Genomic DNA, 144,179 nt, shown 5'->3' with positions numbered 1-144,179 from the left:
TACCAATCAGGAAAGGAATATGCCCATAAAAACTGTTTGCCAAATACTGTAATTGATGTAATTAAGCCCATATTCAGAGATTTATCGCAGCCAAGTTTATTGGAAGAGTATTTACATGGGAAAACACAAAATCCAAATGAAAGTGTAAATAATTTAATTTGGATTAAGACTCCCAAAAGAGTGTTTATACAGATAAAAACATTGCATTTTGGAGTGTATGATGCAGTGGAAACATACAATGAAGGAAACATTATCAAATGTGTTGTGCTGAAACGTTTAGATTTTCAACCAGGACACAACGCCATTTCCACAATGCGCCTAATTGATGAAGAAAGACTACGAGGTGCAGGAAGAAGAGCCAAACCCAACAAAATGCAGCAAAAGGGAAGAAAAGACCAGTAAAAAGGAAACTGACACTCGGAAAAGAAGAGGATGTTCATAATCCATCGTATGGCGCAGGAATGTATTAAAAACTTTGGAAGCTGTTTCCTGTAACTTTAAAATTTTCATGTTTGAGGAACATTTTCTCAAAAACTGCTAACAGTATATCACTGAAATTTATGCACAATGTTGTTTACTTCTTTTCCTTCATTTTTATAACAAATTGTAAAAAAATATTGAATAATTCAAGAGCTATAGAAGAAAACGTGCAAAATTTTCGATAAAAAATAAGCATCTGTTTAAAAAATTGTAAAACAAAAACCAATAAATATTTCTTAATATGGCATTATAAATTTGCAGAGAAATATTCACTGAACATGTAGTCCAAATGTCAGAGCAAGACGTTTAATGGTTTCAGAAAAATGTTCCTTCTATTTGCTAAAATTAACATGGAGGAGATGGATCATTCCAGCTCCCCTTAAATGATTTGAGTTGTTTCGCAACACCTAAGATATCTACTTTTATGTCACTCATGCTAACAGCTGTTCTGGTTTCGAGTTCTGGATTATTTACTTCGTCTTCTTTCGTGAAGGAATTTCATAAAACTGTATTTACTACCTCCACTTTAGTGGGACCATCTTTGGTAACTTTTCCATTGCTATTGCGCAGTACTTTACATACCAGAATCTCTTTGGGTTTTCTGCCAAATTTTGAGACAATATTTCATTGTGGAAACTATTAAAAGCATCTCGCATTGACGCCTGCACTAAATTTCGATACTGGTCAGAAGCTGTACAGGAGAGACTTAGGTGAGAGGTTTTTAACACTGCCCCTTTTAACAGCAAATAGGGTACTTGCGAGGGTATTTTCAGAAGTATCTCGATAAAACACGTCTTTCTCATGTTGATATTTTAAAAATTTTAAAAAGTCGTTTGCCTTCACTCATTCGTGAGAAATTAATTACTACACCCGAACACGGCACAGAATATTTTCTATCCATTCTAGATTCAATCGATCTAATATATGAGGAGAAAGTAATAACAAATACGGAGTCAGACAGCCAAACACCACAACACCCTAACTGGAATGGTCAATACAGAAAGCCAGACGCTAACATACAGCCAATACAAAATGCCAGACGCAAACATACAGTAAGGCTGGTATGTGCAACTGCAAGGATAGATTACCATGGTAATGGATACGCGAATAGAAATGGCAGGAACTTTCCATATAACAGGAACGATTACCATCCACAAGCTAATTTCAATCCCTTCTCTCAAAACTATGCACCGTGTGTAAATAAAAACAGTCAGCTGTACCAAAGGCCGGCGCGAGGCAACAATACCATGCTGCACCGCAGCCAACTTTTGCCCAGCAAAATCACAATACGGCAACATTCCACAACAGCCATATTAACACACGAGAAAGCATGTCACGAACTGGAAATGGTACGTACTGGGGAAAGAATCACACAGTGCAACTGACAGAAATTGTTCCATGCACAGAAGTAGATCAGACTACACCACAGGGAAATCTGAATTGGTCGTAGTTGAGCTCCATACTATAGACTTCATAAGCGATGGGGGCAACTCAGATTTCAAACATGTTTCGCACGATTCTATGAGCAATGACATATAAAAGGCGATCAGTACCAACATTAACTAGGTCTGACAATAAATACACTAGACGAACTCAGCATGTTATAGTCTTAGGTGGAGATTTCAATTTACCGGATATAGACTGGGACACTCAGATGTTTAGGATGGGTGGTATGGACAGAGCATCGAGTGACATTATACTGAGTGCACTATCCGAAAATTACCTCGAGCAATTAAACAGAGAACCGACTCATGGAGATAACATCTTGGACCTACTGATAACAAACAGACCCGGACTTTTCGACTCTGTAAGTGTAGAACAGGGAATCAGTGATCATAAGGCTGTTGCAGCATCCCTGAATATGGAAGTTAATAGGAATATAAAAAAAGGGAGGAAGGTTTATCTGTTTAGCAAGAGAATTGGAGGCAGATTTCAGACTACCTAACAGATCAAGACGAAAATTTCTGTTCCGACACTGACAATGTTGAGTGTTTATGGAAAAAGTTCAAGGCAATCGTAAAATGCGTTTTAGACAGGCACGTGGCGAGTAAAACTGTGAGGGACGGGAAAAACCCACTGTGGTACAACAACAAAGTTAGGAAACTACTGCAAAAGCAAAGAGAGCTTCACTCCAAGTTAAAACACAGCCAAAACCTCTCAGACAAACAGAAGCTAAACAATGACAAAGTTAGCGTAAGGAGGGCTACGCGTGAAGCGTTCAGTGAATTCGAAAGTAAAATTCTATGTACCGACTTGACAGAAAATCCTAGTAAGTACTGGTCTTATGTTAAATCAGTAAGTGGCTCGAAACAGCAGTCCAGACACTCCGGGATGATGATGGCATTGAAACAGAGGATGACACGCATAAAGCTGAAATACTAAACACCTTTTTCCAAAGCTGTTTCACAGAGGAAGACCGCACTGCAGTTCCTTCTCTAAATCCTCTCACAAACGAAAAAATGGCTGACATCGAAATCAGTGTCCGAGGAATAGAAAAGCAACTGGAATCACTCAACAGAGGAAAGTCCACTGGACCTGACGGGATACCAATTCGTTTCTACACAGAGTACGCAAAAGAACTTGCCCCCCTTCTAACAGCCGTGTACCGCAAGTCTCTAGAGGAACGGAAGGTTCCAAATGATTGGAAAAGAGTACAGGTAGTCCCAGTCTTCAAGAAGGGTCGTCGAGCAGATGCGCAAAACTATAGACCTATATCTCTGACGTCGATCTGTTGTAGAATTTTAGAACATGTTTTTTGCTCACATATCATGTCGTTTTTGGAAACCGAGAATCCACTCTGTAGGAATCAACATGGATTCCGGAACCAGCGATCGTGTGAGACCCAACTCGCTTTATTTGTTCATGAGACCCAGAAAATATTAGATACAGGCTCCCAGGTAGATGCTATTTTCCTTGACTTCCAGAAGGCATTCAATACAGTTCCGCACTGTCGCCTGATAAACAAAGTAAGAGCCTACGGAATATCAGACCAGCTGTGTGGCTGGATTGAAGAGTTTTTAGTGAACACAACACAGCATGTTGTTATCAATGGAGAGATCTCTACAGACGTTAAGGTAACCTCTGGCGTGCCACAGGGGAGTGTTATGGGACCATTGCTTTTCACAATATATATAAATGACCTAGTAGATAGTGTCGGAAGTTCCATGCAGCTTTTCGCGGATGATGCTGTAGTATACAGAGAAGTTGTAGCATTAGAAAATTGTAGCGAAATGCAGGAAGATCTGCAGCGGATAGGCACTTGGTGCAGGGAGTGGCAACTGACCCTTAACATAGATAAATGTAATGTATTGCGAATACATAGAAAGAAGGGTCCTTTATTGTATGATTATATGATAGTGGAACAAACACTGGTAGCAGTTATTTCTGTAAAATATCTGGGAGTATGCGTGCGGAACGATTCGAAGTGGAATGATCACATAAAATTAATTGTTGGTAAGGCGGGTACCAGGTTGAGATTTATTGGGAGAGTCCCTAGAAAATTTAGTCCATCAACAAAGGAAGTGGCTTACAAAACACTCGTTCGACCTATACTTGAGTATTGCTCACCAGTGTGGGATCCGTACCAGATCGGGTTGATGGAAGAGATAGAGAAGATCCAAAGAAGAGCGGCGCGTTTCGTCACAGGGTTATTTGGTAAGCGTGATAGCGTTACGGAGATGTTTAGCAAACTCAAGCGGCAGACTCTGCAAGAGAGGCGCTCTGCATCGCGGTGTAGCTTGCTCGCCAGGTTTCGAGAGGGTGCGTTTCTGGATGAGGTATCGAATATATTGCTTCCCTCTACTTATACCTCCCGAGGAGATCATGAATGTAAAATTAGAGAGATTCGAGCGCGCACGGAGGCTTTCAGACAGTCGTTCTTCCTGCAAACCATACGCGACTGGAACAGAAAAGGGAGGTAATGACAGTGGCACGTAAATTGCCCTCCGCCACACACCGTTGGGTGGCTTGCGGAGTATAAATGTAGATGTAGATGTAGAAGTGAAAGCAGTAATCAGGGTGAAAATTTTTGGTATAGATACACAGCTAATACTTGATACAGGGTCCATGACTAAGCATTTTTCACTGAATTAAAAAGAAGGAATAAATTTCCTGTTCTGCCAGCACAAAATTGCAAAGTACAAACCGCTAACAGCAGCAAAAACAAGTTAGTAAAACACCAAGCTCTTATCACACTGCACATTGAACAATTTTCTGTACAGTGTAATTTTTTTAATAGTAGACAAACTTATTATCAACTGCTTGATGGGTATGGACACATTTAGAAACTGTTGTTGTTGTTGTGGTCTTCAGTCCTGAGACTGGTTTGATGCAGCTATCCATGCTACTCTATCCTGCGCAAGCATCTTCATCTCCCAATACTTACCGCAACCTACATCCTTCTGAATCTGCTTAGTGTATTCATCTCTTGGTCTCCCTCTACGATTTTTACCCTCCACGCTGCCCTCCAATACTAAATTGGTGATCCCTTGATGCCTCAGAACATGTCCTACCAACCGATCCATTCTTCTGGTCAAGTTGTGCCACAAACTCCTCTTCTCCCCAATCCTATTCAATACCTCCTCATTAGTTATGTGATCTACCCATCTAATCTTCAGCATTCTTCTGTAGCACCACATTTCAAAAGCTTCTATTCTCTTCTTGTCCAAACTATTTACCGTCCATGTTTCACTTCCATACATGGCTACACTCCATACAAATACTTTCAGAAACGACTTCCTGACACTTAAATCTATACTCGATGTTAACAAATTTCTCTGCTTCAGAAACGCTTTCCTTGCCATTGCCAGTCTACATTTTATATCCTCTCTACTTCGACCATCATCAGTTATTTTGCTCCCCAAATAGCAAAACTCCTTTACTACTTTAAGTGTCTCATTTCCTAATCTAATACCCTCAACATCACCCGACTTAATCCGACTACATTCCATTATCCTCGTTTTCCTTTTGTTGATGTTCATCTTATATCCTCCCTTCAAGACACCATCCATTCCGTTCAACTGCTCTTCCAAGTCCTTTGCTGTCTCTGACAGAATTACAATGTCATCGGCGAACCTCAAAGTTTTTATTTCTTCTCCATGGATTTTAATACCTACTCCGAATTTTTCTTTTGTTTCCTTTACTGTTTGCTCAATATACAGATTGAATAACATCGGGGAGAGGCTACAACCCTGTCTTACTCCCTTCCCAACCGCTGCTTCCCTTTCATGTCCCTCGACTCTTATAACTGCCATCTGCTTTCTGTACAAATTGTAAATAGCCTTTCCCTCCCTGTATTTTACCCCTGCCACCTTTAGAATTTGAAAGAGAGTATTCCAGTCAACATTGTCAAAAGCTTTCTCTAAGTCTACAAATGCTAGAAACGTAGGTTTGCCTTTCCTTAATCTTTCTTCTAAGATAAGTCGTAAGGTCAGTATTGCCTCACGTGTTCCAGTATTTCTATGGAATCCAAACTGATCTTCCCCGAGGTCGGCTTCTACTAGTTTTTCCATTCGTCTGTAAAGAATTCGTGTTAGTATTTTGCAGCTGTGGCTTATTAAACTGATTGTTCGGTAATTCTCACATCTGTCAACACCTGATTTCTTTGGGATTGGAATTATTATATTCTTCTTGAAGTCTGAGGGTATTTCGCTGTTTCATACATCTTGCTCACCAGATGTTGGAGTTTTGTCAGGACTGACTCTCCCAAGGCCGTCAGTAGTTCCAATGGAATGTTGTCTACTCCGGGGGCCTTGTTTCGACTCAGGTCTTTCAGTGCTCTGTCAAACTCTTCACGGAGTATCGTATCTCCCATTTCATCTTCATCTACATCCTCTTCCATTTCCATAACATTGTCCTCAAGTACTTCACCCTTGTATAGACCCTCTATATACTCCTTCCACCTTTCTGCTTTCCCTTCTTTGCTTAGAACTGGGTTTCCATCTGAGCTCTTGATGTTCTTACAAGTGGTTCTCTTATCTCCGAAGGTCTCTTTAATTTTCCTGTAGGCAGTATTTATCTTACCCCTAGTGAGATAAGCCTCTACATCCTTACATTTGTCCTCTAGCCATCCCTGCTTAGCCATTTTGCACTTCCTATCGATCTCATTTTTGAGACGTTTGTATTCCTTTTTGCCTGCTTCATTTACTGCATTTTTATATTTTCTCCTTTCATCAATTAAAATACAATATTTCTTCTGTTACCCAAGGATTTCTACTAGCACTCGTCTTTTTACCTACTTGATCCTCTGCTGCCTTCACTACTTCATCCCTCAAAGCTACCCATTCTTCTTCTACTGTATTTCTTTCCCCCACTCCTGTCAATTGTTCCCTTATGCTCTCCCTGAAACTCTGTACAACCTCTGGTTTAGTCAGTTTATCCAGGTCCCATCTCCTTAAATTCCCACCTTTTTGCAGTTTCTTCAGTTTTAATCTACAGGTCATAACCAATAGATTGTGGTCAGAGTCCACATCTGCCCCTGGAAATGTCTTACAATTTAAAACCTGGTTCCTAAATCTCTGTCTGACCATTATATAATCTATCTGATACCTTTTAGTATCTCCAGGGTTCTTCCATGTATACAACCTTCTATCATGATTCTTAAACCAAGTGTTAGCTATGATTAAGTTGTGCTCTGTGCAAAATTCTACCAGGCGGCTTCCTCTTTCATTTCTTAGCCCCAATCCATATTCACCTACTACGTTTCCTTCTCTCCCTTTTCCTACACTCGAATTCCAGTCACCCATGACTATTAAATTTTCGTCTCGCTTCACTATCTGAATAATTTCTTTTATTTCATCATACATTTCTTCAATTTCTTCGTCATCTGCAGAGCTAGTTGGCATATAAACTTGTACTACTGTAGTAGGCGTGGGCTTCGTATCTATCTTGGCCACAATAATGCGTTAACTATGCTGTTTGTAGTAGCTTACCCGCGTTCCTATTTTCCTATTCATTATTAAACCTACTCCTGCATTACCTCTATTTGACTTTGTGTTTATAACCCTGTAGTCACCTGACCAGAAGTCTTGTTCCTCCTGCCACCAAACTTCACTAATTCCCACTATATCTAACTTTAACCTATCCATTTCCCTTTTCAAATTTTCTAACCTACCTGCCCAATTAAGAGATCTGACATTCCACGCTCCAATCCGTAGAACGCCAGTTTTCTTTCTCCTGATAACGACATCCTCTTGAGTACTCCCCGCCCGGAGGTCCGAATGGGGGACTATTTTACCTCCGGAATATTTTACCCAAGAGGACGCCATCATCATTTAATCATACAGTAAAGCTGCATGCCCTCGGGAAAAATTTCAGCCGTAGTTCCCCTTGCTTTCAGCCGTTCGCAGTACCAGCACAGCAAGGCCGTTTTGGTTATTGTTACAAGGCCAGATCAGTCAATCATCCAGACTGTTGCCCTTGCAACTACTGAAAAGGCTGCTGCCCCTCTTCAGGAACCACACGTTTGTCTGGCCTCTCAACAGATACCCCTCCGTTGTGGTTGTACCTACGGTACGGCTATCTGTATCGCTGAGGCACGCAAGCCTCCCCACCAACGGCAAGGTCCATGGTTCATGGGGGCGATTTAGAAACTACAAAACTCAAATAGACATAGGTAATGGAAAGTGTCATTTGTTTGTGAAAGACCAAAGATTTTCTATCAGCCTAATTATCACACCGGAGAGGTATGACACAGTAAAACCAGAACCCAATGTCACTGTACAGTATTCATATCCCACCGTGTGTTTGTTGAACGAATATGACAATGAACATGAGACCGACACTGAAGTTAACAAGGAATTAGTAGAACAAAAATTGAACGAATCAAATATTCTAGACACTACACAATGACAAGAGCTTTCTGCATTACTTTTTAAATATGCAATTGTTTTAATAAGAATCCAAGAGTAACCAAAGATTATGAACATAATGTTAATGTCTATGCTCACGAAACGTTTTGTGTTATGTCTCACCCTATACTGTGGGCAAAGTGTGAAGCAGTTAAGCAGGAAATCAATAGAATGTGCGAATGGGGAATCATTGCAGCTCAATGCTACCAGTTAGCAAACCTGATGGATCAGTATGACTAGTTTTAGACGCTAGGAGGCGTAAACAAAATCCTAGTACCAGTAACAACAAAACCAGATAATTTTGATGAATAATTGCTAAAATTTCATAACACCAAATATTTCAGCACCCTCGACATTAAAAATTCCTATTGGCAAATAAAGTTGCATGAGAAACGCAGAAAATACTCAACATTTGTTTGCAATGGCAGGAGTTATCAATTTCAAGTTCTACCCTTTGGCTAAAACATTAGCACAGGCGTATTTATATCAGCTTTGGACCATGTCTTAGGACCAGAATTATTCAGTAAAGTTACCATTTATGTTGACTATATGTTAATAGCCACATCAACTTGGAGAGAACACATCAGATAATGGAAAAGGTATTTCAGAGATTTACAGAATACAAAGTAACAGGAAATCTTAGAAAATCTAATTTTAGCAAAGAGCAAGTAAAATTTTTAGGGCATATTATATCAGAACAGGGAATATTACCGGACCCATGGAAACTAGATGTCCTACGTAATTGCCCACCCCCAAGGAAAAAAAAACAATTGAAAGTATATCTAGGAACAACCTCTTTTTTTCGAAAATTTATACTACGACATCTTGTGAATAATGATGCCCTACTTAACCTGCTGAGAAAGAATAAACCTTGGCTATGGGATGAGAGATGTCAGGAGGACTTAACCAAAATTAAAAATGCGTTAATATCAGCAAACATTTCGAGTCATCCTGACATGTCTAAGGAATTTTGTTTAAGCAAAGACTCAGGGGCTGGGGACATGTTTGTTCTAGATACAAGAAGAAGAAGGAAAAACAGTAACCAAAGTCATCAGTTTTTCCAGCAGAACCTTATCAGAGGCAGAATGATCATATTCCACATCAGAACTGGAAGGTTTAGCAGTAATTTGGGCGTTTAAGAAATTCGATATTTTCTTTGCGGTAAAAACACTAAGGTCTATTGTGATCACCAACCATTATCTTTTCTCTTAACATGTAAATGGTTACACCGAAGGCTAGTGAAGTGGTGTTTGTAGCTGCAGGAATTCAATTTTGAAATAATATACATAAAAGGCAGTAAGAATATTATCGCACATGCACTATCCAGATTACCGCAGGGACTAGACGAGTTCAGTGCACTGTCAGAACATGATTCAGAAATCTGAACATTATTGATGCAAAGTATCACACACTCGAAGTATGGGGACACTACGGAGTAATAAAATGTACAGATAAGATTTCCAAACTTTGTTACTTTCCTAATTTACGGCGACGTGTTTTGCGAATATTAAAATAGTGTGCTATTTGCCAAAGAACAAAACCATCCAATATGTCAAAATTTACAGAACTACATCCCATGCTAACCAAAGCTCCACTGGAAATGGTTTCTCAGGATATTGCGGGGCCATATCCCAGATCAAAAGGTGGTGTCAAATACATAATAGCTCTTTATGTTGAAAAGTTCCCTTGCTGTTTTTGAGGTCTTCCATCCTGTATAGATGTGTATATAATAGTGTTATAAGTAAATGTCATTTTTTTATAACTAAAATTTTTTATTATGTATATTTTTAAATGAAATGTGTATAAACTCAAGTAATTTTCATGCTTTGTAAGCAAAGACAAACATTTGACTAGAAGGAAGTGTAAAAACACAGCTTTGTGCGAAGCTAAATGCAAACTGGTGCAGCACACAATTCAGCTGTGTGCGCTCAACAATGCATGCTTATGTCAGTACTACGGAAGACACATTGACCTTGCACAAGTGCAACAGGCTAACTCGTGGAGCATCCAAATAGAAAGGCGAAACTACACAAGTATAACACATAACAACTATATTTACTATCAGAAAAGAAAGAATATAATATTATATCAGCATACAAAGTTGTGTCAATACTAGGATATATACTTTGTAACTAGAATTAAAAGAAATCATTACAACAAAACATACAGGACGTGTTAGCTAACAAAAAGATAAAATACTGTAGGAGATGTCAAAGAAACTTCCTTTGCAGTAAATGAATAAAAGGAATATAAATGCAAGTAAATAAATATATAAACAAATAAGAATGAAATATGAAAAAGTCTATGAACAAATGTGATGACTGAGGATATGCCTGGCCTATGAGCTACGAAACTCAATTAGTTTTTAAGTTGGTTATAACTTTTCTTATATTGCAGTGACCAATGCATCGACACGGCGCAGAAGAAGAGATTTATGATGGGTGTTATAGGTACCAAATGAAAAAATGGGCTGCACCTCAAAGAAATGATTTAGTTATTAGTATGTCTATGTGTATATTTTGGTCATCAGACAAATGAAGAATAAAAATATACATCGTTGCAGTGCAGCTGCAAAACATTTACCCATACCTACTGACTACAAAGTGAACACAAACTCCGCGGCATGTGACCTCAAGTAAAACTTATCATTTCATACCACGTCACATGCGAATATAAACGATGACATTTCCACATAATCGTAAAGAGGTAAGCATGAGGTAATGCAAAACGTTTGTGTTACAAACACAAACCTACATATAAAAAATTATAAGCAACACAACAGCACATAGCAATAGTACATGAGTAGTTACTACGTTTCGGTTCCATGAAAGAGGAGTTCCCTGATAAATGATTTCAGAATGGACAAATAGCATTTCCTTAGTAATCCATAAACCAGTAGAATAGTATTCCTTACTCCCTCCCCAATGCAGGAGGCGGCGCCAAGGCGTAGTGAAGCCAGCAATGCATAATTAGTGTAGTGATATAAATGTTTTTTATCTGTTTCTCCCCAGGAAAATATTAAATGCTCGTAAACTGATGCATGCATGACTGGAAAATAAAATGTGGATGCATTAAATGCATACATGGTAACATAATGTAATGGAATGTAAATAAGTTATTTGTATTTATATACAAAGGAATTTTTTTTGAAGCTAACAAACAAACTGTACTAACCAGCAACTGTAATTGAAGAAGGGATTTTATAATGTTTTAGTATTTAAGAATTTTCTACGTTTTTATACAAATAATTGGTGGAATGTCAGCCTTAGATGTAAGCCATTGTAATATGCATTGTTATGCCAAAATGTTTAAGTGAATTTTAAGTGTATATCGAGCCATATGTAAAGGATGAACTTGAAAAACTAACAAAAAGGAAAAAACCTCAAGAACTAAAAACAATTCTCACCTAAAGTGAATGGCCAAATACATGGTGGTATCCAGACTCATGTGTGATAGTGCAATGAATCAGTTGTGGTAATGTTATGCTATGCAACGTCTGATATATTAAACAGCAAACTACAATTGTGCATGCATCACTTATCTTGACATCGGGTGTTGATGTGCAGTATTCATCCCACTTAAAATGTGGATAGGATGGAGAAAATCCTTCCCGGGCCGTATCAAAGGTGAATTATCTGACACAGAATCGGTTCTTTCACTCACAATGGAAGACCACGCCATAGCAAATTATTCATTGGATATTACGGCACTCAGTGTGAAAAAGACACTAAAGCGGGAGTGGAAGCATGAACGACCATACACAATAATGCGTGGAGCATTAATGGCTCTTGCACAGCCAACAACCATATTGTGTGTACATGCGCATAGAGACTGGCAGTGTTGCCAAAAGGACAAGTACCCGCTCTTGCAGCACTCTCATGTAAATACTTAGTGAATAATTAATCTGTATGTAAGTTGTGTATTTCCTGTAAGACAAGCAAGACAAGCTGACATCTCCAACCCAAAATACAAAGAAAAATACGCCGACAAATAATGGTCATTGTACCCCTTCTGGCAAAAATTTACATTTAAGCTGTACAGGTGTATACAAAACACAGTGCGCCTCCATTGCAATTCACTGCACCGTGTGTGGGTAATTGTATAGGTACATAAGGAAAAGCCCCGACATGTTAAGAGAAAAGTTATTACCAATGACAATAAACATTGGCATTTGTTTAATTAATTATATTATATTTTTAAATTTAAATTTGCACTGCGGCTAGGATATGATTGACGCCATAGTCTCTATGACGGAACTTGTTTTTAGTCACACCGGTCAGAACCAGATTTCGAAAACCGAAGATCAAAGGCATTGAAAGGTCCATTGGCAAACGGATGACGAAACAGAACAATGGAGTGGTATGGCGTGGGCTATTGTTGTTCAACTGTAATGGCACTGTGGGAAGCGTCCGTATGGTTCAGGTCGTTAATGCGAGTGTCATAACGCCCTTAATTACTAGCACTGAAAGACGCGATGTTTTGTCCTGTACGAAAGCTGAAGGCACTTGGATTAACGTTTGTTACGAAGGCGAGCGGCCATTGTTTATTGTGATTCCCTGCTGCTCTTTTGTCTGAAGTACCAGGAATAGATTCACTTGGTGTCAAATCTGGAATGTTTATAGTGAAGTCACTTTGTAAATTCGACACTCGTCATGTCACAGTTCGCTGCTTGGCACCGGTAGTGATGCCAGCTTGGTCCAAAGATGTGGCGAACAATGAAGGCATTGTTGTTACGTCGTTCGGCACTGGTAATATCTTTCAAGCCATGGAATTTATTTAGCGATTTTACACGCGAAATGTTCGCGGAATTCACGAGCACTTATTGAGAGATGTAGTCTGCGTTGTCAAAGAAACAGTTTGTAACGGCATCATTCTCGATGGCGTAAGCGACGCGACAGATTTTCTACTTAACATCAAATTCGCAGTGCGATGCAGAAATTTGGGGTCACCTCTGTGGGAAAGAAAGTATCAGCGGTGTGACAACAGAACAGTGACACAGCATAGAGATACAATGTCTACAGTATTTATTGGTACGCACAGTATACATAACTAATATAGTCTTTACGAGCGTACAGGGCATACTAGCTCACACTGCATCACGGGGCAACAATGCTACTTTTACCGAGACAGAGAAGATACACCTTCACAGTTTAAACGTCATTTTTTAAATTTATAAGGCTTTACAGCGTAATTTTCATTATTGTATTGAGTTCTTTATATTCGTTTATTTTTCTTCCTTTAATTTTTCTGTCGTTTGGATTCTGTTTCTGTCGCCAATAATCTGTAAAATTTGCCAACCAGGACAGCTCATCAGTTGGTAATGTGGCGTCTGATCAAGCCAATGCGAGGATAGTTTCAGATAACTAATGACGATGAGAAATTACAGTATGTTTATAACACTCAAATTGAAATTTCTCTGCAGAAGATTGCTGTGCAAACAAACATATTATGAATTTTTTTGTCTTGAGTTTGCTAATAGCGGTTAGCCTTGAACTCCATGAACAAAGTGGTCATGATTTTAGTTCTGCTGCATATATGTTTTCCAGATATATTGCAGTGGTTCATGGTGTGGGTTCCTGTAGGCATGTCCTAGTTCATGAACCACGGGCAACGTATGAGTGGCCAAGTAAGTGGTCCCGACAGTTGGGATACCGGTTACTTTGGAATAAGGCTGTGCATCTCGGACATATTCTGAGTCGTGGTCACCTTTGTGCTCATACGGCAAAGACTACCAAATCCACCGGTTAGTCCCTCAGCCGTTAGGGGTAACACCCAATGGGACTCGGGGCAAGTAAGGCTAGCAACCTGCTTCCCTGGTACTTTAAATATGATGCTGCCAACAATCAGAGCAAAATGCCACGGACCTTTGGAGGTGACGGAGTCCCACCTCTAACTGACAAATCAGGGACTCCTAAGATATGACTTGGCAAACAAATGGTAATGAGATGGGGAGCTATTAATATCAATGGGGGCTACTCTGGGAAGAAGGTAGAGCTGGCAGAGGCTGCAAGTAAGATGGGGCTGGACGTTTTAGCTGTTAGTGACATTCGGGTAAGGGGTGAGAAAGAAGAGGAAGTGGGAGAATACAAGGTCTACCTGTCAGGAGTCAAAGCAGGAACAGCACAATGGGGTGTAGGGCTTTACATCAGGAAAGAAATGGAACCCAGCATAGTTGCAATAAGGTATGTAAACGAACGACTGATGTGGATAGATTTGACAGTGTCTAGCAAGAAAATTAGGATTGTGTCAGTATATTCGCATTGTGAAGGGACAGATCAAGATAAGATGGATAGTTTTTATGAGGCACTCAGTGATGTAGTTGTTAGAGTAAAGGACAAGGACAGTGTTCTGCTCATGGGTGATTTTAACGCCAGGATTGGAAATCGGACAGAAGGGTATGAAAAGGTTATGGGTAAATTTGGAGAGGATATGGAGGCCAACAGGAACGGGAAACAACTCTTGGATTTCTGTGCCAGTATGGGCTTAGTAATCACAAACTCCTTTTTTAAACATAAGAACATTCACCGGTATACTTGGTAAGGCAGGGGAACCAGATCTGTCATTGACTATACAATAACAGATCAGGAATTCAGGAAGGCTGTGAGGGACACACGTGTATTCAGGGGATTCTTTGATGACACTGATCATTATTTAATCTGCAGTGAAATTGGGATTGTGAGGCCGAAAGTGCAGGAGGTCAGGTCCATATGTAGGAGGATAAGAGTGGAGAAACTTCAGGATAAGGAAATCAGGCACAAGTACGTTACAGCGATCTCAGAAAGGTACCAGTTAGTTGAATGTAGTCAATTACAGTCATTGGAAAAGGAATGGACAAGGTACAGGGACACAGTACTAGAAGTGGCTAAAGAATGTCTTGGAACAGTAGTGTGTAAAAGTAGGATGAAGCAAACAGCTTGGTGGAATGATACAGTCAAGGCAGCCTGTAAAAGGAAAAAGAAGGCGTATCAAAAATGGCTACATACCAGAACCCAGGTAGACAGAGAAAGTTATGTTGAAGAAAGAAACAAAGCCAAACAGATAATTGCAGCATCCAAGAAGAAATCGTGGGAAGACTTTGGAAACAGGTTGGAGACTATGGGTCAAGCTGCTGGAAAACCATTCTGGAGTGTAATTAGCAGTCTTCGAAAGGGAGGTAAGAAGGAAATGACAAGTATTTTGGACAGGTCAGGAAAACTGCTGGTGAATCCTGTGGATGCCTTGGGCAGATGGAGGGAATATTTTGAAGAGTTGCTCAATGTAGGTGAAAATGCGATCAGTAATGTTTCAGATTTCGAGGTAGAATGGGATAGGAATGATGATGGAAATAGGATCACATTTGAGGAAGTGGAAAAAATGGTCACTAGATTGCAGTGCAATAAAGCGGCTGGGGTGGATGAAATTAAGTCGGAACTCATCAAATACAGTGGAATGTCAGGTCTTAAATGGCTACACAGGATAATTGAAATGGCCTGGGAGTCGGGACAGGTTCCATCAGACTGGACAAAAGCAGTAATTACACCAATCTTTAAACATGGAAACAGAAAAGATAGTAACAACTACAGAGGTATCTCTTTAATCAGCGTTGTGGGTAAAATCTTCTCAGGTATTGTTGAAAGGAAAGTGTGAGTATTAGTTGAGGACCAATTGGATGAAAATCAGTGTGGGTTTAGGCCTCTTAGAGGTTGTCAGGACCAGATCTTTAGCTTACGGCATATAATGGAGAAGTGTTATGAGTGGAACAGGGAATTGTATCTATGCTTTATAGATCTAGAAAAGGCATATGACCGGGTTCCTAGGAGGAAGTTATTGTCTGTTATACAAGATTATGGAATAGGAGGCAAACTTTTGCAAGCAATTAAAGGTCTTTACATGGATAGTCAGGCAGCAGTTAGAGTTGACAGTAAATTGAGTTCATGGTTCAGAGTAGTTTCAGGGGTAAGACAAGGCTGCAACCTGTCTCCACTGTTGTTCATATTATTTATGGATCATATGTTGAAAACAATAGACTGGCGGGGTGAGATTAAGATATGTGAACACAAAATAAGCAGTCTTGCATATGCGGATGACTTAGTTGTGATGGCAGATTCGATTGAAAGTTTGCAAAGTAATATTTCAGATCTAGATCAGAAATGTAAGGACTATGGTATGAAGATTAGCATCTCCAAAACGAAATTAATGTCAGTGGGAAAGAAATATAAACGGATGGAGTGCCAAATAGGAGGAACAAAGTTAGAACAGGTGGACGGTTTCAAGTCCTTAGGATGCATATTCTCACAGGATGGCAACATAGTGAAAGAACTGGAAGCAAGGTGTAGCAAAGCTAATGCAGTGAGCGCTCAGCTACGATCTACTCTCTTCTGCAAGAAGGAAGTCAGTACCAAGACTAAGTTATCTGTGCACCGTTCAATCTTTCGACCAACTTTGTTGTATGGGAGCGAAAGCTGGGTGGATTCAGGCTACCTTATCAACAAGGTTGAGGTTACGGATATGAAAGTAGCTAGGATGATTGCAGGTACTAGTAGATGGGAACAATGGCAGGAGGGTGTCCACAATGAAGAAATCAAAGAAAAACTGGGAATGAACTCTATAGATGTAGCAGTCAGGGCGAACAGGCTTAGATGGTGGGGTCATGTTACACACATGGGAGAAGCAAGGTTACCCAAGAGACTCATGGATTCAGCAGTAGAGGGTGGGAGGAGTCGGGGCAGACCGAGGAGAAGGTACCTGGATTCGGTTAAGAATGATTTTGAAGTAATAGGTTTAACATCAGAAGAGGCACCAAAGTTAGCACTGAATAGGGGATCATGGAGGAACTGTATAAGGGGGGCTATGCTCCAGACTGAACGCTGAAAGGCATAATCAGTCTTAAATGATGATGATGAGATATATTGCACATCACAATGTAGTGGTTAGGTTAGGACATGAGTTTAAATTAAAGGCTGCTGTAGTTCAATTATTGGTCACTTAAAAGCAGTTGTCGACATAGTATCTACCATTTCTGTCATATGTCTGCTGCTTGTGGTCTAGTAGCTAGTGTTGCTACCTCTGAAACGTGGGGTCCCAGGTTCGATTTCCAGCCAGGTTGGGGATTTTTTCTGTGCGAGTAGTGGATGTTTGTGTTGTCTTCATCATTTCATCGTCCTTCAGGACAGTGGCGAGACTGGGTAATGAAACGACTGGGACTTTGTAAGGGCGCTGATAACAGTGCAGTTGAGTGGTCCACAACAAAATACCATCATAATCATTTCTGACACCACTCACAGTGGCCACTTCGAAAATTGCTCCACATTACACAATAATAGCATTTAGTGTGTGAAGTGACCCACCATGTTTGTGTGTTACCTATAACCAAGTGGTAGGTGGTTGTGGGTGTTGCAACACTGTAGCAGCAAGTGACAGATGTCAACTATCAAGTAATTTTAAGTGAACTACATTTTCTCTACTCCGAATTTATTATAGTCTGGAAAATTTTTATGTAAATATACATTTGCAGTTGTTATACTGCTAGATGCCTAAAAATCAGAACAAACTTGAGTGTGAAAAGATGGGTGTTTGAGAAGAGCACGTTAATGGGTCTACAGTTAGTTTTCCAGAAGACTGAAGAGAGTACAAGGAGCACAGTGCCATATTTGTAATCCTGGAGTCACCGTGCATATCCATAACAAGTGCATGAATATTGCAGAGAAATGCGAAGAAAGAAACTATGGTGTTTTTTTTTTTTTAAGATAAGTTTTCTTTTGCAGGTTGGGTAACATTATACAGTAGGGACCAATGGAATGAGGCACTGCAGTTTTTAAAACACTGGCCTCATATTCGAGATTATGAGTTTAGTTCTTCCATGGTTTGCCTAAATAAGATACAGTATAGCTGGTAATTTTCGTTATGATAGTGAAAAAAATGCTGGAAGTTGACAAGGAGATGTCAGATCTCATCCCACTGAAAGACTCAACAACAGGTCAAAACATGTTCGGCGCACTTGAAGCAGTTATGGAGAAGTCTGGTCTGCCATGGGAATTATTAACGTCTGTAGCAACAAATGGTGCTCAACCTAGACTGGCGAAATCAGTGGCTTGTCCAGAGAAAAATGAAGAATCATGATCTCCTCGCCATCCATATACATTGCCTGATTCATCAAAAACATTTTGCCCCCAAAAGCTTAAAACTGAGTAATGTAATGAGCTTTGTTACGAAATTCACTAATTCTATTCTAGCAAAAGGATTCAATCATCGCTGTTCAAAGCAGTTCTGGACGGTGCTGTTTGTGAATAAGAAGATTTACTTTATCATTGTGAGGTACGCTGACTCAGTCACACTGAAGTCTTAGAGCACTTTATGTAACTGCGCCAATAAGTATCGTTATTCACGGAAATGAAGGGAGAATTTGCTCCTGAACTGTCGGATGATAGATGAATTTGTGATTTAGCTTTTCTTAACTGATGTGACTGTGAATCTTAGCGACTTGTTTGTGTATCTTCAAGGGGAGGATATTCTCATCATCCATTTCTGCAACAAAATAAAGGCATGCAAGACGGAACTGTCGCTCTGGGAAAGGCAGCTGAGGGCAAGAAACGTCTCTTATTTTCTGAAACTGTCAGCCTTAACAAACATTGTCATTGATGCAGATTTTGGAGAGTATACAGATCTTTTAAGAAAATTACGTACTGAATTTGAAACGAGATTCACTTATATTTCGCGCTTGAGAACAGATTTAGGAAATTTCGCCTGTCTGTACTCTGTGGATGTTGAGTCTATAAGCCACCCTCTTCAAATGGAAATAATAGATCTTCAGTGCGATTAAGAACTCAAAGATAAATATCAGAGCAGAAAAACTTCAAGTGGCTTTTACGAATATTTGTTCACATAAGCGTTAACTAAAATTCCATAACCATACAGGTCGAATACTTAGTCTGTTCACATCAATGTACAGTTGTGAGCATTTCTTTTCTCTAATGAAACTGTGTACAACACTATTGAGACTCTCCGTATCAGATTATCATCTGAAATGCGTTTTGAACATGAGCCGTGCTGAATCAGTCAGTCCCAATACTGAAGCTCTTACCCAAAGGAAAGTAAATAAATGCAGAAAGCAGCAATAGAAAACTGAGGTGGATTAATTTCGTATATTTTCTTTGTCATTCAGTTTCCTAATTTTGCCTTCTAGGTTGTCCTCTTACATTAACTTTCCTATTTAGTATGTATTTACATTCATTTTGTCCTTCTTTAGTTTTCCTTGAATTCGAAAATATGTTTGGAATTAAGACTATTGCAAAAATCTTCTTTATTGAGTGTTCAATGTGTTTAATTAGAACTGTGGTTCCTTTAGTATTTATATCCCCAAATTGCTTACCAGAGTATTGATTTACTTGCATCTAAACAATTTCAAATGCTGTCTTCTGATTATGACACAACAGTATTCCACAAAAGCAGAATAGGCCAGCTTTGCGCAGCCCTTCTTCGTTGTCACTGTCAAGCTAACAGTTAAGTGCTCCATGCTCCCGCTCGCAGAGCTCCGATGGATTCAGTGTGCAGAGCAGAATCACGCTGCTCAATAGAGCAGTAACTTGAGTGGCCCAAATCGTTTCAGGTAAATGCTGCGATGGTTTTACTGAGCAAGGTCACGGCCGACCATTTGTCCTGTCCTCACAAAAACATCCTCAAATATTTTAGAGTGTTCTAAAATTCCCCTTACAGACTTCTAAGACTTGTTGAGGGGAGTGAGTACGTGCCATTTCCGTTCTGCAGTGGTTTCAGTTCAGATCTTTAACTGACCCATTTCTGCTTGATGAATTGAATTAAGCATGACACAGTACATTTATTGGGTAACAATTCGAAAGAAAACATAACGACACATCCATTTATCGCTTAAGCACATCTGTGTATATCAACACTTAGACATTGCGTGTTTACATTATGAGTTGAACATCTGTATTGAAACCATCGTAGAATGATGTGTCTGGACATGGGTTCCTAGACATTCAAAATATTGTGTACTTACTCCCCTCTACAAGTCCTAGAAGTTTGTAATGGGAATATCTGAACACCCCGCATATAATAAATCCCATCTCATAGTGTGATGAAACGAGGATGGATCAGTGAATATAGTCGGAAAGAGACCAGTGTCCAACAGTGGACAATAAGCTGATGACAAAAAAAAAAAAAAAAGAAGGAAGGACTCCGACTAGTCTACAAACTATATGTTTCATAAGTACATATGTTATATGTCACAAAGCTACTAGGCTCTTGCCTAAATGAATAATTCGTCTTCACTGTCCTGCCCAATGATTGTAATACATCTGCTCAAGCTAGATTACGTAGACTCTCTGAGTACATCGATTATCTTATGTCTTTTTTTTAATTGGCTTCTAGCATACAAACTATTTAGCCATCACAAATAAATGTACTGACACACATAACAAGGTAACATTTTTTTTCTTCGTCATACGTACTGCTTAGGGCATACATTCATATGTTTACAGATCAAAACTATTATAATCAGATTACAAAACACAGTTGACTGCTAAAAATTTTAAGTTCTTTAGTTAAGTTCAATTCATTTTAGATTTTTATGTCTCCTTTCGCTAGAAACCGGGATATGGCATCATATGTATTCCTGGTTGTGTCTCCGAGAATTGGGATTGTGAAAAGTGTCTGGCAGTGCCCAAGTCTTAAGAGCTCATTTAAAAAGTCGACTCTGCCTTTCTCATAGCGTCTACATAATATGTGATTTACGTCACCAATTGTTTCCTCTTCACATTTACAGTAGGGTGTCTCCAATACGCCGATTCTATGTAAGTGCACAGGGATAGATCCATGATTTAGACGCGTTCTCACAATGGGCGTTATAATTTTCCTTGAATGTTTGAGGTTCGCAAACTATGTCTGTCTTGGTATGAATGTCTGTATCTGTGCATAGCTTTTACCTCTTGTTTGTTGGATTTCATTCCATTCTTCCTGCCATGAGAGAAACGCTTGTTGTTTTACTTTTAGGAGATATTCTGTGTATGGGAGTTTAATGTCTATAGGTCTTCCACTGTTTATCGCATCTCTCGCTAGCTGATCTGCTTTGTCATTGTATAGAATACCGGAATGTGTTCTGACCCACACAAATTCTATAATTTGGCCAGTCTTCTTAGCTTTGTGGTATTGATCCAGTATGTCGAGGGTGTATTTACTATTTCTTTTGTCCCAATTCCTGTAACTAATGGATTTCAGAACACTTTGAGAGTCAGTGATTATTACTGCCTTGGGGATTTTGAGAGATCTTGCATATTTGATTGCCTCCATAATAGCGAAGGTTTCAGCAAGATATACGGAACTACACTCTTGGAAATTGAAATAAGAACACCGTGAATTCATTGTCCCAGGAAGGGGAAACTTTATTGACACATTCCTGGGGTCAGATACATCACATGATCACACTGACAGAACCACAGGCACATAGACACAGGCAACAGAGCATGCACAATGTCGGCACTAGTACAGTGTATATCCACCTTTCGCAGCAATGCAGGCTGCTATTCTCCCATGGAGACGATCGTAGAGATGCTGGATGTAGTCCTGTGGAACGGCTTGCCATGCCATTTCCACCTGGCGCCTCAGTTGGACCAGCGTTCGTGCTGGACGTGCAGACCGCGTGAGACGACGCTTCATCCAGTCCCAAACATGCTCAATGGGGGACAGATCCGGAGATCTTGCTGGCCAGGGTAGTTGACTTACACCTTCTAGAGCACGTTGGGTGGCACGGGATACATGCGGACGTGCATTGTCCTGTTGGAACAGCAAGTTCCCTTGCCGGTCTAGGAATGGTAGAACGATGGGTTCGATGACGGTTTGAATGTACCGTGCACTATTCAGTGTCCCCTCGACGATCACCAGTGGTGTACGGCCAGTGTAGGAGATCGCTCCCCACACCATGATGCCGGGTGTTGGCCCTGTGTGCCTCGGTCGTATGCAGTCCTGATTGTGGCGCTCACCTGCACGGCGCCAAACACGCATACGACCATCATTGGCACCAAGGCAGAAGCGACTCTCATCGCTGAAGACGACACGTCTCCATTCGTCCCTCCATTCACGCCTGTCGCGACACCACTGGAGGCGGGCTGCACGATGTTGGGGCGTGAGCGGAAGATGGCCTAACGGTGTGCGGGACCATAGCCCAGCTTCATGGAGACGGTTGCGAATGGTCCTCGCCGATACCCCAGGAGCAACAGTGTCCCTAATTTGCTGGGAAGTGGCGGTGCGGTCCCCTACAGCACTGCGTAGGATCCTACGGTCTTGGCATGCATCCGTGCATCGCTGCGGTCCGGTCCCATGTCGACGGGCACGTGCACCTTCCGCCGACCACTGGCGACAACATCGATGTACTGTGGAGACCTCACGCCCCACGTGTTGAGCAATTCGGCGGTACGTCCACCCGGCCTCCCGCATGCCCACTATACACCCTCGCTCAAAGTCCGTCAACTGCACATACGGTTCACGTCCACGCTGTCGCGGCATGCTACCAGTGTTAAATACTGCGATGGAGCTCCGTATGCCACGGCAAACTGGCTGACACTGACGGCGGCGGTGCACAAATGCTGCGCAGCTAGCGCCATTCGACGGCCAATACCGCGGTTCCTGGTGTGTCCGCTGTGCCATGCGTGTGATCATTGCTTGTACAGCCCTCTCGCAGTGTCCGGAGCAAGTATGGTGGGTCTGACACACCGGTGTCAATGTGTTCTTTTTTCCATTTCCAGGAGTGTATCACCTGGTAGATGAAACTTCCTTTCTTCCGCAGAGTCTGGACAGAAGAAAGCAAATCCGCTATGATTTTCCGTCCCCATTTTTGACTCATCTGTATATAGTTTAATAAACCCTCCCCACTTTTCTGCCAGGTGCAGTGTAGGTGAAAACTGCCCATATACTTTTCCTTTGCTGGAATAGTCGATGTATGTTACAGGAATATCGTGATAAGAGCTATGACAGTCATATAGGAACATTGGAAAAACCTCATTTCGATATACTTTCTTTTGGAGATATTTCCAGTTTTTCTACCGCTTGTAGATATAAAACTGCTGTTTCCTGAAATTTCTGTTATTCCCGATCTGAGAGAGCGTTTCACACCTTTTTTATCAGTGGATATTTAGTATCTGCCATCCGCTGTAAGATATAACTATCGCACATCATTGTTATGTGAATGTGTAGAGGCATTTCTGATGCTTCCAGGAGATGGGCGTTGGTGGGAGAAGAATGCATAGCTCCGAGGTAGATACGTAAGCTTCTGTACTGCAGTTTATCCAGTAGCGCTAGGTACTTGTTGGCAGCAGTGTGATAGACTGTGCACCAGTAGTCTATACAGAAACGTATCAACGTGCGGTAGAGGGTGAGAAGAGTGTTGGGGTGAGCCCCCACCATATCACTGATGTGATAGGGTTCAATGCTTTTTCACACATACTGATGACAGTTTGAATATGAGGTATCCAACTCATTCTGTAATCGAAGAGAACACCAAGAAACCTCGCCTAGGATTTTAGTGGTATTTTATGACCAGAAAGTCTTACACTATTCAAGCAGCCTGACATAGATTGGCTTGTGAAAGGAACAAGTACCGATTTTTCTGCCATAATCTGTAACCCACAGCTACGTAATGTTTGATCCAGTGTGCCCATCGCCTTTGATAGCTCACACAAAGCCTGATCCATTCCTTTGCTCGAGACTTACAAACAAATATCATCTGCACACTGGAGGATTTTAACTGGAAGAGGGATAATCCTTGCCAGCTCGTTAATATATAGTGCAACGAGTAGGTGGCTGAGGATAGCTCCCTGTGGAAGACCTGTTGCAAGACGACATGGTCCAATTAATTTATTTTGGTACCGAACCCATATGTGTCATTCAGCGAGGAAAGTGCTGATTCCATAAATTATCTGTGGCAGGACTCCAATGGTTTCCAACTTCCATAGCAACACAGGTATAAGAACATTATCACACACTCCAACTATATCCAGGAACATAGCTGTTATATTCTAATGGCCCACTTCGACGAGTTCTGTGACCTGTTCTGCCAATCGCTGTTCCATGTTATCCTCGTCTCTGAAACTTGGTTGAAACCAAACATTTCTTCCGACGCTATCCGAATCACTGGTTACTCTCTCCTAAGGGCAGATCGCGAAACACGACGGGGGGTGGTGTGGGTGCCTATGTTCGCTCTGATCTCAGACCTACTGTACTATGCACATCGGATGCAAAGGGCGAAGGAGAAGCAGAGTTCTTGTTTTTCGAATTAAATACATCAAATCAGAAACTGCTAATTGGAGTAATCTATAAACCTCCAAACGTCGGTGCTATGTCTTCCTTTCAGTCTGCCCTGTCCTCGCTCGTGACACTGTATGAACACATAATCATTATGGGCGACACAAACATCGACTTACAGTTAAAATCTCCCTCTGCAGAAAAACTAAGGAGACTGTTCCACTCCAATGATATGAGTTTAACACCGCTGGACCCAACTCATCACACGCCACACAGCCATACACTCATAGATATAATAGCAACAAAGCGACCAGATAAAATAATTCGCGCCAATCAGACATCCGCTCCAGGACTCTCTGCTCACGACGTGATATTCTTAAATTACTCAGTGCATACTACCAAAGAAAAATATCACCTGGTAACCTACAGAAACCTAAAAAATGTTAACCATGCCGCTCTTCAAAAGGATTGCTCAGACATCCCTTGGCATGATATAAGCAATGAACCGACTTTAGACGGAAAAATTCGGGAATTACATCGCAAAATTATTGCACTGTATGATAAACATGCTCCTCAACGCACTGTCAAGGTAATGAGAGCTCCCGCTCCGTGGCTCACCACTGAATTACACCAGTTAATGAATAAACGTGATGCTGCACATAGGGCCTTCAAGCGTAACCCAACTCCCGAGGCGTACGAAGCTTATAGGAAACTCCGAAATAGAACCAAGCAAAGCGTGAGGAATGCCAAAATCAGACATGCCCGCTCTGTCGTATGCGGTATAACAAAACCTGCTGCACTGTGGAAAAATCTGCGCAGTTTCGGTATAGGGAAGCGAAGATCTGACGCTGTTTATCAAGCGTCTGCAGAAGAATTCAACGATTTCTTCTCAACAGCTGTAAACTGCCACGCAGCGACAAATTACGAGCCCCAAGATATCAGTCTCTCGAGAGACAAGTTTTTCCTAAAACATGTAACTACCGGCACAGTACACAAGGCAATTATGAGAATCTCTTCCGAGGCAGTAGGAAATGATGGAGTGAGCATTGGCATGATTAAGAACGTCGTAAACACTATTACTCCAGTTATCACAGACATCTTCAACCTGTCTCTTGTCAGTAGTACATATCCTACTGAGTGGAAGCAAAGTTTAATTCAACCTATACCCAAGACTGACAACCCTAAATCGCCAGGTGACTACAGGCCGATCAGCATACTACCTGCAATATCTAAAGCCCTAGAATACATCGTCCATGAACAGCTGACGGATTACCTCACAACTAATAACATCCACAACAAATATCAGTCAGGCTTTCGAAAGCACCATAGTACAGCAACTGCATTAATCAAAGTAACTGATGACATTAAACATGCTATGGACAGACGTGAAGCTACCATCCTTACACTGCTTGACTTTAGCAAGGCTTTTGATACAGTTGACTTTGATATATTACTAATTAAAATGAAACTGCTGAATTTCTCAAACAGCGCTATACACTGGTTCGACAGCTACCTCAAAAACAGAAGTCAACAAGTCATTTGTGGGTCGGAAAAGTCATCATGGAAAAACGTGCGCTCTGGAGTTCCCCAAGGCTCCGTCCTTGGTCCATTACTCTTCTCACTGTACATTAATGATATTTCTTCAGTGATTCACTCCTGCAACTACCATCTATATGCCGACGACATCCAACTGTACATAAGTGCAAGCCCCAAGAACATTGCTGACGCAGTAGCGAGTATGAACGCAGATCTTTGCTCTGTTTCTCGATGGGCACAGAACCTAGGTCTGAAACTAAACCCCAAGAAATCCCAGGTCATACTTATATCTCATCCAAAGTTAATCAGTCGGTACTTTCGCGAAACAGTTCCTCAAATACTCCTCAATGGTACCCAACTACCATACCAAAAAACAGTAAAAGACCTTGGAATAATCTTGAATGAACACCTAAACTGGGAAGAACAAACAGTCACAGCTTGCCGGAAATCGTTCACCTCCCTACATGCAATTCAAAAATTTAGAAAAATATTTCCAGCCCATGTTAAACAAAAATTAGTCCAAACACTAGTCTTGCCTAATCTTTACTACTGTGATGTAGTTCAACACGGCACAAATAGCGAAAATTCGAGATGCCTCGAGCTAGTGATGAATGCTTGCGTTAGATACGTATGCAATATACGGTTGTATGATCATATCAGTCCTTCATACTCCCAGCTAGGTTGGATACGCCCACATAAGGCACGCGATCTCCACACGATGTGCTTACTTCATCGATTTCTTAGCCACTGGTGCCCCCAATACTTATCTTCTCACATTAAACACCTATCATCATTCCACAACCGCAATACCAGATCGGATACGTCTAGCATCTTGGCTGTACCTTTACATAACACAAAATCTTTCTCTGTGTCATTCTCCATCTCAGTCATACGACTATAGAACACGCTCCCCTGTGATCTGCGTCTTATCCAGAACCACTTAACATTCAAGAGGGAACTCAAGACTTACATATTAGGGACGGTATAGCCACCATTGTCGTGCCCCTCTCATCTTTTTCTTTCTCCTCTCCATCATAGCTTCGAATTTTACCATTCTATTTCTCTTCCTCTAACCTATCTACCTCTTCTATATCTCTTTCACCCCATTCTATCGCCTTATGTCTCTGCTTGGTGAGAATAACTCACAAGCTGCAAGAATATAACGAGAAAATTCCCAACTAGCAACAGGACTGTCATTCATAAAAGAAAAATATGTTTACTTTCCTATACATAGTCATAACTATTATTATTATTCTTGATTATTATAATTATTTTTTTGATTGTTATAATTATCATTGTACTACTTTTATAATCTTTAATTTTTTCTGTAACATTAATACTGTATAACATGTTATATGTCCTTAATGTTCTATAGAAACTCAAATTTGTTGAATCTGAGTATGCCTGGTTAGGTGTAAGAGAGGGCCTGAAGGCCCTAATCTTGCCAGGTAAAATAAATGCATAAATAAAATAAATAAATAAATAAATAAATATTCTCTTTTCTTGTTGTTACATCATAGATCTCTGAGGTTAAGATATTTAAATTATCTATTGTTCCCTAGCCTTTTCTAAACCCATACTGACTCGATGACAGGGTCTGATTTCATTCCAACCACCATTCCAAGTGATTTTTTTTACCAAGCGATCTAAAGTTTTACCGATACAGCAAGAAAGAGAAATAGGTCTCTATGATTCGGCCTGCTCTTCATCCTTATGTGGTTTCAGTATGGGTACCACTACTTGAGTTGTCCAATCTTCTATTAGCGTGCCATTCATCCATATTTGGTTAAATATCTGTAACAGTTTTCTCAGTGGGAGATTTTCTATCATCTGATTGTGTATCGTCCTTACCGGATGTGGAAGTTACGCTCTTTTTAATGCCATTCATCAGTTCTTCAAACGAAAATCAGTACCACAAGCAGATGATTGTAATCCCATTGCTCCAAGGGGCAACAAGGGTGCTCAGCTGCGGAAGCTGGTGAAATTAAATTCACAAAGTCTTCAAGCCATGCATCATTTAATGGCTGACACATAGTGGAGTTTTTGTTTTTGAAAAATCTTAATTTCTTCCAAACATCAGCGGTACTAACATTGTTATTTAAAGATTCACAGAAAATTTGCCAGCTATTCTTTTTACAGTCTTTTAACCACCTTAGAACTTTCGCTGACCAGACGGGGGGGGGGGGGGGGGGGGGGGGGAGCGGCGTTGCTTCAAAACGATGATTTCCTTTTTTCTTGGAATGGAAATTGTTGCAGCGTCTTCAATAATCGAAATTGGCTGTAGGTAGGCCTCTTTCGGAGCTAACAAATTGCTAAAAGACTGGAACTTCACCTGGACTGTTGCAGTATACTTTGGCCCATCAGCATCCTTTTTTTCCACCTGCTGATTGGGTGGATAATTTCTACTGTATGTATTGGTATGTCTATTGTGATTTCCAGAGGGAAGTGATCTGAGCCAAGAGGGTCTCGTTTGACCATCCACTCTGTTACACAGTTGAAGTCAACGGAGCACAATGTCAAATCGACGGCTGACGGTTGTCTGTTTGGGTTATGTATCATAGTAGGAGAACCATCATTTAGAAGAATCAAATTGAACTTTTTGAAGTGCAACTAACTCTCTGCCCTCCGCATCATCTATTATGCAACCCCATAGTGAGTGGTGTGTGTTGAAGTCTGCACAAAGGATAAATGGCGTTTGTAACTGGGCTACAATCTGATCCAGTGAAAGATCTTGTATTTTACATTTAGGTGGTTTGTAAATGGTGACGACGGTGAATGCGCCGTTAGGAGTATAAATTACAGCAGCTACTACCTGGCATTCTGTTGTCCTAATAGTGATGTCCAATTTTTTAAACTTAATCGTCTCTCTAAATTACATGTCTACTCCTCCTCCTTTTCCATCGCCTCTGTCGTCTCTGAGAACAGAGTATCCTTTGAATTGTATTCGTTAGGTTGGCTGAAACAAAGTTTCGCAAATACTAACTACTGGTATGTGGTTGCTAAGCTCCCGATAAAGATTTTCTCTGTTCGAGATTACTGACCTTGCATTCCACTGGAGTATTTTAAAAGCCATTGTCAGATTTGCAGAAGTCTTCAACAGCATTATGTATAAAATCCTGTGTCGTCACCATGTATGTTTCACTTTTAAGAGAAAGAAATATCTGCATTATTAAAGCACAAAGGCTGTTAACAGTAGTTTCTCGACCAGTATAAGATGTTGCCAGAGGAGTGGGAGGGTATGGATTGTTTTGTATTGAGTTCTGTGGACTCTGACATTCATATGACATATGAGAATAACCCTGCTTGTATGGACTGTGAGTAAATGGTTTTGTAAGACCTGGGAGCTGAAACCGCCATAACTGCATGCTTAGGTCCCTGTTGTAACCTTTTGTCCATCATGTTCAAACCTTTTGGTTTCTCATATATTTTAGGGCAGTCACTAGGAGAGAGCTCTTGTGTTGTAGAAATACCAGCAGTAGTCTGCGCAAATGATGGTCGCAGTTAGGAGACGGCAGTTGTGTAAGAAGCCCCATAGGCTTCGCTGCACTTGCTGCCATGTGCTGCTGATAAAATGGGCAACTGCAATCAGTAGCGAGGTGGTTTCCATTGCAATGCAAACACCTGGGCTCTCTGGCATGTGAACACTGTGAGGTCTCGTGGGCTCCCGTGCATTTGGCACAGCGGGCACTACTACGACATTGCAAGCTTAAATGGAAATATCTAAGGCAATTATGACATTGCAAAACTGACTGGACATATGGTGCAACAGGACATTACATACTGCACAAATATACATACAGGAGAAGTTGTTGAGATTTAAATGTTACAACACACTTCGGTGTGGGAATTACTTTCAACTCTCCATTTTCTATTACTTTCTTTGTGAACCTTCGGACGTCAGTTACTAAAATTCCGACTTTATTTCTGCAAGGATGTCTTGGTGGGATAATGCAACATCAACATCACGGATAATTCCCCTTCTCTTTGTTAGGAAATTTGTAATATAAGCCTCCATATCCTTCAGCCGAGTAACATCAAGCATCCGCAACCTGTTCGAAGACTGCCCTGTTCTGGTTTCAGTTTTATACCTGTTTCTAGCAATAGCTGAGATATTAACTATTTCATGTCTTAAGTTAATACTTTCTGTAAACAACATTCTTCCAAGAACAATTGGATATAACTTTACTGCATTACCATTTTATCCCTCTACAAAGACGGTGTAGGGACCCATGTCTGTTTATTTATTTATTTATCCATCTGTAAACAAATTTCTTTGTATGGATGTCGTCATTATACATACATATGTACATTATTTTGTCACATAAGATAATGGAACACAAGCTACATATAATAAATTCATAATATATATATGTATATTACACACACTATTTATCACTGAATTACATAATGCAGAAGAACCTGCTTCGATCAAAAGAAATAGATCACAAGACTCCTTTAATACTTGTATGGGTAAATTAAAATCTAAAATGTCCACTTTATAATTGATTAACCTGATTATTTATTTATGCCAATTTTATGCTGCATGAATTCTCTAATCGAGTAAAAACTATTTTTTAATAAATATTTTTTGAGGAATGCTTTAAATTTACAGAGTTCCTTTATGTTTTTGATTTCTTTTGACAACTTATTGTATATCTTGACACCTTGGTAATACATAGTGGTTTGGGTTTTAGTTTTATTCATTCTGTCTAGGTACAAGCAATTACTGTTTCTGGTTTGGTGATCATGTATGCAGCTGTTTGCTAAATATTGCTCAATATTTTTGTGAATAAAAACTGAAGTTTGCAAGAAATATTCACTTGGGATTGTCAGAATACCCCACTTTTAAATAGCTCACTGCAGTGTGCTCTTTTGTGACTCTTGCTCATTATTCTGATAGCTCGTTTTTGCAATGTAAACAAACATTTCACATTTTGGGCATTTGCATGCCAGCATGTTTTGCCGTAACTTATTATAGAATGTATGCGTGCAAAGTATGTCATTCTCTTGCATGACACAGTGACTAATATTCGTAAGGCATAGCATGCTGTGCTAATTTTTTTCCTAAGCTTCCTAATATGTTCATCCCTTTTTAATTGTTGATCAACATACATACCCAAAAATTTTGTGCTGGTTACACACTCTATGGTTTCATTTCGAACTTTACATTTTGTCGTATTCGGTTTTCTCTTTATATAGAAGTTTATGTTATTAGTCTTTTTCACATTAAGGGTTACTTTGTTGTTATTTGACCAGTTATGAACTGCCATAAGTGCCTTTTCAGCTTTTACATTTAACATTTCTGGTGTCCTGTCTGTAATTATTATATTGTTGCCATCAGCAAATAACACTATTTCATCTTGTGTTACCCAATGTGGGAAGTCATTATTATAAATAACAAATAGTACTGGGCCTAACACACTCCCTTGAGGTACCCCAATGTTCAAATATTCTTCATCTGAAAGATGTTTCACTAAATAATTTGAGCTACTTGAAATTTGAGATATCTTCATCCTCTGCACTCTGTCTGCAAGGTAAGATCTAAACCATTTATTTGCAACCCCCCTGATTCCTAGTGTCTCAAGTTTACCCAGTAGTATTTCATGGTCAACTGTATCAAATGCTTTACTGATATCTAGGAAAATGCCTGTTATTTATTCTCTTTATCTAGGGATTCTAGAACTACTCTTGTAAATTTTTCTATAACTGCTTCTGTTCTCTTTCCAGTCGTGAAACCAATCTGTTCTTTGCACAGGAGTTGGTATTTATTTAAGTAGACCATAAGTCTGTTTTTCATAATAGTTTCCATTATTTTTGAAAAAGAAGACAGCAATGAAACTAGTCTGTAATTCTCTATATTTTCTGTATCACTTTTTTTGTGTATGCAATAGAATTTTTGCGTGCTTTAGATAATTAGGGAAGCAACCTGATGAGAACGACTCATTTATAATGTCTGCTAAGGGTTCTTTTATGCTGCTAATGCAGTCTTTTAGTATACACTTAGGAACTTCATCTAACCTGTGGATGATTTACTCTTGAATTTACATACAACGCTACTGATTTCCTCTCCATTGGTGGGTAGCAGTAGCATTGTGTGAGATACATAGTTCTTTCCCATTGTGTGATGTGTTTTAGAAAGCTTTTCTTGCAGTTTTGTTGCTATATTACTAATGTAGTTGTTTATAAAGTTTGCCAGGCCCTTAGGATTATCTATTAAACTACCTTTATTTCTAATTTTTATGTTCATCTGCTTTATTTTGAGTTACCAGTTTCTAGTTTTACTATATTCCAAATGGCTCTGCTTTTATTGTTTGAGTTCTGTATGGCCTTTTCATTTTGGATTCTCTTTGCTTCCTGCAACAGTTTTCTGTATGTCCTCTTGTACCTGAGCAAAAAAACTGTAACAAGGCTAGGTCACTCTTATCATTTTTGATAGATCTAAGATATTTGAGTGTTTCAGAGGATTTTCTGATACCTTTTGTTACCCAACTCTTCATACTAGATCCCCCAACAGAAAGTACTACTTTAGGAAATTTTGCCTCAAATTTTAACTTGAATATATTCATGAATTTGTTGAATTTTTCATTTACATGTGTCCCTGAATATACTTCTGACCACGTCTGGCCAGTCATCCGTGTTGCAAATTCACACCTTTTTGATTTAGAAAAAACCCTTCTGTTGCTTGTAACTTTGTAGATATTTTAAGTTTTGCGCTTTGACCAGAGTGGTCTGATATCCTTGGTTTTTAACAGTTACTTCACAGCATTTATGGTTAATATCTGTTAGAATGTGGTCAATTATTGAAGATGAGTGTTTGGTTACTCTTGTGGCATTTGTTACCCGTTGTGAGATACCATAACTGTACAAGATATTCAAGAACCTGGTGCCAACTTCACCAATTTTCAGCATATTGATATTTAAATCTCCACAAATAATAATATGTACTTTAGGGTTACATATTTTGTCCAACACTTGTATTAATTTAGTGAAAAAGGTTTTGACATCACCATTAGAAGACCTATATAAACACAGTATATACAATTTTTTAGGGTATTTTATTCTTTTAACTCTGAAAGTCAACTACTAAAAGTTCGAAATGTTTTTCATCACTCAAAGAAATCATATCACTCCTAACTATGAACTGTAGTCCTTTTTTCACATAAATACATGAGCCCCCACCCCAATTTTATGTTCTGCTATAATAACATGCTAATTTGTAAGACAGTAAAACTACGTATTCAATTTCAGATCCTTTGCACCAGTGTTCAGTAATGCTACCAAGCTATCTATGGCTTCTGGTTCAGTTTCTAACTGTTGCACTTTGTTCCTTATAGACTGAACATTCTAGTGAAGTATTGTTAAATAATGATAGTTACTTATCTTGGGCGCTTCTTCTTCCTTCCTTCTATTAAAAAATTCGGTAGATGAGAAGGAGGCACAGATCTTCTTTTGTTCACACTGCTACATGACAGATCTTCTACTGTTGCTACTGCTATAGCTGTTGCTTCCTGACCTGTTTGTGGTAATGACACTGCTCCCATCACCAACGTTTTTCTTATGTTCACTTCACTGCATCCTGGATCTTCTGTTACTACTCGTTTTGCATTCCTTGTTGTTACTGCTGTTGTAGTAGCTGTTGATGCTGACACTGATTCCTCTTCTGCCAACATTATCAAAGCTGCTCCATTTGCAACTGTTTCTTCGGTGGCATTTAAATCCTCTATATTTTCAATGGCCAGTTACTGTTGGAATGTCTTCTGTCTGGATGTTCTGTTGCCTCGACTGGAATTGGGTCATGAATTTCACTGTTTATGGAAATAGTTTTCATTGACTCCCCAAGCTTTTAATATACACTCCTGGAAATGGAAAAAAGAACACATTGACACGGGTGTGTCAGTCCCACCATACTTGCTCCGGACACTGCGAGAGGGCTGTACAAGCAATGATCACACGCACGGCACAGCGGACACACCAGGAACCGCGGTGTTGGCCATCGAATGGCGCTAGCTGCGCAGCATTTGTGCACCGCCGCCGTCAGTGTCAGCCAGTTTGCCGTGGCATACGGAGCTCCATCGCAGTCTTTAACACTGGTAGCATGCCGCGACAGCGTGGACGTGAACCGTATGTGCAGTTGACGGACTTTGAGCGAGGGCGTATAGTGGGCATGCGGGAGGCCGGGTGGACGTACCGCCGAATTGCTCAACACGTGGGGCGTGAGGTCTCCACAGTACATCGATGTTGTCGCCAGTGGTCGGCGGAAGGTGCACGTGCCCGTCGACCTGGGACCGGACCGCAGCGATGCACGGATGCACGCCAAGACCGTAGGATCCTACGCAGTGCCATAGGGGACCGCACCGCCACTTCCCAGCAAATTAGGGACACTGTTGCTCCTGGGGTATCGGCGAGGACCATTCGCAACCGTCTCCATGAAGCTGGGCTATGGTCCCGCACACCGTTAGGCCGTCTTCCGCTCACGCCCCAACATCGTGCAGCCCGCCTCCAGTGGTGTCGCGACAGGCGTGAATGGAGGGACGAATGGAGACGTGTCGTCTTCAGCGATGAGAGTCGCTTCTGCCTTGGTGCCAATGATGGTCGTATGCGTGTTTGGCGCCGTGCAGGTGAGCGCCACAATCAGGACTGCATACGACCGAGGCACACAGGGCCAACACCCGGCATCATGGTGTGGGGAGCGATCTCCTACACTGGCCGTACACCACTGGTGATCGTCGAGGGGACACTGAATAGTGCACGGTACATTCAAACCGTCATCGAACCCATCGTTCTACCATTCCTAGACCGGCAAGGGAACTTGCTGTTCCAACAGGACAATTCACGTCCGCATGTATCCCGTGCCACCCAACGTGCTCTAGAAGGTGTAAGTCAACTACCCTGGCCAGCAAGATCTCCGGATCTGTCCCCCATTGAGCATGTTTGGGCCTGGATGAAGCGTCGTCTCACGTGGTCTGCACGTCCAGCACGAACGCTGGTCCAACTGAGGCGCCAGGTGGAAATGGCATGGCAAGCCGTTCCACAGGACTACATCCAGCATCTCTACGATCGTCTCCATGGGAGAATAGCAGCCTGCATTGCTGCGAAAGGTGGATATACACTGTACTAGTGCCGACATTGTGCATGCTCTGTTGCCTGTGTCTATGTGCCTGTGGTTCTGTCAGTGTGATCATGTGATGTATCTGACCCCAGGAATGTGTCAATAAAGTTTCCCCTTCCTGGGACAATGAATTCACGGTGTTCTTATTTCAATTTCCAGGAGTGTAAATAGGACTTGCCTTTCTTGTTTAAGTGCATTACATGTTTTGTGAAGCACATTCTTTTCAAATCAGTTGTATGAAGAAAGAAAACATTGTCTATGGATCTGCAGATATTTTGGTAGATCCTGTTGGCTTTCTGGATCTCTTTATTTACACAGGCCCATTCTGGTAGATCATGCCTGTGTGTTAACCCTATAACAATAACATTTTGATTTTTTATTCTGTTTAGGACTGTCTTTAGTATTTGAGTAGCTTCTCTTAGCTCGTTTTTATAGATATCATTTGCACCACTGAATATTACTATGCACTGATTTTTCCATGCGTGATTACTATAATTATAGTCTTTTAAAATTTCTTTCATACATGCACCTGGTTTGATGAAACCTGTAGCTCTGAGTCCATTCTGATATCGTATTTTTTCTGCTAACCCTCTTCCATTGCTATCTGAATATAAGACAACACACCGAGGGAGGTGCGCGATGGTTAGACACTGGACTTGCATTCAGGAGGACGATGGTTCAATCCCACGTCCTGCCATCGCGATTTCCCTGAATCGCTCCAGGCAAATGCTGGGATGGTTATTGAAAGGGTACGGCCGACTTCCTTCCCCGTCCTTCCCTAATCCGATGAGACCGATAACCTCGCTGCCTGGTCTCCTTCCCCAAAACAATCCAATCCAAATCCTATAAGAGAAGATCTCTTGTTTTATTCCCCACAATGTTTTGCATTAATTGATTTCTATTACCATGCGTTTCACGTCCAAATGGTCGTTTGAGATGATTGTTTTCATCGTGAACACATTTCTCATATCGTTTCACCTGCGCAAAGTTTTTGTTCACGTCACATCTAGTACAGACATCAGTCATAACATCACATTGAATCCCAAAACTATGTTTTTGTATCCTGTAACAGTACATGAGGTAGAGAATGCTATCAGCAAACTAAAAAATAAATTATCCTGTGTCACCGATGGCATTCCAGACAAAATCATTAAACACAGCAGATATATTACTCCTCTTCTTGTAGGTATAATTAATGCATCTTTCAGTACTGGCACTTTCCCTAGAAAGCTGAAACAATCAATTATAAAACCATTATACAATAATGGGGATCGTTATGATGTACAGGTCTTTCTCAATGTTATCTTGTTTTTCAAAAATTATAGAAAGAGTAATGTATGGAAGACTCTCTACTTTCCTAAAAAAAAAAAGTGGAATATTGGTCAATGAACAAAATGGCTTTCGAAAGAATAGATCAACTGTAACAGCTATATACAACTTTCAAAAACTTGTCCTAAATTCCATTGATAATAATGAAGTAATATGTGGGGTCTTTTTAGACTTATCAAAGGCGTTTGACGTTATTGATCATAAACTACTACTGCTCGAAAAACTTAGTTGCTATGGAGTCTGTGGCACTGCTCATGCATGGTTTAAGTCATACTAATCTGGCGGATGCCAGAAAGTAGAAATAGTTCATGGTGGAAAGTCATACTTTTCTGGTTATAAGAAAATTACTTATGGGGTGCCCCAAGGTTCAGTGTTGGGACCCCGGTTGTTCTTGATCTTTATAAATGACTTGCCAAACTATTTAACACATGCTGATTGTGTACTTTTTGCTGGTGATAGAAGTCTCTTTATTAAAGCTCAAAATGAGACTGACCTTAACAGGAAAATTGAAACAACAGCAGTTGAAGCAAGTAAATGGTTCAGGGACAACAGTTTATTTGTGAATGAGAAAAAAAATTATGGATGAATTACAGAAATGTGTCAAATAATGTGAAGCCCAATGTAACTGTGGAGCTAGGCCAACAGAATATACTACAAACGCCAAATACAAAATTCTTAGGAATTTGGTTAGATGAGCATCTGTAGTGGGACAAGCATATATATGTGCTCAATAAAAAATTAAGTAAATGTTGCTATGTATTTAGAATGCTCAAAAATGGCTGCAGTGATCAAACAGTATTGTGTACATATTATGCATTTATGCATAGTCTTTTGCGATATGATGTCATATTTTGGAGCAATTCAAGCCAGGCCAAACGCTCTTTTATCATTCAAAAACAAGCGATAAGGATCATAAAAGGAGCAGCACCTAGAGATCCATGTAGGGAATTATTCAAGGAATATAAAATCATGACTCTTCCATCCATTTACATCTATGAAAGTATATGCTTTCTGAAGTCTAACCCCCCGTTTTCTTCTTTAAACAGTGAGTTCCATTACTATACAGCAAGACAGAGTAATGACTTTCACAGAGAAGTGCATAAGAAAGCCCAGTACAACAAGAGTGCAATATACCACCCGAAAATTCTCTATAGTGCTCTTCCCTTAAAAACTGAAAGGAATCAGAAGCTCAGTAGTTTTAAAAGTGAACTCAAAAGAATGTTAATTAGTAATAGTTTTTACACTGTTAGTGAATACATGAATTCTTCAGTAAGATAGCGTGCCTTCACCTATCTTATAATTCACTCATATACAAACTTGTGTCATGGGGTAGACTCTTTTATGTATACACAAAATTAATTAATTTGTCAATATAGAGTGTTATAATCATTGTTTCTTGTTTCTGTCCATTATACACAGAACATATGTAACTTATTTGTGTCCTATATTGTTACAAATTTATATCATGTAAGCTGTAATTGATTTGCCTATATATTTAATTCAGATTTGTTCACTGATATTTTTTACATAATATGTTGTTATTGATATTTCTTCTGTATATAACACATGACAAATCCCATATCATTGTACAAGATATCCAGTGTCAATCACTTCTACAACATTGTCTAGTTTATGTAAGTCAAGAAATATTTGGTCTATTATTGTTTCAGAGATCTTTCCATGTCTAGTGTATTCAAAGATAGTTGGTGCTAAATTATGCGAACAAAAGACATTGGTCAGTTTTGTAACATTTAAACAGTGGATTTTTAAGTTGAGATTGAAATCTCCAAGTACAATAATGCTTTCTGTAGAATGTCTTAACTCACTAAAAAGACTTTCAACATAAAAATTCCATAAAGTTGCCTGTTGGGGAACGAAATACACACACAATAATTATTTTAAGGTCTGTAAGTTTGTAAACGCAATATTCAAATACTTTTTCAATGTTTTTTATCTTACTGAACTTGATTTCTTTACATTCAATTCATAAATGCATGTTCCTCCCCTTTTAAAAGTTTCTTTACAGAAGCTACTTCTTCTTTATTCTATCAATTGATGTACCTTAGTTATGGACTTTGTATCAGCGGCTTCTTCTATAATGATTTATAATTTCACACACAAACACCTTTTGCAGCTTGTTTTTGACAGTAACACCTGGGAGATCTTTCGATTCATGTTTCCTCAGTAACTGATCGGAGATGCAGACACAACACACATTGTCTCTTTTGCATTATTTATCTCACTTACGTAGTTTTCTTCCTCTGGTTCTTTATAACAGTTAGGAAAGCACTTCCTGACACACTCATTATTAAATTTTGTGCACACGCATACTTTGTATCGTTGATTTTAACTTAATTCACAGAGCTAACACAACTAAATTCTCACTCGGCGCCATCTTGATATTTCAATATCTTACACCATATCCGTTTAGCACATGGAGGTAAAAATAAGAGGAGTTGGCATGACATCACAAACTTGAAGCCCACCCAAGTGAAGATCCGCCATGTTAGCTACCCCAAAACATTCGCTTCTGGTAGTTTGATTCCGTGTAGTCTTGAAGTGTTTTGATAAAAAATGCCGGCTTACTGGTGTACTAATAGTTCTGACTGTAGTATAAAGTTTAAACGAACAGCATTTCATTCATAAGTGGACGTATTTAAGCGCTATTTTCTTATATATATTTGAAATTCTGATGCACAGTAAAGTTTTACAATATGGTTTTATTTCTGTGATTTGACTTTAGATTTCCTACCAGTCCAACATGAAGAACTCTTTGGAGGTCAGCAATACACTTGGCTTTCACAGTTTGGTTATTCGCAAGTAACTGAAAAGTCCTGGCAAGAAATATCCTGGAAATGGTGACTAATGTTTTAAAATGCCATAATTTAATATCAAAGTTATGTAACTACTTGTAGTTAATTAAATCTTCAGTAACCTGTTACAATGGTTAAATTATAAGTACTTAAAGGGTTATATATTTGTTAAAGCAAAGTTCTTGATCTATGTCCAGGTTGTTTAGATCATTACATTAATCACTGTTGTCGTGTTACCCTGTAAATTGCTGTTATTTGCCACAGTGAATATCACTTGGTAGGTACAATTTAAAAACAAAGTAGATGTGTAAACTACAGTGGGCCTGAGAATCTTAAATTCCGTTCTTTTCCTTCGTAATTTAACGAATCTTTCACTTTGTTGACATGACAGCTGGCCTGTTTATATCTTCCCTGCATACATCTATGGGACACAAAAGGAAATAAGGCAAGTTTCTTGCAAACTTGAACATTTAAAATTTGCCTTTGACTTGAAAATGCAATGAATACAAATCGGTGCCTCTAAACTATCAGCCATTGCTTTTGGAGTTCTGGCTTTATCAGTTACCGACACAAACACAATTAAAGTGAATAGAAATGGATTACGAAAGCATGCGTTTCATAGCACATACTTCTTGGTTATTCGAAGTGTATAAACAAAAAGGAATTACAGTACTGAGGCCAGAAGCTTCATATTTTGGTGTTGTATTACTGTATTGAATAAGCATTTAAGACCAGAAAAACGGCTGAAGTTGCGTTCCTTATGTTGTGTTGTTCACTAAAACAGTGTAACATTTACTATATAAAATAAATATCGCGTGCACACGACGGAAATAACGAACAAGAAGGAAATGTAAACAATCGTCTGCTAATGTTTTGGGGATCCAAGACGGCGGCAGGCCCCGCCCACTGACTTCTAAACAACTTACAGCATAAGTCTGTAGCGCCATCTCCCCTTATTCTACTATAGAGGTGGGCCAAACGGTTATTCTGGAGTAATCGTTATCACAGTTCCAGTTATTCTTTCATAACCGTTATTGTTAACGGTTACTAATAACTGCCAAGTTCTTTTTCGCTAGCGAATACCGAATACTCCGAGGGGCTACAGTTAAATAACGACATAGTTGGAATCCATCTGTTTAGTTATCAGTGTAACTGCGAGTAGTGTGAAATGGCAGGAATGTCGTATGAATCGTGTCGTAACCTCAGCTTATTAACTCCAGGTACATTTTAGTTGACAATCTCCTGACAAATGATGAGGATAATAATTATTATATTCAACTGTATTATGTTATACTTCCTGACATGTTATTTGTCATTTGCGATGGCCAGCGGCTATTTCCAAAGAAGTTCGTAAATATTTGTTCACTCCATTAACTATCGTCTCTGAAATATCACCAGGGTCTAAGACTGGAGTCACTGTGTCAGGAACACAGACACACAGTTATTCCGTTACCAACTTCCTGGTTACCTGTAATGGTAGCCCGATAACTGCCAGAGAGCGAGAACTGTGAGTCAATAACGATAACTGCCAGAGCAAAATACCGATCTCTGACAGTTATTTCCATAGTCGCTCGAATTCCTTATGGTACCTCTCTTTATACTACCCGTCCAAGCTAAATTGACATATGAGGCAGTGGCATAAGGGAACGACCGTGGTGGTGGTTGTTAGGATGTTTAAGGGGGACTAAACAGCTAAGGTCATCAGTCCCCCATTCCAAAAACAGGCGAGACATTAAGACGCGGAGCAGATAAAACCCCTAGGGGAAGGATACTCCCCCCCAGGCCCTAAAAGAACACAAGTGCGGTAACGAATACAACATACACGAAGAGGACAGATGAACACCAGACAGAAAGAAACAGAAGAAAAGAAGATGGCCGGAGACTGGTTGACTGACCACGACAACAAAAATGGGAAAGAGTCAGCCAACCGACTGCACACTAAAAGCTGCAACCAAATATGAGAGACTCGAGGACAAGAGACACACAAAGGGAAAGGTGCAGGACCACTCTAAATGGAACCATAAAAAGGACTAGCACGGATAAAATGTAAAACACTGTCAGCCATGGAGGCATCGTCGCATAAAATCAAAGGCAAGGTGCCCGGGAGATTAAAAGACTGCCGAAGGGTGCGCAGTCGGGGGCACTCAAATAAAACGTGGGCGACCGTCAGCCGGGACCCACACCGACACAGGGGGGGATCCTCATGACGTAAAAGATGGCCGTGCGTCAGGTATGTATGGCCGATGCGGAGCCAACACAGGATGACAGAGTCCCTGCGAGAAGACCGCAGGGAGGAGCGCCACACATCGGTCGTCTCCTTGACAGCCCACAGTTTATTCTGGGCTGTCATGCCATGCCACTCAACAGACCACACCCCAAGCACCTTACGGCGCAACACCAGCTGCAGGTCGCGAGCTGTGAGGCCGATCTCCAAAGCTGGGGCGTCGATCGCCCCTTTGGCCAGCCTGTCAACACGTTCGTTCCCCGGGATGCCAACGTGACCTGGCGTCCAAACCAAGACCACCGAATGACCAGAGCGAGCAATGGCGGAAACAGACTCCTGAATAGAGGACACCAGAGGAGAAGAGGGATAGCAGCACTCGATGGGCTGAAGGCTGCTCAGGGAGTCACTGCAGATGACGACGGACCTACCTGAGCAGAAACGCATATGCTCAAGAGCGCGCAAGATGGCCACCAGCTCTGCAGTAAAAATACTGCAGCCAGCCGGCAAGGAGCGTTGCTCAACATGGGCAGCGTGAGCAAAAGCGTAGGCAGTGCGACCATCAACCAGGGAACCATCAGTGTAGACAGGCTCACAGCCCGGAAATGATTCGAGGAGCGCAAGAAAACGGCGACAGAGGGCCACAGGCGGAACCGAGTCCTTAGGTCCCTGTGCCAAATCCAGACGGACGGACGGCCGGGACAAACACCAGGGAGGCGTAGGTGTACGGACCCGGAAGGGAGGCAGAAGAGGGAACGACCCCAGTTCTGACAGCAGGGACTGGACACGGAGAGCTACGGAAAGCCCAGACCTAGGTCGCCGTTCGGGCAGATGGAGGACCGTACTTGTTAATACCTGTACTGCAGCTCCTATCAGCCACCGCTCGGACATTAACTTTATTTAATTGTTTGTGCTAAAAGTAACGAAGGCGCACGATATAGTACATAGTTCTTATCAACAGATGGCGCGCAGTCTCACAGTTATTCCCATGGCCTATAGAACGCCTTCCAAATGGTCTACCCTCTCCTTAGTTCCTAGCCAGATCTCCGATGAGTTGACGGGAAAGCGTAGTACGATCTTCGTCAACAGATGGCGCGAGGCATTGTTGACATTAGACAGTTATTGAAATAACTGCCTGTATCAAAGGAATGGTTATCGCAGTAACCGTTACTTCTCAGTAACCGGTTATTTCTATCAGTTACGTTATTTTTTGCCACCTCTATTCTACTACCTCCATGGTTTAGCACTACCATTGATTGATATATATTATCTTTACTAGCATATTTGTTGTTACTAGGAAACGTGTTATTTTCTGTGGGAGATACTGTTGTGGTCACTGAATTGCCCAAGTTTTTACGACTAACAGACTTTTGGGAAGCAGGCTGCTCATTGCAATTCCAGTCTCCTATATTTACACTCTAGTTGCTGTCTACTCCTAGAACTTCGACAGTGCGTGCAACACATGGAGGTAAAAATAAGAGGAGTTGTCGTGACATCACAAACATGAAGCCGAGCCAAGTGAAGATCCACCATGTTAGCTACCCCAAAACATTCGCTTCTGGTAGTTTGATTCCGTGTAGTCGTGAAGTGTTTTGATAAAAAATTCTGGCTTGCGACGCTTACTGGTGAACTAATCGTTCTGATTGTAGTCCAAAGTTTAAACAAATCCCATTTCATTCGTAAGTGGACTTATTTAAGCCCTATTTTCTTATATATACTTGAAATTCTGATGCACTGTAAAGTTCTACAGTATGGTTTCATATCTGTGATTTGACTTTAGATTTCCTATCAGTTCAATGCGAAGAAGTCTCTGGAGGTGAGCAATACACTTGGTTTTCATTGTTTGGTTATTCCCAAGTAACTGAAGAAGTCCTGGCAAGAAATCTCCTGGAAATGGGGACTAATGTTTTAAAATGCGATAATTTAATATAAAAGTAGTGTAACGTCATGTAGTTAATTAAACCTTCAGTAAAATCTGTGGAACACGTTACAGTGGTTCAATTATGAGTACTTTGTTAAAACAAAGTTCCCTATATATGTCCAGGCTATTTAGATCATTACATTAATCACTGTGTTGGCGTGTTACCCTGTAAATTGCTGTTATTTGCCACACTGAATGTCACTTGGTGGGTACAATTTTAAAAAAAAGTAGCTGTGTAAACTACAGTGGGCTTGACACTCTTAAATTCCGTTCTTTTCCTTCGTAATTTAGCGAACCTGTCGGGTTCAGCTAAACTGGTGGCTGTCCGACCTTTGCTTAACGTGATTCAGAAGAATGAAGACCTTCAGTTGAGCAACAATAACTTTATTGCGAGCGCGTATCTGACGACGCCCGGCATGCATGGACAGATTGGAGCTATAAAATTTGCTTCCGGCGTATACAGAGGATCCTTAATCCTCGGGAAACTTCCGTAGTTAGGAGAGAAAACAGTACTCGTCCACACAAGTCAGGAGGCATGGAACTGCTCACTAACTCAAAAAACAAGGAATAATAATAATAATAAACAGAACGTATATAAAAGCTAGAAAACACAGCGCCTCTAGAGGCTGGGCGCGGAACTACACAAACGTCGCGTAAAGTAATTACGACCGCACACCACTGCACTGACACACGCGCACAGCACACACACACACACCGGCGAGATTGAATTAGCGCGCGGCAGCGTCGCTACATCAGCCCCCCAGGCGGAAGCAGAGCGTCGGCGTCGAGATACCGCGCCGGAAAGTGCACCCGACGTCCAGAACGGGTCGTCCTCGTCGGAGGAGGAGGAACAACGTCAGGAGGCGGATGTTGTGCTGCGTTGGGCGGCGGATGTTGAAGAGCCGGCGCCGGAGATGTGGCGTCAGTATCTGGAACAGCGGTAGGTGGATGCCTACGACGAGGTGCCGCTAGTGGGGTGTCAGGAAAAACATACGCAGGTTTAACCCGATTCAACGCAACAGTCGTGGTTTTCCCGTTCACTAGAATATCCATGGTGTGGGCACTGCGCCGTAGCACTTCATATGGACCAGAATAAGGAGCTTGTAGAGGCGGTTTAACGCCCTCAGTGCGGAGCATGACGTGACGGCATTGTTCCAGGTCCTGGTGCACGAAAGTGGCCGGCTTGCCATGACGTGTGGCTTTCGGAGGGCGAATCTTTGATACATGGTCCCTCAATCGTCGCAAGAAATCCGGCTGGCCAGTAGCAACTGTCTCTGTGGCATCGGCGTCTACAAAGACCCCAGGAAGGCGCAGTGTTTCTCCATAAACCAGTTCTGCCGATGACGACCCCAGGTCTGGTTTGAAAGTAGTCCGTAAGCCTAACAAGACCACTGGTAGTGCGGTTGTCCAGGTTTCTTCGTGGCACATCAGCGCGGCCTTCAAACAACGGTGCCAGCGTTCGATCATTCCGTTGCTTGCTGGGTGATAACTTGTGGACTTATGGTGGGTGTAACCACAAAACTTGGCCAGCTGTGAGAACAGGTCTGATTCAAATTGCCGTCCGCAGTCAGTGGTAATATGTAGTGGGCATCCAAATCTTGCCAACCAAGTCATTGCAAAAGCGGAAGCCAATGTGTCTGCTGTGATATTATCCACCGGCACTGCCTCCGGCCAACGTGTAAAACGGTCGATCATTGTAAACAGATATCTTTGCCCATTCGAAGGTGGAAGTGGTCCAACTACATCTAAATGAACGTGGGCAAAGCGGGCGGTGGTATCCGGAAAATCGCCGATCGGTGCGTGTACATGGCGGTTAATCTTACAGCGTTGGCACTGAAGACAAGATCGGACCCACTCGCAGCAGTCTTTTTGCATGCCTGGCCACACGAAACGTTGCGATACTAGGGGGAATGTCGGGCGTACCCCGGGATGGCACAATCCATGTACTGTATCAAAGGCTTGTCTTCTAAAAGCCGGCGTCAGAAAGGGACGAGGTCGGCCGCGAGAAGCGTCGCAGTATAGTTGTATATCTTCCCCCAGAACATCAACGAGTTTCAGTTGCAATGCGGAAGCCGTGTCTTTAACATAGGCAAGGAGTTCTTCGTCGTCTCTCTGTGCCTGTGCAAGTGCAGGAAAGTCTATGGTACTGGAAACACTGCTGATCCGTGAAAGGCAATCCGCAACAATGTTGTCGATCCCAGAAATATGTCTAATGTCGGTAGTAAACTGGGCCACGAACTCAAGGTGATGAAATTGACGGGGAGAGCAGTTGACACTATTCCGACGGAAGGCGAACGTGAGTGGCTTGTTGTCTGTATATATCGTGAAAGTTCGCGCTTCCACTTGGGGGCGAAAATATTTCACTGCCTGATATACTGCCAGGAGCTCACGGTCATATGTGCTCCATTTTCTCTGTGCGGGCGAAAGCTTGTGGGAATAATACGCCAGTGGCTGCCATGCGTTGTCGGACCATTGTTGTAACGCGGCACCGATAGCCGTCTGGCTCGCATCTACGACAACTGCTAATGGCGCGTCGAGCCGTGGGTGTGCGAGAAGCGCCGCGTCGGCCATGCTCCTCTTTGTTGCCTAAAACGCAGAACACATGTCCTCTGTGCACTGTATCAGAGACTTGCTATTTACTTTAGGGCCTGATAATGCCGCCGTCAAAGGTTCCTGCAGCTCCGCAGCGTGAGGAAGGTGTCGTTGATAAAAATTGAGCATCCCCAAAAACCGACGTAATTCTTTGATCGTAGTTGGTCGGGCAAGATAGCGTCCACCTTCTCGGACAGAGGAAGAGAGCCTTCAGCAGAAATCTTATGGCCAAGAAATGTCACCTCTGACTGCCCAAAAACACACTTGTCCACGTTCAAGACGACACCGTAACGCTCCAATCGCTCGAAAATCTCTCGCAGATGTTGTCGGTGTCGTTCGTGGTCATCAGAGAACACTAACACATCGTCCAGGTAAGCGAAACAGAACGGCAGCCCTTGGAGAACCGAGTCTATAAACCTTTGCCAGGTCTGAGCGGCATTGCGTAAACCGAAAGTCATAAATTTGCTTTCAAATAAACCGAAAGTCGTTATTATTGCAGTCTTTGGAATGTCGTCATTGGCCACCGGAATCTGCGTATACGCTTTAGCGCAGTCCAGAACTGTGAACACCGTGGCACCATGTAAAGCGTGATTATAATCCCTCAGTAACGGAACAGGATATCTGTCCGGCACTGTTCGCGCGTTAATCGCACGGTAGTCACCGCATGGGCGCCAAGCTCCACCCTTCTTTGGAACAAGATGTAATGCGGAGGACCACGGGCTCTTAGATGGCCGCATTATGCCCTCGCGAATCATGGCGTCAAATTCTGCCTTCGCTATCTTCAATCGGTCCGGAGCGAGACGCCTAGGTCGGCATGCTACTGGGGGACCATCAGTCGTTTGAATGTGATGCACCGTGTCATGTGGTATACACCTGGGAGCGCCGTGCGGCCTGGTCAAGTTCGGATAGTTAAGCAGTAATTCAGTGTACTCACCCTCCGTAGCATGGACCAACTTGGCACTGTGCGTTGCGGTGTTGCAACGGAAACCCGTGACTGCTAAGCCAGTGACGCTGTCTACCAAGCGTGCGTTCGCGACGTCCGGCAGCAGTTGGTAGTGCGCGAGGAGATCAGCCCCGACGATCGCCTCCGTGACGTCAGCCACTGTAAAATTCCACTCGTACGCGCGACGTAGGCCGAGATTAAGCTCCATCCTCTGTGTGCCTTATGTTGTGATGGAAGAATTGTTGGCAGCCGTCAGACGGAAGGCAGTTGGCGGCCGGCAACGATGTATGGCTGTTCGTGGTATGATACTCAGGTCCGACCCAGTGTCTATTAAAAACTTTACGCCGGAACTCCTATAGGTAACGAACAGGCGCTTGGAGGATAACTGACAGTCGGTTGCGCCTATTGTCGACCGCCGGTTGCGTTTGGGTGCGAGCATGGCGATGTGCACTTCCTTGCCTGATCGTCGAATCGTCGGTGGTACCAGCACAACGGTACCTCGCCTTGCGGAGTGGTAGTACCGCCGGAAGATCTGCTTCTCGAACGCCGCCGTCTGTATCGGCTTCTTCTATTATTGTCGTCGTCACGTGCCAGCAGCGCACTGACCTGGGCGCACAAAAGCTCAACCTTGGCAGCGAGAGAATTATGGTCGGCTCGTGCTACAGACGCGGTACTGATTGTACTGTTGTCCAACGCCGCGACTGCGCTGACCGGAGCCGGTGTGATCGCGTCCTGAACCCGGTCTGCTAGCTGCGCCACGTCATCCAGCGGCATGTCCGTTTGTGAGGCGATTATGGCTTTTATTTGCGGCGGCAACCTACTGCTCCACAGTGTTCTGAGCAGACTGTCTGGCACAGTAACGGTGTCAACTTTGCTGCGTAGATGTCGCAGGTATTGAGAAGGCTTCCTGTCGCCAATTTCTTCCTGTGTCAGAACCTGACGTATCCGGTCCTCTTGTGACGCGGCCACCAGTCGAATCAACTCTGATTTTAGCCTGGCATAAGCTCCAGCCTCGGGCGGTGCTGTGATTATGTCCTGCACCTCGGTTGCGTAACGTTGGTCGGGTTGGCTCACAATCAGCGCAAATTTAGTTGCTTCGACCATTATTCCAGCGCAGTTAAAACTTGCCTCTGCCTGCGCGAACCAGAGTACCGGGTTGTCGGGCCAGAACGGCGGCAAACGGACTGCAGTTCTGGAGACAGCCTGCTGTTCGGTCATTATGTGTTCGTTACTTACGTAGCTCACGGCTGCTTCTTCTTAATCACGTCGGTCTCTGCTTGGATCACGTCGGGGTCACCACTTGTCGGATTCAGCTAAACTGGTGGCTGTACGACCTTTGCTTAATGTGATTCAGAAGAATGAAGACCTTCAGTTGAGCAAGAATACCTTTATTGCGAGCGCGTATCTGACGACGCCCGGCATGCATGGACAGATTGGAGCTATAAAATTTGCTTCCGGCGTATACAGAGGATCCTTAATCCTCGGGAAACTTCCGTAGTTAGGAGAGAAAACAGTACTCGTCCACACAAGTCAGGAGGCATGGAACTACTCACTAACTCAAAAAACAAGGAATAATAATAATAAACAGAACGTATATAAAAACTAGAAAACACAGCGCCTCTAGAGGCTGGGCGCGGAACTACACAAACGTCGCGTAAAGTAATTACGACCGCACACCACTGCACTGACATACGCGCACAGCACACACAACACACCGGCGAGCTTGAATTAGCGCGCGGCATCGTCGCTACAAACCTTTCACTTTGTTGACATGGCAGCTGGGTTGTTTATATTATCCCTGCATAGATCTATGGGACACCAAAGGAAAAAAGGCAAGTTTCTTGCAAACTTGAACTTTTAAAATTTGCATTTGACTTGAAAATGCCACGAATACAAATCGGTGCCTCTAAACTATCAATCATTGCTTTTGGAGTTCTGGCTTTATCAATTATCGACACAGACACAATGAAAGTGAATAGAAATGGATTACAAAAGCACGCTTTTCATAGCACATACTTCTCTTCTCGGTTATTCGAAGTGTATAAACAAAGAGGAATTACAGTACTGAGGCCAGAAGCTTCAAATTTTAGTGTCGTATTACCGTATCGAATACGCATTTAAGACCAGAAAAACGGTTGAAGTTACGTTCCTTATGCTGTGTTGTTCACTAAATCAGTGTAACATGTACTATATAAAATAAATATCACGTGCACACGACAAAAATAACGAACAAGAAGGAGTTGTAAAACTCGTCTGCTAATGTTTTGGGGGATCCAAGATGGCGGCAGGCCCCGCCCACTGGCTTCAAAACAACTTACAGCGTAAGTCTGTAGCACCATCTCCCCTTATTCTACCTCCATGGTGCAACATTATCAATATATGCCATATCTACGTCCCCTTCAACATTACTATTGTGCTTTTTACTTGCCTTTGCCTTCTTCGGAACATGTGTGTCAGGAACTGCTGCCTGTTGGGGTGATGGTCATCGGTGTCTTGCCTTTTGTCGCTGAGTGTTGCTTGTCCGACACTGCGACAAGACAGCTGAACTTGATGAATGCTGATCCATCTCCATCTGATCATTGTGAAGACAGTGATCTTGAGAGCACATTTCGATGACACCCAATTGATGCTTATTTGTAATTAACACTTTTGAAGGAGGCTGCCTAATGACAGTCTCGTAGTTGTGACTCGTATGCAAAGCGATAGCCAACCCTTGGCCGGTATCGACGGGGAATTCTTATCTTCTGTCAAGTTTTCTATCTTTCAAACATAATACAGCTGCATTATCTTTGACCGCGCAGTGAAAAAAATATGCACCAGCACCACATGGAAAGTGACAAAATGAGTGGAGGCGTAAGTAGTGCTACTGTAGTGGAGAAAAAGACGAATAAAGGCAAAGATGCAATGAATGGAATTGATCAGAAAAGTAAGGTGAGTCTTCGAACGAACCTTACGTTTAGTGTTTTAATAAATTTTACATCGTTTTATATTGCGTGCTCTAGAGTTTACACTTTTGATTATTGTTGACGTTACCAGTTTACGATGTACGTGTCGCCCCCCTTACGATTAAGTCATGTCATAATGAGTATTGTGTAGAGTTAAAGAACCTGTTCTTACATCTAACAATAGACACTTCATCTTTTTAGGTGGCAGGCTCTAATTCAAAGACGAAAAAAGTTGGATCGCTAAGTGACTTACATATGTTGAATGAATTTCTTGCTGACGCTAGTTATTTCGGTGGCTACGCCCCCAACAGTAGTGACAACGCAATTTTCGAAGCTATAAGCAATCCCCCATGGCCAGTAACAGTTCCACATCTCGAGAGATGGCATCGACATATGAGAAGTTTTACAAACGAGGAGCGTCAAGATTTTAAGAAAAATACTATTCCAGCGCAGTTCACAAAGTTGTTTCCTTCGAACAGCAAATCTGCTTGCGAATCTAAGGTGAGATGGTGACCTTTAATTACCGGTAATATTCGTTCGCTGCAAATCTTGCTTGAGAGAAAGGTATTCGTTCGTCAGAAACTGATGTGGATGCCCCGAAAATCGTAGCAAAAGTCAAAAGCGTAAATGTTAAGTTAGCATCAGTCTTGAGTTTACGGGATGCGAACTTTGTGTGATCACATTTGCTTCCAATCTCCTGTTTCGTATACTTAATTAGTGTGGTTTGTTATGTGCATTTTGTTAATTCGTGTTGAGGAAGGCTACATTATACAGTGGGGTCTGTGGGAGCTTCGTGCATCAGTGCATTTCATGCACTATTGCCCAGCTTTCACTGGGGTAGAAAGTGATTGGTTTCCCCTAACGAAGAGAGCATTGAAATTATACTTAAGTTTTGAGAATCATATGGTATATTACAAAGTATTAACTCGGTATGTGAAGTCAATTTAAAATTTAAGTACGCACTTTTTGGTCTGGACAAAACTGCACTGTTTTTGCTTCTATTTTATACACTTGCTTTACAGTTTCCTTAATCATCTCTTTTTCCTCATTTATTTAGCTATTTTAAATTTTTATTGAATGTTTGTTTTCTGTTAGAAGTCACTGGAAATGCTTAACAGATCTTTGTAAACTGACAGCAGTGTAAATAAAAAATCATGCTGCCAGTTGGAGATTTGCACTGTAGGATTCAAAAAGCATGTAGAAAGTGAGGAAAGAAAGATGAACTAAAACCTATTTTTAGAAAAGTTTCCCATGTAGAATCAGTTGTAAATATAAGAATATTGTATGGTTGACAGAATGAATAGTTGTAATTTGAAGAGCTTCTAGCTTTCCTTGCAGTTCTAGTGAAGCAACAGTTTACTTTAATTCCTCTTCTTAATTAACTGGATAAGTGCATTTGCAGGTGAGAGGGAGAACAGAGTACTCTACCTCAGATGAGGTCGTGTCCAATAAACTATACATATATACAGACCATTGTCAATTTGTGCTTTGTTTATATTGCCTACCTTGTAGTGGCACTGTATTTGAAATCTGTTGATATACTCACTCTGTAACAACAACAGTGTTGCACATATTGGTTCCGTTATCATTTATGTGATATCTTCACTGGTGATTTATTTGATACAACATCTCGTCACGTTTTCAATCTACAGGAAACAAACCTTTTATTGCCAAAGGTCTCTCTGGACACCTCTCTGAATGTCTGTCATGAGTGCTTTCAGAATGTTTCAACAGATATGTTTTTGCTTAGTTGGAATCAATGAAGAAAATAATGAGCTTGTAAGAAACATGATTGGACTGTCTGGGAAACACTGAAACAGAAGCATCTATCCATTAGATCCGAGGGAGTAAGTGAAGGGGTGTATTCTATTGTACAGATCGCTCAGGAAACATACTTGTCACTGTTAAACAAGAGCTTTCATGTGGATACAGTGATTAGTGATAGTTTGATCTCTTGACTTAATGTTAATTGTTGCCTCAGAAGCCTCTGATGAGAAGAATGAATACATTATATGGATTAATGGAGTAATGGGATTTTTCTTGACATCAGCAGTAAACATTTTGGTACATAATCAGGATTGCCACAGATTCTGGAAATTTGGGAAAAGAAGCTGGAAAAATTTTGTTTTTGTCTCTGCAGATGAAATGGTTTGTTTATTGAGTTGCCGTGCATTGCTGCTAGCTGGATTGAGCCAAGTACATGCACTGTTTCCCTACTCCCTCATTCATACTTCTTTTCCTCTTCCTACCACTCCCATCAGCTTGCAGTCAGTGCTACCAGCCTTCTTGCCGCTAGCCTGGCAGCTGCCGACTAGAAGCAGGGAGGCATGAAGAGCGGTCTGTTTAGAACTGATTCCCAGAAACTGTAGATGCAGTAGCTGGAGACAGCGGTCATGTGTGCGTGAGTTGTCAGAGTCTACATCCGTAACCATACTCCACAAGCCACCTGACGGTGTGTGGTGGAGGGTACCTTGAGTACTTCTATCGGTTCTCCCTTCTATTCCAGTCTCATATTGTTCATGGAAAGGAGGATTATCAGTATGCTTCTGTGTGGGCTCTAATCTCTCTGATTTTATCCTCATGGTCTCTTCACAAGATATACGTAGGAGGGAGCAATATACTGCTTGACTCTTCGGTGAAGGTATGTTCTCGAAACTTCATCAAAAGCCCGTACCGAGCTGGTGAGTGATTGTGTGAACGAGTTTGTGCCTAAAAATTTACTTATGAGTGTTTGTTTGTCATTTCTATGTGCCTGTCTGTGGCTCAGCAATCATCCATACGGTGAGTTGCTACCTATCATTATTGGTTCTCAGAATACTTGAACAAGTCATCTGTTACTTGGATTGATCATTGTGGTCTCATTTCAACAACATGCTGTCTGTGGCTCATTAATAGCCGCCCACATGAATGGATTTCCATGCCAGGCCAAAACCGGAGGCCGTTTCAGTGGTATCTGTAATGGATGGGGCCTGCCGATCTAAAGCCATTCAGTTCCCACTAATGTAGCGACACTGCCCATCAGATCTAGTCTTACCGATCTGCCTGCAGGCTCTCTCTGTATGTGTGTGGCGTAATGCAGTGGATTTTTATGATTTATCCATGGACCGAGGACTGTGGTGCTCCTAAGCAGGCCATAGGCAATGGGCGATGGATTTCAGGAATTGCGACAGTCTCATTGCAAAAATGTTGTACAGTGAGGCAATTTAAAGACATTTTATTTGTTCTAGTCCATTTTGGCGCTTCAAAAGTAGTTTATATGTTAGAAAGTATGGACGATAAGAAGAAGAAAATTGTCAGTCACGGTTTGTATGCTATGTATTCATATATTTCCCAAGAGAAAAATCAGACAATACGTGTAAAATAATAGATACAAAACGGTGGGTAATAACTGACAATAGTGAACATAGTAGAACCAACATTTTATTGGCGATGACGTACAGTGTTGGTTTACACAGTTCTTCCCTGCTTTATACACTTCTTTCAAGAGGCCTACTTTATTCTGAGATTATTTCTGAAATCAGTGAAGGTATTTTAAATCTGTCTTGTGACTCCAAGGAAATGCATATTTTTTTCTCAATATGTTTCCTTTTATTGAAATAAAATATCAGTGGTCTTAATGAAACACTTACACCTTTGGCTTGCTTTCTCCATCTAAAAACTGTTCATTACAAAAGATGTTAATGTTACTACTTAAGATTGTTGCTCACATCAGGAAATGCCATGTGCGTGCAAGTTTTTTAAATATATCCTCATTTGCAATATTGTTTCTTGTACTGTAGCTGGAAAGACAGATTGTCAACTTACACTTAAGATCTCAAAATTTGCCAGTGAAAAATGCTAAAACTTGCCTAGAAATCGGGGATATATCAGGGAATTTCACTTGGGGAAACTTGTGGCAACCCTGATAATGAGTGAAATCAAAATCAGTCTACTTCTCATCAATGTCAGGAAATCACACTCTAACTATTAATAAACAAGAATGAGAAAAGGAAAACCAATCATCCTTAGCGAATAAGATTTGATGCTCTTATATGTATATAACAGCACAGGCACTTTACCAGCTTTCATTCTACCACCCTTTATTTAGTATAAGAACACTCTGTCATGGTCTCCCAAATGCACCCTCACACAATCATAGTGTCAGAGACGGATGGTTGCTCAGGCCAGTAGAGATGAAGGTGGAGGGGAGTATGTGGCAACTGTTGCTGGACTAGGTGCACATGGCAAGGAAGGGGGGGAGCAATTAGTAAACAACACAATACTCACCAATAAACAGATGATGTCATCAACATGATGAAGATAAGAGCTTAAAAAGTGACTAGTGGATGATGTCACTAACAACATGAAAACATTAACAAAACAAAAAATGGCAAACTAATGAGACCTCTGCAGCAATTGAGAGTTTTGGATGGAGATATTCTTACTATTAATGTCTTAAAACCTGCCTACATGTTGCCAAGGTTATTTTGAGCATGCTGCAGAAGATTCGCTAACCAACCCTTACCTGTTACACATCCTCCAGATGGTCCCAACTATGTCACATGTGATTTCCAAATTGTTCGAGCCTTGTAAAAACACATTCACGGTCTTTGATTTAATTTGGATGAAGAAGTGCCCACCGTACCAGGTTCCGAGGGCAAACATTTGTCCTTGAAAGCATTGACTGTCTTGTCTCAGTGAGATAAAAGTATTAGAAGTTATGGTGATTACTTTTGAAATAATAAATAGTATACTTAATTTTTTCCTAGCTGTCTCATTTTCATTTGACTGCCTATTATAATTTATGAGAGCACAAGTGGTTTTGTTTTCACGGTGTTTCGTCTTAGCATGTTACTAATATTGTGTGCCTACAAAGATGTACATAAATTAGAATTATGTAGCTCTGTTTAACGTAGGAACTTATCTTAAGTTTTAAGCTTCCTCTTTCAGTACACAAAACTGTAAAGGTTTGAAAATGTGATTTTGTTACTTTTGTCTGGTTCTGATCTCTTTTGGGCAACATAAAAGAATACGCGTTGCTGAAAGAAGAATTTTTGCTCCTCTTTCATAACTTATTGCTGTGGCTGCTGTGATGCTGTGATGATCTCTAATATGACACCATTTCTGGGACTTCTGTATTCTGTTCGGACTGGATGCCTTAAAACATTAAATAATGTTTTGTGGTCTACTTTTAACCGCACTGTTGTACAGGTAAGTGCTTTTAAACTTTAAAGAATGAACTTTCTTAAAAATGCTTTGTAGAAGAGCAGCAGGATCATGTAAGCCATCCCAAAGAAAAGTGCATGAACGTAAAAATATTCTTGTGTAACATCGGAATTCATGCTCAAAATTATATTTTATTACTCATTATCACAATGAATAGTGAGAGTAACATGTTTCAGTCAGTAATTACGTAACATGTTTAAAATGAAGTACCAAATATTCCCGATTATCGTCTATAGGTGCCAGATTTACTATTGTATAATATTATGAAAGGTAAAAGATGAAACTTCCATAAACCCAAAGGATTGTGATTGAACATGACAGTACTTTCCAAGGCATTGTTCTGTTGGAGGTGGTATGCCAATCTCTTCGTTAAACATTTTGAACTTACTTATCCAGCCAGTAACAGGTCCTCAGGTGGGCCCAGGGGTTTGAATAGGCCCGAGGTGTTCCTGCCATTTCATAAGAGGTGACTAAAAGGAGTCTCTCACTTTTTGGCCTTTATGGGATGGTCCCCTGTGAATTTTCCCGGAGAGCCAATTGGGGAAGGGCGCCTTACACGGTGCATCAAGTCCATTCTGCATAGAGATCTTGAGCCCACTTTCTCATCGTGGCATTGCAGTCCCACTCATCCTCCATCTTTTGAGTGAGGACACCTTCCTGGGTGCGTTTTCCTCCACTCACTATGCAGTGTTGTTTCCTGCACCGACGAGGACCATGGAATTCTTTGCACCTGATATCCAGCACAGTAGCCAGTCGGTTGTGGGGCCACCATGTACCCTGTTGGTTGTAGCCCTGTGTAGCTCTGCTGATGCCTGTACCGTTAACTCCCTATGTACGCCAAGGAGTAGATGCCTGTCACCCTGGGGCATCGGGACTCCCGGCAACGGCCATTCTGCCAGGTGGGCTTTGCTGCGGCAGGGTGGTGCCCGTGGGGAGGGCCCATGGTCAGAGTGGGTGGCATCAGGATGGATGACGCACAATGAAGCGTACCACGTCATCACTTGCTGATGATCAAACACCAGCTGTCTCTAAGCGTTCAAAGTCTCAGTACAATGGAAGTAAGTATGATCCTAAATCGTTCCCCTCCCTGTCCACACCATGGCAGGAACGCAAGGCTAAGGATGGCAGTGAACCTTATTTGCCTCGGTACCTCATATGTAAGAGAGCTTATGGGCACTCCTCTGTCTCAATGAATCCTCAGGTTTTTGTAAAACATTTAGAGGACAAGTTTGTGGAGGTGGAGGGCTTCTCCAAAATGCAGTCAGCGTCAGTCCTGATAAAAACTGCATCCTCTGCCCAGTCACAGGCATTACTGGCTTGTGACAAATTGGGGAATGTTTCCGTTGCTGTCACACCGCATAAGAGCTTAAATATGGTCCTAGATATTATATTCCACAGGGACCTTCTTTTGCGGTCTAACGATGAGCTGCGTGCCAACTTAGACCGACGAGGAGTTCATTTTGTCTGGCGTGTCCATCAAGGTCCGAGGGATAATCAGGTTGCTATCGGTGCCTTCATCTTGGATTTCGAGGGTTACACGTTACCTGAGAAGGTCAAGGTGATGGTCTACCGCTGTGATGTCAAGCCTTATATCCCTCCCCCAATGCGGTGCTAGAAGTTCGGCCATATGCCTGCCCGCTGTACTTCCAGCACCACATGTTGAGATTGTGGATGTCCATCCCATCCCAATACTACATGTGCCCCTCCTCATCGGTGTCAACTGTGGAGAGCATCATTCCCCTTGCTCACCAGACTGCACTATTTTACAGTGAGAAAGGAAAATCATGGAATACAAGACCCTGGACTGAGTGACCTACACTGATGCCAAGAGGAAATTTTGAGCACCTACATCCTGTGGCTATGAACTCCTCCTATGCCACCGCTATTAGAAAAGTCGTAGCCACATCAGTTCCGCGAGTTCCTGTCTGCTCTCAGCGCCGGAAGACTACACTTGCCCCCTTAATGGTGGTGGGGGGGGGGGGGGGTGAGGCACTTCCCTCCCTGTTGCTCTCGCACCACCTACCTCGGCAGCACTGTCCCCCCAACCATCGGAGACACAAGTCCCCACCTCTCAGCCGGAGAAGCGCAAGTCTTCTTTGGCTCCTCTCGCTAGGAAGGGGTCCCTTGGGTCACTCCCTTCCCAGGTTTCTGTAAGTGGGCAAGATGACACCTGCCAGCTGGTTGTAGAGCTTCATGATCTTCCTCAGTCTGCGAGACTGAATCAGTGAAGCTCTCCCAGCCTGAGAAACCCAAGGATCAGCCAGAGCAATCCAGAAAGAAAACCCCCAAGACCAAAGGAATTGCGGTGGCATTCACACCCCTGCTGCCTACAAGCTCTGCTTCTGAGGATGAGGTGAAGATTCTGGTGTCTGCTGAGGACCTAGATCTCACCAGACCCTTAGACACAATGGATCAAGGCTGTTCAGGAAATAAGTCGGTGGAAGCAGGTGTCCCTGAGGCATAGACTACCTCATTGAGTGTTTCATGCCTTTGCAGTCTCACGATCATGTCATCCTCCAGTGGAATTATGGTCGTTTTTTCCACCACCTGGATGAGCTACGGCAACTGTTAGACTTGACACCTGCTTTCTGCATTGGCCTCCAGGAAACCTGGTTCCTGGCAATGTTAACCCCTGCCCTTCGTGGCTACAGGGGATATTACAAGAACTGTAGCGAATATAATAGTGTGTCAGATGGAGTTTGCATTTATGTCCTGAACTCGGTACGTGGTGAACCTATGCCCCTTCAAACCCCTTTTGAAGTTGTGGCTGTCAGGATATGGACGATGCAGGAAATAACTGTCTGCAACGTGTATCTCCCTCCAGTACCCCTGCACTGATGGTTGATCAACTCCAAGAACCTTTACTGCTTTTGGGAGATTTTAATGCCTGAAACCGCTTGTGGGGTAGCACCATGCTTACTGGCCATGGCAGGGACGTAGAAAATTTACTTTCCCAACTCGAGCTCTGCCTCTTAAGTACTGTAACAGTCACACATTTCAGTGTGGCTCATGGTAGTTACTCGGCCATTGATTTATCAATTTGCAGCCCAGGACTGTAGAGCACATGACGACCTGTGTGGTAGTGAACCCTTCCCCATCTCCCTTTCACTCCCCTGGCATCATGCCCATCTATGCCTAACCAGATGGGTTTTAAACAAGGCAGACTGCGTAGCCTTCACCACTGCTGTCACCGTTGAATCTCCTCCACGTGGTGCCATTGATGTTGTGATCGAGCAGGTCACTAAAACGATAATTTCTGCAGCGGAAAACACGATCCCTCATTCTCTAGGGTGCCACTGGCAAAAGACAGTCCCTTGGTGGTCTCTGGAAGTCGCTGAGGCAATTAAAGAGCGTTGGCAAGCTCTACAGCGACGTAAGTACCCTCTTCCCTAGAGCACGTAATAGCCTTTAAGCGGCTCCATGCCTGTGTTCGCCTGCTTATACAGCGATGGAAACAGGAGTGTTGGGGGAGGTACATGTCGACCATTTGGTGCCACATGTCACCTTTCCAAGTCTGGATGAAGATCAGACATATTTTTGGGTACCAGGCATTAACATCAATGGCATGCTCTCTACTTATGCAAACACAATTGCCAAGCACTTTGCTGAGGACTATGCTCGAGCCTTTGCGTCAGAGAACTACCGTGCAGCCTTTAACACCCTCAAATGGCGGATGAAAAGGAAAGTCCTCTTGTTCACCACACGCCACAGTGAACCCCATTTACAGGGTGGGAGCTCCTCAGCACCCTTGCACATTGCCCCGACACAGCCCCTGTGCCAGATCAGATCCTCAATCAGATGAGTAAACATTTCTCATCTGACTACAAGCTATATCTTGTTGACGTCTTCCACTGGATCTGGTGTGATGGCCTCTTTCCATCACAGTGGCGGAAGAGCACCATCATTTCAATGCTAAAACCCTGTAAAGATCCACCTGATGTGTATAGCTAGTCTCACCACCGTTTTCTGTAAGCTGCTGGAACGTATGGTGTGTCAGAGGTTGGGTTGGGTCTTGGAGTCATGTGGCCTACTGGCTCCATGTCAGGGCGGCTTCCACCAGGGTCACTCACTTATAACCTTGTGTCCCTCGAGTCTGCCATCCGAACAGCCTTTTCCAGACACCAGCACCTGGTTGCCTTCTTTTTTTACTTATGTAAAGCATACGACATGACCTGGCGACATCATATCCTTGCACATTGTATGAGTGGGGTCTCTGGGGGGCCTGCTCCAAATTTTTATCCAAAACTTCCTGTTACTCTGTGCTTTCTGTGTCCAGCTCCCCCCATATTCAAGAGAATGGCGTTCTGCAGGGCTCCGTATTGAGTGTATCTCTATTTTTAGTGCCTGCAATGGCCTAGCAGCAGCTGTAGGGCCATCGGTCTCCCATTTTCTGTATGCAGATGACTTCTTTCATATTGCTCCTCCAGTACTGGTGTTGCTGAGCGGCGTCTACAGGGAGCCATTCACAAGGCGCAGTCATGAGCTCTAGGCCACGACTTCATTTTCAGCTGCAAAGTCGTGTGTCATGCACTTCGGTCAGCATTGTACCATTCATCCAGAACCTGAACTTTATCTTAATGACTTTCCACTCACTATAGTGGAGACATATCGATTCTTAGGACTGGTTTTCGACACCTGATTGACTTCGCTACCTTACCTTCATCAGCTTATGTGGGAGTGCTGGTAGCACCTCAATGCTCTCCGCCGCCTGAGCAACACCAACTGGGGTGCAGATTGCTCTACGCTACTGCAGCTCTACAGAGCCCACATTCAGTCCCACCTTGACTATGGGAGTCTGGTTCATGGTTCGGTGGCATCCTCAGTGTTGCATTTCCTCAACCCAGTGCACCACTGTGGCGTTCACCTAGCAACAGGAGCTTTTAGAACGATCCAGTGACCAGTGTCCTGGAGAAGGCTGGAGTCCCTCCATTGTGGATCCGACATGCAAAACTGCTCACCAGTTATGTTGCACACATTCGTAGTTCTCCTGAGCATCCGAATTACCGTCTCCTTTTCCCATCCACAGATCATCTCTCGCATCGACGGCCCAGGTGGCTCACAATTGCGGTATGCGTGCGATCCCTTCTCTCCGAACTTTGGTGCTTCCCTTTACCACCTCTACTTGAGGTCCATTCACATACACCTCCGTGGTGTACCTCTCGGCTGGAGCTTTATGTGGACCTTTTGCAAGGCCCTAAGGACTCTGTTAACCCCACCGCTCTCCGCTGTTACTTCCTCTCAATTCATGACATGTTCTGGGGCTCTGAAGTTGTTTACACCGACAGCTCGATCCAGGTGTCCATCTCTGACCTGGAACAGTCCAGTCGTTCAGTGGTGCTGTGTGAACCCCAGGACAAGTCAGAATCCCAGGCAGTGAACTTGCTGACAGGCTGGTCAAACAGGCTACGCAGTAACCGCTCCTGTAGATGGGCACCTCTGAAACTGACCTGCTTTCTGCCTTACGCCACAAGGTTTTTCGGCTTGGGGAACGGAGTGGCATAACAGTATGCACAACAATAAGCAACCATGACAAACATCTTATACAAATGCAAGAAAACTTCCACATCCAGAAAGCCATAGCAGAAAACAAACGTGATAAATGAACACACACACATCAGCACAGGCTCCCTACTACACTTAATAAAGGAAATGATAACAAAACAAAAAAAAACTCTTCCCCACACACACACACACACACACACACACACACACACACACACACACACACACACACACACCACAAAAAAATATATATCACATCAAAACACACACACATGCGTGTGCGCGCACACACACACACACACACACACACACACACACACACACACACACATGCATACACGGACAGACCACAGATACTTCAATAGTTACACTCATAAGTTTGGCAATAACATTCGATATTTGGCAAAAACATTTGACAGTCGGCAACAGAAACCAAAACATTGCATTAAAACAAGCGTTCAGTGCATAGTGCTGTGGAATGTGGAAAAAACTGCAAATTGGTGTTCATAAGAAGAACAACACGAAAAATGCAACAGGAGCGTAATATGTAAGAAATTGTCCACGCAACCTGTAAGTACAGTTCAAAACATTACTACTTAATAGGAAATACCAACCACCAGAACTGTTTATAACCTATAGGCACAGTGACAAAATGTAAATAAAATAGCTAACATATGTTCATATTCCAGGCCACTGATGATGCCTTGCAGAAAATAAAGGCGAAACGCATATGGCACTAAAATTTTGTTCTATTCAGTTGCTGTCAGTCGGTCCATAAGTAAAAATTATCAATATACCGTAAAATTGCATATCATTAAGGAGACTGCGAATGTATCATTAAGGAGACTGCGAATGTGTGGAAGTCTTCCCTGCGGGCTTTTTGCAGGGAATCAGTTGTCCTTTGTTGGCTCCACATTGGCCATACATGGCTCACACATGGTTATCTCCTGCGTTACGAGAACCCACCCCAGTGGCGCTGTGGCTCCCGAATGACAGTCGTCCACCTCTTGCTGGACTGCCCACTTTTAGCTGCTCTGCGGTGGACCTTTAACTCCCCCAACGCCCTACCTTCGGTGATGGGCGACAATGCCTCAACAGCAGCTTTGGTTTTGTGTTTCATTCATGAGGCTGGGTTTTATCATTTTATCTGAGTTTTAGTGCATGTCCTTTGTCCGTCTGTGTTCTCCATCCTAGGGCTTTTAGGGTGGAGGTTTTAATCGTGTTGCAGAATGGGTGGCTTATCGTTTTTAATTCTCGTGGTCAGCCACTCACGGTAATATGCTTTCTTGTTTTTAATCTCCTCTCCTTGTTTCTTTCACCTCTCTGTGGTTTTCTTGTCCTGTTTTGTCCATTAAAGTGTTTGTTGACCTTCTGTCGTTCTTCTGGTTCTTCCTTTCTCCTGTTGTGCCGTACATCGTCTTTGTTTTCTTGTTTCCCTTGGGTAATTGTTCTACTGGGAATATGGGACCAATGACCTCGCAGTTTGGTCCCTTCCTTCCCTTTGTAAACAAACCAACCAACCAGCCAGTTAGAGGGGAACATGCAGTAAAACATGGATGCTATTTTACAGTCAGATGTGGTTTACGTTTCTCTTACGAACAAATCATTGCCAGAGGTGAAAGAAGCAATAAGCTACAGTCTCCCATGGGGTCCATAACTCTTGTGTGGATACGTGCGTGGTGAGCACGGGGCCCTGAGCTATTGCAAGCTTCCTTCTTTCCAGGGCTGAATTTCCTTGCCCTCGTCCTCCTTTTCTCTCCTTGCTCCTTCCTCTTCTCCCTCTCTTGGTGTCCTTGTTTATGTTGGCCCTCCTATCCTCCTGGTTATGTTGGTTTTGCAATTTGGTTTTGTTGTGTAATCACCCCATCCATTTGGCATTACCTGGTCCCCCTCTGGGGTTTGACCTCCATTACTTAATTTCTATTCCGTAGTGTGAGCCATTTGAGAAAGAGCATCATATCTAGTGTCTCCGATGTGTGCCCTCCTAGTTCATTCCACCTTTTCTTTCATGTTGTCTGATGCTAGGGTGCATAGCCAGCACGGTAGCCAGTCCGTGTGGTGGGGTCGCTATGTACCCTTTTGGTTGAGCCCCCTGAACACACAGGGATCACACTTCTGATACCTGAACTGTGACCACCTCATGTAAGCCTAGGAGTGGTTGCTTGTTGTCCTGGAGCATTGGAACTTCGGGCAATGGCAGCCGTGCCAGACAGCCCTTGCTGTGGCTGGGTGGCACCTGTGGGGAGAGCCCCTGATTGGAGTAGGTGGTATTGGAGTGGACACTATGCAAATGAAACGCATACGGGTCCGGAACTCTGGCTGGTCTTCTGCAGCCGTCTCTCCATGTGGAACTGATTCTTTTAGTGCTGCTCCTCCTGCCCCTTTGGCCTTCCCTTCCATGGTTACACCCTGGGAGGAGGGTCAGGCCCGTCGGCTAGAGGCAAAACCTTTCCCCCCGCTATCTGGTTTGCACCAGGACTGATGGGGATACTTTCACCAATACCAAACCTTTATTTTTTTGTGGAACACATTGAAGACAAGTTTGGCGAAGCAGACTCTCTGAACAAGATGTGGTAGTGTTCATTGTTGATCAAAACTGCTTCAGCTGCCAAGTCTGCAGCCCTTCATTCCTGTAACCATCTTGGCACAATTCTTGTGTCCATTACCCCCCACCAGTCTCTAAATATGGTTCAAGGTGTGATTTTTCACAGGGACCTCGTCCTTCAAAGTGATGAGGAACTTTGGGACAGTCTCGAACGGCCGGGTGTTCACTTTGTTCGGCGGGTTCAGAAGGGTCCGAAGGACAATCACATTGATACTGGTGTCTTTATCCTGGCCTTTGAAGGGGATACCCTCCCTGAGAAAGTAAAGATTACGGTTTATCTCGATGTGACGTGAAGCTGTACATCCCACCTCCTATGAGGTGTTTTAAGTGCTTGCATCTTGGACATATGTCTTCCCGCTGTTCACAGACCCCTCTCTGTGGTGACTGTGGACATCCACTCCATGAGGGGAGTTCCTGTGTTCCCCCTCCTGTGTGTGTTAATTGTCATGGCAATCATTCTCCACGTTCACTAGATTGCCCAGTATATAAGAAGGAAAAGAAGATACAGGAGTATAAGTCCCTTGATCGTTTAATCTATACTGAGGATCGTAAGAAGTATGCACGTCTTCACCCTGTGTCCATGATGTCTAGTTATGCTTCAGTTACATCTTCAACCCTTCTTCCCCCTTCCTTACCCCAATCCTGAACCCCCCTCCCCTGTGACTCCCACACCCTCTCCTCTGGGTGCCGCTCCCCCTCCCCTGCCGGAGAAGTGTCCTACTTCTTCAGCGTCTGCCAGTCAAGGGCGCCCCTCCCAGGATATCCCTTCCCGGCACCTTCCAGGCCAAAGGTTTGCTGCCACGCGATGACCGTGAGAACCACGGTCTCGCCTGATCTCTTTCTGTTCCTGATCTTGCTGCCGCCGGCTCCTTCATGCCGCACAGCCCTCCTTGATCTCAAACAGAAAAGAAGAAGAAACATAAGTCCCAGGACAAGGAGCCTCTGGTGTCACCAGAGCTACAATCCCCGGCTTCGCAACCTGACTCTGACCTGTTCATGGATGTTGCCCCCTCCTTGTAGGTAACAGGTGGTGAGCCGGCGGCATGAGTGGCTTTAGCCTGTTCAACCCCCATTTGAATCATTGTTCTGCGGTTATTCAATAGAATTGTAATGGATATTACTGTCACCTTCCAGAGTTGAAATCCCTTATTTCGTCTTACTCTGCAGCTTGTTTGGTTCTACAGGAATCTCCTTTAATGATGATCACTCACCGACCCTCTGCGGGTTCCGCGTTTTCTGTCGAAATCAGGTTGGCCCCTGCAGGCCTCTGGTGGCATTTGTATGTTGGTCCATACAGATGTTGCTAGCACGTGGATTCCTCTTCAAACTACATTGGAAGCTGTTGCTGTTAGGGTCCACCTGGACTCTGAGGTCACGATGTGCAATCTTTATCTCCCTCCTGACAGGACTCTTACACCTGCTGCCTTAACTGCCCTTCTTCAGCAACTTCCTCCTCCCTTCCTCCTCCTCCTTGGGGATTTCATTGCTCATCATCCCTTGTGGGGCAGTGGATTTCCATCTAAACAAGGTCTTCTCATAGACCAGTTTATTGCAAACCATGACTTGTGCCTTCTTAATAACGGCTCCCCTACTCATTTCAGTGCCGGTCATGGTAGCTTTTCTGCCATTGATCTTTCTCTTTCTTCTCCCTCTCTCCTCCTTTCATTACACTGGTCTCCACATGATGACCTTTGTGATAAAGACCATTTCCCGTTGATTCTCTCACTCCCTTCCCGCTCCCCGCTGGACAGGTTACCTCGTTTGTCTTTGCAATGCGCCAGTTGGCCTCTTATACACTGCACAGGTTGTGTTTTCTCCCTCTTTGTCGGGTTGTATTGATGACGTCCTAAGTGATGTGTCGGACGCGATTGTTCACACTGCTACCCTTGCTGTACCTCGCTCATCTGAACAATTTCGCCGCTGGCAAGTCCTGTGGTGGTGTATGGCCATTGCCATTCGTGATCGCCGTTGAGCTTTGCAACACCTTAAGAGGCACCCATTCGTTGCCAACCTTATTACCTTTAAATGCCTTCTTGCTAAAGCCCGTTACTTAATCAAACAGAGCAGACTGATGTGTTGGGAATACTTTGTTTCTTCCCTCAGTTCTATTGTCCCTATGTCACAGGTATGGGCTACACTTCGCTCTCTCCAAGGTTGGCATCAGCACTCCTTCCTCCCAGGCCTTCACCTCCCAGATGGCCTTTGCACGGACCCGTTGATTCTCGCAGACCATCTTGCGACCCATTTTACAACAGCATCAGCCTCCTATCCGGCTGCTTTCCTTCACCAGAAACAGCGGATCGAAGCTTCTGCCTTACGTTTTACCCCTTGTCGGTCAGAATTTTACTACGGACCTTTTACTGAAAGGGAACTTCTTTCCGCACTTTCTTCTTCTCATTATATGGCCCCTGGCCCAGGCTCCAATCATAACCAACTGCTTCAACTGTATTTCGCTCCAGGGTGACTTCCCTTCTCAGTGTAGGGATAGCATCGTAGTTCGTGTCCTTAAGCCTGGTAAGAACCCCATGTTTGTTGAAAGCTATAGGCCAATTAGTCTGACAAAAGTTGTGTGCAAGTTATTTGAATGGATGGTAGCCAGTCAGCTCAATTGGGTCCTCGAATCTCGGGATCTATTGTCCCTTTACCAGTGTTGCTTCCGAGAGGGACGGTCTCCTATCGATCATTTACTTCACGTGGAATCCACAGTTCGGCAGGCTTCTTCCCAGCACTGCGATTTGGTTGCAGTATTTTTCGACCTTTGCAAGGCCTATGACATGGCTTGGTGCTATCACATTTTACTTTCACTTCATCAGTGGGGTCTTCAGGGCCCACTCCCGATTTTTATCTGCAAGTTCCTGTTCCATCGGTCGTTCAGATTTCGGGTTGGTACTGTTTTTAGTTCTCCACGGACCCAGAAGAATTGCATCCCGCAGGGTTCTGTATTGAGTGTACTTCTTTTCCTCATTGCTATTGATGGACTTGTGGCCTCTGTCGGTCTTTTTATTGCCCCTGCTCTGTATGTGGATGATTTCTGCATTTGGGTTAGTTCCTCTTCGATGGCCTCTGCAGAGCGGCAACTCCAGGGAGCTATACGGCGTGCCTCTGCATGGACCCTCTCACACAGGTTTCAGTTCTCTCCTTTAAAATCGCGGGTGGTCCACTTTTGTCGCCGTACTACGATCCACCCCGATCCGGAGCTCTATCTCGATGCACAACGATTACCTGTGGTCTCGCAATTTCGTTTCCTTGGTCTTCTTTTCGACAACAAGCTCACTTGGCTGCCTCATATCAGACTTCTGAAGGTAGGATGTTTCCTTAAACTCAATGTCCTTCGCTTCCTTGCCCACACCTCTTGGGGTGCGGACCGCTCCATCCTTCTCCACCTTCATCGGGTTTTAGTGCTGTCTTGCTTGGACTATAGTTGTCAAGTTTCTGGTTCGGCTGCTCCTTCCACACTGCACCTGCTGGATCCGGTCCACCATCGTGGTATCCGTTGGGCCACCAGTGCCTTCCCTACTAGCCCTGTTGATAGTCTCCTGGTTGAAGCTGGGATCCCCCCTGCCCCCCCTTTCTGTTTGGCGGTCCCATCTTCTGGTTTCTTATGGAATTGCTGTCCGTTCCTCTCACACTCATCCTTCCTATTCTATCCTGTTCCCAGACCATGGACGTCACCCACCTGATCCCGCCCTCAGGCGGGTTTACTGGTTGGGCTCTGCCTTACGTCTCTTTGCCGTGATTTTCAGCTTCCTTCTTTGTCCTGTCTCCCACGCTTCCTCCCCAACACCCCACCTTGGTTAGTTCCTTGGCCTCGAATTTGGGTGGATCTCTGCCGAGGTCCGAAAGATTCCATTCCTCCAATGGTGTCCCGTTGTTTCTTCCACTGAATTTTATGAAAGTTTTGGGATGCTGTTGTGTTTTACACTGATGGCTCTAAATCTGCTGATCGTGTGGGATATGCCTTCACGTCCTCTGTTGGCACGGAAAATCATCTCCTGCCACCTACATGTGGGGTGTTTACTGCAGAATTGATGGCAATTTCCCAGGCCTTTACCTTTATTAAACAGTCACAACACAACCACGTTTTGTTATATACGGACTCAATGAGTGGCCTTCTGGCTATTGACTGGTGTTTTTCCCGCCATCCCTTGGTCTCGGCCATCCATGACCATCTCGCTGATCTTCACCGTGCTGCTTGTTCCGTTGACTTCCTTTGGGTCCCTGGCCAAGTGGGTATCCCGCGTAATGAGCTTGCTGGGGAAGCAGTCACTTTTCTGTAACCCCTCCTGCAGTGGATTTATGGCTTCACATCAAATCCCACTTCGCACAATCTTGGGCCAACTTCTGGGAGGCTACCTCCCTGTCTAATAAACTTCGTGTGATTAAGGTGACACCATCCCTGTGGGGTTCTTCATTCCACCTCTCCCGAAAGGCCTCAACCACCCTGTGTCGTCTCCGCATCGGCCATACCAGGCTGACCCATGGTTTTCTCTTGCATTATGAGCCACCCCCACTTTATGGTTGTGGAGCCTTCCAGTCAGTAGCCCACATTTTGGTGGAATGCCCCCTTCTTTTGGCTCTGTGTTCTAACAACAGACTTCCCTGCACTTTACCTTTAATGTTGGCTGACGATTCCCGGATGGTCAAACTGGTTCTCAGTTTCCTCCGTGAAAGTGGTTTTTATTCTCAGTTTTAAGGTTTTTAATCTCACTCTGGTGTTGGGTCAGAGCGGTGAGGGCTGGGGTGTCTCCCACTGTAAGCTGTGTTTGGAGATTCCAGACTCCCTTCCCTGGCCAAGATCCTCTTTTCTTTCACTTTTACTCTGTTTTTATCACTTTTTAGAATTGGTTAGTCTCCTTTTCCCATACGCACTTCTACATTCTGGCGGTTGAACGCTTTTAAATAGCAGGTGGTCTTGCCTCTACTGCTTCAGAGGTGGGGGATATTTCCTGTCTCTAGCATGGCCTTGGGGTTGCTCTCTTGCTGACTTCCCTCATTTTGTTTTTACCATTGACGACACAACTGCACTTCTGCATTTTTTAGCCTTTTTCCTTTTATCGTTCTGACTTTTCTGAGATGTCAAACTGTCTGAATGGACCACATTTGAAACAAGGGACTGATGACCTTGTTGTTTGGCCCCTTCAACCCCCAATCAACCAACAAACCAATAAGCTACGGAACAAAAATCTGTGGACTGGTGTATAATTTAGAATATTTTTAAAGGTCTCCTCACACCTCAGTATTTATTGTGTGGTACTGAGTATTGTGCGGTTATAATGACCATTGGAAAGTGGTAATGACAATTTGTGCTATATACTGAAAGAGACTATAAATCTTCAAAAATATTTATACTTGCTCAATATATTATACCATCTAAAGGTAATTGCAAAACAAAGCAGTTTATGCCGAGACTTCAGGTTTTGCGGACGTGCTATCAACTGGCACCAAATGAATATGAATAGGCCAGGGAAGATGGATAAAAGGAATCATCTGCCAAAGTGCATTCAGAGAAGAAGTTTGATTACATATTTAATTCCTATTCAGTAGTTAGCTGTAGAAACATTCACCAGAAGTGTTTCAATGCAGGAAAATACGTTCAACTGCTTATTTGTTTGTTTGAGAAGCTTTAATTATTTATTGCAGAAATGTATAACAGGACTACTTACCGATACCCTACAATAATGTAGCTTACTGTTGTCAGCTTTATAGATCACTTGCAGCATTGTGGAGAGTGAAATCTGATTAATATATGAGCAGTATCTTTTCTGGGTCTGTAAGATGTAATAAAGTTAATAAATTCATCGAAAGATTCCTTTGCATCCTTAAAACAGTTCCAGTAGTTATGTGGCTCTGCTGGAAATTATCTTAGCCTGTTGGTATGGCATTGTTGCACAATGCCTTCCAAGCCTTCCCCCCCCCCCCTCCCCCCCACTGCTGCTTCTTCTTGCTTTTCTTTTGCAGCACATGAGAATCTGCAATTGCGACACATGTGGGGTCTATATCATCTGATGCCAACATATTCACTGCAAAGGCAGTAACTGTCACACCTAGGCGTTAATATTGCGCCATTCTCAGCATTGGACTTGCAGAAAATATATTGACACAATATTATCGCGAAATAAATATTGAATGTGTGTGGCCCTCTTAAGGAAAATAAACTCCCACGGAGCTCACAACTCTGTAGTGAGTACCCTTGTAGCAAACATGGTGTCCAAGTCATTGCAGTACTTTTTCTATTTCTATGCTGTAATTTTAAGTTCTGACAATTAACTTTTCTCATGCTTATTATCTAGGACAGAGACCCTGCTGACAACTGAGCTTGCACAAAGGTTGTCGATTATGGCTTATTCTGTTTTGACCCCTTTGTTTTATGCCACATATTTTGATTGACTCATGTTTGGTCTTCACATCTGGGTTTGACAACCACCTTTTCGAAAACTTTGTAAAAAGTGTGCAGGACCATATAAGGAAGGTTGCCCAACATCAAGCAGGGTAGCCACCGTGTGCGCGTCATGACATATCTGAAGGTGGTAGCCCATGCCAACGCATGGATCTCACTGCTGAGGCCGGAGCTTCACCACCTCGGGCAAGCTGAAGAGTAGGTGCCTGCCCATTCATGGTCACCAGGACTCTGGGCTCTGGCCGTCATGCCATGTGGTGTTTACCCTGGATAGGTGGAACCTGTGGGGAGAGCCATCATTCAGAGTAGGTGGCAACATGATGGATATTTGGCATCATGAAACGTTCAGAATTATCAGTCAGTGGATGTGAGGACCCGACAGTCTCATCAAGCTGACTGCAATTCAGTGCAGATAATTACAACAAGAAACTTTTTCCCCTTAACCACAAATTTGGAGGAAAGTAAAATCAAGCAAATTGGAGACACTCCCTTCAGTATTCAGTTTGTACCCTAACAGTTGGAGGACCCTTTCTCTCTGCTGAGCCAGTGTTCTCTGTGGAGAATAATGAAAACATATTTGTTGAACTATTGAGTTCGAGTCTCAGTCCGGCACACAGTTTTAATCTGCCAGGAAGTTTCAAATCCTACCCATTCCTGAGCATTACTCTCTTGCAAATAACTTGGTGATGTACGCATTACCATAACGCCCAATAAGAAACTTAACATGATACAGGCAGACGAACTGTGTGAACTCTTGGAGATGTGAGGGGCACACTTTGTACAACCTGTAGGTCGAGGTCCGTCACACAACAAGGTTGACAACGGTGCATTCATCCTCACTTTTCAGGGGGATCCACTTCCAGAGGTGGTCAAAATCATGATGTACTACTGCAATGTGAAGCCATATTTCCCACCCCCGATGTGGTGCTTTAAATGCTACTGCTTCAGGCATAGGTCTTCCTGATGTATACATGACCTGATTTGTGGAGATGTGTTCAGCTGCTTTACGGAAATTCCCAGTGTGTACTACTACCCATCTGTGTCAGTTGTGGGAACCACCACCCTCTCCAATCCTCAGTGTGCTATCCCAGTGAACGACTGAAAAATCCAGGAATTAAAGGACACAGGTCACCTCTCATATATTGAAACTTGGAAAAAATGATAGTTTGTATTTAGTCTTATTGATATCGGCTTCTGCCAGTACCACAGCCAGGTCATCAGCAGTACCTGACATATTTACTACCTTGATGTCGATATCTGGTAGTCGCAAGAATAAACTAGGACATTGGAGTAATAGGCTCTTTCTTGTTACTCCTCCAGCAGTCTTTGGGGACCACTCCAAGCACCCAATTGGAAGAACAGAATCCTCTTCTGGTATCTGCTGGTGACAGGGCTTCCTTTCAGGAACCCTCTCCTACAAATCAGCAAACCCACACAAACCAATGGGTGAAGGAGCCACATACTGTGGACTCCAGAGCTGCCCATTCCTCTCTTCCTACATCCACAGCAGAAAAGCCTCCACATGGTTCTCACCCATTAAAAGTTGTTTAAGAAAAAAATAAGACATTGCTACCCTAGTGACTATGAAGGTGCCAGAAACCCCTACTCTATCAGACTGATGTTTGTAGATATTGTCAGACTGATGTTTGTAGATATTGTTCCATCCCCACCTTAACTGACAGTGATCCTGTGCAGTGATATGAGTGCAGTGCCCGTTGCTACAATTGGGAGATGGGGTTGTCCTAGACATGGCCTGCACATGAAAAGGAGAGGGAAAGATAAGGTGGCTGAACTTCTTGCAGAAAATGTACGGGGGGGCCACCATCACACAGTGCAAGATCCCTGTGGTTACTGGTGTCAGAGGGGCACCATTTTTAGGTTCGAATCAAGTTTCATGCAACCAATTTTGAAAGAAGTCACTATAACAGAAAAGCCCCACAAGAATGCACAGAAAAGTAAGGTTAGCTTATTCCACCAAAATATTAGAGGATTGAGTAATATGGCTGAAAGAGCTTCTTGCCTGCCTGCAAAATTTAGAGGAAAAGATAGGCATCCTGTGCCTGTCTGAACACCACATAACCACAGGGTTAGATAAGTTACGTATAAAAGATTACAGTCTAACAGCTTACTCATGTGGAACTAATATGTGAAAAGTTGTTGCATATATTAAGACAGAACATAAGTTCAATAGCATTGCCACAAGTAGATTTTGTAGTGATAAGCACATAGACGTGTGTGCTTGTGATTTAATGCTGAAAAGCAGTTCACTTTTAATTGTATCAGTATATAGATACCCAATGTGAAATTTTGAATCATTTATGAGGAACCTGGGTACCTTACTGTGCTGTCTGTCAGAGATCAGCAAGCAGTTAATAGTCTGTGGTGACTTCGGTGTAGATTTTCTGAAGGGATCCGATAGGAAAAATAATCTGAAAACCTTGTTTGGATCCTACAATGTGCTCTCAGTAGCTAACTTTCCAACACGGGTGGATAAAGACAGTAGGTCCCTAATTGATGATGTTTTCTTTGATGAGGCACAAACCAAGAAAATAACTGTTTACCCAGTAACAAATGCTCTCTCTGATTATGATGCACAGTTAGTCAGGATAAATGACATACTGCCTTACAGTGTGGATACACCTCAGTGGAAGTCAGTCAGAATCATAAATGACTACAGGGCAAATGTTTTTAAGTGGAGTTTACTAGAAACAATCTGGGATGAAATTTATAAAGACCAAATGCCAATATAAAATTTAATCTATTCCTTGATAAATTCATATCAGTATTTGAAAATAGCTTTCTGCATACGGTAAGCTAATCAGAAGGGACATTAAACAGCCATGGGGGGGCGGGGGGGGGGGGGGGGACCATTGCGCGCTACAAAAACTATTTAAAATTACTAAGACAGGTAATCAAGAAACATGCAGATAATGTCAGAAACCAGTACATCTGACAACTGACAACGGAGTTAAGGCAATATGGAATATAGTGAAGAAAGAGACAGGACAACCAACCACAGAAGAAGATAACATTACTATTGAATTGAATGGAAGGGTTATAAATGATAATTCACAGGTAGCAAATGTATTTAATAATCATTTCTTAAACATAATAGAAAGCATAGGGACTAACAGTTCAAGAGAAAGACCACAGAAATATGTTGAAGTAACACTCATACAATCACATCATATGAATGTACCACCAACTTCTACTTCTGAAATTAAGATGGTCATACATTCTCTCAAGAATAAAAGCTCTTCTTGTTTTGATGGTGTTTCCAATAGAGTACTAAAGATTTGTTCCCATACAATAAGTCTGGTATTGTCCGAAATATGTACTGCGTCACTAACTCCAGGCATTTTTCCAGCGAGACTAAAATGTGCCATTGTGAAACCCCTCTTTAAGAAAGGTGATAAGAGAGATGTCAGTAACTGCCAAGTTGTTTCACTGCTGACATCTTTTCCAAAATTTTTGAGAAGGTGATGTATTCTAGAATACTATCTCAGCTTATGTACGATAATATCCTCAGCAAATCACAGTTTGGGTTTCAGAATGGTTGCTCTACTGAGAATGCCATTTACATGTTTACACACCATATATTACAAGCCTTAGATAACAAAATAGCACCAGTAGGTATTTTCCGTGACGTATTCAAGGCATTTGATTGTGTGAATACTCCTAGATAAATTAAAGTTTTATGGGATTGATGGTATAGCCAACCAATGGATCATGTCATATTTAACCAAAAGAATGCAGAAATTTGTACTCATTAGTAATTCAATCAACAGAATCCAGGGGGACAATTCTGACTGGGGAGAAATCATGTATGGGGTTTCCTAAGGCTCAGTCTTAGGTCCACTGCTGTTTCTAATGTATGTAAATGATCTACCATCTAACATACAAGAAGCAGAATTAGTTCTTTTTGCAGATGACACCGGTATCGTAATCCCTCCCAGTATACATACAGAAATGGAAGAAATGGTGAACAAAGTTCTCAAAAGCATCATTGACTGGTTTTCTGCAAATGGTCTCACCCTGAATTTCAGCAAGACACATCATATTCAGTTCTGCACCTCTAGCAGTACTGCACCAGTAATAAGTGTAACATGTGATGATGAAATAATACAAAGGGTGGAAACTTCAGAATTCTTAGATGTCCATATTGATGAGAATTTAAATAGGAAAAACAACACATTTTGGAACTCTTAAAACATCTTGGTTCAGCCACATTTGCACTTAGAATCATAGCAAATTTTGGGGAGAGAGAAATCAGTAAGTTGACATATTTTGCTTATTTTCATTCAGTAATGTCATATGGAATAATGTTCTGTTGTAACTCATCTTTAAGAAAGAAGATCTTCATTGCTCAAAAATGGGTTGTAAGAATAATATGTGGTGCTCACCCGCGATCATCTTTTAGACATCTGTTTACGGAGTTGGGCATTATGATTATTGCTTCACACAATATTTATTCCTTCATGAAGTTTGTTGTAAATAATCCACTACAGTTCACAAAGAACAATGAGGTACATAATTACAATACTAGAAGAAAAAATGACATTCATTACTCAACGTTAGGGTTGTCTTTAGCACAGAAAGGGGTGCACATTGTTGCGACAAAAATTTTCGACCACTTACCCAGTGATATAGTGTCTAACAGACAGCAAGGTAAAATTTGAAAATAAATTGAAAAAGTTTCTCCTTGACAACTCCTCCTATTTTGTAGAAGAATTTCTATGTTTGTAATGTGTAAAAAGTGGTGGGTAGGAACTGCTAACTCAATCTGTATATCTCGTTTTCATTTTGGGAAAAAAATAAGAATAATAACATGGTGATGTTTAGAGTACAAACAGATGACAAATTAATTTGCAATATGAATGTAAAATTACTCGTTCCACATCATGATGATTTATCATGCAAAATGATCCATGGAACATGAAAATAACTGTGGTGTGAACTGTTGCCGTGGCCCTTTCATATGTAACCAGGACACCCTCAATGACAGTATAAATGTAGCTGCAGTGGATATTACTTTCACTGGTGACCTTTCCGCTACATTTTGAGGTTACTGCCTGAACCTTACTGTATCCTCTCAGAAGCCATTTCTGATGCCTAGTGCATGCGACATATCGGTGATGACTTTACAATCTGCACCCAGTTGTGCGAGCTCATCACATAACTAGATGCTCCACTCAACCTTAGACCAGAGGACCCTAATCAGATGCCAGAATGATGCTGCAAATTCACATCTGCACTTGGAATCCATGAGTGAGTACATCAGTTCCACCAGTGACTGTAAGTAATCACAGCTGTCATTGATGTTGACATGAGTGGTGACCTGTGGCTGTCTGCAGCACGTGCTCCCAGTTGCTCCTGGAATTCTCTCTTCCATCTTGTGGACAATACTGCAGATATATCCATAAAGCACACTTTTGTTGTGCCTCACTCATAAACTCCTCCAGTGTTCAACAGCCACTTCATGTGGCTACTCATGAAAGCTGTTCTTGAACCTAGCACTTGCAAATGCAAAACAAATAAAGAAATTGAAAATACTGTCAAAAATTAGTTGCTCCTTACTTCCAAACAGAAAAATATAATAAATTAAACACTTCGCATGAACTTTATACTCTGCATGATGCAAATGGCAATGCTGGTAACTTCTGACACCTGAGAATCTGCTGCATGACTATTTGTTGTCTGGGATGCTTACCAAGTAGGGCCAGCACAGGATATAGAGAAGATCCAAAGGAGAGCAGCATGTCCGATTGCTGGTCCATTTAGTATGCACAAGAGCATCTCTGAGATAAGCACCAAACGTCCTTGGCAAGACACTAAAACAGGTGTTGTGTACCATGGCCAAGTTACTGTTAAAATTATGGAAGTGTACAATTCAAGATAAGTTGCTGCATACACTAATTCCCATGTATCATGAAATGATTGTAAAGGGAAAAATCTTAGAATACCAAACTCATATGGAGCCTTACTGACATTTTTCCTGGACACCATTTGAACATGGAGCAGGGAAGGACGGACATGAAAGTGGTACCTAATGTACTCTCTCCCATACATCATAATGTTGCCTTCTGAATTATAAATGTAGGTGTAGAATTAAGTAGTAGATATTTTCTAGTCTTAAATCTAAAACGATACTTACAGATTAGTACTTAATGAAATGTATCCGATAATGAAGATTAATAACATTATTTGCTCATGAGCTATGTAATGTGCCTTTAATTTTGGCTCTTAATAATACTAATTGGTTTGTGCTAAAAGTCACACACACTGAAAAAATCTCTCTCTCTCTCTCTCTCTCTCTCTCTCTCTCTCTCTCCTACAAGGTTTTTTGTGGCATCACATAGTAAGCTCCTTGATGACCTCCACAAAGCTCTGCCTTTGGTATGGTGACTTGCTTGCTATCAGCCCATTCTGGTCAATCTCTTAATTTGTTACCGAGCGGGGTGGCGCAGTGGTTAGACACTGGATTCGCATTCGGGAGGACGACGGTTCATTCCCGCGTCCGGCCATCCTGATTTAGGTTTTCCGTGATTTCCCTAAATGACTCCAGGCAAATGCCGGGATGGTTCCTCTGAAAGGGCACGGCCGACTTCCTTCCCAATCCTTCCCTAATCCGATGAGACCGATGACCACGCTGTCTGGTCTCCTTCCCCAAACAAACCAACCAACCTTAATTTGTTGTATCCACTGCAACGATGCGTGTCCTCTAGGTCTTTGGCTGTCAACTGGTCCCTTTATGATTGTTTGTTGCATTGCCACTAGCCTTCTAGCAGTGTGACCAAAATTGTTCAAATGATTATGGTTGACAAGAATCATCAGTCTTAGTCTGATGCCAAGCTGCCTCAGAATAGATTCATTAGTTCGATGTGTTGTCCATGGTGTTCCAAGTAATCTTCTATAACACTACATTTTGAGAGTGTCAGTCTCGCTATGATTCTCTGTTCTCATTGTCCAAGTTTACAAGATTAGAGTTTGAATGAGAATGATCTTGTCTTGACAATGGTGGAGGTGTCCTTCCAGATGAGAGCAAGTTTAACTGAAAAATTTCTTGTAATTGAAAACTGCTTATTGATCTCAAGCTTTTAATCCTAGTATCAGTGACAAACAAATCCTAAATATTCAAAATGACTGACGACCTCATAGCCAGGAATTCTTGTGATGTCAGGTCTGTTGTCATTAGGGTGATCTATAAGCATCACTTTGGTTTTGTGTTGTCGATTCGAAGACCATACTCAATGCTTCGCTCGGCCAACCTTCATATATTGATTTCCAGCTGATGTTTGTTGCAATTATCAGTGTCATCTGCACACCTGAATTAAATTTTCTGCCACCTATAATGATGCTATCCTACCAGTCTTCAAGAACTTCCCTCACAATGTTCTTATTGTATGCATTGAACATTAGTGCAGAGAGAACGAAACATTCTCCTGCTGGTATGCCTAGAAAAGATGTGTGAGAGGGTGTTATTGATTTTTAAAGTTGCTGTGTACATACTTAATGTTGCCAAATAGGCCTTGGAATGTATATATTACATATTGAACTTCGTAATGAGAAGTTTTTCTTAGTGGTCTTGGCTAATTTCTTTGCTATTTTGTGCCATACAGCACGTTTGTAAAGGTCCTATCATCTGTGTAATCAGAGAAAATGCATGTTAGCATAGTCGTTAAGTACTCAGACAAGATGATAGAGGACACTATGATGTGGGAAATCTGTTTGGAGACAGAACTGTTTGGCATTGTAATATTTGTCATGAACTTGTGTAAATTTTGCAGGAGGGAATGGAGGGCAACAAGTGACAACTAAAGTTATTGTAACTGACGTTATTGCATGTGCTTCTTGTTCTACAAACAGTGCTTAGTTAATATTATGCCAGTTCTCCAACTTGTAGACCATTTTGTATAAAATATATACATATTGTGTGTGTGTGTGTGTGTGTGTGTGTGTGTGAGAGAGAGAGAGAGAGAGAGAGAGAGAAATATAACATTTGATTTCTCTGCTGATTTCAGGGATCACTTGCCATAAATAAAATGCCAAAGGGAACTGCTCAGGGACCTGAGGATGCACATGCAAATACTAAGTTCACATTGAAGACACCAAAAGGGACACGAGATTATGGACCCGAGCACATGGCACTTCGCACAAGTGTTCTTGAGAAAATCATAGCTGTGTTCAAAAGACATGGAGCAGAAACTATTGATACACCTGTTTTTGAACTCAAGGTGAATTTTGATTAGCGCTTCCTGGAGTACTCGTTACAGACCTTCCTTCAGTTTTTGGGCCATTTAACATTTTATGTAACATTCCCTCACTCTAGAAGCATTAGTATTCCTTCATTTTAATGTGATGTTAAAAACTGTTGGTGCATCATGAAAACCAAATGTACATGCAACAAAGTAAAATATGTCAAGAGGATACAGCTTGCTAATCCAACTTCATTGCTCCCCAGATGCATTGTGGTACTTTTTGTAAGAAAAATTACGTTGTTGCCATCCGGTTTCTGTAGCGGATTCTTTATGTACACAGTCTTAAAGAAAGGTTTTCAGAGACCTCCACAAATTGTAACTGAACTGCCTGTAGATTGTCTTAATCTTGTAATAACAGAAATTTAGCCACACAACACCATAACAATATCGTTCACAACTGGCATCGAAGGCCATCTTACATAATATCAAGAAGTTACTGTGTCGTGTTTGTTCTGGCAACATGTTGTCTTTTTATGAGAAGTTCATGATTGTAGTCAGTCCCACTGTCTTGTAACTTGCTACTATTATAAAACTGTAGTGTGTGGTAATTCATAAGGCCCATAAACAGTTAGGTCATCTGGTATTGGAACGAAATACTTGTTACCCATCTCTATGCAATAGATGCAGTACTTTCATAAGATATGAAGTGCTCTTCGGGTGATTACATCATATTGTTCTATTTTTGCTTATTACAGGTGCACCAAAATGTTTAAAATTTTACCGTCTAGTGCATATTATATGGTATTTTCAATGGTTATAGTGACAGCTTCCAAGAGGTATACAAAGATTGGTCTGAGTAGGGATTCCTCTGCTTTTTCAGCTGATTTTCCCAGAAGCATGTATGTATGTAGAGAAGTCATTCTATTAAAAGTTAAGTTTCTTACTGCTCCAAAAACAAACGACATAAGGGCATTGTTTCTTGTCTGGTTTACTATTATGTATTCTTTAGAGGACTCCTTCACTTTATTTTGCAAAATCCAGTACATTTAGATTGCTTATATCTGCTCAGACACACACACACACACACACACACACACACACACACACACACACACATTTCTGTAGCTGAAGAAGAGGCAATTATTGATGGAAAGTGGGGTCTTTTTGTGGTGTTTAAACCCCATTGTAGTCTCAAGAGCGGGAAAAAAAAGTTTCTTACAACTGCCTAGTCCGCAGAGTTGCAAAAGAAAAAGAAAACAAAATAATCAGGTAGCAACAAGGCTGTAATGTTGCCTGCAAATCTTTGTGGACATTGTCAATTCAAATAAATCCTGCTAAGTTGTTAGGCTTCTTTCTTTGCCTTCACAAACTCCATGTTTGAACCCTGTTGTTTGGAGGTCTACGTCAGGAGCTTCTCCAGTGACTGAACTGTGTCAGGAAAGTTCTACTGTATCCCTTATTGAGGGATGTCCATCAGTGAGTTTTCTATTGATAGGGTAGTGCTGTTGTGTTATCTTCCGTGCACTCATTGGCTGACAACCTTTATTGGTTATATTCTAGTAGCAGATTGTATGAGTAATGGGAATGTATCCAAACAAATCACTTGGAAAAATGTAATATGCAGCCAATCCCTTCCCATTCATGTCGATTCAGATTTCCATAAACTGTAACAACTGAGGGTGAAATAAAGACATCTACATGCAGCAGTCACCAACCAGCTCAATGACTTCAACAGCAGTGATCACTGGACATCACTTTGACAAGACCAGACTGTCACAAACTTGCTCCTCGTGCTAAATCGACCTATGGAGGTACCAGAAAGTCTCTTTCCTTAAAAAAAAAGGGAGAAAGAAAAAGGGAACTGACTCAGTGGAGAGCTTCAGAATGCCCCCAATGTGGAGCTGAAGGGCAGTTAATAACCCACCTAGCCCTGGTTTGCCCTGATACATCCTCTCAGGGGTCTGCTACAAGATGTCCATGCTCTCACCACTGAACCGTTGGGATGCTTGGCCTACAGTGACCTGTGTTTGTGATTTAAAAAATGCATGGGACAAAATAGATATTGTTCATTTCGTTTAAGTTTTTAGTAGTTATTGAAATTTTTAATTTATTTTTTCCAATGTGTTTAAGTTCAGCCAAGTAATAAATAATAAATCCAATCAAATCAGAAACAAAATAAATATGTTTATTCTGCTATCAAGATAGTTTCCCATAAGGAATTTCTTGCACATTGCAGCAGCTAGCTAGTTCATTGATGGTTAGAAGCCATGGAGGTGGAAGCCTGTAACTGTGAGAACTATTTAAATCAGAGTTTTCAAGATTTGTACTGCATCATAACCCTTCTTTCAATAACTGTTCCACCTAGATCTAGCTAGATCTTTAGGGCTGTTAAAATCTGAACCTTTCTCGCGACCATTCTGATTCAACCTGTAGGGGTATGTGGTAAGCTTTTTGGACCTTAGAGCCAATACTTCTCACACAAGTAGCTCCTTAGTTGGTTTCACAAAGCTGAGTGCGCCCTGTTAAAGACCTCACATCAAAGAAAAATCTTGTTCATTTTTTTCTCTCTCTCCTTTTTGTTTCTCACTTTGAAATACAAATGGTTGTACACATTTTCTTAGTACTATATTGTAAAGGTTGTGTGATGCTTTACTATTCTTCTTTATGCTGTCATTACTGATTTTAACATAGATCTATGTACGTTGAGAAAATCTCTGCAAGCTACTACTTAACATGTATTAATCCGTATTTATCGTAATGGCTAGTCCTTTGTGGTATGTGTCACTTGTATTTTTAACGTAAATTTTTCTGTTTTGCACTTGCTATTTTATTAATATTTATTGCAGGAAGTGCTTACTGGGAAATATGGTGAAGATTCAAAATTGATATATGATTTAGCTGATCAAGGAGGGGAAATACTTTCTTTGAGATATGATCTCACTGTCCCATTTGCTCGTTATTTGGCAATGAACAAAATAAGCAACATAAAACGTTACCACATTGCCAAAGTTTATCGCAGAGATAACCCAGCTATGACAAGAGGTCGATACAGGGAATTCTATCAGTGTGTAAGTTTGGTTATTGATGTTGAGCGTAGTACATTGTCTGTCTTGTCAGTAAAATTATTGCCAATTTGCACTTGCTTGTTTTCAGTGTTTCCTTGTATGATGTGTATTGTTATTATAATTATTATTACTACAAAAATAATAAATCATGAAATAATAAATCATTTTTGTCATATTGTAAAGGATCATTAGTTTGCATATGGTCTCCTGCATCTCATTTCATTATTTGATAGTTTTATAATAGTTAATTTTACTTGCTTTTTCAAACAAAAATTTATTACATTTGATAATATTTTTTAAAGGATTTTGACATCGCAGGCCAGTATGACCATATGATTCCTGATGTTGAATGTGTTCGTGTTGTATATGAGATACTGAACAGTTTGAACATTGGAGATTTTATTGTGAAAGTCAATCACCGACAACTTCTTGATGGTATCTTTGAAGTTTGTGGGGTGCCTGCAGATAAATTTCGGTCTATATGTTCCGCTGTAGATAAACTTGACAAAGTAGGTATTGACTCTTTTTTTCATGGCATGTGCCATTTAGTTAAATTATTCATTGTGTTTCATATATGTTTTCTCTTTTAAAATTTAGCTATCCTGGGAAGAAGTGCGTCATGAAATGGTTTCAGAAAAAGGTCTTCCAGAGGATGTGGCAGATCGAATTGGAGAATATGTGCGGCTCAGTGGTGGACAGGAATTGGCCGAGAAACTACTGTCAGATATATCATTAAAGAAATCGAAAGATGCCTGTGAAGGCCTTGAAGCTATCAAGCTATTTTTGCACTATTCAAACTTGTATGGGGTTTCTGATAAAATTAGGTTTGATCTTAGCTTAGCTCGTGGGCTTGATTACTACACTGGAATTATCTACGAGGCTATCTTATTAGGTAAGTGTGTCCTCACATTTATGCAGTGCATTGTTATTTACATGTTTTCAGAAGAGTTCTCTAGTGGTAGTAACAAAAGAAGTGATGTTAAGTATAAACCTGCTTACCAAAACATAATGGGAACATAAGAACGAACGAAATTATTCAAGCTAGCGAAGGGAGACAAAAAATTTAATAGTCGTGGAAAACTGGAATTTGGTAATTGGAAGAGAAGGAAAAGTAGTAGGTGAATATGGACTGGTGGAAGGAATGAAAGAGGAAGTCGTGTGATAGAATTTTGCACAGAGCGTAATTTGATCATAGCTAACGCTTGGTTTAAGAATCGTGAAAGAAAGCTTTATACATGGAAGAGACCTGGAGACACCAGAAGATTTCAGATTGATTGTATTATGGTAAGACAGAGATTTCCGAACCCAATTTTAAATTATTAGACATTTCCAGGGGCAGATGCGGACTCTGACCACAGTTTATTGGTTATGAACTGCAGATTAAAACTGAGGAAGCTGCAAAAAGGTAGGAATTTAAGGAGATGGGACCTGGATAAACTGAAACAACCAGACGTTGTAGAGGGTTTCAGAGAGAGTATTAGGGAGTGATTGACTAAAACAGGGGAAAGGTATACAGTAGAAGAAGAATGGGTGGCTTTGTGAGATGAAATAGTGAAGGCAGCAGGGGATCAAGTAGGTAAAAAGTCGAGAGCTAGTAGAAATTCTTGGTAAGCACATGAGATATTGAATTTAATCAATGAAAGGAGAAAATATAAAAATGCTATAAATGATGCTGGCAAAATGGAATGCAAATGTCTAAAAAATAAGATGGACAGGAAATGCAAAATGGCTAAGTAGGAATGACTAGAGGACAACTGTAAGGATGTAGAAGCATACATCACTAGTGGTAAGATAGACACTACTTACAGGAAAATTAGAGAGACCTTTGGAGAAAAGAGAACTGCCTGTATGAATACCAAGAGGTCAGATTGAAAACAAGTCCTAAGGATAATAAAACAATAATAAAACAATAATAAAACAAGTCCTAAGGATAATATAGAGGTCCCTTACAATGGAGATATACTTGAGGGGCAGTATTATCAAACCACTGAAAGACTTGAATTGAAACAAGGCCCCAGGAGTAGACAACATTCCGTTAAAGATACTGGTAGCCTTGAGAGAGCCAGCCATGACAAAACTCGTCCATCTGATGAGCAAGATGTATGAGACAGTCGAAATAGCCACAGACTTCAAGAAGAATATAATAATTCCAATTTGAAAGAAAGCAGGTGCTGACAGGTGTGAAAATTTCTGAACTATCAGCTTAATAAGTCACAGTTACAAAATCCTAACTCAAATCCTTTACAGAAAAATGGAAAAACTGGTAGAAGCCAACCTCGTGGAAGATCAGTTTGGATTCCTTAGAAATGTAGGAACACACGAGGCAAAACTGACCCTATGACTTCTTATAGAAGATAGGTTGCGGAAATGCTAATCTACGTTTATAGCCTTTGTAGACCTAGAGAAAGCTGGAATACTTTCTTTACAATGTAGAGGTGGCAGGAGTAAAATACGGGGAGCGAAAGGCTATTTACAACTTCTACAGAAACCAGACAGCATTTGTAAGACTTAAGGGGCTCAAAGGGAAGCAGTGGATGAGAAGGGAGTGAGACAGGTTTGTAGCTTATCCCAAATGTTATTCAGTCTGTACATTGAGCAAGCAGTAAAGGAAACAAAAGAAAAATTTGGAGTAGGAATTAAAATCCATGGAGAAGAAATAAAAACCTTGAGGTTTGCTGATGACATTGTAATTCTGTCAGAGACAGCAAAGGACTTGGAAGAGCAGCTCAACAGAATGGACAGTGTCTTGAAAGCAGGATACAAGATGAACATCAACAGAAGCAAAATGAGGATAATAGAATGTAGTCAAATTAAATCAGGTAATGCTGAGGGAATTAGATTAGTAAATGAGATACTTAAAGTAGTAGATGAGATTTGCTATTTGGGAAGCAAAATAGCATGTTGGTCGAAGTACAGAGGTTGTGAAGTGTAGACTGGCAATATCAAGATTTTTGGAGTGTGGCCACATATGGCAGTGGAACATGGACAATAAACAGTTTAGACAAGAAGAGAATAGAAGCTTTCGAGATGTAATGCTGAAGATAAATAAGTAGATCAAGTAACTAATGGGGAGGTACTGAAAAGAATTGAGGAGAAGAGAAATTAGTGGTACAACCGGACTAGAAAAAGGGATAAGTTGGTAGGACACATTCCGAGACATCAAGGGACCACCAATTTAGTGCTAAAGGGAAGCATGGGGGGTAAAAATCGTAGAGGGAGACAAAGAGATGAATACAGTAAGCAGTTACAGAAGGATCTAGGTCGCAGTAGCTACTCTGAGATGAAGAGGCTTGCACAGGATAGAGTAGCATGGAGAGTTGCATCAAAAAATTTGTTTGGACTGAAGACAACAACAAAAAAACATGATTCAGTATGGATGGATACAGTCTGTGGGTTATTTCCAAGAATTTTCTGCCATTCATTACAAAAATGGCTCTGAGCACTATCGGACTTAACATCTGAGGTCATCAGTCCACTAGAACTTAGAACTACTTAAACCTAACTAACGTAAGGACATCACACACGTCCATGCCCGAGGCAGGATTCGAACCTGCGACCATAGCGGTCGCGCAGTTCCAGGCTGAAGCGCCTAGAACCGCTCGGCCACACTGGCCGGCCATTCATTACACAATGAATTGAAAATTCTCTGTTCTCAGGCAACATATGCTTGATAATATTGAAGTCTGATGACTGAATGGAGAGGAGGAGGGGATACTGGCAGAATTGAGCCAGTGTGGTCGGGTCACAAGTGGTGCCAGGATGTGCCTACCGGTAACAATGTTGCCTGTAAAAGGAAATATCCCAGATTATATTTCTGGTACAGCACACAGTCTTAATTGGCCAAGAAGTTTCAGACTGCCTTCATTCCAAAAACAAATGACTGGAATAGTACAGAAATCTGAGTGTTCTTGCCTCAGAAAGCTGCTGTGTTTTGGGATGTAAGTGTTCCCATTATTTTGCATGCAATCTGTGTTCCATCTCTTGGGATAATTCTACTTTTATTTAGGGCATAACATATATTTAACTTATTGAAAGAAATCAAAACAGGTTAATAAAACATGAAACTGCAGAAGACATAAATAAAAATAAAAATTAAAAGGATCATAATTTAACCTACAGTATAAGAACTTACTTCATTTGCAAGCCTTAATAAGGTGTGAGGGAAGACAGAGGTTTAAGCAATGGCCTGTTAGTAGGAACCACCTAGGATCATTTGTGAAAACCTTGGAAACCATATCAGGATAGCCGGATCAGTTTTACAGTCTGTATCCTCTTCATATGAATACATTTCTTACTTCGCATTGCATTTTTGTTTCTTGCAGTTGCAAGAAAAATATTACACTCTTCTAGCACAATTAGATGGCTATAAAATATTACAGAGAAGATTAGGACTTCACCATGGGAAAACGTTCAACTTGTGCTTAAAAAACAATAGTTTCTTGTTAACAGTCTACAGCAAATCGTTTGGAGCTTGTTCTAAATCTATGTTGCAGAGAGCTGCACACTTTATTGAACAATTATTAAAGATGTTTTCCCAATAGAATGGTCATTCCTCCATCTTGCTTCGAAATGGAACATTGTTTGAAAGTTGAGAAATATTTTCAGTCGTATTATACATCTGCCAACTGCTCAATATCTAAACAATGAGTAGTTACTTTTACTCCTTTCATTATATGTGTTCCACCAAGGAATTTTTAGCAGTGTATCCTGTGCAAATAGATTCTTATCTCCAAAAAAAGGTTTACTGTTTGCTGTTTTATACATTTTCTTATCTTTGTTTGATGCTTGTACATTATTTTGTAGGTCCCCCGCCAGCTCCCTGTCCCCACTTGAATAAATGGCTTGATCACCTGGTTCTCCAGTGTGGCCTGTTTAGTAAAAGAAAAAAGGAATGTACAATAATAATATGATTTCAAGTCTTATTTATATGAAAACAATCACATTTACCTAGTACAAATATGGGTTGCTGCAAATTAACTCTGCCATAGTCCTGTGCTTGAAACCATCTTTTTTATTTTAGCAAACAGTGGCAGATGCTGTTTCAGCTCTTCCTAGGAATTTCAGCCTGCTGGTCATTTTCTTGAGTCACATTTTCCCTGTCTTCTTCTTCTTCTTCTTCTTCCTTCTTCTTCTTTGTTTTTTCTTTACTCAAATTTAAAATCCATGCAAGGCCACCACAGATTAAATGCTTTTTGTGTTCGGAAGTATGTCATTCATGGTTCAGACTTTTGTTAGCTACGATCTAGATCAATGCATTGGTCTGTGGAAGGACCATTATCTGGATCAAATGCACAAATCTAGCCTTGAATTTCCGGTAGTTTTCTTAAAGCATTGCAGATACATGAGATACAAAGAATGCAATTGGGCACTGACAGATTAATACCAACATTTAACTGTTTGACATTGGAATAACAGGGTTGCAAACTGCAAATATAAAAATATGGGAACCTGTGGTTTGGAAGAATTAGAAAAAGAAAGGATCCAGAGAAGAATTATAAATGAACTTGAGATAAAAGAAATGAGATGTAGATCCGAGGATTCAGCAATGCTGGTTTCATATTCCAGGTTACCAGCTGTAAATTTAAATGTAATTCAGAAGTATTAAGATTTGAACAAAATACAGGGTGTTTGTAAATGAATATCAGGGTTTTAACGCTTTATAATATTTACTAAACTAAACTTACAGTTATAAATGATATGTCAAATGAAAGAGCAACTCAAACAGTTGTGTTTGGCACCAGTGCGCATGCGCTGCGCACAATGTTTGCCGCAATCCGCTAGACGGCGGTAGTAGTGAAGATGGTGACTAGTGAACAGAAAGGGTTTTGTATTTTGCAGTTTTCAAAGACAGAATCTGTAGTTACTATGCAACGTGCGTTCTGGCTGAAGTTAGGTTGTGATCCTCCAAGTGATAACAACATTCGTAGATGGTATCATCAGTTTGAAGGTACCGGCTGCCTTTGTAAAGGGAAGAGCACAGGATGACCAACAGTTAGTGAAGAGACTTTTGAGAGAGTGAGAGAGTCGTTCACTTGTAGGCCAAAGAAATCAGTCCAGAAGGCTAGTTGTGAATTAAAAGTTCCCGTGTCGACTGTTAGGAAAGTTTTAAGAAAACGCGTACAACTACGTCCTTACCATTTACAGTTACATCAGGCTCTAAAGCCGGCAGACCATGGATTACGTGCCAACTTCGTAAACAAATTTTGTTTCATGATGATGAATATTTTCTGGATCATGTTGTCTTCAGTGATGAATCGACCTTTCACCTTAGTGGACATGTTAACACTCACAATGTGCGCATCTGGGGCTCAGAAAATCCTCACGAGGTGGTACAAATGCAATGAGATTTCCCTAAAGTGACTGTTTTTTGTGCCGTATCCTGGTGGAAAGTTTATGGGCCTTTTTTTGTGAACCTACTGTAACTGGCACTTCTTAGTTTGATACACTAGAGCAATAGCTCTTCCCTCTGTTGGAAGAAGATGAGCCATGGAACTTCATTTTCCAGCAAGATGGCGTGCCACCTCACTGGCATAGCGAAGTACGCGATTGGTTGAAATTCACTGTACCCAAGCGCTGGATAGGCTGCAAGGGGTCCAATGACAGGGCTTGCTTTGCATGGCCTCCACATTCACCCGACCTAACGCCATGCGATTTTTTTCGTTTGGGGCTTCATTAAGGATCGTGTGTATGTGCCTTCGCTACCAGCAGACCTCCCTGAATTAAGAAACCGGATTGAAGCAGCTGTTGCTACAGTCACTGAAGACACACTTATCAACATTTAGGAAGAACTCTGCTATAGACTTGATGTGTGCCATGTGACAAATGGTGCTCACATTGAACATTTATGAGGTTCTTGGTAAAACTGTTTAGTTGCTCTTTCACTTGACATATCATTTATAACTGTAAGTTTAATATAAAGCATTAAAACCCCAATATTCATTTATAAACACCCTGTACTGTTAAGAAACTCCATAGAAAGAAAAAAATTGAAAATGTGTAGCAGTTGGTGTCCTTTTGCATTTAAACCTCTTCCAGTCTTGCACCTGTTATTATTTTACTATCCCTTCTGTAAATATATGCCATCATCGTTCCTTTGTGCAGAAAGTGCATTGTGGTCTTTATGTGGTTTTTTTTTCTGTCTGCAGTATGGTAATTCCACTAAATATGGAAGCTCAACACCATCCACTACATTGCATTAATTCCCTTTGTCAGACTTTGTGAGAATGGAGGAAATGGTAACCTCTTAGTTATTAATGACTACGATATTATTGCAGCTGGACGTGATGGTATTACTATTGACTCACCGTGAGTCAGTGCCTAATCGGAGCTGGTGGTTGTTGTAACTATTTGAGACCAGGTTAAAGTAACCTGAATATGGCACTGTTCATGAAGCAATCAACTACAACTGAAAACAGATTCCCGTGAATCCCCATGGAACAAGGCACTGTACACTGATGTGAAGGGCACATGGAAAGACACACAAGAAGGGCAAGTTAGCACTGCTCCACGCATACATGTGTGTGAGTTGCCAGAAGACAGTGCAGTGGAAACCTCGCCATGCACGTGCCTCCAGCAGCCGGCCTACGCTGTTGCAGTTTACAGCTGCTGCAAACACGCACATGCAGTGACACCACACTTGGTGCACACACCTTAGTTGCAGGATATAACAATAGTATATGTGCAACTGACTTGAAAGCATTGACAGTGTGACAGGTTTTCCTCAGTCACCACTACTTGTTTACTGTAATTACCAAGTGCAATAATATCATGGTTGAGTAGGACATCCGTTTAAACAACAACATTAATAATAATAATAATAATAATGATGATGATGATGATGATGATGATGATGATGATGATGATGATACATCCACAGTTCTTGTTCATGTTTGATGCCATTTACAATCTGTAATTTGGGGGTAATTGAAGGTCTGCTTTTCCTAGTCAGTAGGAGGTATTCCTCTTAAACTCGTACGAGGGTGATCTCTATCAATGTACTCTTAAAGGTGCTCAGCATATTATCATACCACTGTAATTATTTGATTTAACATGCATCGTTGGGAGATTGGATGAAATGACAGAACATCCCAAAACAATGAATTACATATCCTTAGGGTGTAGTAGTGTGAACATAAATGTGTTTCACATGATTCAAAAATGTCCTTCTTAGAAGTTTGTATTGGTGGGTGGGGATGACAAGCTTTTTGGTTATATTCTTAGGGACTGTTTCTCAAGAGAAAAGTTATTTTTGTTGTTTTGATCCCAACAAATCATCTAAAAAATAGAAAGCAAGTTAATTTAGTTCATTAATTGATATACAAATGAACCATTGTTGAAGTTAGATACAGTGCACAAATAGACTTATTTTAAAGTAATTATTACTTAAGTGCTCATAGTGATTTTGTCTTGTTGTAGGTGAAAACAAAGCCAACGCAAATGAAAGTAGTGGAGTTGGCAGTATTGCAGGTGGTGGTAGATATGACAACCTTGTGGCAATGTTTGATTCTAGGCACAAAAATGTGCCATGTGTTGGTGTCAGCATAGGAGTAGAGCGGATATTTTCTGTCATGGAAGCACAATTGGCAGCAAATAATTCAAAGATGCGTACAACTGAAGTGGAAGTTTATGTGGCTTCTGCACAGAAGAACCTGCTGGAGGCACGGATGAGTCTCTGTAGGGAGTTATGGGATGCAAACATTAAGGTCAGAACATTCATTTCTACTAAAGGAAGTGGAACTTGACTTATTCATTATGATAATCTACTGTTTCCTGGTTACATAATTTTAATAATAGAGATGTACTGTGTTCTATGTAAAAATCTGACATCCAGCCTGACCCCCCACCCTCCTGATTCCTCCCATTTAACCAACCTGTGGTCAACTTCCTGGAATTCCTTAGCTCCAGCTTGACCCCACCATCGTTCCCCAGGTCCTTTCCTGGATCCACCTATCCAGCAGTTCCTACCAACCAGCTGTCCAGCAGGATGAATGGCTACCGCCAGACTGTTGCCAAGAACAAAGTTGACCAGCTGGTAATACAAAATATGTATGAGCAAAACATGCTCAGTTTTAATGGCTGCTTCACAACCAGAGCTACCTGGATCCTTCCTCCCCCAACAGCTTCTCTGAACTACTCATCTGGGAGTTGTCCTTACAATACACCTTCCGCTCCTGTAATCATCCTGGCCTCAATCTCTGATAATCCTCTGTCCCCACACCTTGCACCCAGCAGTCTCCTCTTCTTCCGTCCTGTCAATCCGTCCCAATTTACTTCCCCGTGCTACCTTCTGCGTGCACCACTTGCTGCTCACCACTGGCTCTGACACTTGTGCAGCACATGCCCAGCCTGTGCAGCTGCCACCCTTCCCTCCCAACATTCCTAGTCAGCAATCTGGCTGCCTCCTTCCGAGCCACTAGTTGGCCACTCCTAATACGTCTCCTTCCCTGCCTCCCGCCCGTCTCTCTCTCTCTCTCTCTCTCTCTCTCTCTCTCTCTCTCTCTCTCTCCCCCCCTCCCCCCCTCCCCCCCCTCCCTCCCTCTCCCCCCCCCCCTCTCTCTCCACCACACACTGGCATTGTGTGTGCAGACAGCGCTATGTAGGGGCGCACACACACACACACACACACACACACACACACACACACACACACTGTAACTCGAAACAGGATTACTGTGAAAGCTATAGTCTGTTCAGAATTGCTTTAGGATTGACAGTTCAACAGGAGCAAATGGAGGTGTGGAGCAGAGTTGCCACTTCTAGTAGGGACTTAGCGCAATTTTACATTTCATTCAACTGACTCAAACTCACAGCCACTGACTTGTGTAAGAATGGAACTAACATCAATGTCTTGTGGAGGACCTTCACTATGTTTCAATTTTAGTTTTATTTGTGGCAACAAAGTTATTAAGATGATATGTACACGTTACAAAAATGCACTTTCTGATGACATTGCCAAATTTTTGACATGTAGGGTAACTTTTTCGTTATTGAAGTTGGGTGAAAACATTAACAGTTGCATACCAATGCTGTATGTTAGGGGTCAGCGACTGACCCCACAACCATCACACATTCTCTAACTAGGATAAATCACATTACTTATGTATTTCCATAATTTTGGCAGATTAGAAGATTAGAATGTCAATTATTATTACTGGGAAAGGGTTTCTGGGATAAAGTTTTTTTTTTTTTTTTTTTTTTTTACATTTATTTGTATTAATTTCACAATTACAAGAATTATTCAGAATCACACTCAGAACACTTTACAATACGAACTACTACTTCTTTCTTGGTGTGTGCAGGGCAGATATACTTCCTGCAAGAAGTGCAAGTCTTCATGTGCTTACGGTCTTTGCTTCTGGCTCATAAGTAACAGCGTCCTTTCTTTGGCAGATTATGCACAGTTGCACGTGTTACTCTCCGTTGCGGCTCCGGAACGTTGTTTCCTCTGCTCACATCACCTTGATTTTGATTACAATCATACCCAAAAGTTGATAACGCTGTAGTGCATGTTGAGTGCGTCTTTTCGTGTTGAGGTCACAAAGTTTATGAGCAAGATGTTTCAGGTACTTCTTTCTTCCAGAACTCTTTGTTGGGTAATTCTTTGTCCATTCCTTGTGTGTATCTTGAAATACAACATATGAGTTGTATGCTGCAATGTCAATCAAGTTGAAAAACACCGCCATTGGCCATCGACACGTTGCTCGACGGCAGCTGTACGTTCTTACACACTTATCGAATGTATCCACTCTTGACTTTGTACAATTGTAGAATAGGATGATTTCTGGCTTCTCTTCTGTCACATTCATACCGTGATGTTGGGTGGACAATACTGTAACAACCTTTCCTTTCTTTGGCACGTAACTGACTAAAGTGGCATCATCACTAAGGGCAAATCGGATTGTTCCTGGTGTAGCTTTTTTTTAGAGAAACAGGACGATGTTCTATAGGAACATCGCGTTTGTCACTTCGAGTAGTACCAACTGTAGTTATTTTCTCTTTCAAAAGATCAGAAGCGAGTGGAACGGTAGTGAACTTTCTGTCTATGGTAACATTTCTTCCAGATTGTTTGAAGTTAGGCGTTTCAATCAATCTTCTAACTATTTCAGGGCCACTGTTATGGTTCTTCTCATTAGCGTGCTTTCCAGTGTAGGGATCCACAGCGAAGCAGTATTTCGTATCTGAATTGCATAACAGGTTCACCTCTATTCCATATTTTCCTGGTTTTGTTTGAATATATAGCCATGGAAGGTCACAAGTTCTTCATCCACTGTGACTGACTCACTAGGATTATAAAAATCAGGAAATTTACTATCATGTTCCATATATCCCTGATAGGAGCAAATTTGTCGGTCTGTTTTCTAGGTGCTCGAGTTAGAGCATCATCAAAATGCAAGCACTTCAGTAAGTCTCAGTCTATGCTCCAAAAATGAAGCTCGGAACATCGGAAAGTTCTCTTTACTAAATATATCATTTAAACTGTCCCTGTTCTGTCTATGGACTCCACAGTTCAATAGAATTACAATTGCTGACACAATTTCTTCCCTTTCAAATGATTTCGAATTTTTTATGAAAATATCTTCAGATGATTCCCTAAGATTTCCAAGCTTTGATTGGTACACATGAAGATGTTATCCAAGATGTTATCATCGAAGTACACGAGAAAAGCTTTACCTGGTGTATCAGGTTTTATCCCTGGCTTAGTTCCTTTCGGGGTTCTCATTACGTTAGCAACAGGCCTCCTCCTTTGATTTACATAAGGGCTTCTCTTCCATATATACTTAGATGGGGCCACCATGTCTTTTTCAAGTTGATCAATTTGTGCTTTCGGCCTGGGTGGTCTTCTTGTTGGTTGAATATTAAAATATGAAAACAGAACGGAACACTAGCAAACTAAGCACTCTACCGAGACACACAACCTAATATACTCCAAAATATCTGCAAAAAGTAATAAAAATCAATACTTACCCAGTTCACTTTCATCTAACTCGCTGCTGTCAGAAACTACTTGATCTGGAATTTCCGTGACTACATCTTCAGTTTCACTGCTTGAGCTTTCGGATAGTTCACCACTAAATTCATTGTCTGCAAATTTCTAATTTCGTCATTGTCAATTTCATCTTCTTGTACATTCTGTCAAATGCCACAAAGATATTACCTTCCACTCACCACACTGTTTACCGGTTGACTGCGAGTGGTGATTGTTGACCTGCTATACCTTCAGTTATAACAATCACTATAACTCAACAATGAGTGTAAACCAAAAGCTGTTCTTATTTTCGATTGTAGCAACTATAATTACGATAAATGTCACGTATTTATTAAATAACCTACTGAACATGACAGGAGTTTTAGCCTAAAAACTTCGTTGGGGTCAGTTACTGACCCCCCCCCCCCCCCCAATTGGTATGCAACTGTTAAGTGAAAGAAATCTTAAGAATACTTCACATTTCCATCTGCTGCAAACTGAATCTGTCAGAGTTTTCTAACAGGAGATACTGTTAGTTAAATATTATGCTCAATAATCCGCTAGTGTGTCAAGTACTAAACACTTGCCTGTAGGTCTGCAATTAGCCTGTTATTAAGTTTCCTGATCAATATTCTTATTTCTAACAGAGCAGAAGATAATTTAATTGGATAGATAAAAAATCTACTCACCAAGTGGTGGCAAACACACACATAAAAGGAGGTTGTAATTAGGCAAGCTTTCGAACTCAGTGGCTCCTTCATCAGGCAAGAGGTTTGGAGGAAAAGGAAGGGAGGTGAAGGAAAAGGCCTGGAGAGGTCTAGGAAAAGGGGTAGATTTTGGGAAGTCAGCCAGAATCGCGTGTCTGGGAGACTTACCGCATGGGAGTCTTTCCTTCTCATCCTGTGCAGTTGTGTGTGTGTCCTGCTGCTGCTTTGTGACAAGATTTTTTATTTTTTCTAGGGTTAAATTATAGAGGAGATTTATGCATGTTTAACACAATGACAAAATGTATCTTAAAGGGGGCAATTGGTATTGAGGGAAAGACCAAAGTAATACAGACCAGTACTTCAGTATTGCTATTGTATTGTAAACAGTGATATTTGCTGAATACCTGATATGAACTTAATTTGGACTTAGATACTGATAATGCCTTGTTATCAAAATCTCAGAACTTAAGAAAATATAATTTTGTTATGTTGGCACTTAGTATTGTAAACTGTCCATTTCAAAATGCCGCTGAATCCATGTATACTCCAGTTTCTGTTGTGATAATGGTACTCCAGTCAAATGTGTAAATTTATTATTATTATTATTACTACTACTACTGGGAATATAACCATTAATTTGGCCCATGTTAACTCTACTGGATTGAAATGGCAGTGGTAAGATAGCAATTGTAGCCCTGTACGTTTTTTCCAGTTCATAGACTTTGTATATTTGGAACTATGGTTTATGGAGAGATATTAGTTCCATAAGCTCCACATTTCTAAAGTTATCACTTATATCAATGTTTCAAAGCTTAACCAAACCAACAATTTTCCCCTTTCACTTTGTCAAGGTGGGTGCCTTGTGAAGAACAACTGAATGGCAAGATGACTTATCTAGAACAAGTGATTATGCTTTTCCCAGATTTTGAATTAATGATTCTACGAACCACCCTGTAAATATACAACAGGTCATTTTTTTGTGATCACCTCGTGTCTCCTTTGCCTTAAAAACCAATAACTGGTTGAGAGAGAACCTTGCAAAATGCCTGCATGGTGAAGTAGTAGTCCGCCGCCGCCGCCACCCCCCCCCCCCCCCCTCCCACCCTTCCGCCCCACTGCTCTCCTCTTGCTGGAAGGCATTGCCATCTTTATTTTGTTGTGTTGTGTGTCTGTTCCTACTTGAGAACATGGCCAGAATAGATCCAAGTTTCATCAAGCGACTCTGTTCCACTGCTATTAAAGCCACTGATCTTCCTTAAAATCATTGCATTGCAACTATATCCTGTCTTCCCATCGACACCACAGAACCACAGAGATGTCCATTTGAAATCCTGGGCCATGCAAAACTGTGACTAAAATGTTTGGCTTCCTTGAAAGAGGCATGGTTGCTTAAGACTGACCAGTAACATATTTAGTGTTTAATGTTCCTTCCTGTGTTAATAATCTTAAACATGATGAGGAACCACATCCTCCGCAAACAAATCTATCTTGGTATTTCACTCCTCCACGCAACATTTTTTTCCTCAGAGCTCCAAGTTTTGATGTTTTCCAGCTTCTTTTTATTTCTCAAACATTTCCTTGCCAATCTTCACAATAATGTTTTTTTGTTTGTCTTCAAAACTGTAACAGTTCTGTCAATTACATTTTTAATTGAGAAGAGTGGACCATCATTAAGTTTGTCAGTCTCAAAGTTGGCATGTAACTTGCAAACCATTTGTTTTGATTGACTTCGTACAGCAGTCCCCTGGCCAAGGGAACAATGCCGAACTTCACCAGTCATAACTTTCTGCGAACTTCCTTCTGACATTGTTCAGTACCACACAACAAATAACAGTGACAACTAGTTAAATGCTAACTCATGCAACAGTAAAAATTATAACAAAACTACAGAGCAGCCGTGAACACACAGGACAGCAAGCTGCCTGAGACTAAATCACAGTGCAAGTGGGAAGTGTTGTGGTGGTGTGTTGAAGGTCTGGAAAACTTGTGTGTTTGCTGCGGCTACAGGTATTGTGGGATTGGCGGAATGCAAACCATGCCTCCCACATGGGCTCCCCTGCTACTGCTCCCATGATAATTGTCAATCCTAAAGTAATTTTGAACAGACTATAGCAAGTTTTCTGTTCTCTCTCTCTCTCTCTCTCTCTCTCTCTCTCTCTCTCTCTGTGTGCGTGTGTGAAGGGGGGGGGGGGGGGTTGCACGCGCATGCATGCACCTGTCGATGATTCAATGCTTTTGCTTTTCAGTGAATGGTCTCCTTTACTCCTAAAGTGTTTACATTTCTGTTTCTAGTATTGGTGAAGTGAGTGTAGTTTTATTTGATATGAACAGAGAGGTAAAAACAACATTGGTCCTAGACCAGTATTGCTTGCACCAAAATAGGGTTTGATGAGGCCCTTTACTAATTCTTCGTCACACACAATTTTTTCAGAACTTTATGAGCCAAATGCTCTGCATGTTTCGGCCTCCAACACTTCGCATTGGGAGATTAGGTGTGGTGAGGTTGCATCACCCTTACCACACAGCCTACACTTGGGGGCTTCTTTCTCTATAGCCATCGTGTGTAGGTGTTGAAGAAAAGTTCCCATGGGCCATCATCAGTCCTGCCACAAATTTAGTCTGTCTCCTCTTCGTGCCCAGGCTACTTAACTTCTCTTAAAACATGGCTTTGGCATCATTAGCTTGCCATGTTTTTGTTTTTGAATCATAGTCCAGTATTCTACATGCTGCCTTCTAGTCCAGTTTTGTAGTCTTGACTTAACCATCCCCTTAGTGATGATGAGGACAGGCTCTGATCCAATAAATGGAGTCGTTGCAAATGTCCTGGCCAGCCTATCAACTTGTTCATTACCACTGATTCCTGAGTGACCATGGACCCACAGCCGATTTACAATGTTACTTTCTCGTAGCCTCACAAGGGCTTCATGGCATTCGACAACGATCTTTGTACTGCTTGTAGGGGCTGCTAGAGATTTCAGACAAGCTTGGCTGTCTGGATGAATGGATATGTCACGATCCTTGTAGCATGTATGCAGATTCTTCCCCACAAATAGTCTGACAGCAGATGTTTCCAACTGCAATACAGTGGCCAGCTTCCCTAGACAGGATGTATTCTCTAGTCCTGGCTGTTCCTGTATACTCTGGCCCCAGCATTTTCATCTGTTTTTGACCTGCCAATAAACCAGACTGCATCCTGAATGTTGTTGTGCTTCATTCTTCCACTGCTCCCTACTCCAGTTGTTACATGGACAGGCTTATTGAAGCAGCTGGGAGTTAATTTAGCACATTCCCTACATTGGTGTGGGGTTTAGCATGTCCTAAAGGTACCCAGTTGTTTCCAGTTTTCAGCCATGCACCCATGCCGCTGCCTCTGTTTTAATCCACAAGTATAATTGGGGCAGGTCCGGCGTGGTTTCTATCCTAGAGGTGGGTGTACTGCTAATTCTGCCTGTTATGATTAAGCAGGCAACTTGCCAAGCTCTTTAGCAACCACCTTCTATTCTTCATGGTTCCACCACACTGTAGTCCTGTAAATTATCATGGGTCTTACCACAGTGTCGTATATCCAGTACATACTCGTGGGGTTTAGACCCAACTTTTTTCCAAAGGGTCTTGTAGTATTCGTAAGTGTACCATTCACTTTGGAAGATACATTTACACCATGAGATCAAAAGTATCTGGACACCAGACTGAAAATGACTTAAAAGTTTGTGGCACCCTCCATTGGTAATGCTTGAATTCAATATGGTGTTGGCCCACCCTTAGCCTTGATGACAGCTTCCACTCTCGTGGGCATACGTTCAATCTGGTGTTGGAAGGTTTCTTAGGGAATGGGAGCCCATTCTCCACGGAGTGCTGCACTGAGGAGAGGTATCGATGTCAGTCGGTGAGGCCTGGCACTAAGTCGGCATTACAAAACATCCCAAAGGTGTTCTGTAGGATTCAGATCAGGACTCTGTGCAGGCCAGTCCATTACAGGGATGTTATTGTCGTGTAACTACTCCACCACAGATCGTACATTATGAAAAGGTGCTCAAACATGTTGAAAGATCAGGGTGTATACGACCCGGGGCAACCGGGAAATCCGGGAAAAACCCAGGAATTTTTTCATCCGGGAGAAAACCGGGAAAAACCCGGGAATCTTTCGGAATTCCGGGAATTTTTCATTGTTTTAGCTTTAAGTTAAATTTTTGTAATTTTGACTACAGAATTGATTCTCTAGCAAAGAATGTTATTGTATCCTGCTACTGGAGAATGATACTGCAGCAATAAAATATAAACAAGAGGGGGAAAAAATAAAACTTTAGTGGCAAAGGAAATGTGCAATTTACAACAACAAACAACTGTGCACGCACAAGCGTCTGCAAATAGCAAAAATATGTCAAAGGACGTAGGGCAGAGACTGTAATTCTTCGCAACAATAAACTGCTTGCTATGAGCATGACATCACAACTGTTCACATTAGGTTCGTTTGACCAATTGCCAGCGATCTGTTGCGCATGCGTGTTTGACTCGCTTATAAGCAGTACCTTCTCCCGCGACTTGAAGTTTGGCTGTTAGCTGTATCGGTAGTAGCAGCAATCAGCCAGATGCAAACAAGAAATTTTTTTCTCGCGCGCGCTAGCTGCCAGATTCACACTTGCACAGAGTTGTCTGAGTTGTAGTGGGGAGGGGGTTAACCTCCACATGACCCCGTGTTTACGTAAAGTGAATTCGCTGCTTCTCTTCGTGTACTGCTCCCACGTCAAATGAAAACAAAACGGATTTCTGTGGCTGGGAGCTATCAAGTGAATTAAAATACATTCACATAATTACAGAGGGCAAAAATATATTATTAATTTCAGTTTTCTGACTATTTTATTTCCAAGTTAGTAGCGGTGAAGCATTAATCGCCTTGCAGAACAGTGAAGTTATTTTTGCAAGTTTGCTAAAGAAATTTGGCTTTATTAATCTTTCCGCCGAGGCGATCATTTTACAGTATTGGCTACTTCCGACTGTTCACTGAATTTCAAGTGCACGTTATCATCTTCTGCCACATATGGCATTATGCCATAATAAAGAACCAAAAATGAGATCGTAGAGTACTGGTACTCCAAGAAAATTTACATCCCTAAAACCACACTGAAAAGCTTAATATCAGATGGAACCCACTTCATTGTGAATCTGGAAAAAGCCAATTTGCACATCAAGCCGAATTATGCATTTTAGCATGGTTTACGAAATTTCGATGCTCTTGGAGTATCCTCTGATGCACTGTTTCTTTTATGGTGTAATGTAAGCTCTCTTAGTGCTTTATATACACGAACATACGGGCTTCCTAAACCACTGCAGTTGCACATGCACAATTATGCCTGTTTTCTGGTGCTCTCTGGCAACTGGTAAATCGAACCTATTTCTAACAGTCTCCGAATACTATTGCGAACAGTGGTTAGAAAAGCGTTACTTTCAAAGTAAATTTCTTTTTACGCAAGATGAATTATGTTACGTGTGAGAAAGTGGGATGGATATCTAAATCACAGAGCGTTCGAAACAGAACAATTTGAGGACCAGCCACTTACAAGAGTTTCGAGCCGAGACATTTATGTCATAATTTTAAATTTATTGGCACATTTGTGTGATGTGTCTTAAAATATAACACACGTAAAAAAAATCAACATTACATGTGAAAGCTTAGCTTCTGTTGTAGCATGTTAATCTTAGAGACATAACATTATATGTGATAGCTTAGCTTTTCTAGTAGATATACGGTGCGGCATACATTAATGTAAACCGTTAACTTTTCCTCTTGCGTGTTCGCGCTATGTGACCAGTGATCTTGCTATTGGCTGACTATAACACGTGTCCTATGTTCTGAATAGCCGCTGTCATCGGCTGACGAAATCTCGTGGCTTGAGATATGACTCGCTTACAAAAGGACATCGCAACTTCGGTTTCAACGCTCCGGAAACTAACGCGCTGTGTTTGGTGCAATTCAAATTTATACTTTTGTAATACGAAAATATGCAGGGTATATGTTGCTGCAAATCAAAGGTCTTTCCAAAATTTCTCTCTCTCTCTCTCTCTCTCTCTCTCTCTTTTTTTTTTTTAATTAAAGGTCTCTCCAAAACCTTCTTTGCCCCGTCTTTTCTTTTTTTTTTTCCAGGAATTTCTATGCGATTGTATAAAACGTTAACCATTCAAAGGATTCATAAGTTTTACAGTTCCGAGGGAAAATCTACGGAAAACCTACTGTCACTTGGCACATAAAAAGTGTATTTTCGCCAGGGAAAAATCATATTTTTTAAACGAGGTATCCGGCAGAAATCCGGGAATAATCCGGGAAATTTTTTTTTTCTTGTCCCCATATACACCCTAAAGATGCAGTCACCATCCTCGAATTGCTCTTAAACAGTGGGAAGCAAGAAGGTGGTTAAAACATCAATGTAGGTCTGTGCTGTGATAGTGCCATGCAAAACGAGGGGTGCAAGCTCCCTCCATGAAAAACACGACCACATCATAACACCACCGCCTCCAAATTTTACTGATGGCACTACACACGCTGGCAGACAATGTTAACCGGACACTCGCCATACCCACACCCTGCCATCGGATCAACACATTGTGTACTGTGATTCGTCACTCCACATGACGTTTTTCCACTGTTCAATCATCCAATGTTACACTCCTTACCCCAAGCGAGGTGTCGTTTGGCATTTACCAGCATGATGTGTGGCTTATGAGCAGCTGCTCGGCCATGAAATCCTAGGTTTCGCAACTCCCGCTTAACTGTCATAGTACTTGCAGTGGATCCTGATGCAGTTTGAAATTCCTGTGTGATGGTCTGGATAGATGTCTGCCTATTACACATTACAATCCTCTCCAACTGTTGGCAGTCTCTTGTCACTCAACAGACAAGTTCGGCCTGTACGCTTTTGTGCTGTATGTATCCCTTCACGTTCCCACTTCACTGTCACATCCGAAACAGTGGACCTAGGGATGTTGAGGAGTGCAGAAACCTCGCGTACAGACGTATGACACAAGTGACACCCAGTCACCTGATCACATTCGAAGTCTGTAAGTTCCACAGAGTGCCCCATTCTGCTCTCTCACGATTTCTAATGACTACTGAGGTTGCTGATATGAAGTACCTGGCAGTAGGTGGCAGCACAATGCAATTAATATGAGAAACATATGTTTGGGGATGTCCATAAACATTTGATCACATAGTGTATATGAGGTGTCCACGACACTTTCACAATCAGTGCCTATGGTAGTTTCACATATTTCATTACCCCCTTTACTGGTAGAGGTTTGTTGCAGAAGTATGTGTCCTGGATATGCTTCCTTGTGAATGGTACTTGGGACCGACCCTTAGGTCCAAATTTCTGCACCAGATTTGCACAATGCTTAGTGCGTGTTATGCCATTGTTCTATTAGTACTACCAAATTTTCAAATTTTTACTACAAGTAAATCATCTGCATGTCCTAGGCAAAAGTAATCTCTAGCATTTAATTCTTCAGTGAGTTCATTCACCTGTAGGTTCCACAGTAGTAGGTGCAGAACACCTTCTTACGGATACACAGTTTTCTCATTCAACATGGTGGCTTCTATCTTCCATTCTTAATCAACCTATATATGTTGGTCATATTGCCATGCTCTTCTACAGTTATAATTTGAATTCAAAGGTTCTGTTGCTAAAAGCCCCTAAATAGCCAGAGAGAGTGAGAGCTTTTTCCACCTTTGCCAAGGAGGTGATTAAATGATGTTAGGCAAGATTTGCTGGTTGGTGTATGTCTTGGTTTTCATGTAGAGGACCTCACGTAACCTCTTTTTCATAATAAGCACAGCAATTGGTTTTTATAATGTGTTTTAGAGACAGGAGAACAAACTGTTTGGCCTCATATCCATAATCTTGGTATGATCAATTCTCCCTGACTTCGGAATGAAAATACCTGCAAGAATTAGGAATGGCTCCTGCTTGTTGCAGTAGAGATGGAAAAATTCCATTGAGGCCTGATGGCTTGAACAGCTGAAATGTCCCTAATTTTCTTGAAGTCAGCACATTCTCTGGCAGATTTCCAGCTCTCCCATTGGCTACCTGTAAACCAGTACCTCACTGCAGCTGAATCTTGGTCTGTGTTATCTGCCAACTGGCATTGAGGGAATTGAGTCTTGAGGAGCACATCCAGCATCTCACATGCTGTTCTTGTATACTCACCATCCTTCTTCCTTAGTGTGCCTGCGGGATTGTTTGATATTCTAGTGACGATTTAATGATGTCTGGCTCATGTAACTGTAGCTTCCACCTCCTCACAGAATGCCCTGCAGGATATTCCCTCCATTGTTCGTGATCTATATTAATGACGTAGAAGACAATCGGAGTAGCCCTGTTAGATTGTTTGCAGGTGTTGCTGTCATTTACCTTCTTGCAAAGTGACAGATCACCAAAATGATTTGATAAGATATCTCTATGGTGCGAAAAATGGCAATTGACCCTGAATAAAGAAAAGTGTGAAGTTATTCACATGAGTACTAAAAGAAATCCACGGAATTTCGATTAAGTGATAAGTCACACAAATCTTAAGGCTGTAAATTCGACTAAATACTTAGGGATTACAGTTACAAATAACCTAAATTGGAATGATCACATAGATAATGTTGTGGGTAGAGCAAACCAAAGGCAGCAATTCATTGGCAGAACACTTATAAGGCGCAACAAGTCTACTAAAGAGACTGCTTACACCACACTTGTCCGCCCTATTCTGGAGTATTGCTGTGCGGTGTGGGATCCGCATCAGGGGGGACTGATGGATAACATCGAAAAAGTTCAAAGAAGGACAGCTCGTTATGTACTATTGCGAAATAGGGAAGATAGGGCCACAGATGTGGTACGTGAATTGGAGTGGCAATCATTAAAACAGACACATTTTTCGTTGCGATGGGATCTTCTCATGAAATTTCAGTCACCAGTTTTCTCCTCTGCTTCAGTAATTCAGTAAGACCCAGGACTGGAGCAACTGAATTACATTCTCTGCCAGGGTTTCAACTGCCTGTTGTCGTGCCCTGAAATGAGAATATCCTGCCCACTATTCTTCCTACTCCTCCCACAGTGGTACTCTGCCGTCCACCAAATCTATACAATATACTCGTCCATCCTTACACAACCCCTACTCCCACCCTTTCCTCATGGCTAATACCCCTGTAATAGACTTAGATGCAAGACCTGTTCCATACATCCTCCCACCACCACCACCACCACCACCACCTACCCCAGACCGGGCATGAACAGCACCTATCCCATCAAAGGCAGGGCTACCTGTGAAACAAGCCATATGATCTACAAGCTAAGCAGCAACCACTGTGCTGCATTCTATGTGGGCATGATAGCCAACAAGCTGTCTGTCCTCATGAAAGGCCACCAACAAACTGTGCTCAAGAAACAAGTGGACCACCCTGCTGAACATGCTGCCAAACATGACAACCTTCATTTCAATGACTGCTTCACAGCCTGTGCCATATGCGTCCTTCCCACCAACACCAGATTTTCTGAATTGCACAGGTGGGAACTCTCTCTGTGATACATCCTATGTTCCCATAGCCCTCCTGGCCTCAATCTTTGTTAGTCAATGTCCTCACCCATCCAGCCCCTTCCCTGTTGCCCCCCTGCGGGCCTGGGGGTTAGAATAGGCCCAAGGTATTCCTGCTTATGTGATGGTCCCCTGTGGGGTTTGATTTCCAATTTTCAAACATTTTCCCAAAGAGCGGGCCAATTGGGGAAGGGCACCTTACATGTGCATAAAGTCCATCGTGCATTGAGATCTTCGGCCCACTTTATCACTGTGGCATTGCAGTCCTGCTCATCCTCTGTACCTTGAGTGAGGACACCTTCCTGGGTGCGTTTTCCTCCACCCACGATGCAGTGTTGTTTTCTGCCCTGATGAAGACCATGAAATTCTTTGCACCTCATATCCAGCACTGTAGCCAGTCCGTTGTGGGGCCACCATGTACCCTATTGGTTGTAGTCCCCTGACTACCCAGGAATCACTATGCTGATTCCTGCGCCGTTAACTCCCCACATATGCCAAAGGGTAGATGCCCATCCCCCTGGGGCATCAGGACTCGTGGCAATGGCCGTTCTGCCAGGTGGCCTTTGCCGCTGCTAGGTGGTGCCCATGGGGCGGGCCCCTGGTCAGAGTGGGTGCCGTCAGGGCAGATAACGCACGATCAAGTGTGCCACGTCATCACTTGCTGGTGATCAAACTCCAGCAGTGTCTAAGTGTTCCAAGTCTCAGTACAATGCAAGGAAGTATGATCCTAAATCGTTCCCGTCCCTGTCCACACCATGGGAGGAACACCAGGTTAAGGATGGCATTGAACCTTATTCACCCCAGTACCTCATATGTGTGAGAGCTGATGGTGACTCCTTTGTCTTGATGAAGCCTCAGTTTTTTATTGAGCATTTAGAGGACAAGTTTGGGGAGGTGGAGGGCTTGTCCGAAATGCGGTCAGGGTCAGTCTTGATAAAAATGGCATCCTCTGCCCAGTCACGGGCATTACTCACTTGTGACAAGCTGGGGGATGTTTCTATTACCATCACAAGAGCTTAAATATGGTTCTAGATATTATATTCCACAGGGACCTTCTTTTACAATCTGACGACGAGCTGTGCATGAACTTAGAGCAACGAGGAGTTCATTTCGCCCAGCGTGGCTATCAGGGTCCGACCGATAATCAGGTTGCCATCAGTGCCCTCATCTTGGCTTTCGAGGGTGGCACATGTCCCGAGAAGCTCAAGGTGATGGTCCATCGCTGTGATGTCAAGCCATGTATCACTCCCCAAATGCAGTGCTGTAAGTGCTGCCATGTGTCTTCTCGCTGTACTTCCTGCATCACATGTCTAGATTGTGGACATCCGTCCCATCCTAATACTCCATGTGCCCTGCCTCCCATCTGTGTCAACTGCAGAGAGCATCATTCCCCTTTCTCATCAGCTTGCGGGATTTCACAGCAAGAAAGGAAAGTCATGGAATACAAGAACCTGGACCGAGTGACCTACACTGAGGCCAAGAGGAAATTTGAGCGCCTGCATCCTGTGGCTATGACCTCCTCTTATGCCACTGCTATGAGAACAGTTGTAGCCACATCAGTTCTGCGAGTTCCTGTCGGTTCTCTCAGCCGAAAAACTACACCTGCCCCCTTGCAGGTGGGGGGGCACTTCCCTCCCTGTTGCTCCCGCACCACCTACCTCGGGAGCATTGCCCTCCCAACCATCGGGGACACCACTTCTGAGCTGGAGAAGCGTAAGTCTTCTTCGGCTCCTTTCACTAGGAAGGTGTCCCTTGGGTCACTCCCTTTCCAGGTTTATGGTAGTGGGAAAGATGACACCCGCTAGTGGCTGAAGTGCGCAAAAGCAGCCGGTGGTAGGGCTTCACAATCATCCTCAGTCCCAGAGATTGAATCAGTGAAGCCCTCCCAGCCAGAGAAATCCAAGGATCAGCAAAAGAAATCCAGAAAGAAGACGCTCAAGACCAAGGGAATTGCAGTGGCACCCACACTACCGCTGCATACGAACTCTGCGTCTGAGGATGAGGTGAAGATTCTGGTATCTGCTGAGGACCTAGATCTCCAAGACCCTCAGACACAATGGATGTAGCTTGTTCAGGAAATAAGTCGGTGGCAGCAGGTGACCCTGAGGCGTAGACTACCTCATTGAGTGTTTCATGCCTTCGGAGTCTCGCGATCATGTCATCCTCCAGTGGAATTGTGGCAGTTTTTTTCCACAACCTGACTGAGCTATGGCAACTGTTAAGCTTTGCACCTGCTTTCTGCATTGCTCTCCAGGGAAACTGGTTCTCGGCAATGTGGACCCCCGCCCTTCGCGGCTACAAGGGATATTACAAGAACCGTAGTGAATGTAATAGAGTGTCAGGTGGAGTTTGCGTTTATGTCCTGAACTCTGTCTGTAGTGAACATGTGACCCTTCAAACCCCTTTTGAAGCTGTGGCTCTCAGAATAACAACGATGCAGGAAATAATTGTCTGCAGTGTATATCTTTCTCCAGATGTTGCAGTACCCCTGAATGTATTAGCTGCTCTGATTGATCAACTCCCTAAACCTTTCCTACTTCAGTGAGATTTTAATGCCCATAACCCCTTGTGGGGTGGTACCATGCTTACTGGCCGAGGCAGAGATGTTGAAACTTTACTGTCGCAATTCAACCTCTGCCTCTTAAATACTGGGGTTGCCACACATTTCAGTGTGGCTCACGGTAGTTAATCGGCATTTGATTTATCAATTTGCAGCCCAGGACTTCTCCCATCTGTCCACTGGAGAGCACATGACGACCTGTGTGGTAGTCACCACTTCCCCATCTTCCTGTCACTACCCAACCATCAGGCACATGGATACCTGCCCAGATGGGCTTTAAACAAGGCAGACTTGGTAGCCTTAACCTCTGATGTCATTGTTGAATCTCCCCCATGTGGTGCCATCAATGCTGTGATAGCGCAAGTCACTACAATAATAATTTCTTCGGTGGAAAATGTGATCCCTCATTCTCTAGGGTGCTCCCGGTGAAAGACAGTCCCTTGGCGGTCGTCGGAAGTCGCTGAGCCCATTAAAGAATTCCAGCGAATTCTACAGCGACATAAGCAACATCCTTCCCTAGAGCACCTAATAGCCTTTAAGCGGCTCCGTACCCGCGTTCACCCCTTATAAAACGATGGAAACAGGAGTGTTGGTAGAGGTACGTGTCAAAAATTTGGTGCCACATGTCACCTTCCCAAGTCTGGTTGAAGATCAGACGTCTTTTTGGGTACCAGACACCAAAAGGTGCCCTGGCATTAACATCAATGGCATGTTATCTCTTGACGCAAACACAATTGCTGAGCACTTTGCTGAGCACTATGCTCGTGCCTCTGCGTCAGAGAACTACCCCCCCCCCCCAGCTTTTCGCACCCTCAAACAGAGGATGGCGAGCAAAGTCCTCTCGTTCACTACACGCCACAGTGGACCCTATAACGCCCCTTTTACAAAATGGGAGCTCCTCAGCGCCCTTGCACATTGTCACAACACAGCTCCTGGGCCAGACCGCATCCACAGTCAGATGATTAAACATCTCTCATCTGACTACAAGAGATATCTCCTTGTCACTTTCAACCAGATCTGGTGCGAAGGCATCTTTCCATCACTGTGGTGGGAGAGCACCATCATTCCTGTGCTAAAACCCAGTAAAAATCTGCTTGATGTGGATAGCTATTGGCCCATCAGCCTCACCAACGTTTTCTGTAAGCTGCTGGAACATACGGTGTGTCGGCAGTTGGGTTGTGTCCTGGAGTCACTTGGCCTACTGGCTCTGTCAGGGCAGCTTCCCCGTCAGGGTCGCTCTATCACTGATAACCTTGTTCCTTCGAGTCTGCCGTCCGAACAGCCTTTTCCAGACGCCATCACCTGGTTGCCGTCTTTTTTGGCTTACGTAAAGCATACAACATGACCTGGCGACATCATTTCCTTGCACATTGTATGAGTGGGGTCTCTAGGTCCTACTCCTGATTTTTCTCCAAAACTTCCTGTCGCTTCTTACTTTCCGTGTCCAAGTTGGTGCCTCCCGTAGTTCCCCCCGTATTCAGGAGAATGGCGTTCCGCAGGGTTCAGTGTTGAATGTATCTCTATTTTCAGTGGCCATCAATGGCCTAGCAACAGCTGTAGGGCCGTCTGTCTCCCATTCTCTGTATGCAGATGACTTCTGCCTTTCGTATTTCTCCTCCAGTAGTGGTGTTGCCGAGTGGCGCCTACAGTCGCAGTCGTGGGCTCTAGCCCACGGCTTCCAGTTTTCAGCCGCGAAGTTGTGCGTCAAACACTTCTGTCGGGGTTGTATCATTCATCCGGAACCTGAACTTTACCTTAATAACGATCCACTCACTGTAGTAGAGATGTATCGATTCTTAGGACTGGTTTTCGACACCCATTTGACTTGGCTACCTCACCTTCGTCAGCTTAACCAGGAGTGCCGGCAGCACCTCAATGCTCTCCACTGCCTGAGCAAAACAAACAGGGTGCAGATTGCTCGACACTGCTGCAGCTCTACAGAGCCCTTGTTCAATCCAGCCTTGACTGTGGGCGTCTGGTTTATGGTTCGGCGGTGCCCTCAGTGTTGTGTTTCCTCGACCTAGTGCACCACTGTGACGTTCGTCTAGCTACGGGACCTTTTAGAACAAGTCCGATGACCAGTGTCCCGGTGGAGGCCGAAGTCCCTCCATTGCAGATCTGACGTGCACAACTGCTCGCCAGTTATGTTGCACACATTTGTAGTTCTCCTGAGCATCCAAACTACTGTCTCCTTCTCCCACTCACGGCAGTTCATCTCTCGCATTGGCGGTCCAGGTCAGGGCTCATGATTGCGGTTTGTGACAATCCCTTCTCTCCGAACTGGAGTGCTTTCCTTTTCTACCTCTACTTGAGGTCCAATCACGTACATCTCCACGGTGTACACCTCAGCCAAAGCTTTGTCTGGATCTTTTACATGGCCCTAAGGACTGTGTGAAGTTGCTTACACCAATGGCTCGGTGGTTGATGGTAATGTTGGCTTCACCTATGTCCACAGAGGCCGTATTGAACAGCATTCCTTGCCCACTGGCTGCAGTGTATTCACTGCAGAGCTTGTGGCCGTATCCCTGCACTTCAGTACATCCGTTCCTGTTCTGGTGAGTGGTTTCTTCTCTGTTCTGACACCCCTGAGCAGCTTACAAGCTATCGACCAGTGCTACCCTTGCCATCCTTTGGTAGCGAACATCTCTGAGTCCATCTCTGCCCTGGAACCGTCCAGTCATTCAGTAGTGCTGTGAGGACCCCAGGAAACTTCAGAATTCCAGGCAAGTGATGACAGGCTGGCCATATAGGCTATGTGGAAACCGCTCCTGGAGATGGGCATCTCTGAAACTGACCTGCGTTCTGTCTTATGCTGCAAGGTTTTTTGGCTTTGGGAGACAGTGACATTACAGTATGCACAACAAATTGCGTATCATTAAGGAGACTGTGAACATGTGGATGTCTTCCCTGCGGGTTTCTCATAGGGAATCAGTTGTCCTTTGTCGACTCTGCATTGGCTTCACGTTGCTCACACATGGTTACCTCCTCCGTCATGAAGACCCATCTCAGTGCCATTGTGGCACCCGAATGACAGTCGTCCACCTTTTGCTGGACTGCCCACTTTTAGCTGCTCTGCGGCGGACCTTTAACTCTCCCAGCACCCTACCTTCAGTGTTGGTCGACGATGCCTCAGCAGCAGCTTTAGTTTTATGTTTTATTCGTGAGGGTGGGTTTTATCATTTGATCTGAGTTTTAGCATGTGTCCTTTGTCCCTCTGTGTCCTCCATCCTAGGACATTTAGGGTGGAGGTTTTAATGTGTTGCAGAGTGGCTGGCTTCTTGTTTTTCATTCTCATGGTCAGCCAGCCATGGTAATCTGCTTTCTTGTTTCTAATCTCCTCTCCCTGTTTCTTGCACCTCGCTGTGGTTTTGTTGTCCTGTTTTGTCCATTAAAGTGTTCGTTGTCCTTCTGTCCTCCTTCTGGTTCTTCCTTTCTCCTGTTATTGTCGTACGTCATCTTTGTTTTCTTGTTTCCTTGAGTAATTGTTCTACTAGGAGCAAGGGACCGATGACTTCACAGTTTGGTCCCCCACCCTATTAAACCAACCAGCCAACCTTCCCTGTTCTCATTCCAGCACCACACGGCCATCATTCCATCATCACACTCAGTCTTTTTACTTCTCTCCTTTTGCGCTACCTTCCCCCTCCCCCCTCCCCTCCCCTCCACAACTGTCCCCTGCCCTCCATCTAACGTGCAGGAGTTCACTGTCCACCACTCCCACCATACTATCCCTCTTCCTCCCCACCCCCCCTCCTTAAACACACCCAATCGCCACCCCCATCACGCACTGGTGCTGCTGCTCGCAGTGTGGTTTCAGTTGCCTGAGACTGCAGTCGTGTGTGTGTGTGTGTGTGTGTGTGTGTGTGTGTGTGTGTGTGTGCGCGTGCGCGTGCGCGCGCGCGCGCGCGCGCACACATCGATCATTGACGAAGGTCTTAATGGCTGAAAGCTTTGTGTGTGACAGTCTTTTTGTTATGCCTATATGTGATTCAGCCTCTCCACTATATGGTGAGGAGCAACTTTACTTTTCACAACACCCTCTTAAAAACTGAGACAGCAGTACTGTAGGTGTGTTTCCGTATTTCTTGCCTAGTTTTATTTATTTATTTATTTATTCATTCAATTACCCTGATCATTCTGAGATGGTGTCACCTGATCAGGTAGCAGAAACTGCTTCCATTGGTTCCAGTACAGATGCTTGGGTATTTTATGTTTCATCAAGCACTTCACTTTGTTTTATTCTGTGTTCTCTGATTCAATCTGATGATGATTAGTTATGTATTGGGGAGACACAATGGAGCCTCATGCTGTGCAAGACTAATTACCCAGAGAGGTTGCCTTGTGTCCCTGAAACTCCATTCATGACACATCTTCTCATCCAGTACCCTGACACCCCTCAGCACATATCACATAATGCCTTGGGTTGGGTACCTCGGGAATTGGGTAAGGTCTGTGAAAATGGATGTGAGAGAGATGGGGCATTGTGTGACACACTTTATCTGTGACACTTTATCTGTGTCAGCCTGTCCAGCATGAGCGAACCTGCGAGTAGCTCTGCTACAGCTGGCATAGCTCTGAGCTTCACGCGAACGTGTAAGCCTCTCCATCCGCACGGTCAGTATTTCAGCAAGGCCTTGTCCCCAGAGAGGTACATTGTTCAATCAACAATACATGTATTTCTTAGGAAAATCATTGTTAGGTTGGTGCATAAGTTCATAGCATTTTTGTTTTCTGTGTTGGTGGTCTGGTTGCCATGGTTTATTTATCGATTCGCATTTTTTATTTGTAGTTCACTGTTTCTATTGGAGTTTACATTTTGTCATTTGGAGGTAGGTAGTCTAGGTGTGGATACTAGAAAATGGAGTGCCAAGTTAAAATATCAGAACATTCCCAACATATTCTTCTGTTTGAGTTCAGTAGAGGGATGACAGCAGTGGAGGCAGCCAGAAACATTTGCATCATGTATGGGATAATGTTATTGGACAGAGCACAGCAAGAAAATGATGTTCTCATTTTGAGGAGGATCGTTTTGACATTGTGAGCCTCCATGTTCAAGAAGACCTGTGGGATTTAATGAAGAGCGTTTAAACACATCAGTTCAGAGTGATCCATGCCATTGTACTGGAGAACTGGCAAATGTGATGAACTGTTTTGCACACAATGGAGAAGGTTCAAAAATCGGTTTTATGAGTACTGGATGCCGTAAGCCAAAATAAAAAAAAAATCATCTGGTAGCCATATGTGTATCTCTGCTTGCTCGTTATCAGTTGGCTCATGAACAACCTCAACCATACACATCCAGGGTCATTACTGGTGATGAGAAATGGTGTCTTTATGCTAACATAAGGAAAAGAAAGGTTTGGTTGAGCCCAAAGAAAGCAGCAACTCCCCACACAAAGACGTACATGCATCCACAAAACATAATGTTGTGCATTGTGGACCAGCAACAGTTTGGTGTACTACGAATTGCTTCCCCAAGGTGTGACCATCACTGCTGACATTTACTGTCAACATTTGAGATGTCTGAAGACTGCATGAAGTGTGTGGACACTCAGAATTATTGTAGGTGATTTATAAACAAGTTTATGTGGGATGATGGCATATTAATGCCATCCTTAAGATAGATTTGCTTAAAGCAAAGTAACCACAATGGCACACAGCACCAGTAAACTGAAATGATTCTAATCATGGCATATCCCTCACTCTTGCCTCTGTTGGCTATGGCAGTATGGTCATCATTTCTTTCTTATACAAACATACAGATATTTGACAATAATCTCTTCTATAAGATTCACCTTGTTTGAATTAAATTTCTGAAGTTGGTATGATATGAAGTCATATCTGAATTGATTATTACATGTGATTAAATGTTTATACTGATTCTGGGAGTACTTTCTCAATAAAATTCTCATTATTCGCCCAAGGGGATTGGCCATTTTCAGTTTTGACATTACCATTACTAAATTTCTGTCTGTTTTTGCATTCTTGTGGAGATCTCTGAAAATATGCTGAAACTTTAAATGAAACACACTCTTAAGCCATTTTCTGGTTCTGTGACAGTAATCGTAATATAACAACTGTCATATGTAAATTTAACTTTAATGGTGATGGAAAAAGCATGCATTGATGTTTTTTTAAATAAATATTGTAGAGAATTGTATATTATTGCAGGCTGAGCAGTCCTACAAACGAAATCCAAAGTTATTACAACAGCTTCAATACTGTGAAGACTCTGGGATACCTTTGGCAGCAATCCTTGGTGAAAGTGAACTTCAGCGAGGTGTTGTAAAACTGAGAGATGTGAAGACTAGGCAAGAATCAGAGGTACCAAGAGATTTGATTGCTAAAGAAATTCGTAATAGGCTGAGCAAACCCACATGATAATTTTGTGTTACTATTCAGAATTTCATGAGGAACTATCATAATAGTAAGAAGACAAAATGTACGTTGGACAGTTTTGTAAACAAGTTGTATGTTTTATGATAAATACTCAAACTTGTATAAGCTGAAACAAAACATTGTTACCTCTGAGTGAAACATTTTGAATGACAAGGGATTTTTTTATAGATACTACAGCATTAAGCTTAGACCAGTTTGTTGCAACTGTCTTAAGATCTGTTTTGTTCCCTTTTTCATGTTTGCTACCACCAGAACTACAAGGTTTTGTCAAAAATTAAAATTTAATTGTAAACATTGTCTAGCCAGTTCTCGCCTTGGAGCCCATTGCGAAGTGATACTCAGAAGCAGTCAATTGTGGCTATTGAAGGAAACATTAGACAACATATGCATCATTTGTCACATACCACAAGTGTCGTTCTTGTGAATCAGGGCACAGCATCTCTTACCAACATGTATTAGTGCACAGTCAGTGTATTTAGTCCCAGCAGAGCAATAGTTTCAACTTTAATAAGTTTGTTGCATTTGGTCAAAAGTAAAGAAGTTGATCTGTGTGATATTTCATGCTGAGTCACAAGCAGACACAAGGAAAAGACTGCTAAATGTTTAGTGTGTGGATAAAAAAGTCCTTCAGAAGCAGAACACACATGCACTGTGGTGGGTAGTGTCCACGAGCACTCTGGGCCTGACTGCCGGCTGGCCTGAACGGCCATAGACTCTGTGTGTGTGTGTGTGTGTGTGTGTGTGTGTGTGTGTGTGTGTGTGTTTTTCTGCTTTTGAAGGAGGACTTTTCTTTCTTTAAAAGCTAAATTTTAGCAATCTTTTCCTTGTGAGTTTCTGCAATTCAGTGCAATGTGGTGAGTAGCAATATGTCCTTTTCATAATATTGTTATTATTACTTCTTGGATTTTCCATTGTTTGATAGTCCTAGTTAATATCCAAGAGAGTTCTACTTTACTCTTCTGTTTAAAGTAAAAGCTTATGACATAAGATAGGTAAACACTCATGGCAGTATATTTGCCTAGTAACTGAGAGTCAAGTTTGAACCTTGCTATTGAATTGCTTCTAATTAGGTTTTGGTTGTTGTGCTTACTGAAATACAAATTCTGGGAATGAGCTATAGTTTTGTACTGGCAGCATGTATTCCAGTTAAGCACTATGTTTCTGTTTATTACATGATTGTGTATGTTTAGGTGTTGTCATCTAAAGTTACCAGTTTTTATGTATTCAGTTAAACTGTTAATATTTGTCTCCATACATCTTGGAGTGTTAGACAGTCTAATAAATTTAATTCAGCTTAATACAAACCAATTAATTCCATACCTTTTGTAGCACTATAAGAAAACTGTAAATTAAAATTTAATGTAGGTAATGGCCATTGAAGTATTGGTATAAATCTCAGAAGCAGTGATACATCACCCAACCATCAGTTAATGGTTGTATCTATTGGACCAGAGAAATGCTGTTTCCTGTTGTCAAGAAATCGCTGTACATTCCAAAGTTAAATTGAAATTTTTCTGACCATGAGCCTGGGGAAGCTCTGTGTGTACTGTATACTATCCTTCATTATCCAGGTTCTTTGAAATCACAAATTCTCAGTAACATTGATTTAGTCTGGAAGCGTAAATCTTGCTTGATGTGTATTATAAAAATACTGAAGTGTATAAAGTTCTGCAATGTAATTAAAAAATAATTTCTCTTATTGAGAATTTGTTGCAACTGTTTCACCACTGACTCGTACATTAATCTTATTTCCTATTACATTTTTTCATTGCTTGTAAATTTACATTGCATTGGTGCACTGCATTAACAGGCAGTACAAACTTGAATGAACCGTTACAGTAGTCTTATGATATATAGAACAGGGAACATTGTAAGGGTGTTGGTAAACTGTGGTATATAGAGTAGCAAATTACAAATGAATTTAGTTGGCATGGAAATTTAATTTATTGATTGCACCAATAAGAAATTGCTGTATTAATTGACATGTGGGAAATCTTCTTAAATCATATTAAATTCTACAATGTTTTAATTAATATCTGTCAGGCGTTCTTCATTGAGAAATAAGAAGATTGCATCATCGGCGAGATTCTGACAGCTAGTTCATTAATATGAAATTATTTTTTTCTCTCTTATTTAGCTTAGCTTGTGATTACCACAAGGAAAATTTTACACATTTCAGTATCCAGCTGTCCTATTCTAAATTTTATAAATAACTATCATCACTTCTTTTTTGTAAATTTTCTCACCACGGGCATAGTTTTCTTTGAACATAAGCCTCTCCATTTTATCAAGCCTTTCCATTCTCCTGTCACTAGTCTGGCCAAGTCGTCTTCTCAAAATACTTCCTTCCACTAATTTTAGCCACTTACCCCTTGGCCTTTTACCATCCATTTTCAATTGTTCATCTTTTTAGAAACTCCTTTCATCTACACTCTTCACGTGCCCATATCATTTTGATATTTTTAATTTTTATCTTGCAGAGGCTCCTCAGGTATTATCTTCCTTCATTTATCATCTTTTGCATTTTTGTTAAAGCTGTTACTTCTAAAAAAAAGTTGTTACACTTGTTTGCACCACAATTTTTTTCCTTTACCTTCATGGTCTATTTCTGCAGCATAAAATGTAATTGGTGTATAATTTATTTGGTATATCACCTTCTTAGTTTCTGGAGAGGGGGCGGGGGACACTATTTTGTTTCATTTCATTTTTGCCACAATTCTCATAAAATTATCAGCATGCTTTGCACATTGACGAATATAGTTGTCATTTATTCCGTTTCCTCTCTTACATTCCCTAGGTACTTGACATGTTCCACCATTTTCAACTGTTCCCCAACCCAGTGTCATGTTATGGGTCTATACTTTTTCCTTGTCGTCACCACCATCTCGTGCTTCTTTGCATTAAATTTAGGCTGTACTATTGTGTAACTTTTTTCAAACCTCTAATTGCTTCTGTATTTCTTCCCAATTTTTTCCTCACATCATCAAATGGCCAACAAACAATATTACTGTAATTCTGATTCCTATGTCTTTTGCCACCCTTGTGATTATGTAATCCATAACAACTATGAAAAGTAACACAGATAATGCATTTCCTTGTTTGAGATTATTTCTTTACTTCTACTGCTCTGGTTTTTCTCCTTCCACTCTTGCACAAGTTACACTTCCCAGGGACAATTTTTTTATCCTCACTTCACTCTTCTTCTCTATTCCTTTGCTCCCAAGTGCCTCCCAAACTTTACTTCTGCATACATTGTTGTATGTTTTCTCCAAATTCAGTAAAGCTGTCAGGGGATCTCTCCTGTAAGCATAGTGGTGTTCCAGCAGTTGTCACACTTCAAATATGTGGACATTTGTGGTCTGAAATCGTGGCCTGGCCTCAAACCTTACTTTTCTTCCTTATCCACTGTTTGCCGATGTCTCTTGACAACCTTCTCAAAAATTTTTATACAACGACTCATAGGGTAATTCTCCTTTAGTTTTTTAATTCCTTTTAGCTTTCGTTCATGAAGACAGATATAGTTAATCCCTTCTTCCAGTCTTCAAATGTTCTCGTAGCTGTATACAGCCAGTTTGTCTCCACTTCTTCTGCTGCTCAAATCATTTCCACACTTATTTCATCTAAAGCCAATGCCTTTCCACTTTTCATGATTATCAGTGCCTTCTCAATTTCTGTTCACATTAGAGCTTTTTCTGGTTGATCCTCTTATCTCCTCTAGAACTTTCTCCAATACTTCATCTCGATTCAGCAGTTTGTCAAAATATGTACCTCGTATTTCTTTGTGGTCCTCTCATTTTTCTACCTCAAGCATTTCTTTAAGAGCCATTTTTTACATTCTTCTATTTCTGCTAATTCCACACAGTTATTTTATTTTTTTCCCGTCGCTACCGTGTTCTGTTGTCATGATCCATTTTTCCACCCACTTTCTCCTTTCCTTTGTGATCACGTTTTGTGCCTCAAGTATGGAACACAAATCTTCACTGTTAAATGCCACTAATATATGGATGTGACTTCTGTATTGAGGAATTCCTTTCCTAATTGTTCTTTATTTTTGATCATTAATCTTTCAGATCACAGGCTGTTGCTTTAACTTTTTTCTTCTTACTTTTGTTTTAGTCCATATTCCAATGTGGATACCAGTGTCAATCGTATTGTTGGATGTAACTGAATAATTGTTGGATAAAATCTTCTTACATGAGCATATCAGTCTCTCTTCACTTTTTAAAACCTGCTATCCAAAGCCAGAAAAAAGAATGATACAACATTATTTCTGTGTTTACAGTAATATGAACTGAGAGTTTAAAAAAATTTCGTTCTAACCTTGTAACATTGTGTTCTGCAGGGATAGAGGAATAGTGGTTTAGTATATAGGAAAATAGACAAGAAAATGAATAAAGCATACACATTTGTATGAATTTGAAAACTGTAGTTACGGTATGGATTTAAAAGTGACTGAAAATCCAGTTTCTAAAGGATGAATTCTGTTATGTATGTTTTGTTCAGACCTACATAATCTTTGTTAATTAATGAAGTTGAGATAAGAATGCGAACACAGTATTCATAAGTAAAATGAGGATTAATGCTCAAAGTAAAATTGTATAAATACCCTTTGACAGATGCTCCATATGTCTTTGTTTATGAGTGTTAGTTACCATTACTGTGCCTATTGCTGGAGGTTTTCGTAGCACTTATGGTTTATTATATTTTGACCTCTTTTTTTATACACTGTGTGGTAGATATGACAGTACCTTTACATTTGTGTCAATACATCATACTGGAAAATGTAACTACTCCCATTTGATTAGCTTACTCCAATTTGACACATGTGTATGTATCTGATCATCAGTATTAAACATGTTGTATGATGATTCTTTTTAAGGTAAAATGATTTAATTTTATTTATTTATTTATTTGTATGCAGTTCTTAAATGCTTGTCTGTAGAGAACTTTGGTGTGTATAATCTTTTATTTGGCAGAAAGTTTTTTCTTTAGAAATAAAGGTTTTCTGAACATCTCCCTTTTTTCATTTTGGTACAAAGTCCATCTTGTACATGAAATCATTAGCAACAAATGAAGCATGCTTGAAGGGTTTTTGAAGTTATATATATGGTGGTTGAGCACTAACACAAGTGACAGTTCTGTTCCCTTCCTTTTTATTTCATAGTGTTTCAAGGAATTCATATGGCCAAAGAAGCTAGCAGTGCCAAAGCATAGATATTTACTGCTTATCTTCTGTCTGTAAAATGTGATTTTATCCATTGTGATGTTCCTCATGTACTTTCCTCAATTACATTAAATAATTATTTGTTATTAAATATAAAATAAAATCTTCGCATTAATGCAGTTGTTAGAAAACTTTAAACATGTGATATTGTATATTGTTCATGTTGGATAACAGTAAAAATAATGACTTACAGCTACTCTGCGCCACAGGTATTTCTGTGTCTTCCTTGTAATCAGGCAAATACTTTCTGTATTTTTACAACAATAAAATCATATTGTTCTGACAAGTGGATCGTAGCACCTGATGATATGCCAGTCAGATACGATCATCTTGCTGAAAAGCCAGGAAGATTCAAATCAAGATCAGTGCCAGAACAACATAAAGAATTATAAAGACCATAAAACTGCAATATAAATGAGTGAAGGACCTGTTAAAACAATTTTAGTAATCTTATTGCAGTTTGCGTACGGGTATCAACCTCAGTGTTATAGTAGAAACCAAAGATACTGCTACCTTCAACTTCTTTAAACTTTAATTTTTACACAATAAACCAATAGATTGTATGTTATGTTGGAGGAAGGGTGGGGGGGGGGGGGTGGTGAGAGAGGGGGCGGCACACAATTCTACACATAATACAGCAGTTGCCCATAGTTTCACCTCTGATCAGAAAGCATACTTCAGTTTTCGCCAGTCCTCTACCTCCCAAGAGTATTCTCATAGTTGGGCTCATTAATCACCTCACACCTGCAGGAACCCAATTTCCCTATAAAATACTGAATGATATACATAAATGATGACCACATCACATGGGGAAAAAAATCAAGGTTAAACAAAAGTTCCCCAGGAACTTATGGCCTACAGCAACTAATTAGTTCAAATTTTAACTAATGTTTTGCATTGTTGTGGTTTAACAAGCAACAGTCATGCTGTTGAAACTGTTTTGCTGGATTTCATTTGTGGTCAAGCTGAAAAAGAAACAGTATGGATACTCCAGTACGGTCTAGAAATACAGCCAAGAGTTCCCACTAGAAAACAATGTGTAGCAGAACACTGTGCCTCTAATTAAGATTGTTGGAATTAGAACATAACAGATGAGCTGTCAGAAAGTCTGCTGTGGCCACTTATCTGAAAAAGAGTAAAGAAGCAGGACACACTATCTGCTGGAATTCAATAGATTCTATTTCTTAAGCTCAGCTGGTAACTGTATATTTTTACATGATTATCTGCTGCTCAAGATCTGTTGAGTGATTAATGTTCTCTAACAACCTGGATTTTCTCTGTGCAAATTTAAATGGGTTTTGAGTATTGCTGGGGACAGCTGGACTTTGTCTAGAAGAAAAATTTTCAACATGAGCTCAAAATGTTGGAGTTTGTCACTAGCCATCGTTGTACAATCTTGAGACTTGTTTAAAATGTGTTCTGCATACTTGTTTATCTGACAAACAAGGATATGCTCTTCATACCATCATTTCTGCTTATGAATGTTACTGTTGTTTTTGAGCTGAGATGAGTGAGTAAATGTACTGAGAGTTTTTGTTGGTATGCCCAAGTGGTTAAAGAACGTTTTATAAGAGAGGACCTCACATATCATTCTTATTAGATGCTTCTGTGCAACAGACACTTTCTTCCTTAATGACAAGTTACCCCAGATATGATTCCATAGAATATTAGTGAATGAAAATAGGAACTGTTAGTCAACTTTTTGCCACTTATCTCTAAAATCAGATGTTATCCGCTGCAAAAGTTATAGAGCTTAGATCTGTAACATGAGTTCCAGTTTAGGTTCTTTTCATTATAAGCAGCTAAGAATAGAGAATACTCTCCTTCGATTTATTGAGCTACACTTTTGCATTATTTCTAATGGCGTGGGCAGGCAGGCAGAAGTGGATTGCATAGACAAGAGTTGTACCTAAGTTCAGTGACAGATTAGCTTTTAATTTTCAAGAAAGTTTCATTTATATTATGAAGCAAGGAAATTTCTCCATTGGGCGTGATTATAAATAAATGTCATATGCTGCAATTAAATTACCCTTCAGTGACTTGTGACCCTGGGTCAGTCGCCAGTCCAAGTACCAACCCTACCTGATGTTGCTTAACATCAGCAATTGCGCAAGAGATACTGTATCCAACTGAGCAAAGATCAGGCTTGACTACAGCATTTGCATCATCATGAAAGACATCCACTTTTCCATTGTGAATGTACACACATCAAAAAAAGTTTTGCATCACCCTAGTTACTAAACTCCTGATGATAGATGTTGACTGTGGATACTGTATCACAGACACAGTCCCTTTGACTGTTCAGAGATGTCACTAAGCCCACCCAAAGATGTAAACAACTATGCATGAGCAGCACCTATTAGATGGAGGGGATCTGACAGCCAATCAGTTCCAGTCATTCCACCAGGAAGGAGGTAGACGCCTCGTATTGTCTGTAGTTCAACCATACCTAGATGGTCAATACCACGGTTCGATTGTGTTCGCATTGTTACTTTGTGCCAGGCAGGGCTCTCAACAAGGTAAGTGTCCAGGTGTCTCAGAGTGAACCAGAGCGATGTTGTTTGGACATGGGGGAGATACAGAGAGACAGGAACTGTTGATGACATGCCTCATTCAGTCTGCCTAAGGGCTATTACCAGTTTATGCCAAAAAGGAATGTTACACCTTGGAAAAATTATCTACAATAAATTGTCAAGAGAAATTAAAGTAAAGACTGATGTAAAAAATTTTAAAGCAGCATTAAAAGAATATCTGTTGACACATTGCTTTTATAGCATGGAAGAGTTCCTCCAAAATCCTCGAGAGTCTAAGTGGTGATTATGCAAATACTGTAACCATTAATACTGGCCTATAAATACATTCAGATGTAATTCTCAAGTTTCTAATGGGGTTCAAGTATAAGTTTTATACCGACTTGCCCAGTATATGAAGTAAAATTCTGTGAATGTAATTCTCTAGTGTACATGTCAATTCATAGTGTAGAAGAGTTCCTCAAAAATCCTTAGAGCTTAAGTGAGGATCATGCAAATACTGTAATCGTTAATATTGGCTCATACATGTATTCAGTTGTAAACTTCAAGTTTCTAATGTGGTTTAATTACGAGGTGCATTCAAGTTCTAAGGCCTCCGATTTTTTTTCTCCGAACTGGAAAGAGATAGAAACGTGCGCATTGTTTTAAAATGAGGCCGCGTTCATTGTCAATACGTCCCAGAGATGGCAGCACCGTACGGCAGATGGAATTTTACCGCCAGCGGCGAGAATGAGAACTATTTTAAATCCTTAAAATGGCGACTTTTTCCTTACTTGAACATCTACATCTACATCCATCCTCCGCAAGCCACCTGACGGTGTGTGGCGGAGGGTACCTTGAGTACCTCTATCGGTTCTCCCTTCTATTCCTGTCTCGTATTGTTCGTGGAAAGAAGGATTGTCGGTATGCTTCTGTGTGGGCTCCAATCTCTCTGATTTTATCCTCATGGTCTCTTCGCGAAATATACGTAGGAGGGAGCAATATACTGCTTGACTCTTCGGTGAAGGTATGTTCTCGAAACTGTGACAAAAGCCCGTACCGAGCTACTGAGTGTCTCTCCTGCAGAGTCTTCCACTGGAGTTTATCTATCAACTCCGTAACGCTTTCGCGATTACTAAATGATCCTGTAACGAAGCGCGCTGCTCTCCGTTGGATCTTCTCTATATCTTCTATCAACCCTATCTGGTACAGATCCCACACTGCTGAGCAGTATTCAAGCAGTGGGCGAACAAGCGTACTGTAACCTTCTTCCTTTGTTTTCGGATTGCATTTCCTTAGGATTCTTCCAATGAATCTCAGTCTGGCATCTGCTTTACCGACGATCAACATTACATGATCATTCCATTTTAAATCACTCCTAATGCGTACTCCCAGATAATTTATGGTATTAACTGCTTCCAGTTGCTGACCTGCTATTTTGTAGCTAAATGATAAAGGATCTATCTTTCTGTGTATTTGCAGCACATTACACTTGTCTACATTGAGATTCAATTGCCATTCCCTGCACCATGCGTCAATTCGCTGCAGATCCTCCTGCATTTCAGTACAATTTTTCATTGTTACAACCTCTCGATACACCACAGCATCATCTGCAAAAAGCCTCAGTGAACTTCCGATGTCATCCACCAGGTCATTTACGTATATTGTGAATAGCAACGGTCCTATGACACTCCCCTGCGGCACACCTGAAATCACTCTTACTTCGGAAGACTTCTCTCCATTGAGAATGACATGCTGCATCCTGTTATCTAGGAACTCCTCAATCCAATCACACAATTGGTCTGATAGTCCATATGCTCTTACTTTGTTCATTAAACGACTGTGGGGAACTGTATCGAACGCCTTGCGGAAGTCGAGAAACACGGCATCTACCTGTGAACCCGTGTCTATGGCCCTCTGAGTCTCGTGGACGAATAGCGCGAGCTGGGTTTCACATGACCGTCTTTTTCGAAACCCATGCTGATTCCTACAGAGTAGATTTCTAGTCTCCAGAAAAGTCATTATACTCGAACACAATACGTGTTCCAAAATTCTACAACTGATCGACGTTAGAGATATAGGTCTATAGTTCTGCACATCTGTTCGACGTCCCTTCTTGAAAACGGCGATGACCTGTGCCCTTTTCCAATCCTTTGGAACGCTACGCTCTTCTAGAGACCTACGGTACACCGCTGCAAGAAGGGGGGCAAGTTCCTTCGCGTACTCTGTGTAAAATTGAACTGGTATCCCATCAGGTCCAGAGGCCTTTCCTCTTTTGAGCGATTTTAATTGTTTCTCTACCCCTCACTCGTCTATTTTGATATCTACCATTTTGTCATCTGTGCGACAATCTAGAGAAGGAACTACAGTGCAATCTCCCTCTGTGAAACAACTTTAGAAAAAGACATTTAGTATTTCGGCCTTTAGTCTGTCGTCCTCTGTTTCAGTACCATTTTGGTCACAGAGTGTCTGGACATTTTGTTTTGATCCACCTACCGCTTTGACATAAGACCAAAATTTCTTAGGATTTTCTGCCAAGTCAGTACATAGAACTTTACTATCGAATTCATTATACGCCTCTCGCATAGCCCTCCTCACACTACATTTCGCTTCGCGTAATTTTTGTTTGTCTGCAAGGCTTTGGCTATGTTTATGTTTGCTGTGAAGTTCCCTTTGCTTCCACAGCAGTTTTCTAATTCGGTTGTTGTACCACGGTGGCTCTTTTCCATCTCTTACGATCTTGCTTGGCACATACTCATCTAACGCATTATGTACGACGGTTTTGAACTTTGTCCACTGATCCTCAACACTATCTGTACTTGAGACAAAACTTTTGTGTTGACCCAACAGGTACTCTGAAATCAGCTTTTTGTCACTTTTTCTAAACAGAAAAATCTTCCTACCCTTTTTAATATTCCTATTTACGGCTGAAATCATTGATGCCGTAACCGCTTTATGATCGCTGATTCCCTGTTCTGTGTTAACTTTTTCAAATAGTTTGGGTCTGTTTGTCACCAGAAGGTCTAATATGTTATCGCCACGAGTCGGTTCTCTGTTTAACTGCTCAAGGTAGTTTTCAGATAAAGCCCTTAAAAAAATTTCACTGGATTCTTTGTCCCTGCCACCCGTTATGAACGTCTGAGTCTCCCAGTCTATATCCGGCAAATTAAAATCTCCACCCAGAACTATAACATGGTGGGGAAATCTACTCGAAATATTTTCCAAATTATCCTTCAGGTGCTCAGCCACAACAGCTGCTGAGCCAGGGGGCCTATAGAGACATTCAGTTACCATGTCTGAGCCTGCTTTAACCGTGACCTTCACCCAAATCATTTCACATTTCGGATCTCCGTCAATTTCCTTCGATACTATTGCACTCCTTATCTTATAGCGTGCAATCATTCGTTTTCTGAATTTGCATGGTGTGAAACCAATTGAAATTCATCGACAGTTGAAGGAGACATGTAGTGATGGAGTTATGGATGTGTCGAAAGTGCGTTTGTGGGTGCGACAGTTTAATGAAGGCAGAACATCATGTGACAACAAACCGAAACAACCTCGGGCTCGCACAAGCCGGGCTGACGACATGATCGAGAAAGTGGAGAGAATTGTTTTGGGGGATCGCCGAATGACTGTTGAACAGATCGCCTCCAGAGTTGGCATTTCTGTGGGTTCTGTGCACTCAATCCTGCATGACGACCTGAAAATGCGAAAAGTGTCATCCAGGTGGGTGCCACGAATGCTGACGGATGACCACATGGCTGCCCGTGTGGCATGTTGCCAAGCAATGTTGACGCGCAACGACAGCATGAATCAGACTTTCTTTTCGTCGGTTGTGACAATGGATGAGACGTGGATGCCATTTTTCAATCCAGAAACAAAGTGCCAGTCAGCTCAATGGAAGCACACAGATTCACCGCCACCAAAACAATTTCGGGTAACCGCCAGTGCTGATGGTGCCCATGTTCTGGGACAGCGAGGGCGTAATCCTTACCCATTGCGTTCCAAAGGGCACTACAGTAACAGGTGCATCCTACGAAAATGTTTTGAAGAACAAATTCCTTCCTGCACTGCAACAAAAACGTCCGGGAAGGGCTGCGCGTGTGCTGTTTCACCAAGACAACGCACCCGCACATCGAGCTAACGTTACGCAACAGTTTCTTTGTGATAACAACTTTGAAGTGATTCCTCATGCTCCCTACTCACCTGACCTGGCTCCTAGTGAGTTTTGGCTTTTTCCAACAATGAAGGACACTCGCCGTGGCCGCACATTCACCAGCCGTGCTGCTATTGCCTCAGCGATTTTCCAGTGGTCAAAACAGACTCCTAAAGAAACATACGCCGCTGCCATGGAATCATGGCGTCAGCGTTGTGAAAAATGTGTACGTCTGCAGGGCGATTACGTCGAGAAGTAACGCCAGTTTCATCGATTTCGGGTGAGTAGTTAATTAGAAAAAAAATCGGAGGCCTTAGAACTTGAATGCACCTCGTATAACTTACACATTGACTTGCCCAGTATATGAAGTGCTGTAAAATTTTGTGAACATAATTTTCTAGTTTCTAAAGTGTTTTAATTGTAAGATATACTTTGACCTGTCCAATATCTGATGTGCTGTACTGTACGTGTAAGATTTACTGGACCAATAAATACAATACAATATTACCACGGATTATGGCTCAGAGGAACCCTGACAGCAACATCCCCATGTTGAATAATGCTTTCCATGCAGCCACAGGACGTCTTGTTAAGACTCAAACTGTGTGCAGTAGCCTGCATGATGCACAACTTCACTCCCGACGTCCATGGCGAGGATCCATCTTTGCAACCACGACACCATGCAGCGCAATACAGATGGGCCCAACAACTTGCCAAATGGACCGCTCAGGGTTGGTATCACATTCTCTTAACTGATGAGTGTCGCATATGCCTTCAACCAGACAATTGTTGGAGTCGTGTTTGGAGGCAACCCGGTCAGGCTGAACGCCTTAGACACACTGTCCAGTGAGTGCAGCAAGGTGGAGATTCGCTGCAGTTTTGGGGTGGCATTATGTGGGGCCGAGGTACGCCGCTGGTAGTCATGGAAGGCGCCGTAACAGCTGTACGATACACGAATGCCAGCTTCCGACCGATAATGCAACCGTATCGGCAGCATATTGGCAAGGCATTCATTTTCATGGACGACAATTAGTGTCCCCATCGTGCACATCTTATGAATGACTTCCTTCAGGATAACAACATTGCTCGACTAGAGTGGCCAGCATGTTCTACAGATATGAACCCTATCTAACATGCCTGGGATAGACTGAAAAGGGCTGTTTATGGATGACATGACCTGCCAACCACTCTGAGGGATTTACGTGGAATCGCCGATGAGGAGTGGGAGAATCTAGACCAACAGTGCCTTGGATAGTATGCCACGATGAATACAGGCATGCATCAATGCAAGAGGAAGTGCTACTGGGTATTAGAGGTACCGGTGTGTACATCAGTCTGGACTACCACCTCTGAAGGTCTCATTGTATGGTGGTACGACATGCAATGTGTGGTTTTCATGAGCAATAAAAATGACAGAAATGATGTTTATGTTGATGAAGTTTTCTCGGGTCTCCAGCCAGGTGGTAGCGTTGATATCTCGCGACGTTTCGGGAAGTGTCATACTACCCATCTTCTGACGAAGTGTCGAGATTTGCGGAGAGCGGGATATTTATATGCGCGGTCACCCCCCCCTCCACTCGACCTCGGGTGGCTGCGGTGGACCACGGCGTTCGCGCGGTGGTGGTGATGGCGGTCGCCCCCGGCGGCCGCGTTCGGTTCTCGGTGTAAGCATTCTGTCTGCGTCCGTGGCAGAGGACACTGACGGGCGCGCTCCCGACGGATTGCCGCTATCGCCGGGTTCCATGCTGCACTGAGTTGGTATCCCTCGTCTCTGTTGACCAGATTCTCGTGAATCATTATTTCTATGGTTTCTTTGATCACGCTTTTCCAAAAGCCAGACGCTCGGCACAGTACCTTTGTGTTTTCGAAGTTGAAGGTGTGTTCTTCATTGATGCTGTGTTCTGCTATGGCTGATTTTTCTGTGTGGTCTAGTCGCACACATCTGATATGTTCTTCGCAGCGTTTAGATATGCAGCACTTGCTTTCCGCATTCGCATGGTATACTGTATACTCCTGGTGTGTTAAGGTTCAGCGTGTCTTTGGCAGAACCTAGGAGCTCCCTCGTCTTCGGTGGTGGTTGGAGAACGGTTTTGATCTTGTATTTTCCCAGAAGTCGTGCAATTTTTGCCGAGAGTGGACCCACGTACGGAAGGAAAGCGAGTCGTTTTCTTCTTATCCTTCATTATTTTCTTCTGGGGTTCTCACTGCTTCTTTCTTCCTTTTAAGTGCCCTGTTAATCTGCGTTCTACTGTAGCCATTTTGTTGGAAGACTTCCCTCAGGTGTTGTAGCTCGGATGGTAGGCTGTCTTTTTCGCAGACGGCGCGCGCCCTATGTACCAGGGTGGCCAGTACTGTTTGTCTTTGTGCTGGATGGTGGCAGCTTGTTTCATGAAGGTGTAGATCCGAGTGTCTTCTTCCTATGTACTGCATGACCTAGTGATCCATCTGCCTTCCTCTTAATTAACATGTCAAGGAAGGGGAGGCATCCATTTTCTTCCATTTCCATTGTAAATTTTATGTTCGGATGGATGCTGTTGAGGTGTTCAAGAAACTCATCTAGTGCCTGTTTGCCATGTCCCCACACGACAAAAGTGTCATCGACATAGCGGAAGAAGTGCTTCGGTTTCTGTATGACAGTTTGAAGGGCCACCTCCTCGAAATGTTCCATATAGAGGTTTGCAATCGCAGGAGTCAATGGGGAGCCCATCGCCACACCGTCGATCTGCTTGAAGAATTCCCCATTGCACTGAAAGTACGTGGTTGTTACTGCGTGTTCGAAGAGGCTGACTGTTTGTGGTTCAAAGTGCTGGGTTAAAAGTGCCAAGGAGTGTTGAAGAGGCACTTTCGTGAAAAGCGACGTCATGCCGAAGCTCACGAGTAGGTCCTTCCTTTGTAGTCGCATGTCCCTGAGTATTTTTACGAATTCGGCTGAGTTTCTCACATGATGGCTGCAGTGTCCCACAAGGGGTTTGAGTAGTGTAGCTAGGTATTTAGCAAGTTCGTAACTGTGAGAGTTGATGGAGTCCACAATCGGTCTCAGACTCTTGGGGAGTCGTGATATCGCTGGAGCTCTGGGGTACAGTCGCTTCTTCATTTGCTCTGGTAAGTCCGATTTCGTCAGCAGAACTATCGTCTTTCTACTCATCGTTGGGGTTGGATCCTTCTTCAGCCTCTTGTAGGCCTCGTCTTGTAGCAGAAGGTTTATTTTCTGCCGGTACTCGGCAGTACTTAACAGCACTGTAGCGTTCCCTTTGTCCGCTGGTAGGATCGTTATATCAGGGTCATCTCTGAGGGACCGGAGAGCTGCTCGTTCTTCCGCAGATATGTTATTTTTAGGCAATCGAGATCTGTCGATTATTCTGCAAGTTTCCCGTCTTACTTCCTCTGCTTCCTCCGTTGGAAGCCCTCGTACTACTTCTTCCACGCCACTGATAATGTCTCGTTTTGGGATTGTTCTGGGGACGGGGGCGAAATTCAGTCCTTTTTTGAGGATTGTGATTGTGGCAGCGTCCAGTCCTCCGCCACGGACGCAGACAGAATGCTTACACCGAGAACCGAACGCGCCCGCCAGGGGCGACCGCCATCCCCACCACCGCGCGCACGCCGCTGGTCCACCGCAGCCACCCGAGGTCGAGTGGAGGGGGGTGACCGCGCATATAAATAGCCTGCTCTCCACGAATCTCGACACTTCACCAGAAGATGGGTAGTAAGACACTTCCCGAAACGTCGCGAGATATCAACGCTACCACCCGGCTGGAGAACCAAGAAACCTTCATCAATAGTTTACGCTGGGAAAGCCTACAGTCACAGATGTTTATGTTGATATCTATTCCAATTTTCTGTACAGGTTCTGGAATTCTTGGAACCGAGATGATGCAAAACTTTTTTTGATGTGTGTATGATGGCAGATCATCTATGTGTAAGAACAAGGGTACACCCATATGTCGATCCCTTTGGTACCTCTTTTAGTATTTACCATTTTAGAGATACTGTTTCTTAGTGCAACTGGCTGCATTCCTGGATGTAAAAATAAGAAAAAGGCGACCACATACCCATAGAAGACTGGTGCATAGTACACAGAAAGACACATTAGCAAATACATATGACTGTGTTTTGAGATCTTGATATTTTTCTTGTAATAAGAGTTCACATATTCACACACAGACACCCAAACATATGTACCCGTGATTGCTGCAAGACTTATTACTGAATATCGGTTGATGTGAAAGGATGGATTTATAGAGTCATCTGAGAGGTGGTGATTAATATCTGGGAAGGTGGCACATTGAGTTGAGAAGACCAGGTGAAGCAGAGTTTGGAGTAAGTGTTTAGGTTATGGAGGAAGGAACAGAAATTGATGTTGCCATAGCTCAGATCATCAGTGAACCTGAAGTAGACAACAGGTTTTAGGTGTTGACTGGATAGGAAGGATTTCTCCAGATGACCCATAAATAAGTTGCCATAACAGTACCCATGGCAGTGCTATGGATTTGTTTATAGATTTGGCATTGGAAAGGGAAATAATTGTGGATGAAGATGTAGTTAGCCAGGATGATTAGGAAAGAGGTATGGGTTTGGATCAGGATGATGTTGGTAAAGATGTCATTGGGGATGTTGGTGTAAAGGAATGTTGTATCCACAGTGACCAACAAAGAGTCTGATAGTAACAGGACAGGAACTGTGGAAAGGCAGTGAAGGAACTGAGCAGTGTCATGAATGTAGGCTGTGAGGTTATGGACAATGGTATGGAGTTATCGATCAACAAAGACTGAGGTTCGTTCACTGGGATTGTTGTACTCTGCTGCAATGGGACGAACAGTAGAGTGATCTGTGGCATTGGTTTTGGGGAGTAGATAAAGGGCAGGAGTGCAGCATCCCCCAGGGTTCGGTATTAGGTCCTATACTCTTTTCATTGTACGAAAATGATTTGTCATCAGTCTTGTCTAATTGCTAGTACATATCAAATGTAAGCTGATGACCTGGTTGCATCTAAGTGCAAAACTAATAAACCTGAAGACAGCTATCGAGAATCTCAAACGCTGTCCTGTGTGCACTATCGAAATGGGTACAGAATATGGGGCTAAAGCTCAACCCATCCAAAATGCAAATCATACTGGTTGATCATTCTAGGCTTATTAGCTTGAGATATCAGGAATCCCTGCCAACTTTAACCGTAAGTGGGACAAATATCAACTTCTCTCGTTCAACAAAGAGTCTAGTATCAATAATACGTGAAAATCTGAAGTGGACTAAGCACGTAGCTGCAATGTGCAGGAAGGCACCAGCGTCTGTCCATTCTCTACAAAAACATAAAACGCTTTTCACTCTCGAAATTAAAAAAACAGACCTCGTTCACACATTTACAATTCCAGTTGTCGATTACAGCAATGTCATTGTACAAGATCATTCTCAGGAAAGCTCACGGCACCTGGAAATGTGTGTGAATGCCTGAGTTCATTTTATCTATGATGTTCAACTCTTTGATAACATTTCACAACTATACGTGCAGCTATTCTGCCTGCATCCAGAGAACTGAGAGATTTCCATATCCTCTGTCTTCTCTACTGTCTTATCAGTGAATACTGCCTGTCAGATCTCTCCTTGACCTTAACACACTTGTCTGAACAACACAACAGGAACAGCTATTCACTTCAGAGCAAAATCCTTTCTGTCTCCTTCCATCATTCAGTTATCTTCTCAAAGTCCTTCTCAGTAGCAGGAACTCAACTCTCGAACAACCTATCATATTACATTGGTGAACTAAATAACATCTCCAGCTTCAGAAGACAGATAATGACATATCTGCTAAAGCAACAGTAAGATTACCATTGCCCCTACACACACTTGTTATCCTTGTATGTCCCTCTTTCCAACCTGATCTTCTTCATTTCTCAGTAGTCTTAGCTGATGTAGTCTCCTTAAATTTCCTTTTCCCAGAACTCGCTATATCAGAAAAGACCTATTTTCTAGACTTTTATATTCTTCTTTTATTTGCCTCTATCATTGTTATTAATGTCACAGTTATTTATTATTATTATTATTATTATTATTATTATTATTATTATTATTACTACTACTATCACTATTGTCACTATTAGTGGCTGCAGCTGCAGTAGTACAAGTAATTCATGTATTAGCTTTGCTAGTTCATAGTCAGTATAATTTACTCACACTGCCACTGAGACACTCAAATCATTTTAACACTAGCTGTCATAATAAAACTGTTATTTTCTTCGACAACTACACTGTCATATATACTGTATGTGTGGAACCCTGGTCCAATATAAGAAATGGCTTGATTGCTCTTATCAGGTCAGGTTAAATAAATAAATAAAAAGTTAAGTAGGTTGGGCAACCAATAGTGCTAACAGTAAGTCTTAATGGAAAGCCTGGTCTGTGAATTTGCAAAGGACATGGGAAATTTCTTCAAACACTGTTTAAAGGTGCTAATTTTCTACCATAAAAGCTCCATAACACATGCTGAGGTGACAATTGTGCAGTTACTAATACACATTTCAGGAGTTTCATGTAGCTAAACAAGTTTATTTGTGAAAATTAACCAATTGTGCCTCAGTAGCCTCAGAGGTTTTCTCCTGCAGGAGAGGATGGAATGTGAGGCACAGAAATATACATTATATCAGAGCATAGTGCCCATAAAACCAAAATCACCAAGGATATAAATATTGGTCTTGAAAGGCTGCATTGGAAGTTTTACAATTGGGTATTATCAATATTGACTTTTTGCAATGAGACGTAGACTTTTAATGTGACAACAATTTAAAAACTTAGGGTTGCTCAGTGAGAATGTGTTTATTCGTCTCATAATGTACAGTTACAAATCAGAGATTTTTGTACTGGAGACACATCAAATTACTTAAAAAAAATAAAGTTATAATAATTAACATATTTAAGCAGGCATTTCTGAATTTTTAGACATGAACAATTTAACAAGAACATATATAACACTTGTGGTCATTTTGCAGCTTGCAATACAGTTTATACAATATATTAACAATTTATTATACAGTACAAAATCTTTATGTTTCTTCTCTTTTCAAATTGCCAAATTGTCCTGCATGAATTCTTCAATTGAATAATCAAATTTTTCCACTAGTGTATTTAATAATGACCTTTGTAGTGGGTTAAACTCCATATTTAACAGATTAGTGTTATTTAATTTATGAAGAGAGGCAAAAAAAAACAATGAAATGGTGCTGGACAGATGTGTAGCCAGAACAATGAATGGTAGATGACAAACAAAATTCTTTGCTGGATTCCAAGATGATGTGATGGATGGTGTGTGGATGACATTAGAAAACATGGATGCATATAGCTCGAAACAGTCATGGTTCGGAGACAAGGTTTTGAGTACGCCATTATCAAGCAGTGAATTTTAAATGATGAGTATGATCATTATCTATTGGTCTTAATTGTTTTGAGTAAAAACTAAAAAACAATGCTACCAAGTGAGGTGATGAATTGGTTAAACTAATGAAATTGCATTTGTAAGGATACGACACATCCAGATTTAGGTTTTCCATGGTGTTCCTAAATTACTAAAGGCAAATGCTAGCATAGTTACACTGACAATGTCACAGCTGATTACTCCTCCCCACCACCACCACAAAAAAGTCCAAGCTGATAATTTTGTTCTATTATTCATCACTTTATTATCAGTGATCTTTAAACCAACTTCTTCATTTTGACAATATTAACAATCTGCAGTACACAACTTGTTTTTGTGCAGAGAAATTAATTGTTTGTTCCTCACATACTTGTGTAGTTGAAATGAACAATACATTAGTTTTATTCAGGCTAGCGTTTATTACATGCATTTACCGTGCTTAATTTTCTAGCCTTTTTACCTGGATAGCTGTAGGCTGATTTTTTTCAATAATTTTGTGCTATTTTTACATCAGCTTATGAAATGTTTTACCAGTGGAAATGTTGTGTTACAAGTAACTTAATAATCTATATACATGCAGCCGTAGTTTCTTCTGTCACTCAGTTCGAAAGAGCTGTTGAATTCGAGCAGATTCTGTATTGCTTCTGTTTTTGTGCAGAGCAGATATCCTATTTATTTATATACTTTTGTGGTTGAAATGAACCATATTAAATTTCTTTTTTCTGTATTACTTTAACATATTCCTATTTATTTAAGTTTGTGTGGCTTCCAATGTACTTTCGTAGACAACTTGGTTTATTAGATTTTCGTTCACAGGGTAATTATAGCAAATTACTTCTGGGTGATTTTATACATTCATATTACCTTTTTTAATTGAATAATAGTTCACAAGGGTAAAGGGAGGGAATAATGGAAGTTTTAGAGTTCAATGTAACATTGACACTGAGATCACTAGAGAAAGGTGGGACAGGATCATGGTTTCAAAATGTAGCAGCCACCAAAACAAGCATCCACTCCTTCATAAATAAATATATAAAATCAGCTATAATTGCTCACTACAGTTAACGTCAATACAGAGTGCCAAGTAAATAAACAAGGCTTTCAATTTGTCTGCCTCAGCTGCTACGTACTAGTAGTTGCACTTTTCACTTAAAAGTAGCTAGTTTCAAATATATTAATCTTATACTTACTTATCTGATTGTATTTAATGGGGAAAAAAACTGATGACTCTTGGACAAGTAGAATAAATAGAAGGCACTGTCTGCTGCCAAAAAGTCATCTAGGATGAGTCACATCTTTATGAAAGATCAACGTACACACATAGTGGGGATCTCTGGGGAAACAGTTGTCAGTTAAGAAAGAGCCTTCAACATGCAATCAGTATGTTTGCTGCTAGTGTTGACTTATTTGTGGTATAAGCTCACCTGTTAGCAAATCATGGATCTCAGAAACAAATGGTACCTATTGTCTGGGTTCAGATGCCATAACTAACTCAAGTGGGAAATATCATTAGCTTTGCTTGTGTGGTGGAAGCACACCTACTGATTTGTAGTCTTCTGTTTGAAATGGTTTTTGATGTTGTTCAGAACTGGGCAGGTAGATTAATCAAAGGGATCACTGTTTCTGAAACATCTTTGTTGATCCATTATGGACCATGGGACAATGGTGGCATGTATTTCTTGATGCAATAATGTACCAACAGCCATATGTATTGTAGAAATTTATTTTATGTGCTACCAGTTACGGCATTATGTTGATGCCATCTTCAGGCCCCACACATCATAGTCATCACAGTCTGTGTTGCCTGGCCACCAAGAGCTGTTGCATAACGATTTGATCCATGGATCCAGTTATATGGCTCCTTCCGTGTATAGCGATTTTACGACTATGACGTGTGGGGCCTGAATATGGCATCAATGTAATGTCTAAACTGGTAGCACATAAGAAATTCATAAAATAAATTTCTACAATACATACGGTTGTTGGTAAATTATTGCATCAAGAGGTTTCTGAAACAGTCCTAGAAGTTAATTTTTTGACATATTCTATCAGTTCAAAACTGTTTAGCTGCTTGTTCTAAGTTAGGTGCATATTACATATAGGAAGCAACAATGTGGCTAGTAAAGTATTTGTAGCATAACCCTTGTGGATTTTTTGTTAGGAAAAATCATTCTGTAATTTGTGACCAGATATGAAGGGCTTATTTCAATAGTTGTACAAGCCAACTATTGAAATAAGCCCTTCATATGTTGTGAAGATTCCAGCCAGTTCAACAGATATGGCTTGTACAACCTCCTAACTGTATTGATTGATTTTAGGAGTCACACTTTATAAAATGTAAATGGAGTGCACATTCACCATCTAGAAAGGAGCAGCAAGATTTAATTCATATGTTTGTACGTTATAATTAATGTTTGTGCAGTCCCTTTCATTACTGATGCCAAGTTTATCTATCATTTAAAGCATGCTTCAGCATTATGGGAGGCAGACAAGATGCCAGGACTCTCAAGTCAGCACTCCACACCAAGTTTTAACCACTTTCCAGAATGAGATTTTTCACTCTGCAGCGGAGTGTGCGCTGATATGAAACTTCCTGGCAGATTAAAACTGTGTGCCCGACCGAGACTCGAACTCGGGACCTTTGCCTTTCGCGGGTAGCTCAGATGGTAGAGCACTTGCCCACGAAAGGCAAAGGTCCCGAGTTCGAGTCTCGGTCGGGCACACAGTTTTAATCTGCCAGGAAGTTTTTAACCACTTTGTTTCTGAATTTTGCTACTGTTCATAAAATCTACCTTTACACCGATAACACTTTAATGTTGATTAAACCTCTGCCATCAAAAAATGCTTGAAAAAAAATGCAACACACATTATCAACAAAATGAATCATTATCCTACTTAGAAAGCCAATTTTGAGGAATCTAAGAATAAAAGCACAAAAAACCATGTGTGCTCCCATTGGGACTGTGAATAAATGATTAATGTAATTACAGGGCACACACAGTCATTTAAGTAGTCATCCTTCATGCACTCCATATGCAAATGGAATAGGAAGAAACCCTAACACATGGTACAATTGCAGGTACCCTCTTGTACTGCACTTCACAGCAGTTTACAAAGTATAGTTACAGATGTCGATAGAATATACAGTAAGCTTCATATTGTACAGGTTAAGACAGATCAGACACTGCATAGGTAACTGACAAGCATGGATAATCAAAATACACGTTTTCATGGGAAACTGCTATTGACTGTATTTATGAAACTTAAAGTATGGTGCATTACTTGCTGCAAATCGACAACCCGTGTACAAAATTACACTTAAAACACATTGTATGTAGTAGTATTACATGCATTCAATTTGCTTTCAGGAATTAATCGTTCAAGTTTTTCTCTTTTTCATTCACTTTTTTTGTGATGATGATTTTCATTTCTGGAGACTCAAATCCTCGGTATAGCAAAATTAATTTTGCCCTGTGTGCTCTACTAATGGTAGATTGCAGTGGATGGTCCAGAATGACTGCACTAAGCAAGAAATTGTATCAGTTTATTTGATCATGGAGAGGGGGGGATTATAAGGTAGGACTGCCAGAGGGAGGAGAGAAGATAAGCACAATAACCCCAGACCCATATCAGAGGAGAATGGAAAATGCCATGGTAAAGAACGTATGCTATCTACATCTACATCTACATGACTACTCTGCAATTCACATTGAAGTGCTTGGCAGAGGGTTCATTGAACCGCAATCATACTATCTCTCTACCATTCCACTCCCGAACAGCGCACGCGAAAAACGAACACCTAAACCTTTCTGTTCGTGCTCTGATTTCTCTTATTTTATTTTGATGATCATTCCTACCTATGTAGGTTGGGCTCAACAAAATATTTTCGCATTTACAAGAGAAAGTTGGTGACTGAAATTTCGTAAATAGATCTCGCCGCGACGAAAAACGTCTTTGGTTTAATGACTTCCATCCCAACTCGCGTATCATATCTGCCACACTCTCTCCCCTATTACGTGATAATACAAAATGAGCTGCCCTTTTTTACACCCTTTCTATGTCCTTCATCAATCCCACCTGGTAAGGATCCCACACCGCGCAGCAATATTCTAACAGAGGACGAACGAGTGTAGTGTAAGCTGCCTCTTTAGTGGACTTGTTGCATCTTCTAAGTGTCCTGCCAATGAAACGTAACCTTTGGCTCGCCTTCCCCACAATATTATCAATGTGGTTTTTCCAACTGAAGTTGTTCGTAATTTTAACACCCAGGTACTTTGTTGAATTGTACTATTTATCGAGTAATCGAATTCCAACGGATTTCTTTTGGAACTTGTGTGGATCACCTCACACTTTTTGTTAATTAGCATCAACTGCCACCTGCCACACCATACAGCAATCTTTTCTAAATCGCTTTGCAACTGAAACTGGTCTTCGGATGACCTTACTAGACGGTAAATTACAGCATCATCTGCGAACAACCTAAGAGAACTGCTCAGATTGTCACCCAGGTTATTTATATAGATCAGGAACAGCAGAGGTCCCAGGACACTTCCCTGGGGAACACCTGATATCACTTCAGTTTTACTCGATGATTTGCCGTCTATTACTATGAACTGCGACCTTCCTGACAGGAAATCACGAATCCAGTCGCACAACTGAGACGATACCCCATAGGCCCGCAGCTTGATAAGAAGTCGCTTGTGAGGAATGGTGTCAAAAGCTTTCCGGAAATCCAGAAATACGGAATCAACTTGAGATCTCCTGTCGATAGCAGCCATTACTTTGTGCGAATAAAGAGCTAGCTGCGTTGCACAAGAACAATGTTTTCTGAAACCATGCTGATTATGTATTAATAGATCATTCCCTTCGAGGTGATTCATAATGTTTGAATACAGTATATGCTCCAAAACCCTACTGCAAACCGAAGTCAATGATATAGGTCTGTAATTCGATGGATTACTCCTACTACCCTTCTTAAACACTGGTGCGACCTGCGCAATTTTCCAATCTGTAGGTACAGATCTATCGGTGAGTGAGTGGTTGTATATGATTGCTAAGTAGGGAGCTATTGTATCAGCGTTATCTGAAAGGAACCTAATCGGTATACAATCTGGACCTGAAGATTTGCCCGTATCAAGCGATTTGAGTTGCTTCGCAAACCCTAAGGTATCTACTTCTAAGAAACTCATGCTAGCAGCTGTTCGTGTTTCAAATTCTGGAATATTCCATTCATCTTCCCTGGTGAAGGAATTTCGGAAAACTGCGTTCAATAACTCCGCTTTGGCGGCACAGTCGTCGGTAACAGTACCATCGGCACTGCGCAGCGAAGGTATTGACTGCGTCTTGCCGCTTGTGTACTTTACATGCGACCAGAATTTCTTCAGATTTTCTACCAAATTTCGAGACAATGTTTCATTGTGGAACCTATTAAAGGCATCTCGCATTGAAGTCCGTGCCAAATTTCGCACGTCTGTAAATTTTAGCCAATCTTCGGGATTTCGTTTTCTTCTGAACTTTGCATGCTTTTTCTGTTGCCTATGCAACAGCGTTCGGACCTGTTTTGTGTACCATGGGGGATCAGTTCCATCTATTACCAATTTATGAGGTATGAATCTCTCAATTGCTGTTGCTACTATATCTTTGAATTAGAGCCACATCTCGTCTACATTTGCATAGTCAGTTCGGAAGGAATGGAGATTGTCTCTTAGGAAGGCTTCTAGTGACACTTTATCCGTTTTTTTTAAATAAAATTGTCTACTCTAGGCAGTGGCTTGGAACATGAGAGAGAGGGGGGGGGGGGGGGGGGGAGATTTTTTGGTCACAGTTCTGAGAGCCCTCAACCTCACAAGCCAGGCAATCCTGCAGTGTGATTTGATTGGCAGGGCAGCTATGTTGATGATGATTTTTTATTTTCCGGTGTCAACTGGTCAGTTGTTGTCACATCAGCTGCATGGCTACAGATGAAAAGGCAGCTTGTATTATGGCCTGTGGGCACCTTGTACATCTTTTTCTTCCTTCAAATACAAAACTGTGACATCCTGTTCATAATTTTCATTACTGTCTTCACATCCACCCTGCTCCCCCACCCCCACCCTGTCCCAACTGACAACACAGACAAAGCATCTGTCAAATCACGCCACAGAATCACTTAGCTTGTGAGACTGAGGGCTCTCTGAACTGTGACTGAAAAATGAAACGTCTCTCTCTTCTGTTCTGAGCTGCCACCTTGAACAGGGTTCCAGCTGCTGCAGTGATGCGCCAGCCCCCAAGCCAATGAGCCATGTGCATCCACCAGTGCCAGATGCTGCCACCCAGATGCAGGGCTGGATATCATACCAGATGCTGCTGCTTCTTCACTCCAGGCCATCTGCCAGCCAGCCAGCCAGGGTCAGCTATGGCTGAGCCATCTGTGCCACCTCACACCACAGCAGAGGCAGCACCACAGACAGCCTGAGTATGCAGATGTTGAAGGTTCCCACACTTGCACCAACGTCTGAAAGCAGGATGCCCATGGCCCAGCTTTGTGTGATGTGGGCATCAACCTCCAGTAAACATACTGGGAAATACATAAGGGCTACTACTGATAACAAACTGCTGTAGATTCATCACAACTCACCATCATACGCTACAGAACAGCCTCACACATTACAGTATTAACGTTGGACATAATCTGATATTTGCAAAAGTCATCATGTGATGACCGTGTGCAAAAATAAATGCAAATAAAAGAAATGGAAGTGGATGTATGCAGCAATTTCCCGTCATCAGAAGAGTATTAAGAAATACGTTTTCAGTCAAATAACACAAACTATACATATCATGAAGGTAACACAAAATATTTTATATATGTTTGTTCGTTTGAGTCCCTTACAAAAAGTTAATGTCTTGGATCTTAATTTTTTGTATATCTTTACCGCTGTCAGTGCTACAAAAGCCAAGTAATATTACACAGGATAAGACATATTTTTTAGAATTGAAAATAGACTGTATCTGCAAGTTTTTCATGTGAGAAGTCTAACAAAGTGACTCTGGCATAGACATTTATTTGGGCGTTAGTGGGAGAGAGTTGTTTTCTCTGTACAGATGTGCTTTACAGCAGTCTTATCTTTCTTGTGACAACACCAAAAAGACTGTGACTCATGTCATCTTATGCAGTGAAACAGAGCCTGGCACATGGAGAATTTTGACATAGTGAAATAGTGCAGGAAGCAAGCTTTCCTCATAATCCTCTGGGTGCTGATAAACTTCTACATTCTGTGCAAGGAACTAAAACAAACAACTAACATAATTTTATTTTATAACAACTATCTGTGGAAATCTCGCAGACAGCACAAGTGCAAAGCAGTAATCCATAGACTAGACTCTTCAACTAATCAGGAGGAAGTCATTTTATAGAAAAAATTGAGACAAAATCAGAAACAAACAATAATGAAAAAGTTTGTCAACTTTTCCCAGAGAGGCATGAAACTAACTAACTAAGAAGGTTCAACACAGAAACTACAGCTTTTATTGAAAACTAAAAATGGATTGTGAAAGCTCCCAGTAACAGTTTTATAAAATTACACATTTTATTGTTCGTGATATAATTTTTTCTACTAAAGTCATAATTTTACCTACAAAAAGAAAGTAATTTCCTGACATATGGAACAAGCTTGTTTCCAACGCAGTGCTCCCAGCTTTTCTTTTTCCTCTCAAAAAAATAAATAAATAAAATAAAAGATTGCTTTATATAATTTCATAACAAGAACTAAGTATTGTATCCACATTGAAATAGATAGTTTAGATTTTTTCAATTATGTGAGTATTACTGCTACAGTAGTGTTGGTGAATGTTGCAACACTCATAAAGAATGGCCCCTTACGAAGACAAGCTCAGAGGATGTATGAAACAGTGTCTCACCAATTAGTGATTAATTTCGTGGGCAAGTGGCATTACATAGAGCCAGCAATGGCTTATTTTGTAATCTTGAAGGTCAGTATTATATCAAGTTTAGTCAAAGTGAAAACCCACAACTCCCATTAATGTCAGCATGTTAATGTGTTAAAGTGGGGTAGAATGGTCTGTTGCCAAAAACTGGATTTCTCCTACCATGACACTGTGGCTCATGAAGGGCATGCTGGTATGTGATGTGTGTATGGAACCAGTGGATAGAAGAAAGTAATATACAGCAATGAATGAGCAGAATGTAATTACAGCAAGGCATGACTACCATCTTGCCAACATGACCAAAATGGACCACAATGGCATATTACATTGCAGTGTTGGTTCAATATGGGAATACTGCAGGAGTCTGTATTCATGATTTGACAAACGACATGGATGCTGTTTTCAAGCAGAAAAGAATGCTTCTGATTACAATGGATACTGGTGAGCAGTATAGCAAAATGTAGCATTTTTGGACAAGTCTTATTTAATCCAATCCTGCAGTGATGGCCACATGTGAGTTCAATACTATTGTAGTAACTACTTTAGGAATATCTGACTGTTTTAATTAAAATGATGTTTTAAAAGATTTTACAGTATTGTCTGTTACAGATATTTGCATTTTGTTCATCAGCTAGTAATGAAACAGGAGATAAACATAGTATCAATGAATACTGATTAGTATAATTTTCTGTGTTAGATTATTTAAAAAATGTTGAAAGTGTGCAGTCACAAATTTGCTGATACCTAAATCAGCTAACATAACATTACTGCCTTTTTTTATGTCAGCACTTACTTTGATAAATTATTGTGTTGCCTCAGATAATTTGTTGATAATCACTGCTTCTACAGAGTAACAGAATATCCATAAAAGAAAAAGAAAACTGATGCATGAATTAATATAGTATCTGTACAGTATACATATTGATAATATATTTTGTAATACTTCTACTTACTAAAAATTGTGTGTGTAAAAGTCCAGGAAATATGTATAGTATTTAAGGAATGGTCTAATATTCTGTGACCTGACTAGATTGTCCAGGATACATAATAGTTATAAATATGTAGGCCTCGAACTGTTTAATATGCTCCCTAAAATTGTACAAACAGTATCTAAAAATAAATTTAAGACAACATTGGGTCAGTGGCTCTAAGGTAAAGCATTTTACTCAATTGATGAATATAAAGATTGTAATAGGGCAGATTTGCTGTTTTAACATAGAGAAAGGTAACTCTGCCTGTAGTAGGACCTAAATCTGGAAAAACAATATTCAACATATAGGCATAATAAACCTATTTCAAGTGCTCTAAATTTGTATCAATAGCTTAGGATAATGACATAGTGTTATCAACATGTACATGATAATGACATAGTGTCATCAACATGAATACTCCCCGCTTAATATAAATCTGTATAATTTTTTTTTTTTTTAAATTGTAAAATTAATAATATATAAAATTCCAAATGTGTGCTACTGCACTACACTAACATTCATATGATTTATATATACATTTTTATGATAATATAACCATCTTTATACTGTAATTAAACTTATTGACGAAGCCCATTGTATAAGAAAATACTGAACGGCTAATAAAGATTCTTATTCTTATTCTTTTAGGAAAAGCAGCCCAATATGGAATCTGTGGACAAATGGGTAACTGGCTCAGATCATATCTAGAAGACAGACAACAAAAAATAGTATCAGGTGTTAACAATCTACAAGTAGGAGAGGTAGAGTCTGACTGGGGAACAGTACATCATGGAATTCCACAACGGTCAGTCCTTGGTCCCCTCCTATTTTTATATATATTAATGGCCTACCCCTGTCCTCAAACAGTGCTAGCAATATCACAATGTTTGCAGATGACACAAGTATAGTGACAGCCAGCAAAACCTCCACTGACGTAGAGTTAAAGGCCAACCAAGCACTTGCAAATGCTCTGAACTGGTTCACAGCAAATTATCTAGCAATAAACCTCAGTAAAACAAATTACATGCAGTTCCAATCCAGTTACATAAGCCCAGAAGCGATTAACATTGCACATGGGAGCCAGTTCAGTGCACAAAGTTCCTAGGCGTTCACATAGATACACCGGCTCAGCTGGAAATTCCACAAACCACAAACACTAAAAATGCTTCACTCAGCAAGATTTGCCATCCGAATAATCTCCAAAATTGGAGACATCAACATGTCAAAGTCTGCATATTTTGACTACTTTCATTCAGTGATGTGCTATGGAATAATCTTCTGGAGCAACTCACCACTTTCAAAAACAAATTTTTGAAGCCAGAAAAAAGTAATCCAAATTATATGTAGTGTTCCTCCAAGAACCCCATGTCGCAATCTTTTTAAACAGTTAGGTATATTAACCACTACCCCACAAAATCTCCTCTCACTCATGGCTTTTAGACTTTTCAATTCCTCTGAATATGAAACAAATGAGGCATACCATTGTTATAACACAAAACGGAAAGGTGACATGCACTGTGAACAGAAAAATCAAATCTGTCTCTGGTACAAAAAGGGGTAAAGTACAGAAGTACAAAAATCTTTAACGCACTCCCTAGTAATATAAAGTGGATAAAAAAAAAAAAAAGGAAGCTACAGGAATTCCTACTGGAAAAATGTTTCTACTCTTTAGATGAATTCTTTAGCAGAGATAAGTAATTTCCACACCCATGTGTAATCATGCCATACTGGATCCATGGAGTATGTATCTCAAATAAATCATATATTTTGTGCAGTGTACAATTTATACAGAACCAAGATGAATCAAACAATGGAAAATCCAGGAATAATTGTAACAATATTAGAGAAGGAAAGTTGTACTCACCATATAGAGGAGATGCTCACTCGCAGACAGGCACAACAAAAAGATTCTCACAATTATAGCTTTTGGCCATTAAGGTCTTTGCCAACAACACACACACACACACACGTGCGCAAAACACAACTCACACACACACAAACAACTGCAGTCTCAGGCAACTGAAACCACATTGCGAGCAGCAGAAACAGTGCATGATGGGAGTGATGACTGGGTAGGGGTAAGGAGGAGGCTGGGGGGGGGGGGGGAGGAGGAGGGATAGTATGGTGGGGGTGGTGGACAGTGAAGTGCTGCAGGTCAGATAGAGGGCAGGAGAGAGGTGGGGATGGGAGGGGGGAGTAGCAGAAGGAGAGAAATAAAAAGACTGGGTGTGGTGGTGAAATGACGGCTGTGTAGTGCTAGAATGGGAACAGGGAGGGGGCTGGATGGGCGAGGACAGTGACTAATGAAATTTGAGGCCAGGAGGGTTACAGGAACATAGGATGTACTGCAGGGAAAGTTCCCACCTGCGCAATTCAGAAAAGCTGGTGTTGGTGGCAAGTATCCATATGGCACAGCATGTGAAGCAGTCATTGAAATGAAGGATATTATGTTTGGTAGCGTGTTCAGCAACAGGGTGGTCCACTTGATTCTTGATCACAGTTTGTCCTGCCCACTGTTCTTCTCACCCCTCTTACAGTGGTATTCTGCTGTCCACCAAACCTATACAATATTCTCATCCATTCTTACACAACCACTGCTCCCAATCTCTTACCTCATGACTCATACCCCTGTAATAGACCTAGATGCAAGACCTGTCCCATACATCCTCCTACCACCGACTACCCCAGTCCGGTCACTAGCATCACCTATCCCGTCAAAGGTAGGGCTACCTGTGAAACCAGTCATGTGATTTACAAGCTAAGCTGCAACCACTGTGCTGCATTCTATGTGGGCATGACAACCAACAAGCTGTCTGTCCACATGAATGGCCACAGGCAAACTGTCCAAGAAACAAGTGGACCATCCTGTTGCTGAACATGCAGCCAAACACGATATCCTTCATTTCAATGACTGCTTCATGTGCTGTGCCATATGGATCCTTCCCAGCAACACCAGCTTTTCTGAACTGCACAGGTGGGAACTTTTCCTGCAATACATGTGACGTTCCCGTAACCCTCCTAGCCTCAACCTACTGTCCTCACCCATCCAGCCCCCTCCCTGTTCCCATTCTAGCACTACACAACCGTCATGTCTCTCCTTTTCCGTTACTCCATCGCCCCCTCCTCCTCACCTCTCCCCTGCCCTCTGCCTAAACTGCAGCACCTCACTGTCCGCCACATCCACCATACTATCCCTCCCCCTCCCCGCCCCAGCCTCCTCCTTACCCCTACCCATTTGCCACTCCCATCATTCACTGGTGCTGATGCTCACAGTGTGGCTTCGGTTGCTTGAGACTGCAGTCGTGTGTGCGAGTTGCGTTTGCATGAGTGTGTGTGTATGTGTGACTATTGTTGACAAAGACCTTAATGGCCAAAAGCTGTAATTGTCAGAATCTTTTTGTAAAGCCTGTCTTTGACTCAGCATCTCCACTGTATGGTCCATAATGATGAAAAATGTACATTTGTTTCATTTGAAGTTAATTTTGTGGAAATATGTGACTGAAAATTTACCAAGGTATGAAGAAAAATAAAACCTAGCATACAAACTGATAAATTGTCTCTGTTTATGAACTCCAAGCCTGGCTACCCCTGGACAATGAGGCCCTTTTTGTAGAGAACATCAGCAAAAGATGTATATTAGATTCAATTGAAGAATATTTTATTCGAACACTCACCTTACCTGCAAGAATAACACATGCCATAATAACAGTGAATCTGCTAGAAGGCATTGTGTAGTATTAATATTTTTGTCTACATGTTATGTCCAATGGAGAAGCATTTAGCGTACTTGCTTTTAAATCTGAAGAAAGTATTGCTAAAATGGGACGGGAGTGGTTTCAAGTTCCACATTC

The 144,179-nt window shown here is 41.7% G+C and overlaps 1 protein-coding gene across 3 annotated transcripts; it reads left to right on the top strand.

Annotated features, from left to right (window-relative positions):
- Positions 1-49,726: 49,726 nt before the first annotated feature.
- LOC126177104 (histidine--tRNA ligase, cytoplasmic) lies at positions 49,727-116,325 on the top strand. Of its 3 annotated transcripts, none has more exons than XM_049924365.1 (8): positions 49,727-49,952; positions 50,168-50,467; positions 77,697-77,909; positions 80,720-80,941; positions 81,241-81,447; positions 81,536-81,830; positions 89,354-89,640; positions 111,909-116,325. In XM_049924365.1, exons 1-8 carry the CDS (start codon positions 49,833-49,835, stop codon positions 112,116-112,118), a joined length of 1,854 nt encoding a protein of 617 aa, XP_049780322.1. In that variant the 5' UTR covers positions 49,727-49,832; the 3' UTR covers positions 112,119-116,325. The 3 variants fall into 3 exon arrangements, with proteins under 3 accessions (XP_049780322.1, XP_049780324.1, XP_049780323.1); XM_049924367.1 differs by lacking the exon at positions 50,168-50,467 and adding an exon at positions 54,974-55,156 and having other exon boundaries at positions 49,730-49,952; XM_049924366.1 differs by lacking the exon at positions 50,168-50,467 and having other exon boundaries at positions 49,731-49,952.
- The last annotated feature ends 27,854 nt before the right edge of the window (positions 116,326-144,179 follow it).

Source organism: Schistocerca cancellata, chromosome 3 (assembly GCF_023864275.1).
Source record: "Schistocerca cancellata isolate TAMUIC-IGC-003103 chromosome 3, iqSchCanc2.1, whole genome shotgun sequence".
NCBI lineage: Eukaryota > Metazoa > Arthropoda > Insecta > Orthoptera > Acrididae > Schistocerca > Schistocerca cancellata.
This window is presented reverse-complemented; position numbering and strand designations above follow the sequence as displayed.

Excerpts from the sequence above, each read along its gene's own strand:
- LOC126177104 (XM_049924365.1), top strand. The coding sequence starts at position 49,833 with ATGCACCAGCACCACATGGAAAGTGACAAAATGAGTGGAGGCGTAAGT. Across the intron at positions 80,942-81,240 it reads ACAGGGAATTCTATCAGTGT|GATTTTGACATCGCAGGCCA; the intron begins GTAAGTTTGGTT and ends TATTTTTTAAAG. Across the intron at positions 81,448-81,535 it reads CTGTAGATAAACTTGACAAA|CTATCCTGGGAAGAAGTGCG; the intron begins GTAGGTATTGAC and ends TTTAAAATTTAG.